Raw genomic sequence first — 144,179 nt, forward strand, 5'->3', positions numbered from 1 at the left:
CCTCCCATTTCTACGCGGATAGCTGTTTTCAAGGGAAGAAACTCATCCTTGAAACCATCCACGATCCGTGCCATTGTTGCACCCCTTGGTTTCCTCCTGCAAATACATATAAGAGGTTAATTTGAAATCAAAGCAAAAGCAAACTGTGGAGAAGAGGAATTTGAAGTAATAAGAAGAGGGAAGAAAAATATGTGAGAAGTCAAAAATAAAGAGACCTCATTTAACTATAGATACTGCATGAAAAACCCATCAAAATATATATAGTCAGTCAAACTGCTAGATCAGCCCATGTCACCTTGTATCCTAGTATTATTTTTGGTGGAAACAATTGGCCGCATATTGAGGTCCTGATTATGTTACCACCCACCAAACACTTCCTTTCCATTCCCGCCTTCTTCACTTAATCCAGACCTTCATTTCTTTTTAACAGTCTAAAACTAGTCTGTCTTCTTGCTTCCGGACTCTGCGCGTGCGCACTTACACACGCGCGCGCACACACGCACACACACACACAGACTTCATTCCAACTACACGCTACACACAAAGTCATTTTCCTAAAATCTCTTTGCCCAAGTCACTCCTCTAAAAAGCACTCATTGCTCTCAGCAGCCTACAAAATAGGGTTCAGACTCCATAGTCCCAAAGACCAAAGCCCTCTCCTCTCCCCTGCTTTTTGGTCACCACTTCATTTCTCACTTAATCTCTTCATACAGACCTTCCAGCAACTAGGCAGGTCCACTCATTATTTCTCAAACATACTAAATGCAATCCCATTTTAGCACTTCTGCTTTGGAATGTGCCCTACCCCCAGCCCACCCATCCAGCTGAAGCCTACCTTCACCTCCAAACGTGCCCCAGCCAACTCTTCCCCCACAGAAATCCTCCTTGGCCACTCACTCCAGTACCTGGATAGTTTCTCATGCCTATGAAAAACTGGAGTATTTTTCCCCGGGAATTTAGTATAGCTGCCTTGGTTTATTAGTTCTCTTTTTTATGAAAATCTCCTAATTTCCAAAACAGATTTTTAGCTTTTTATCTTATATTTTTATACCTTACATATAGTAGACACTTCCTAAAGCTTATGGATAGTAGTACGTCTGCCAATGCAGAACTCCTTCCATTTTTAGCTCTGAGCCATGTTAATAGCTGATATCTAATCAATATATATAGAATGAGTTATTCTGTGGTTTGAGTTTTCTGGTTTTTCACTGCCCACAGTCGCTGACTTGGAGTTTTCAAAAAAGAATCTACAGCAGCCTGACAGTGAGGTGCACTCTGTACCCACCCCCACCCCAAAGCAAAACTGGTGAAAATTGTTTTTGTTTTTTTATTTAAATCTCTGGAATGGCCCTAAGGGTACACAACAAATAAAGAAACATTTATTCAAGAAAATTTACTAAAACTCCGTAAGGAAAGTGAGAGTCTGTGGTATTTGAACCAAGATCCGCTCCCTCTTTCCCTGCTTCTGTCCATCTCGGCAAGGGAGAGACTCCGTTCCACACTGGTGCAGCCTCGAACACAGGGCTTCCTCTCCCGTCAACTCCAGTGGGAGGGTTATCTTCTTTGGATGGACAGGACATTATAATTTCTCATCCTGCCCCCAGCTCCTTGTTGCTGAGGTTGAACTCTCAACAAATACAGCAGGGAGGAGGGGCTTCCTTCGTTAGCCCAGCCCCCACTTGTAGGATGGAGGTCTACTCTTGGCACCCTGCCACCGAGGATACTGGGGCCCTGACTGCTCCTGCAGAGGCGAGCCTGGGGCCCTGAGACTGCTGCCCCTCCCTGCCAAGGGCTCAGCTCCTAAAGGGGTGCTGTCACTCAGAGAGAGGTGCACCTTTGTCCCTGCCTCCAGCACCAGAGCTGAAAGAATGAAGGTGGACCTTTACTTCTTACCACATACAAAAATTAACTCAAAATTGACCAAAGGGCTAAATGAAATAGTTAAAAATGTAAAACTGTTGGGAAAAAATGTACGATAAGGGTAAGCCTTCATGACTCAGATTTGGCAATGGATACTTAGATATGACACCAAAGTACAAGCAGCAAAAGAAAAAAATAAATAAATTGGACTTCACCAAAATGAAAACCTTTTGTACTTCAAAGGGCACTATCAAGAAAGTGAAGGTAAAAATTTTTTAAAAAGAAGGAAGTGAAGGCAACCCAAAGAATGGGAGAAAATGTTTGCAAAGCATATACCGGGTAAGGGACTCCTATCTATAATATATATAAGGAAATCTTACAATGCAGTAATAAAAATAATTTAAAAAATTTTTTTAATGTTTATTTTTGAGAGAGAGACACAGAGTGTGAGTGGGAGAGGGGCAGAGAGAGGGGGAGACACAGAATCCAAAGCAGGGTCCAGGCTCTAAGCTGTCAGCACAGAGCCTGATGCGGGGCTCAACTTGCGAACCACCAGATCACGACCTGAGCCGAAGTTGGACACCCAACTGACTGAGCCACCCAGGCGCCCCCCCAAAAATAATTTTTTAAACGGGCAAAGAATCTGAATAAACATTTCTCCAAAAAAAGATAGCCAAATGACTGATAAGGACATAAAGAGATGTTGGGCATCATGAGTCATCAGGAGAATGCAAACAAATCAGAACCATGAGATACCACTTCACATGCACTAGGACAGCCATAATCAAACAGTCAGATAATAACAAGTGCTGGCAAAGACAGAAATTGGAACTGCAATACACGGCTGATGGGATTGTAAAATGGTACAGTTCCTGTGGAAAACATTTTGACAGTTCCTCAAAAAGTTAAACACAGAGTTACCACAGCAAGTCCACTCCCAGGCATATAGCTAAGATAAATCAAAGAATATGTCTGTGCAAAACTTATACAAGAGGGCACCTGGGTGGCTCAGTCAGTCAAGCATCCAACTTTGGCTCAGGTCATGATCTTACGGTTTGTGAGTTCTAGCCCTGTGTTGGGCTCTGTGCTGACAGCTCAGACCCTGGAGCCTGCTTTGGATTCTGTGTCTCCCTCTCTACCCCTCCCCTGCTTGCACTCTGTCTCTGTCTTTCTCTCTCTCAAAAATAAACATTAAAAAAATTTTTTTAACTTATACAAGAATGTACATACCAGCATTATTCTTAACAGCCAAAACCAGAAGCAACCCGAATGTCTACCAACTGATGAATGGATTTAAAATGTGGTATATCTATACAGTGGAATATTGTTCTACAATAAAAAGAATGAAGTATTGATACATGCTACAACATGGATAAGACTTGAAAATATTATGCTAAGTGAAAGAAATCAATCACAAAAAGTTACACATTGTAAAATACCACTTATATGCAATGTCCAGAATAGGGAAATCTTTAGAAACTAAAAATATATGAGTGGTTGCTTGGGGCTAGGGAGGCTGGGAGGTATCGAAGTGATAATTAAAGGTACAGGGCTTCTTTTGGAGGTGAAGAAAATGTTCTAAATTGATTATATTGATGGTTGCACGTATCTGTGAGTATGCTAAAAACCACTTTAAGTGGATGAATTGTATGGTATGTGAATTCTGTCAATAAAGCTGTTATTTTCATAAGGATCTAACTGTGAGACCTAGAGGAGAGCACAAGCAGTAATTTCTCTGACATTGGCTATAAGAACATTTTTCTAGATAGGTCTCCTGAGGCAAGGGAAACAAAAACAAAAATGAACTAGTGGGACTATGGTCAAGATAAAAAAGCTTCTGCACAGCAAAGGAAACAACAAAACTAAAAGACAATCTACTGAATGGGAGAAGATATTTACAAATGACGTATCTGATAAAGTTAATATCCAAAATGTAGAGAACCTATACACAAGCTGGAGAGGAGCAAAGGAGGAGGGAGAGAATCTTAAGCAGTCTTCACCCTCAGTGCAAAGCCCGACAAGGGACTACATCTCATGACCATGAGATCATGACCTGAGCCAAAATCAAGAGTCAACGCTTGACTGACCAAGCCACCCAGGCACCCTTTTCTGGAATTTTTAAAAATTAAAAAATAAATAAAGGGAACAGAGTTGATTTCCCAGCTCTACCACTTACTTTTTAAAATAAGCAAGTAGATAAAACTATAGTTATGAAAGAGAGGTGAGAGTGTATGTGCAGACTTAGACATCTAAATGAAAAAAAAGTTTTAGAACAACGATCACATTTGTGCAAAATAATGTCTGTGCATGTTTGTATGTGTATATATGTGTGGGGAGAGGGCACATTTTAAATGATATACATTTTAAATGATATACGATATGAACATTTCACCAAGAATAAAAACTTAATAAGAAGTGTTTTTATCCTATGTACTTAAAATGCTTGGATATTATTTAAAACTACAAAGCAAGTTTGAAGTTTTCCAGAAAAATTAAATTATACCAGGTGGGGGAGGGGGGGAAAGCTGTTGTTTTTGAAAGTCTTCAGACCTTATATAAACTTAACTCAGGGCACCTATGTGGCTCAGTTGGTTGAGCATCCGACTCTTGATTTTGACTTAGGTCATGATCGCAGGGTCGTGGAATTGAGCCTCGAGTTGGGCTCCGCACTGAGAGGAGTTAAAAATGGTAAAATTGAAAAAATTAAAAGTTAAAACAAATAAACAACTCAAAATGGATTATACATCTATGTGTAAAGTACAGAACTATAAAACTTCTCAGAGAAAACCTATAGGACCTTGGATTTGGAGATGAGGTTTCAGATGCATGATCAGGGGTGCCTGTGTGGCTCAGTCCATTGAGTGTCTGACTTTGTCTTAGGTCACGATCTGGCAGTTTGTGGATTCAAGGCCCATGTCAGGCTCTGAGCTGTCAGCACAGAACCTGGATCCTACTTCGGATTCTGTGTCTCCTTCTCTCTCTGCCCCTACTCCGCTCATGCTTTGTCTCTCTCTGTCTCTCAAAAATAAATAAATGTAAAAAAAAAAAAATTAGATGCAAGTATGATCCAAGAAAGTAAATATTGGTATGTTGGGATTTATTAAAATTAAAAATTTTTTGCTCTGTTAAAGACCTTGTTAGAGAATGAAAAGACAAGTGATAGGCTGGGGAAAAATATCTGTAAGACAAATCTGGTAAAGAACTTGCAAACAAAGGGGCATCTGGCTGGCCCAGTCAGAGGAGCATGTGGAGCTTGATCTTGGGTTCATGAGTTCAAGCCCCACATTGGGTGGAGAGATTACTTAAAAAAATAAAATCTTAAAAAAAAAAAAAAAGAACTTGTTGGGGGTCCTGGGTGGCTCAGGTCATGATCTTGCGGTTCATGAGTTCGAGCCCTGCTGACAGCCCAGAGCCTGGAGCCTGCTTCAGATTCTGTGTCTCTCTGTCTCTCCCCTGCTCATGCATTATCTCTCTCTCTCTCTCTCTCTCTCTCTTAAAAATAAATAAAAACATTAAAACATTTTTCAAAAACTTGTAGACAAAAACATAAAAATAACTCTCAAAACTCAGTAATAAGGGGCACCTGGGTGGCTCAGTCAGTTAAGCATCCCACATCAGCTCAGGTCATGAGCTCGCAGTTTGTGGGTTTGAGCCCCATGTCTGGCTCTGTGCTGACAGCTCAGAGCCTGGAGCCCGCTTCAGATTCTATGTCTCCCTCTCTCTGCCCCTCCCTCGCTCATGCTCTGTCTCTCTCTCTCTCAAAAATGAATAAACATTTAAAAAATTAAAAAAAACAAACCTCAGCAATAAGACAACAAACAACCCAGTTAAAAATGGAGAAAAGATTTGAACGGATACCTTACCAAAGAAAACCTATATATAGCAAATAAGCATGTGAAAAGATGCTCAACATCATTTATCATTAGGGAAATACAAATGAAAACAATACAATACCATTACACTCCTATCAGAATGGCTAAATTAAAAAAAAAAAACAACTGACAATGCTAGTTGTTAGTATTAGGAGCAGCAGGAATTCTAATTCATTGGTGATGGGTATGCTAACTGGCACAACCACTTTGCAGACAGTTTATCAGTTTCTTAAACTTTGTCAGGTTCTTCATAAGCTAAACATAGACTTTCCATACAGTCCAACAATCATGATCCTAGGTACTTACATGATTGATTTGAAATACCACACGAAACCCAGCCCACAAATGTTTATAATGTTATAATGTTTTATTTTTAATTGCCCAAAACTGTAAGCAACCAAGATATCCTTCAATAGGTGAATGGTATAATCATACCATGGAATACTACTCAGGGATAAAAAGGAATGAGCAAGCAAGCCATAGAAAGACATGGATAAACCTTAAATGCATAGTGCTGAGTGAAAGAAGCCAGTCAGTCTGAAGCTTCATATTTTATGATAACATTTTTTTTTTTTTGAGATTCTAAAAACAGTAAACAGGTCAGAGGTTTGGGAGGCAGAGGGTTGAATATGTGAAACATAGCAGGGATTTTCTTAGGGTGGTGAAATTATTCTGTCTGATACTATAACGGTGGATCCATGACACTGCATCAATCAAAACCTGTAGAACTTTACAGCACAAAGTGAGCCTTACTTAATATGTGCAAATTTTTAAAAATTCATTTAGGAAGTTGAGAAGTTCCAGAATGGAATGCAGAATGTAACAAAAGAATATAACTGTATGACAATATATGAAACAACCTCACCGAAGAAGGCTGGTGGGGGAGCCAAGATTGGGAAGGGTGGTGGTCTAAGTATCTTTGGAGATGAGTGGAGTCTGTGAGACTAAAGGCCAAAGGAACTGTGCATAAGCACTCTACTGCTGCTGATAAAGTTGCTTCCTGAGGTATGGGTTACCAATTCCGAAATCACTATGCATATACACTGGAATTGAACAATTAGGTAAATCGATGGCACATGATGGGAGCCACGTTTTCTATTGTTGGAGTGGACAGTTACAGATAAATAAGGAGAAGAGGCTAGGATGATCCATGTGGTAATGGATTCAAGTTAGAAACATCAGTATGAACCCAGGTGTAGCTCATATAGATAACTATATGGATAAATATTTATAAATTTGTATATATATATACACAGGTTAATCTACACACCTATTTTCTTGCTTTCAGCCAAGGGCCGAGAAATAACAACATTATCAGTAGCAACAAACACATGTAGTACCCAGGTCTCGGTTTGTAATACCATCCTTTACCAAAAGTAACCAGGGCACCTTGAAGAAATGGCTGATCCTAAGACTGGGGCAGGAAATATACAAGATGAACCCCGAGTGTCTTGTAGTGCCAGAAAGTAAAGAATGCTTTCAAAGCAAAACAGAACAAAAAGCACAATGACTGGGCGTATGTCAAAGGGACACAGGAACAAACTGAAAGAGCTCCCAATGACCAAAGTTGGAACAATTTGAGCAATAAAATAAAGTAGTATCGGGATGCATCCCAAAGTATAAAATAGTATCCATGAGTCCATAGTGATAAAAATAAATGACTGAATAAATAAATAAGCAAACAAACAAACAATGGAAGAGAAGAGACAAAGCTCCCATGTGGAAGAATTCCAAATAACTTATGTAGATACTCCACCCGTAAGGAGGGAAAACATGACTCCCCCTTCTCAAGTGTGGGCTGTGCATTAGTGACTTCCTTCCAACATAGCATGGAAAGAGGAATTGAGAAACTTGACAAACACTCCCTCAGTCACGTGATTAAGATGAACATCGACCGTGATGTCAGGCTGATAATATGTACCCTTGATATAACATGAAGAGAAGCGTACTTTACCTTTGTGGCCTGCCTCTCCCAAACCTATAACTCTACGGTCATCATGAGGAAAATACCATACGAATCCCAATTGAGGGGAAGTCTACAAAATATTTGACTGGTACTCCTCAACACTGTCAAAGTCATCAAAAACAAGTAAAGTCTGAGAAAATGTCACAGCCAAAAGAAGACTAAATACCGAATCAAAAACCAAACCAAAACCCAAATCACCAAATGGACACATACCACTCCAGGATAACGTTTAAAGGAAGAATTGTTTTAAAAGTTCACATGAAGGTGCTGGATGATGTAAGTTAAATGCCAAATAATATTCAAATTCTGGTTTTTCTACTTTTCTGTCCCGGGAAAGAACATAGACTTACAGGGACTTAAAATTGGAAGACACCTTGAACAAATCTATACAAATCGGGCTATGTGTGTGTGTGTGTGTGTGTGTGTGTAGGGGAGGGTGCCTGTATTTTTAGGCTTCAACTCAACTACTCTCCTAGTTCAAATCAGCCTCAAATAGTTGTCACCTGTTGTTTTCCTTAGAAATCCCTTGAATTTTGCGCCTTTCTGTTCAGAAAACAAAGAACTCTACATGCTTCATTAACCTCCTGCTTTCCCAGATGTTTGACCCCTCCTCCTTCCTCACAGATTCTCACCAAGAGCCAGTCTGTTTACATCAAGCCCTGGTCTGATCAACCCACCTGTATGACAGAACTAATTGTACTACAGTGCACACATTAACTTGATCCAGCCACTATTATGCTGTTCCTCACAGGAGCGTTGTCACATCTGAGGGCATTTTGTAACCATGTGAGCCCTTAGGGGCCTCATCAATCTCAGTGATGTATGTGAAAGGAAGTCATTACATGGTATTACCTGACAACCACAATACACAGATTATTTCACACCAGTACAGTAGAGAAATGCACATGCTTGAGCATCGGATAGACCCAGATTTATAATCCCAGCTTTGCCACTTACTAGCTGTGTGACTTTACCCTCTTCTCCTACCTCTCTACCTAACAAGTGTTAAGAGAATTCAGTGACAATGTGTATGAAAATGTTTGGTTTTTTTTTAAGTTTATTTATTTTTGTGAGAGAGAGCACACAAGTGGGGAAGAGGCAGAGAGAGAGGGAGAGAGAGAGGGGATCCCAAGCAGGCCCTGCACTGTCAGCGCTAAGCCCCATGTGGAGGTTCGAATTCATGAACCAGGAGATCATGACCTGAACCTAAATCAAGAGTTAGATGCTTAACCGACTGAGCCATCCAGGCACCCAAGTATGGTTTTCAATCAAGCCAAGGTGCAATGTCTGACACTATACAACTTGTTAGTGCATGGCAATGCCACAAATACAACTCCGGCTTGGAAATTCAAGTCTTAGCATCCCCAGCATATAATAATTGTTATCAAACGCATTAATGAATGCTAATACAGCTTTAATTTTTTCATTTTTCAAAATAGAACAGACAAGAGTAGTTTGGAGCTTTTATCCCCATCTCCATTTTCAGGATCTTTTCTATATCTCATAAGGTTAGAAAAAAAAGTCCCAGTTTTAATCATTAAGTTGGATGCAAATATATTAAATCTAGCCTTATTGACAAAAAACTATGGTATACTCATATTAGAGAATCTTAAGAAGAGCTTATTTGACCATGGAATAATAGACCAACTTAACTTTGAATTTATTTACCAGGCACAAAAATAGTAACACCAGGTTGTAAACACATGTGGACATGTCTATCTCTGTGGCAGATTATAGCATGGCCCACTCTATATTCATTCTCAGTCATCTTGTCCCCTGCCTCCCTCTCTCTTTATAGAGGCTAGAAAGCAAAATACTCACCTTCCCAGACTCACTGGCTCCTAATGGTAGCCTTTTGGGACAGTTCTGACCAATAACATGTAGGTGGAAATCCCGAGGGGAAGGTTTCCCAGGAAAGAAATATGGTGAAGATTATTTTTGGCTGGGGTTCTAAATCCCATTTTTTTCTTTTTTAATGTTTTTTATTTTGAGAGAAAAAAAGCATGAGCAGGGGAGGGGCAGAGAGAGAGGGAGAGAGGATCCCAAGCAGGCTCCACATCTACATGAGGCTCCACATCCACATTGACATGAGGCTCAATCCCATGACCCTGGGATCATGACCCAAGCGGAAAACAAGAGTCGGCTGCTCAACGGCCTGAGCCACCCACGCACCCCCTAAGTCCCATTTTTCTATTTAGACAATACGCTTTTGGGGCACCTGGGTGGTTCAGTCAGTGACACATCTGACTTGGGCTCAGGTCATGGTATCACAGCTTGTGGGGGTGAGACCTGGGTGGGGCTCTGTGTTGACAGGTCAGAGCCTGGAGCCTGTTTCAGATCCTGTGTGTCCCTCTCTCTCTCTCTCTGCTCCTCCCCCGCTCATGCTCTGTCTCTCTCAAAAATAAACATTAAAATTAAAAAAAAAAAATGCACTTTTCACACTCTTGTTTGGTTACTTGGAGGGGAAAAAAAAATCTATGACAACTGAAAATCACCTCTACATACACTGACACCATTATCATATCTGTTCACCATGGCGAGCTATCTCCTAACTAGATAGCACTGACTCCTCTTTAGGTATGTGACAGAAGTGATGAGAACAACGCTGTTACCTTTCAGGACTATAAACTATATAGCTATGGAGTTGATGCATTACAATTATAGCAGTGTCCAAAAGCAGCTGGTAAAATAAGTCTTCAACAAATGGTGTTGGGACAACTGGATATCTATACGCAAGAGAATGAAGTTGGATTCCCTACCTCACATCGTGTATAAAAATTAACTAACAGTGAATCAATGACCTAATTACAAGAGCTACAACCATAAAGATCTTAGAACAGGAGGAAATCTTCATGACTTGGATTTGAAATGGACTCTTTGCAGGAGCAACAAAAGAAAAAAATACATAAACTGGATGTCATCAAAATTAAAAACTTTGTAAATCAAAGAACATCATCAAGAAAGTAAAATGACAACCTACAGAATGGTAGAAAATATTTGAAATAATGTATCTAGTACAGGTTTAGTATCCAGTATATATTAAGAACTCTTACAATACAACAGAGAGACAACCCAGTTAAAAAATAAGCAAAGGATTTACATAGACATTTCTCCAAAGAGGATATACAGTGGACAAAAAGCATGAATGATGCTCAACATCATTAGTCATTGAGGAAATGGAGATAAAAATCACAAAGAGGTACCACTTCACATCTACTAAGATGGCTATGACTTTTTAAAATTAAAAATAAGTGCTGGTGAGGACACAGAGAAATTGGAACTCTCCTGCATTGCTGGTGGTAATATAAAATGAATGGCTCAGCTTTGGAATTTTGACAATTCCTCAAGAAATTAAACACAGAATTACCACATGACCCACCAATTCCACTCCTAGGTATATATCCAAAAGAACTGAAAATAGTACTCAAATACATATACACACATATTCATAGCAGTACTATTCACAATAACCAAAAGATGAAAACAACCCAAGTATCCATCAACAGAGGTATGGATGAACTGATATATGAACCTTATATACTGTGGTACATGTGGAGATGAACCTCAAAAGACATATGGTACGTGAAAGCAGACACAAAAGGTCTCATTCTGGAACTAGAGGTAGTGGTTGCACAACATTGTAAATGTACTAAATGATACTGAATTGTTTACTTTAAATGGCTATTTTATGTGAGTTCACCTCAGTATCTTAAAAAAGGGAGATGGCTCCCTAGACGAAAAGGTGATCAGTAGAGGTCACTGACTTGCTGTAAAAGTATTGGAAAGCCTATATTTTCCTCATCAGGATATGAAATGGTGTACAATAAGAAGACCAAATTCCATTCTTTAGTAGCCTTTGTGGGAAATACCCATCCACCAGTTTTGTGTCTTCTGTTTGTCTGCTTGCCTTTGAACAGTTCTCCTTTTCATTCAATACTCACTACTCAAGATGGACAGAAGAGTGGATAGTCATAAATTATAATCTTGTTACCATCTCTGACATAAGGAATTATTGAGATGTGATGTAAAACAAAACAAAAAAAAAATACCAGTAAAATGGGATTATGAGGTTGACAGAGATCAGTTTCATTTATCCATGCAATTTCATTAGAATATAGAAAAGATAATAAAAGTGCTACTACTGGACTGCAGACATTTGTCTCTGAACTCCTGCAACAATCTTACCCACTCTTATGGAAGTTTGAAATGGTTGGTACTCAGATTTTGCTGTATACCTTTATCTATGTTTATTAGATTCCTAGGGCTGCCGTAACAAATTTAGTGGTTTTAAACAACATAAATGTCTTCTCTCTCAGGTTGAGGCTAGAAATCTGAAATCAGGGGGTCAGCAGGGCTGTGTTCTCTCTGAAGGCTCTGGGGGAGAATCCTTCCATGCTTCCTCCAGCTCGTGGCGGCCCCAGGCCACCACTGACCCGTGGTAGCATCACTCCAGTCTCTGCTCCATCTTTACATGCCTCGTCTACCTTGTGCGTCTGGGTGTCTCTTCTTATAAGGCTGCCTTAAATCCAGAATGATCTCACCTCAAGGTCCTTAACTTCCAACATCTGCAACCTCTTTTTCCAAATAAGGTCACATTCTGACATTCTAAGCAAACATGAATTTTGGGGGGACACGATCCCTCCCACTACACTATGTAAGCTACATAATTTCTTTTTTTTTGACACAGTAAGGTTTTTAGAGAACTCTAACTCAAACTTAGTTTGGTAAAATTAGAAAAATTCTTCTGGGGAAAATGTAAAAAAAAAAAACAAAAAAACCCAACTTTAATCTCTAAAAGAAACTAAATTGTACTAACAACAAAAAAATTAAATCCCTAGAAATGAATCCTCCCTTCATTTACTGACTAAAACTGATGTAAGTAAATAAGAAAAATGTCTTTTCACAGAAACAAAGCATGATAGGTTGGTGCTCTATTATTTATAATTTATTACTTACAAAAATAACTTGAGCTTTCTCATAACAGTTCAATAAATCCTCTCCTAGAAGTCAAGAGACCAGACACTTATGATTTTTACAATGAAAACTTTTTAAAAGATCTAAGCCATAATATTTTTAATATTCAAAATAAATTTTTAAAAATTTTGGAAGGTGAAACTTTATAATCATCTTCAAAATGTAGTGAAATTTGTTATGTGGTCAAGTTATCAACTACTTGAAATAGAATCAGATGACAATGTATCTGCAAATGATTTAAAATCCTAATTGATAAATATTGTAATTATTTAATATTCAGGTAATTTTGTAAATTACCAAATTACAAGACAATGTTGGTAGACCGTACATTTTCCAAACTATTTTATATATCCCACCACTCCATATATTTTAACACCCAAGGGAAATTCTACATTGATGAAAAGTGATTTTATTATAAATTTTCAGAAATTTTTTCTAATGTACCAAGATTTCATATGAAAATGCAGAAGTTGTTTTTATTTTTTTATAAAACAGCAAGTATGAACCCAATGTAGAAATCTGATATTAGACAATTCCTTTGGCAGAAAACATTTAATTATAAAGAGATCTTAAAATAAATATAACCCATAAGATCATGGAAAAGAAAGAAAAATAACCCTGTTATTTCCTATTAACACCAAAAATATCATCTTAGTACACAGATTTAGTAACATTTTTATACTATCAACAACCTGCAACACAAAATTCATTACAGTATGGCCAAAATAAAATTGTTTTTAATTTAAGAGGGAGAAGAAACTTCTGGATGTATAAAATTTCACAGATAAATGCCAATATACAGTATTTATATACATGTCACCTGTTATGTTATTCCAAAACTACATTTGGTGAACTTAATTGGCTGATCCCAATTTAGTGGGTGTGCCATATTTCTCCTAGTTCAAAGACTTAAGCGGAGTTAAGCTTTTACAATTCAGAACACAATTATACATGAAATATTTACAGAAACATTAAAATAACTTTATTAAATACTGTTTGGGAGGAAAAAAACGTTAAGATTTTCGATATATATATGCAAACATGAACTATTATCAAGAGCAGCTTCGTAAATGCTTTTTATGTTTTTTCTTTAAAGAATAGAAGTTTCATTTCCAAAAAAATAAGGTGCCATTTTAGAAGTTTTTTTGTAAGTGTATAAACGAATTCACATGGAAGAAAAATACTGGATGAAAAAAAGAACGTGACATACTCAAGGTTAAAACTTTTTCAGCTACTTCTATCTGAAATGAGACAATGACAGAAATTAGGCTTTCAAATACTGCTTGTTTTTTCCTTTAAATGTAGACCAAGTAGTATGTAGACTTTTATTTTCGGACAGTTTCTTTGAAAAAAGAACATACTTATCATTAAATTTCTGTAAATAGATAAATGATAAAAATTTCCAGCACACTGTCTTCAAATGGATCCTTGGCAGAAAGATTAAGGGCTTTCTTTAAAAAAACAATTTAGAAATCTTGCTTCCAGGCAAGTAACCACTTCTGTCCTTTGTTTTCCCAGTCTAAGTACCAAGTACCTGTAAGCATATGTATTCACCACCTTCTATTCCATTGTCTAAAAAGTGGTAGATGATGCAGTAGTGTATGAATTTTTAGGAGAAAACATTCCCTACTGGTTTACTACCTAACTCCTACAGTATGTGGAATCTATTAGCACTATAAACTAATTTATAAAATGTAGGCTTCAGAAAAACTGTCTTGATAGCTTCCCTATCAATCTATTGCCTGCTATTATCCCACAGGCTCAGAATTATCTCTGAAAGCAATGGCCAAATTTTTCAACAGCCTGGCATAGCAATGGTACTTGAATTGCCTCTTTAAAGAAACAACACAGCAATAAGAACACTTATTATTCATGCTTGGGATATATCACATCAAATTACTAGGAATGTCTCATGGCTCAAATTCACATGTAATCCGTAAAAAGAAAATGCAGCATCTCTGCACACACCACACTTATTAGAGGATGGCCAACGTCACTTTAAAAGGTCATTAGTGGCAATTCTAAGTACAAGGGAGCCTTGTTAGAAAAGAAATGTTTATCTGCAGGGAATGGGGCATTCCTTAGCTCACTGCTGGCAGGACTGGGGACTAGCTAAATGCTTTATCATATATCTGCATTTATATGGTCTTCACTGTTAACTACAGAAAACATCTTTGTTCCTTCCAAACTGCTCTTGCTTCTGTCGACAATTATATGCTAATTATTACTCAACATAACCGGAGAGCAAAACTGACAGGACTGCAAACACAACCGCAATTTAAGGAGCCAAGGGAAATATGTTGGCAAGCTAAATGCTCACCCAAAAGGAAGTTCGCCTTTTAAAATAATGGTTTGTGGGGAATACTGAAAAAACATGCAGACAAAAAAAATATTCAAAGGTTTGAGTGCGCTCCCAATTATCATGACATTTTAAGGATTAATGGTTTCTTTAAAGTAAAATTTTATCTCCTGCTGTTCAGTGTCATAAGGCTACTGATTGGGTGTCCAGATTTGTGTAGAGAGATCTGAAAGTAAGACAGGATTAACTGGAAGCTACCTGAAGCTGCCTCTCATCAAAAGTTGACTTCAAACAAATTGGACTGAAAAAATCCTTTCATGGCCTAGCAGAGTAAGGTAAGTTTTTGTGCTTTACTTATTCATGGTTCTTTTGAGTTGAGAAAAACTATTTTTTAAATATTTTCAGATTTGAATCACTGGGGTCAAGTAATACACATACGAAGGCTTTGGAGAAAATGCTTGCTTTGTTCTAAAGAAGAGGCTGCTGATGGTAATTTGTTTGCTGCTGTGCAACTGAATGAGCGGGAGCCGCCACCGGAAAGCCTGCCAGTTGCGGCAAATTGGAAGTAGCGTTCCGGTACGATGACATATCCACAGACATCCCCATCTGCTGTGTGTAAGCAGCTGTACCAGCAGCTGATTGAAGGTTAGAGTTCTGGTTCATGTAAGTAGGGTTGGAAACAGTGTCTTGTCCAGTGCTACAAACAAAATTTTGAAAAGAAAACCAGATTTACTTTGCATTATCAAGGTCATGGTCAGAGATCAATCATGAGACAATAAAAATTCCTTTTTCCATCTTTGTAAGTTTATGTAACTCTGCTGTTCCGATTAGGACTTCATTATTCCAACTAGCCAACACTGTGAATGTAATTTTTAAATTTGGTAAGGAGAAAGTACTCAAAAATGAAACAAAATATAAGATTATATGGCCTATTTAATTTTGTTTTCTCCAAAATCTATCACTGCAAACATATAAAAAATCTTTTGAGGAGATGCAGACTGTGTTTCTCACAGTGGTATCCTTGGTCAGCTATAACGAGAACCGAACTCCGCTCAAGTATACCTTCAGCCATATTCTCCCTTACGCTGTCTCTCAATCCAGCATGGAGGAGACCATCTCTTTTCCTCACAGACTCTTTACACTTTCCTTTGATAGGACACTTTCAGAGCTGCCCTGCTAACTTAATCTGAAATAAGGGCAAGGCGAACAGTGTAATCCACACAGGACCCTGAATCTACCCTCAAGGTAGTCTTGACCTATAGTTTACTTATTAACACGACACCAAAACAAACAAAAGAACAAGCTGAGAAATCACACCAAACTGCAGGACTCTGCTTGTTCTTGTAATTACCATGGCATACATTTTTTTTTTTAAAAAGCTTTGTAATATGTAATTTCAAATTACTCAAATACACTGCTTACAGTATAGGAAGATTAATGTCTATACCGCTCCAGTTTTTTTCTCCATAATTTCTAGTCTCACACAGAATAACAAAATTTTACATTTTAATTGAACTAAATACCAATGTGAACAGGTTTACTTAATTTTCAGTTAATATCTAAAGTTTATACTTATGGAATTTGGGTGGGAAGAGACCTTAGAGATCATCTACCCATGACTGTATTGAATGAACATTTTGTATTGCTAAGCAAAGTTAATAGAAGGCAATAATTTAAATATGATTTTCAAAACAGAAGTGTTAGTATAAAAAAATCAGACCACAAATTCCACAGCTTACACACACTTGGGAGTCAAAGTTTTCTGATATTCAGGAATGCATGCAAATCAATATGCCTGGGACTACTTTACGAGGCTGATTACAGCATAGTGCTGAGTGTATCATGGGCTTGGTCCCTGTAAGGGACAGTTATCTTTATTTTGTCCCAGGGAACCAGACTTTAGGCCATGTTTGGAGTACCATTTTAGTAGAGGTATCAAAGCTAAGAGCAGCACCATTCTGACTTCATGGGTTTACGAATGGGAAGTTCTGTAACTTCATCTCAATTATTATTATTATAAAGAGGTCAATTTATTCTCATTATGAAAGTGTGTGAAACCTTAATGTATGTAATTACAAAATAACACAGCTCCCCAAAACTTACCTTAAATATGGAGTCTGTGCAGGCTGTGTTGTCACTGAGGAATTTACATTTGGAGGCAGAGATCTCAGTGGACCAATCTGATCTGGTCCTAGGCTGTAGCTTTGGGCCACAGTGACTTGGTGAAGGCTTTGACCCATATAGTTTCCACCATGCGATTGAACTGGGTATGTCTATTAACCAAAGAGAAAAAGTTGACTCACTGATTTCCCAAACATCTGCCTAACATATTTAAAACTTTAAAAAACTTAAATGAAATAAAATGTTACCGTTCTTCAGGGAGCAATCTGGTTCTACCAATCTATCTACCCTAGTACAAAAAGTAGACAGCTTCGAAATTACAGTGCCAAATCTATGGAAATTTGTGATTTATTTGGTTGTTCTTTTATTCTGCGGGAGGTTGAAAGGAAAGGAGGTGGCATATTTTTCAGCAGCAGGCTGGAGTCCATCCAGGTTGCCTATTGCTCAGTGACCTGCCTTGCTGCAGAGCCACAGGAAACTATACACTCCTCGAAGGGCAGCCCATCATCACTTCAAGTCACCATCCAAATGGTGAACTTCACCCTCATCCCAGGATGACTTATTCAACTCCTTCCTAAGAATGAAACTTGAGAGGATAAGAATAAATGGTATCAGGGCAGGGCGCAGATGCTCTCTAGTAACATCTCCTTTATTTTCTGCCTTTACAACAAATAGGACAAAAGCAAAGATGATTTTTAGGTAAAGGAGAAGATGTATCCTCCCTCAGGAAATAGCAAAATGGTCTAAGTCTCTTTGGATATTTCATGTGCCCTACCTAACTTTCAGGGTAGTATCTCCTTTAAGGACCTGTCTACCAAATACAGCATTCAAAACAATGCACATACTTAATAAATAAATATTAGACAGTGATTATCATCACTCCAATTTTAAACAAAGCTATTTGTTTTTTGTTTTCTTTTTTATCTACATACAAGTTTTTAGTTCACTTACACAGTTATGGGGATTTCTGGAGGCAGTTTGAACTCCACGTAATAAACAAAGCTATTTGGAAAGCCCACTGACATGAAAACAGCATGCTAGAAGTGCCAAATCAACTTTAATGTAGTTGCAATCATACAGCTTCCTTTGTCAACATGTAACAATCCACTGACAATAAGCTGGGACTGGGAACTGACCTCTGCTGCAGTGTAGGGTTCCTGAGTAGCCTTTACAGATTCAACTAATGGTGTGTTACTCCAACTTTTTTACTATGGAATTTTCTTCTAATTAGAATAGGAACTTTGAATAGTTTAAATGCTATTATACATAAATAGTATATAAAGAAGTTATGTGAAAAATCAGAGAGACAGAAAGCTTAACTTTTTAAAACCCTGAGTTGTGCTTATTAGCAAAACACAGATTGTAAGTAGTATGCAACTAAACACAGAAACCTGATACAAGAATGACAAATAACCCTTTATAGACACACAAAGAAGCAAATAAAACACAGTTCCATCATACAATGGTGGAGACACTTCTTTTTTGTTCCACTTTCACAGGAGCAGCAAATTAACTCGTTGAAAACAGAAGCACTACTGAATAAACTCCAGCTGTCTTTTGCACCCAGAAATCCTTTCTACCCTCACATATAATGATCCTTTCACCATTTTCCAAAGTTTGGGACATGGCATATTTGATAAATGCATCTTGTCTGATGTGACAGTTACCATAGTAACCATTCTTTTTTACTTAATTATGTCATGTCAAGTCATCTAGATTATGCACCCACATTCTATCTTTTCTCCTTGGTGTCTCCTTCACACACTCCTTTACATATCAGTTCCCATAAATTAACATGAATTTTGTTCATCCAAATTCATTCTGAATTCAATTGCTAACTGAGTAAAATTTGAAAAAGGCTTCACAATGCTTGATAATGATTATAAATATAAGTATTCACTTCAGCAGGAAGCACAGACAAGGTGTAAAGTCCTGGAAAAAGAAGCTGTTCATGAATGGCTTACGGACCCTGCACCTATAGGCCTGCATCATATCCTTGCCACACATGAATTTTTGACAATATAAGTCATTCATCAAAGGAAAAACAGAGAACATGATCTCAGGATAAAAGAAGTTCATTAACTAATAAGCCTTCCACTAATCATGTAAGTCAAATAAACCTTGAGAGAAATTTTTTTTTTTAACGTTTATTTATCTTTGAGACAGAGAGAGAGAGAGAGAGAGAGCATGAATGGGGGAGGGTCAGAGAGAGAGGGAGACACAGAATCCAAAACAGGCTCCAGGCTCTGAGCGGTCAGCACAGAGACTGATGCGGGGCTCGAACTCACGGACCGTGAGATCATGACCTGAGCTGAAGTCGGCCGCTTAACCGACTGAGCCACCCAGGTGCCCCAATCTTGAGAGAAATTTTAAAAGAAATGGTAAATCTTGCTTGTTGAGCAACAGGAACTGCATCAGTATCTCATAGAGAGGACTTGTGATGGGTCAAGCATTGTCTTAAATCAAAGGACTTAAACTTTTAAATAAAGGATTTGTGCTTTATATTTACAAAAGCAAATGAAGAACCAGAACTCCCATCATATATTTAACGATCTCGTTGTTCACATTAAAAATGAACTAAAATTATTTGTAAATTATCAATATCTAATTTCTCCTGGCAAACGCTAATTGTTTAGCCCATATATATATATATTTTTTTTTACTATAAAAGATGAGTTTTATGATTTTATTCATGGACCACAGACATTTTGATATTATGCTTTAAGACATTTTTTTGAACTTAAAACTGTTTTCCTCATTTTGAAAAATGTGCTCAAAAATACTCTCACCTGCATTGGAACCCCAGCTGATGAAGGTGGGTAATGTGCTGGAGGATGGAGCTTTGAATAGACTGGATATACTGGTGCTTCATTCACCAACCTGTTATATAGTTCCAGGGCTTCCAAGACTTTTACATTCAATTCAGACAATTCTGAATGCTTCCTGATATAGAAAAAGCACTTTAATTTTCTTCAATGCTTTTCAGCATGTATTTAGGAACATAAACTACTTTTTAAATTTAGCACGTTTTCTATTCATATTTTAAAAGGTTCTTTACATACAATGAAATATTCATCATGAAAAATGGGAGGAGGAATTACTGAATTCTCATAATAACTAGGCTAATATGACTTCATAATATTAGGGAAAGTCCCTTCCACACTTCATAAAAATACAATCAATTCATAATTTTGGTGCCAGGACAATTCTGTTTCACATGTTATAGGTTTCTCTTGAAATCTCAAGTACAAAGAATAATAATTTCTCAATTTTGGAAAAGCCCAAGCTTTAATTAAAAATCTAAGTAAAAGAAAGTACTCAGGCAAGGTCCAGAGCCTGCTCTGAAGCACGATATGACTGAAATCAAAACACACCACAAACAAAATTACACATTTTCATTTGCTTATATTCACTAATGGATCCAATGAAAAAATCCTAATAATTATCCTTGAAAATGCAAATGAAAACAATGTATATATAAACTAGTCTCTACTACTCTTGTTTGTTGGTTTCTTTTGAGAAGGGGAGTGAAACCAGATACCTTACTGTGTAAATAACAAATCCAAGTAAGAGCATTCTCAAATTTGCCCAAGGAACTCTAGTTCAAATCCTTCTGACTTGGTACAACTTTGTCTGTTACCCTGGAGAGTAATAAAGAACTCCCATTGCAACTGACAAGTTCATACGAATTAAATGGCCACATCATGTGGCACCCACAAGCCTATTTATTAAATATAGCTCTTTTTATATATATATACAAGGAGGCTAAAAAGACAAGAAGCAGAGGCAGATGACCAGACACAGGGCTACCAAATAAATGACCTGGATTGAGTCATGTTAAGACTTATCATCTTTCCTCTCTTATAATCTGTTATGTCTGAAATAAACAAAAAGATGCAGTTTCCTGTCTTCCATGTGTAACTATATACAGCAAGTCAAACTGTTTTCAGAGATATCATTTGTAAACCATACAGAAAGGATGAGAAATTAGTGTCCATGCTAACAAATATGTGACTAAGAATTAACCATGGGTATTTGGTCCACATAACCCAGTATACTGATGAAACACCAAGGAGAACACAGAAATCACCTTTAAAGATTCAAGACATAACCCCAAAGCAATTAAATTTTTACTGAACTGTGTCCAAACACTATACTATCACAAAGAAAATGGAGCAGAAGGTGTGGATCTCTCCTTCAAAGAGACTGCAATCTATTAGACAAGGCTAAGTACATGGAAAATAGCAAACAATATAAGATGGCATATAACTGCAAAATTATATAAAATTATAGGAAACAGAAGAGTTTAGAGGAGGAGGAGGAGGAGACTAACTTGGGTTGTGGTAAACTGAAAAGGCTTTATGAGAAGCTGGGACTTAAACAGGCACCTGAGGAAGGATGGATAGGCCCAAGTAAAAAGGAAGACTAAGATCAGTGGGACAGTGCAAATCAAGTCAGGCAAAAGGAGTGAGGTTACACAATGGAAGAATGAAAAGGGCAATTTGATCACGGTGGTAGAAAATGATTTTCAGAGGGCAGTAGGAAATAAGGTTAAAATAGTCTGGGATATCGTTAAGTTCAGACTATGGATCTCTTCAATAAATCTATCTAAACTTTTTTGGAGTCAATTTACATGTTTGCCTGACATAATTTCTTAGTGTGATAAAGTCTATAAAATCTCATTCCAAACAATTACAGATAGAAAAGAAATGTAAAATTTCTTTTTCTGGCAGTAAAGTTGTTTTTATTAGGGAAAACAAATTGATGGTGATCCAGTCAAGGGAAAAAACGGTATTTTATTCATCTTTGAATGCCTGACAAAGATAAAGAGTCAAAATTTGTTGAAGAACAGCAAGCGTTTTCCAGAACAAGAGCTGTATCTGTAGTCAGTGACCATGGGAAAGGAAAATGCCAGCTGGACTACTCAGAAACTGAAACTGAAGAGAGAACTGGTTAACAGGTGAGCTATGACTCAAAAAATTAACTCCTATCAGAAATGGTCACTCTGATTTTTAACTGTGCTAGACCTTTTCCTTTGAAAATATTCCTTTTATCGATAAAAAAAAAGATTATATATACTGTCATATCCTCTGCTTTTTCATTACATAGTATGATATCTTTCTATAATCAATAGATATTTATCAATGATAATGCTTTTTATTGTAGAATGTATGGATGTAATTATTTTTAAATCAATCTCACACTTAAAGACATTTTAGTTACTGCCAACTTGGTTGCTACAAACCTAATTTCAATAATACTGTGAAGAATAAGAGTTAAATCTTTGCATATGTCCCTGTATACTTAGTATGGGCCTGAATTTACTGGGTTAAAGATTATGGACTATTTTTAAGGTCCAGAAAGGTTTATGATAATTGTACTCCTAGCCACACCTAAGGTAATACTGGAATTTTTCTTCTTTTTTTCTTCTTTTGTAAGTTTATTTATTTTTGAGAGACAGCACATGCAAGTGGGAGAGGGGCAGGGAAAGAGAATTCCAAGCACACTCAGCTCCGCCAGCACAGAGCCCCATGTGACTCAAATCCATGAACCATGAGATCATAATCAGAGCCAAAATCAAGATGCAGACACTTAACCCTGAGCCACCTGGGCGCGCCTGACATTTTTCTTTTTAATCCTCTCCAGTTTTATTATTCACTGACCATTAACACCCTTGCACTGAAATAAAAATAGGAGATGTGTTAAGTAGACATTTAATGCTTTTTCCAAAATAAAAATATGATGAAACTACCACCATTTCATTAATTTTTGATGGGTATTTATTTTTCATTTCTGTAGAAGATATAAGGAATTTATAAAAAATGTCTCATGGAAACAGATTATAGTCTTCAGTGACTAGAAAAAATCTTGCTGCTATTACCCTTCTCTGGTAAACGCAGATAAGAAGTAGTTCCTGTTCTTTTTGTGCAGTTTTATACTGTAGTTCAATAAACAGATTCCAGAAAGGGATGACAATGGAACACTAAAGCCTTGTCCTTGTCTTCCATTCACCATAGGTTCTCCCTGAGACTTCAGATAGAAAGCTCTGAGGAACCACAGGAGGCAAAAATCAATGAAAAGTTCCAAATGCTGATAGTCTATCCTTCAGTGCTGTTGCTGTTTCTAAGGAAGAGTAAGACTACATGGAATAAGGAGATTAAAAGGTAACAGAAACACAAGGGAGAAAAATGAGGAGAGGTATGTGGACTGGAGTTAGCTTCACAAACCCAAGGGAAATTTCATTTGAAAGATTTACAAATACTACTTCTCATCACGGAGTAAGACAATGCTTGCCCAAGATCCCAGTTCTCAATCTGTGCTCTATTCAGTTTTTATTCCTCATTCCTCATTATCCCTCAATTCCAGTTCAAGTAAGAAAATGAAAGTTGGCACCATAAGAGCAAGAGACCACAATTCTACGTATACTATATGGCCATGGAAGAAAACTGCTACCAAAATAAAAAGTACCACCTTACTATTCACTTGTAAGAGTTTTGGAAACTGAGAAACAATTTCAACAGATTGAACAGTTCCACAAAACTCAGTCTAAAATTTTGCCAAAAAACAAGTAATCAAAAGAAAATTATACTTGTTATTCCCTTAACAAAGAATCTCACCGATCAATCTCTTCAAGTTTTTCATCTATCATTGGACCCATCTGTTGGCAGATATCTGTAAATACAAAAATACTTTTGAATCTTGAAGCTTAAACCAGTTTAAGTCAATTTCAAAAGCTTTTGACAATGGACCACACCAATATACAACACCATGCATAATACAAAGAAAATGAAATTTATGCTAGAGAAACGACTATGAAAGACCTAATTTTAATACTGTTCATCACCAATATTAATATCATACAACCAAAGGCAAAGTCATAATCAAAAGAGAAATCCCACCATGTCCCACCAAGTAAGTGCTAACATTACAGACTATGAAATCTGGAGTTATCTTAAAATCTGGAAAACTATTATTAGCTACATATATTAACTTGAGTCACAATGTATAAAATATATAATTATGTACAGATTAGATGTGAACTTTTTCATGTATTTAAGCCATTTCAAAATCAAACATTTTGTGCATTTCCAAATGTAAACACTGATACAATGAATAGAGTAGTATCCTGTATTTATAATTAGACTTTATTCTACAAAAAGATTTAAGAAGATTTATCCATTTATCAGAGATTTTTCTGATTAAAGGATTAAAAAAAGGCATAAAAACATTTGTTTTAATTGTTTCAAATTTCTGGGGATTAAAAGGACACAGCATGCATCAAATGACTACATTACAAAATTAACACAGACCATATATAATTTCGCCCTTTAAAATCATGATACAAGAGAATTAAAAGAGAAATAAGAATTGCTAAAATTTTAATTTAATTAATTTAATATGTTCTTATTCTTAATTCTGTCCTTTTTCGGATTGCAAATCTCTTCATCCAGTATCCCTGGTGGGTTTACAGAAAAACAAAGACTTCCTTCTTGAACAGGATAGGCAGGTTTGTAACAACATCTTCCAAATCATATATTTACTATTTTACTATACTTGTCTGTTTTCCACCAGAGAGAGAGTTCTAATTTATAGAAGCAAACACAAAGCAGAAGATATTTAAGACATTATAAATAACTAAAATATTAAATGACAATGAAGTAATCCCTAACACTCATTAAGTACCTTCTAAATCCAAGAGGTCTTGGGAGTCTGGTTTTGAATCTGTTGGATCTATACTCTGGAGTACCTGCAGGGCTCTATCCATCTTATCCTAAAAAAGTAAATGGGCACTTTAAAAACGCAAAAGCTTTCATTTCAATGAACATAAAAATTACTCTTTCCAAGTATTCTCAAGGATAATAGATTTTAAAGTATTGATAGTTTAACTATTAAACAAAAGAAGAACTCTACCTCATCTATATAAACAGGCTCAGGCTCTGATTTCTTAACTTCCTCCTCCTCCTCATCAATTACATTCAATTTGTCCACAGCTGCTATGGAAACAAAGTAAACTTTAAGTTCCTCAGCATTTACTTTGGTATTTTAGTTACTAATATATAAGTAGCCTGTGATTATCCGTAAGAAAAAAAAAAAAAGGAACTCTTCAGTCATCACATTTCATAAGTAACATACATTATTTCATGTGTTCATCCACTCATGCCACAGACATTTATTAGCCCTTACTACTATGTGTCAGGTATTGTTCTAGGCATTGGATATACAAAGTGAATAAAACAGACCAGAATCTCTGCCCCAATGGAACTTACCTTCTAGTGGAACAAGTGAGCAGTATTAACGGGAACTGTCATTATAGGCATTTTCTGAAAAACTGAGTGTTTTTAACACTAGGGTTAGAGTCAAATATATGAGCTCCTTCAGTACACTTTCCTTGCTATAAAAATGTATTTCCCATATGAACAAAAAAACACTTGATTTCATCTTCACAATAAGAAAAAAATATCCAATTTAAACCTAACTTTGATAATAGGTTAAAAAAAATTTTTTTAATATTTATTTATTTTTGAGAGAGACAGAGAGACAGAGTGTGAGGGGGGCGGGGCGGGGCAGGGCAGAGGGACAGAGACACAGAATCGAAAGCAGGCTCCAGGCTCTGAGCACAGAGCCCAACACCGGGCTCCAACTTGTGAACTGCAAGATCATGACCTGAGCCGAAGTCGGACGCCCAACAGACTGAGCCACCCAGGCGCCCCACTTTGATAATAGTTTTAAAGCAATGGAAAAAAAAAAAAAAACGCCTTTCATAAAGAGAAGGTTAAAAGATAATTCATAAACATACATATCCAGAAAACTATTTAAATGTTCACTAGAGTGCTGCTATAATGTACTGTATTTTAATAAATTTTGATAATAAAATTACAATAAAACCTACCTTGCCCCTAATCCAAAAATCTCTGTGCTCTGTAGGCCACATTGAAGACACTGTGTTCTCTCTGAAGAGTATATAAGGTTTCCAAGAAAATGTATAAATACCCCCCCCCCCCCAGAAAAAAGAAAAATCTCTATAACCAAAGGATTTTTGAGTCCTGACAGCTGCTTACTTCAAATGTGTGGCTAACTTTCAAACAGGTCCTAAGGAGCAGAGCTCAATATAACATGAGGATGTACTGAAAAGCCAGAGTATTTTTTACTTTTAAAACCACAGCTCAATCTCTCCAGCCTATGCCAACAGGAAATTTCTATGTAGGATCCCCTGAGCATGGTCTCACCAAGTTATTAAAAACAGTGCCTCCAATTTTCATAACTACTTAGTTTACAGGAATAAAAAGTACAAATACAGGCAAAGTGCTCAGTCTTTAAATGAGTCTTTACATCTTTCAACTTTAACTGAATGCCATCACTCCATACAAAGATGATATTACACACAATGCACAGAGCTTTCACAATTTAAGTTTTTTCCCTAAAACTGATAATACAGACTAGCACTGACATGTCCCACAAGTCAGTTTAAGTACATCTAAGAGCAGACCAGACTTTAGAATCATGGCTCTAGCACCTACTAACCTCATAAACCCTCAGCCTCGGTTTCTTTATCTGTAAAATGGGGTAACAAAAGTACCTATCTCACAGACTTGTGAGGATTAAATGAAATAGTGCAAGCCAAGGACTTTGCACAATACCTAATAAATGAGTACTCAAGAGGAGCCTGGGTGGCTCAGCTGGTTGAGAGTCCAACTTCAGCTCAGGTCATAATCTCACGGTTTGTGAGTTCGAGCCCCGCATCAGGCTCTGTACTCACAGCTCAGAGCCTGGAGCCTGCTTTGGATTGTGTGTGTGTGTGTCTCTCTCTCTGCCCCTACCCAGCTCGTGCACTGTCTTTGTCTCTGTCAGCTGTTCTTTACATTCAGATCCCCCCCCCCACCTTCCTGCCTGTGTAACAAATGGAAGCTTTCTCTGCATGGTTGACAGAAGATCTGAAGCAGGAACCTACAGTCTTAATTATACTGCTGTATTATTGCTTCAAGGTCCCAAGTTCCCTGATCAAATCAAGGTGAGGAAAAGTCTAAAATTTAGGAGTACTCCTAACCCTTGTAATCACACTTGGCACTTGTCAACCAGCCCCCCACCATGCCACCTACTCCCTTCAGTACTATGGTTCAGTGATGAATAAAATCCATATTCTACACTGAACTGACACACACTGTCTCTTAAACCATAATTATGCTGATTTAAATATTTACATGGTCATCACAGATTGTTTTATGCCTTCTATGTAACTATGTACATTAATTCTCAAAGGGTTTAAAATAAAATAAAATAATTCTTGGAAATGACCTGGGATAAATTAACCCCTTAACTTCTTAAGAAGTAAGCTAAACTGTAGTGTCTATAAATAATTTAAAACAAGAGTTAAATGCCAATCTACTTTGTATTCAAAATTGAACCAGGGCACCTGCCTGGCTTAGTCGGTAGACCATCTGACTCTTGATCTCAGGGTTGTCAGTTCAAGCCCCACATTTGGTGTAGAAATTACTTAAAACAAACAAACTAAACCGTAAACTTCAAATGTAAAAAATTTTAATAGATTTACTCTTCACCCTTAAAATTTAACTTACCTGCCTCAGACTCTATGTTTAAATTAGTTGTTACAAAATTAGATGGGAAGAGTCCTGTTCCTCTGTGATTTTCTCCTTTCCACCAATTGGCATCACTGAAAATACAGTACAAAAATGTCATTTGTTCCTCTACATTTTAGTACTTAATGGCAAGAAGAATTAAAATAAAAATTAAATTTAGCTTATTTTGAAAATAATACCTCATATCCAACTATATTTAAACAGTTCTTATACTTAATAAAAGATACAAAAAAGCACAAATAAAGCAAACATCCATATTCCTATATTAAAATTTAGAACCATTAGCAAGTGATCATATCGGATTCTGGGCTTTAAAATAGTAATAGGGGCGCCTGGGTGGCTCAGTCGGTTAAGCGTCCGACTTCGGCCCGGGTCACGATCTCGCGGTCCCTGAGTTCGAGCCCCGCGTCAGGCTCTGGGCTGATGGCTCAGAGCCTGGAGCCTGCTTCCGATTCTGTGTCTCCCTCTCTCTCTGCCCCTCCCCCGTTCATGCTCTGTCTCTCTCTGTCTCAAAAATAAATAAACGTTAAAAAAAAAATTTTTTTTTAAATAAAATAGTAATAAAAATTATAGGTAACACTGAATCCTCTTTATCAACAACCCCAAGTCCCAATCCCACATCTAACCTGCCAAACCACTACCATAAAGCTGGTATGTGGCCTTCCTGTAAGTGTATTTTTTATTTGTTTACAGATACTTATAGCAAAGTCTATAGGTATATTAACCATTATAGATTTCTACAATTCACTTTATTATTTTCATATCTTATTTATCCCTTTTAAAGACTCATTATACAAACACAGTATATTTGATTTACTGATCTCCATAATGATGGACACTTAAATGTTTCCAGCCTTTTACCATTATAAAGACTGGAGTGATGATCATTCTAGATTCTAGTGCACACAAGCAACAATTCTTTAGGCTTATTCACACACATGGACTTGCTGGGCCAAAGGATATAAACATTTTCCATTTTACCAAATATTGCCAAATATTCTCAAAAGTGGTTGTAGCCATGCACCATCCTCCTTCCCTGAGCAACATGTAAGAATGTCTTTTTCCCTCACCCGTGTTAACTGTCCAAGCAACACTTGCTATCAGACAGGAGAGAAATCCTACCTCATGGCTGTGCTCATTTGCACTTCCTGAGCATGTGCATGTGTTGCTGGCCATTCAGACTGCCTCTTCTGTAAACTGCTCATTCATGTTTTCTGTCCATTTTCCTTTTCCCACTGGGCCATTTATTTGTTTTTATGGATCTATAGGGGTTCTTTATATATTCTGGATAGCAACTGTTTGTCTGAATTATGTAAATGCCTTCTCTCAAACTGTTACTTGTCTTTTAACATACATTTATGGTTTCTTTTATCGCATGGTGTATTTCGTTTCATGTAATCAAATTTAGCAATCTCTTATGGTTTATAGTTTTCTTAAATCTTTCACTATCCTTGAGCTTCTAAATCTGTTTTCCTATATGTTTAATAGTTTTAGGTTTTCTTTTTTATCTCTCCCCTGTGTGTAAGTCTTTAATCATTTGGAATGAAACTGTATGTACTATGTGAAGCTGAATCAAAGTTTTATTTGTACTGTATAAAGAGCTATTAATCTCAGCAAAAATTTATTGAATAGTACATCATTTTTTCTACTGATTTATAATATTCTATCTTAAGCAGGCTGCTATCTGTTCATGAGCAGATGGATCTGGATTTCATTCTGTTGAACAGTCTATATATTTATTTACTACAGCTTGTTAATATGCCTTGATACTTGGCAGGGAAAGTACTCTGTCTTGCATACTTTCATATTTCCATATTAATGTTAAAATTAAAATGTTTTCAAGTTCTCTGGGGTAAAAAAAAAAAAGTCCTGTTGGGATTTTAATTAAAAATGCACTGGGGTGCCTGGGTGGCTTAGCCAGTTAAGCACCAACTTCAGCTCAGGTCATATCTCATGGTTTGTGAGTTTGAGCCCCATGTTGGGCTCTGTGCTGACAGCTGAGCCTGGAGCCTGCTTCAGATTCTGTGTCTCCCTCTCTCTGCCCCTCCCCCATTAACATTCTGTCTGTCCCTCTCTCAAAAATAAAATAAACATTAAAAAACTTAAGGGGCAACTGAGTGGCCCAGTTGGTTGAGCATCCGACTTCAGCTCAGTTCATGGGTTTGAGCCCCACATCGGGCTCTGTGCTGACAGCTCAGAGGTTGGAGCCTGCTTTGGATTCTGTGTCTCCCTCTCTTTCTCTGCCCCTTCTCTGTTCATGCTCTGTCTCTCAAAAATAAATAAATATTAAAAAAAAATTTTTTAAGTTAAAAAAATAGTAATTAGAAATGCACTGAGTTTATGCATTAATATGGGAAAAATGACATCTTTAGAACATTAAAGTTTTCTTCACCATGAACATGGTATCTCTCTCCATTTATATTTATCTAAACGGGTGCCAGAGTGGCTCAGTCGGTTAAGCGTCCGACTTTGGCTCAGGTCATAATCTCACAGGCTGTGAGTTTGAGCCCCGTGTCAGTCTCAGAGCCTGGAGCCTGCTTCAGATTCTGTTTCCTTCACTCTCTCCGCCCTTCCTCCACTCATGCAGTCTCTCTCAAAAATAAAAAATAAAATAAAAACATTACATTTATATAAACATATTATATGTATATATTTCTTTATATCTTTCAAAGAATTTTATAACTTTCTACATAAAGTCCTTATATATCTTTATTAGGTTTATTTATCCCTAGATCATCTATATTTTTTATTACTACTGAGAATGGCAATTTTTTTCTATTTTCTAAAAGCTGTGATTAAAGCACCCCCTGATTTCTGTATGTTGAGCTTGTATCCGACAACCATGAACTCTTACCAATTTTAATGGTTTGTCCATTGATTCTCTTGGATTTTCTATATGGACAATCATAGAATCCAGAAAGGATAATTTTGTCCACTCCTTTCCAAAAATTTGACTTATTGAGCAGACATTCTTAAAAATGAAACTTCAGGATGAATTAACTTGTACGATTCTGAAACATAATTTGACTTAAAAAGTACCACAAAGTGGACTCCTGGGTGGCTCAAACAGTTGGGCATCCAACTCTTGATCTTGGCTCAGGTTATGATCTCGCGGTTCATGGGTTCGAGCCCTACGTCGGGCTCCGCACTGACAGGAACCTGCTTGAGATTCTCTGTTTCCCCCTTTCTGCCCCTCCCCTGCTTGTGCTCTCTCTCTCAAAATAAATAAATAAACTTAAAAAAAAAAAAAAGTACCATGAAGATGCAAGCTATGTATCATCCAAATTTTTAAAACCAGAAAATAATTGATATATTGACAATTGTAATATATCATGTCTGCTGTCTATTTAGAATGAGAAATTCTCTCTTACACACACGCTGTTTTAAATTAAACCTTCCATGTTAATAAGGACAGCTGAACTCAGAGCAATTTTTATATAAAACCAGAAACTTCAAACCTATGAAATGGTCACACAGATTTGAACTTATCAACAATTTTATGTGTAGCCTTCCCCAGGCTTGATGAAACATAAAAGTAGACAAAACAACCAAATGCCATGTCAAAGCATGATGACTCCTTCCTAGCCCTAACCCAGCTCTACATTCTCTCCACTGACAATGAGTTGATTCTTTGGAATGTTAATGATACAAAATACTGTTCAATTTTTAAATTTCTAAATTAAGGTAATTCAGCACGGTAATTTTACACAAACTGATCATTAAACACAGCATTTATATTTAGCTTTTTATATTAAGTAAAAATAAATCACAGCTGAGTGAAAAATGATAAACACAGAAACTCCACTGTCAATGAACTGATCATTCATCTAACACTTAGAAAAGACTACCAAAGAGGGGACAAGTGACATTAGACTAAGCAATGAAGTTACAAAGCTAATGGAGATAGGGTTTCTGCCCTCAAGAACGAAAATCTAGTGCAGTATTTTTCAACCCTCTCATACCAGTTAAGAACATGTTACCTTGCTTTACCTTGTAGGATTTGTTTTCTCCTTCTCCCTTCCTCTCAAAATCAACTCATGTAGCAGGACAGACATGTAGAGCAGTGACTGCAGTATAGTATGAAAAATGCCACTATGTTCAGGGATGTATAGCAGCAAAGAGAAACTATTTCTAACTACCGGAAACTAACAGCAGAGAAGATTTAAAGGCTTCTAAGAAGATATAAAATCTACATGGGTTTTGAAGATTAAGCAGGCAGTGCCAGGAAGAAAAGGAAATTAGGGTTATGGAAATAAAAATGACATTCTCTATTACCATTATGACTAAGCAAGAAAATAAAAATACAAAGAAACAGAAAACTGCACACTAACAAAAAACAAAGTTATCCTGGCTCATTTTAGGTCTCAAAAAATAAAAGCCTGAGCCTCTCCTTTAAGCTACTGACTTCCCAACTAAGACAACTTATTTACTGTCTTTTGTAATGACAATGGCTGAAAATAACTGATGCTCTATTTATGGATATGATAATCATGTGAAAAAAACAGAAACATACAAGTAGTGAATCTGGAAATCTTAGTGATCTTGTGGGGATCGTTTCCTTAATGTACGTATTTTTTAATTTAGGGGACCAATCCTTCTAAAGCCTGGACTCCCTTGCAAATCTTCCTTGCAAGTAAAGTTCCTTTTCTTTTCTAAATGTGTCTGCCTCTTTCGACAGGAGTTTCCAGGAATAAAGAATCAAATGTGCAATGCTGCAGAGGATCTAATCACAATATGGCATTTTTGGAAATGCAAGAATTCTACTTGATTATTTGAAATAATACATAAAGAGTCAGCAAGGAGTGGTGAGATAAAGCTAAAAATGTAGAAAGTGAAAAGCTTTTTTCGTATACTCTGTTAATAAGAAATGTGTGCCTTTTCTATTAGTTCAGTGTTTCTTAAGCTGAAATCCAAGAATGATGTAGCCTCAAGCAACTTCAAGTTCTGTATGTGAAAATTTTAATTTTGTGCTTTCATTTCCACAGCAATATGAAAACAATGAAAATGGTCATATTCTGAATCATTTAGGTGAACTTTCAACTGAAGACTGCCATTTAACTTTTTTTTTATTTTTTATATTTTTTGCCATTTAACTTTAATACCCAAGTTTGCATTTGAGCTTAAAAACCTTTGCAAAGATAATCCATCATCCAGAATGATAACATGTAACCTATAGGTGTTAATGAGGAGGTCTATGGCAATTTTAAGATTGGGGTAGCCAATCAAATGACTGTAATCAACCTACATATTCCACCATATTCATGTTGAGTCTCTTAGAAGTTATTAAAAAGTTCTTTTTTATAGTGTTAAGTCTCCACTGAAAATAGTTTTATGAGTCTAAGTTGTTAAATGTATTTGTGCCTAATTAAACATGTGTGAAAAGACACATGCAGCACAGCAACATAACCCTTTACTCATGGCAAGCCTGTAGACTATAATAGGAGTATAATGCCACGTGAACACCAAATGATGTCAAGGGATACAGTATGCATGAAGGATTCATGACAATTACAAAAGAAAAAGTCAGAGAATTGAGTTATTATAGCACAGGGTAGTAGAAGCCTACTGAAGATAAGTGATAAAGTATCTGTGCCATTAATCAGTACCCTGTAAGTAGCAATTTATTTTCGAATATTTTCTCACTAGATCAAATACTCAAAATTTGAATCTTAGAGCAAAAACTACTCATTTTATAGTTTTCTTTCCATTTATTTTATAAATGTCTTTAATTTTCTAGTTGCATAACAGTATTTAAAGTATAAACTTAAGTTCCTTTGTAAATATTCTAACTAAAACTACACTAAGAAGCCTGACATTTCAGACTGTCAGTGTTCAGAGCCCACACTACTTAGTCGTCATCTTCTTTTTTTTAAATGTTTATTTACATATTTCTTTAGAGAGGGAGACAGAGAATGAGCAGAGAAGGAGCAGAGAGAGAGGGAGACACAGAATCCAAAACAGGCTCCAGGCTCCGAGCTGTCAGCACAGATCCCGACGCAGGGCTCAAACTCACAAACTGTGAGGTCATGACTTGAGACAAAGTTGGATGCTTAACCGACTGAGCCACCCACATGCCCGTTTATTTTTGAGAGAAAAAGAGACAGAGCATGAGCAGGGGAGGGGCGGAGAGACAGGGAGACACAGAACCTGAAGCAGGCTCCAAGTTCTGAGCTGTCAGCACAGAGCCTGATGCAGGGCTCGAACCCACGAACCGCGAAATCATGACCTGAGCCAAAGTCTGATGCTCAACCGACTGAGCCACCCAGGAGCACCAATATTTATTTACTCTCATTCAGGAGTCATGTGTTCCATTCTCAATGACTTAAAAAAAAAAAAAAAAAAATTCTTAAAAAAAAAAGATTATTTTCTTGATCACCTAAGAGACCTTCCTTTTCCTACTCTCAATTTCTTGCAAAATTTTTCCTATCCCATCAAAACCAAAGTTCACCTGAAATGAACTCTCAGCTTAAGCCTTCTTTCCCAGATGCTTGCATCCAGTACAAATCTGGTCTCTTCTGGACCCCAACATTGCCTCTTTTATGGCATTCACAGTCTACATTCCATACTAATACCTGTATAGAAATTTCAACTCCCTTACTTTAGATTTTATAAGACAGAACTGCATCCTCATTCATTTTTTATATAAACAAAGCCTAGTACATAATACTTTTTCAATAACTATTTACTGCAGCAAAGTAACACTATTTTGTGTATATACTCATTTAAAAATGCACCAGACTAAATATCCTAAGTTATTTGTAATGGATACCAAATGCATCTGCAATCTCTGTTCACAGTAATAAGCTATTATGTCCACCCGTTTACTAAATTTCATCAACATTTTTTTTTACGTTTATTTATTTTTAAGACAGAGAGAGACAGAGCACAAGCGGTGGAGGGGCAGAGAGAGAAGGAGACAAAGAACCCGAAGCAGGCTCCAGGCTCCGAGCTGACAGCACAGAGCCCAACATGGGGCTCAAATTCCTGAACCGTGAGATCATGACCCGAGCCAAAGTCCGACGCTCAACCAACTGAGCCACCCAGGCGCCCCTCATCAACTTCTTTTAAAGGCAAAGTAAAAAACAGAATTAGGCCCAATAGAGACAGACCTACCTACCTACCTACCTACCTACATACATTTATTTATTTTAAGTTTATTTATTTTTGAGAGAGAGAGAGAGAGAGAGAGAGAGTAAGAGGAGGAGGAACAGAGAAAGAAGGAGATACAGAATATGAAGCAGGCTCCAGGCTCTGAACTATCAGCACAGAGCCTGACGCGGGGCTTGAACCTACAAATCGTGAGATCATGACCTGAGCCGAAGTCAGATGCTTAACCAACTGAGCCACCCAGGTGCCCCATGATCTACCCTTTTTTAGAAGTTGAAGTGTAGTTGACATACAATACTATATTAGCTTAGGTGTACAACAGATATATTCTTTACTGCAACTTTAAGTGATAGAGTAATTGTGAGGGAGGGTACAGTAGCAGATTTAGAATTAGAGAAGACCTGAGCATAGCTTTTGGTTGCTTTTACCAAAGATAATATAGCTGTATTTCTTCCTAAATTTTTTTACCAGTTTTTTTGATATACACAACTCCCAGTACAAATGGATTCAGAGGACCAAATATTTATGCTTCACAATTGTGATAAGTAACATTATTTAATACATCTTTTATCCAAGATACAGAGAATACTACCAAATTTAACAAAACAATAACAAACTCACATTACCTAGTCTAACTAACTTTTATTTTTATTTTTTAATTTATTTATTTTGAGAGAGAGAGAAGGAGCATAAGCAGAGCAGGAGCAGACAGAGAGGGAGAGAGAATCCCAAGCAGGCTCTACGCTGTCAGCACAGAGCCCGATACAGGGCTTGATGTCACGAAGCATGATATCATGACCTGAGCTGAGCTCAAGAGTCAGACACTTAACCAACTGAGCCATCCATGCATCCCTGATTAAATTTTATTTTAGAAAAAAATTAAGGTATGAAAAGGCTCTATTATGATTTAAATATACTAAGTCAAAGACCTTAATATCCATATTCTAAATTAAGAATATTATACTTAATAACTTCAAAATATTCCAGAAATAAAGATAGAAAACTTACCTGTCATCCAAAACAATAATAATTTCACCGTGTTTAAAAGTAAGTTCATTGTCCTCAACAGCTTCAAAATCGTATAAAGCTCTCACTTTCCTTGCAACTTTATTATTTAACTGAATTTCTGCAGATGGATATAAGGATTTTGTTTCTGTGTGCTGCTGCTTCTGCTCTTGTAATGATAATTCAATAGCTAATTTGAAAAATTAAAATGCAAAAAACAAGATAGCCAAAATTAATTCTGATTTTTTTAAAGCAAAAAGAAATACTTCTAATGTAATACTTAATAAGAATAAATCAAGTTGAGTATTTTATTTGTCCAATTAAATGCTAAACAGTTAACTTTTTTGGAGTGTGGGAGGACAGGGCAGAGAATCATGACATTTTTTAAAATAAAGTTTTTGCTCATTCCTTATTATCACAGTCTGTCATATACAGCAGCTATTATTTTTATAGCAAACAGATTGTGACATTATAATATGGGTAGCTTTCCATATAGGACAAGCCGTGAACATATTTCTGTGCTTGACTCATAACTTTGGCATTAAAGAAAAGGTGAAATGAAATCTCTCCAAAGGTAAGACATTAAATACGTATTATTGACAATGATTATGAATTAAATCATTCTTGTATCATGTTAATTGTTTTCCTTACTTTTCAGACCCTACTAGATATGAGGCAAAATTGTAAAAGCATACCCAGTTTGATTATAATTTTTATTTAAATAAATTGTTCTGGCAAGGATGTTTTAAGCAATATTAAATTATACACGCTTGAGCATTTACCTTTAGCTATGTCTTCATCTTCTTTGTTTTTGTTCGATGATGAACCATTCTTGGCAGCAGCTGAGACAGTCTGTAAATGTATGAGTAAAATGAACACAACTACTGTTTCAAAGAAAACACAAGCTCTATAATTACTTGCACATGTTAATTTTTAAAAAGCTGACAAGAGTTTCTTCTAAAAGTGAAGTTCTTTGTAAAAATTTAAAGTAGCAGTTTTCAAATACTAAAATAAAATACCATGGTTTTCAAGAAAACATAATAAACTCACAAGGCACAAACTGGCTTACATTTTGCATAAATCTTAGTATATGACACAGATCATGGCATACAGAAAATACTTAAACACAAATCTTTCCCAATTGGACTTTCCTAACCTCAACTGTCCAAGGTATTTTATTCAGTGAGGGACACTGAAGTCTAGGAGAGGCAGCAAGAAGCCATAATAATTACTGAAAAGAAGAGGGTGGATGGAGACAATAGGTGCGGTTCTAGGAATACTTATTAAGCTCTTTTAGTACCATTGTACTTGAATCATGGTGGCACCTCAGGCACATCAGAATTAGGAGGTTCGTGCTTAAATTTAAAGGCATGGAAGACAGGGGTGCCTGTGTGGCTCACTCAGTTGACCTTCTGACTTCGGCTCAGGTCATCATCTCACGGTTCATGAGTTCGAGCCCCACGCTGGGCTCTGTGCTGACAGCTCAGAGCCTGGAGCCTGCTTTGGATTCTCTCTCTCTCTCTCTCTCTCTCTCTCTCTCTCTCTCTCTCTCTCTGCCTTTTCCCTGCTTAGGCTGCCTCTGTCTCACAAAAACAATTTTCAAAAATAAAAAATAAAATTAAAAACAACGTTAAAGCCATGGAAGACAGAGATGTCCAGGATCCTGAACCATCAACCAGTTCGTTAAACACAGGTTTTTACCATAAGAGACTCTCCTAAAGACTGAGAACAAACTGAGGGTTGATGGGGGTGGGAGGGAGGGGAAAGTGGGTGATGGGCATTGAGGAGGGCACCTGTTGGGATGAGCACTGGGTGTTGTATGGAAACCAATTTGACAATAAGTTTCATATTTAAAAAAACACACACACAGGTTTTTAATGACATGCAGAAAGGACAAAGCAGAAAAATGCTTGCTTTTATTACTTATAAGGTTTTTGTCCCCAAATTCTCCCTTGAACCCTTAGTTCTGCTCAGCTATAAAGATTCTTTTTGACTGTGTAGTCTACAGTCTAAAGTAAAATAAAATATACAGTACTTCTCTTAGTTTCTTTCCCTAGTCCATATCCCAATATTAACTGGAAGGAAAGAGGCACGGAAGCAAAACTTAAGATAGTGTTTTTCTCCCACACTTAGACAGCCCACTCTGTGGCTTATTATCCTGACCTTCACCCCTGTCCTACTAAAGCTATCTTCCCATCTCCTCAAATAAATTTCTAGTCTTATAGTTCCCCTTATCTATTTGTAAACCATTCCCTGCAGGCATATTCACTCTTCAAAAAATTGGTGTTGAGCTTTCTCAATTCCATAAACTTGTTTGTATCATTCTTCCCCCAGTAGGATCTCCTCTCCTGTGTACATACTGAAATGCATTCCAGTCTAAAAATTCTACCTCTTTACCATCCCAGTCTGTAGTTGCCTTTCTCTCCTGGCATCCTGTCTTTGTTACCCATCCTACCCATCCCTCATCCATATGTGTCACTTATAATTTAGTTATTTTTCACCTGCCTATAACAATCCAACTTTACTATAAATTTCTTAAACATAAGGGCTCCCTCATACATATATGCCTTTTGCATGACTCTAGACTTAGAGTAGCATTAAACAGATTATTTATGGCTGATTCACTTTTCAAAGTTCTGATAAGTATAAGACATTCACTCAAGAGGGGCGCCTAGATGGCTCAGTCTGTTAAGCAGTCGGGTCATGGTTTCGGATCAGGTCATGATCTCACGGTTTATGAGTTTGACCCCACACTGAGCTCTGTACTGACAGTGATAAGCCTGCTTGGGATTCTCTCTTTCCCTCTCTCTCAAAATAATAAACTTAAAACAAAAAAAGAAATTCACTCAACAATTAGAACATCTACTAATATAAGGCGCTATTTCAGATAGGCACCCGGAGAGTGGAGGTGGGAAATGATGATTAAGACAGACTTTGTCCAGCCTTTATATGATACGTACCTTCAAAATAGTGTAAGATCAACCATGGGTGTAAGTGAATCTCTTACCTGAGAACCTGCTGGAGGAAAAGTAATTCCTTCTTCTTTCATAGATTTAATAGTTGCAGATATTAGACTAAACTGAGGATCCTTCTGAAATTCTTCTGACCACTCCACCATTAAAGATTTCAGTTTTTCACACACTTTAGGATGAGCCTTTTAAGGGCAATGCAAAGAAAGAAATAAAACTATGGTTAAGTAATGGTTAAAGAACTTGAAACATTTAACAAAGAGAATTACCACCAAAATTAAACATCAACGAAAGTCCAGCAATCCTCAGCCTACATAAGTACTTGGTAAATGCCTATTTTTGCTTTAAGATAGAGTTATTTCTTGTAAAATTACCCCTTTAAACATCAATTTCTAACTCTTACTATAATGACAACAGATTTTTTATATTCAGAGGTTATTTCTTGTTTTCTTAATATGCTCAACATTAGACTAAGCTTTTTATATCAACCAAACTAAAATTCTGGAATTTTACTAATAGCAAGAGAATGGTGCTTCAGAGTTTCTATCCCAAGGAAATCAATAACAACCCTATTGTGAAGACACCCCCGCCCCCCGTCCCGGCCCTGCTCTAAAGTAAAGGCCCCCTTTGCTTGTTATCTCTAATGTGAATCTGGACAGAATAGTGGTAGTTTGGACTTTGAAGGTACAGAAACCTAGATCTGAACCTCAGCTGTGCTACTTACTAGTCACATGACCTAGGACAAGTTACTCATCTTCTCCCTAAGGCTCAGTTTCTGTATTGATAAAAAAGGAATGACAAGAGAATCTAACTTCTAAAAGTTATTAAGAACATTAAACAAGATAGTATATGTAAAATTCTTAGAGCAGTGACTGCTTACTAACTCTCAATAAAGAAGAGCTATTATCACTAGTATATATGTTTTGGGAAGAAAAACAGGTTTTGGTGCTTCAAATGAAAACATCAAGTTTTAGAAAAGGAAGTTTATTTCATCTCAAACTTATCTAAAAATTATTTCATTTATAACAATTTTATTAACGCTATACAGTTAAAATGACATACAGTATATGCACTTTTTAATGATTTAAATTCTTCTCTTTTTAAAATTTACCTTATTTTTTATCACAGCACGTACTTCTGTTGCAAAATCACGGGAACATACTTCTAAATGAAATATCTTTCCACAGTTTGCCACACAAGCCCCAAGAAGCTATTAATTAAAATAAAAATCAATATACAAATGTTGAGATATTATCTTATTTAACTTACTGAAATAAATACACATTTAAAATTTGGGTCAAATAATAAATAACATGACTTTTACTTACAGTTAACGCCTGCAGAGCAACATGAGGAACCTTATGATTTACCCTTTTCATTATGGCTTTTAGGCAATCTTTTGCTCTAAGAAAAAAATGAAGAAGGTTAAGGATTTATTCAGAATTTCAACTTAAACATTAAAAATATAAGGCATACCAAATAACTTTAAATTTAAAAATAAAATCCTGCAAGGGCACCTGGGTGGCTCAGTCAAACTTCTGACTCTTTGGATTTCAGCCCAGGTCATAATCTCACGGTTTGTGAGATCAAGCCCCATGTCAGACTCCATGCTAACAGCTCCCTGGAGCATGTTTGGGATTCTCACTCCTTTTTCTCTGCCCCTCCCCCATGTGTGCATGTGCTCTCTCTCAAACATTAAAAAAATATTTCCTAAATTGTACACCATAAACTAGTATTACACTGTGTATTAAATAACTGGAATTTAAATAAAAACTTTGTCCCCCCCAAAAAATATTTTCCACTGGCCACTTTCCTGTACCTTAATATTTACCAATGCCTTCCAGTGATTTAGCACTGTCCTCCCCTGCTTGCTTGCATACACGTGCGCACAGGCTCTCTCTCTTTCTCTCTCTCAAAATAACATTAAGTAAATGAGTAAATAAATAACATCCTGCAAACTTCATTTCATAAAGGATTAAATCTGTAAATGATTCTACACAATCTTTCGTTCATAGAACTGCAGAACTCAAAAAAAAAAAAAAAAAAAAGGAGCTTGCTGTAAATGTTGTACATTCCCCAATCAAGAGCCAAATCATTTCCAAAAGATCAACACAAAAAAACTATGTCATATAAATTACCTTATTTCTTCAAGACAGATTTAGTGTTCAGACAACAAATTCTTATAAAAAAAATTACCGAGACATAGTCTTCAAAGTTTTCAGTATAAACATGTATGAAGGTACTTTGAAAAGTTGTAATGTTAAAACAAATACTTTCATCAGTCTGCTAAACTTCTAAAGTTTAGATCAGTTCAGCTTACTTATTGCATTCTCTCCCAAAAGCACTCTTTTTTATATTCACTTTTTCATATTATTATTTTCATCCATTCATTATCAAAGAGCTTTTTCAGTATATTACCTATTATATTATTACATTTATCTACTTTATTAAAAGGCTCCCATACATGTCTAAGTCACAGGGGAATTCCCTAAACAACTTTCATTGTTAACACGTGTTCCTATTGTGTAAAAGCCCTAATTACATATTTTAATATGTCTCAGGTTTTCAGTTGAACTCTTTTCCATTTGTTCTTTCATGATAAGGTTAGTCCCATAAATCTGGCCACCAGGATCTCTTTACTTTTGTCCCCCAAAAGTAAACAGTAAAATCCCATTTTCCTCTCAGAGTTGTATCAGGCAAAGAGACAGGTAATTAAGCTCCTAGACATTCACCATGCATGACTGGGCATCTTACCCGTTAGGAGTGCTCCCAACTTTGTCACATATGTCCATAATAAGACTCCAATCTTCTGTAGTGTTGTACTCATTTGTGGCTTTTTCTATAAAATATCAGCACACACGAAAATTAGGACATGTCTCAATTAACAATAAAATACCAAAAAAGGCACAGTAGTTAAAACCTTTTCTTTTGCCAAATATAAAAGAACTACAGAAAAATTTCAGAAGATAAAGTATTTTCAACTTTAAATTGTGTAGCTATATGAATTAAATGTTCTAAGGTACACCAATAAAATTTCTTCTAAACAGTGAAATAATACTAAATAAGTTACAAATCAGCAGTAATTCTATAAAATTCTAGGGGCACCTGGATGGCTCAGTCAGTTAAACGTCTGATTCTTGATTTTGGCTCAGGTCATGATCTCACGGTTCACAAGATGTGCTGTCAGCACAGAGCCCGCTTTGGATTCTCTGTCCCCCTCTCTCTCACGCTCTCTCAAAAATAAACAAACATTAAAAACAACAACAACAACAACAACAACAACGCTTTGGGGCTCCTGGGTGGCTCAGTCGGTTAAGTGTCCAGTTAAGCATCCAACTTCAGCTCAGGTCATCATCTCATGGTTTGTGAGTTGGAGCCCTGCGTCAGGCTCTGTGCTGACAGCTCAGAGCCTAGAGCCTGGAGCCTGCTTCGGATTCTGTGTCTTCCTCCCTCTCTGCCCCTTACCCACTCACCCTCTCTTTCTCTCAAAAATAAACATTGAAAAAAAATTTTTTAAAAACCATTGCTTTTGCAAATAGTGAACAGTAATCCGCATTTTCTTATATGATGACATATATTTTTAAGGCTTTCTTTCAAATTAGAATTTGATAGGATTTTTTTAAAGCTTATTTTTGAGAGAGAAAGAAAGACAGAGGGCACAGAGGAAGGGCAGAGAGAGAGGGAGAGAATTCCAAGCAGGTTCAGCGCTCACAGCATGGAGCCCCCAACATGGGGCTCATCTCATGGTTCATGAGATCATGACCAGAGCCAAAGTTAGAAACTTAACCAACTGAGGTACCTGGGTACCCAACAAAAGCATTGTTTTTAAAGGGCAAAAAAGGAAAATGATTAATAAAATAACAGTAAATTCATACAACAGAATATGAAAATTGAGTTATATATAACTAAATGTTCAAAAAATGTATAAATCCCAAAATATAATGATTTGGTTTATACTGAGTTTAAAAAGCTAATGGCAGAATATATGACATCCACATAAACTTTCTAAACAGCTTTACTGAGATACAGTTCACATCACAATACAACTCACCCAATTTAACGTGTACCATTTGATTTTTTTAGTGTATTCAGAGTTGTGCAACTATCACTACTATCTAATTCTAGAACATTTCACCACCCTAAAAAGAAATCCATACCCATTGGCAGTCACAGCCCAATCTCCCCCCATAATCCCCACCCTAGATAACCACTAGTCTACTTCATATCTCTATAAATTTGCCTAATCTGTATTTCTCATATAAATAAAATCATACATGGTCTTTTGTGACTAGCTTCTTTCATTTAGTAGAACGTTTTCAAGTTCATCTATGCTGAAGTATGCATCAGTACTTCAGTTATTTTTATGACTGAATAATATTCCATTTGTAGATCTACCTCATTGTATTTATCCATTCACCAGTTGAATATTTGGTCATTGTTTGGTTTTATTTTTTTTTTTTAACTTTTTGGCTATGAGTAGTGCAATGCTACTATGAACATCTCTGTGCAAGTTTTGTGTGGTTTATACGTCTCTCTTTGGTATGTACCTAAGAAAAGTGCTGCGTTGTATGGTAAAAAAAATTCTGTATTTAACTTTTTTAGGAACTGGCAAAAGTTTTCCAAAGCAGTTTTTCCATTTTACATTCTCACTAGCAATATATGAGTGTTTCATATAAGGTTGTAAAACATTAAAAAATACACTATCGTCTTTAGTGATACATACATAGGTAGTAAAAATATTTATAGCATACACATAAGAATGATAAATACCAAACTATCCCTCATCCTAGCAGACTAGGATGAGGGATCAAAACTGGGTACACAGAGGCTTACTTGTATTTATAAAATTTTATTTATTAAGTTGTACATGAAATATCTAGAGATTATTTTATTCTCAGCATGTTTTTGTGGTCTGAAGTATTTCATAATCAAAATAACAATTAAAAAGTGAATTGTTAAAAAGCATGATAAGAATATAATCACTGAATTATGTTGCATTTTTACTTGATTGACTTTTACAAAATTTCAAAATCAGGAGATACTTCTTTTCTGCTAATACAGAGGGATAAGGATATAAAAATTATGACTTTAGCAATATTTTAAATCTAGTCTCTTTTTAATAAACACATAATTTCGAATATGGTCAAACCTGAGTATTATATTCATATGGACTTATCACGGTGATAAGCGGGAAGGATGGTAGAATTCTAGAGCTGTTCCTTTTTTAAAAGGAATAATAAAAGCCAAAAAATAAACAGGCTTAGCAAACAGCTATACTTTACAAGTAGGAGAGAAAAATACAGAATCTAGTTAACCTCAGTTAAATGCCAGAACTCACTTTTAAAAACCATGCAAACTGCTTCACACTATTATAATGAATGGAAAGCAATTGTTGTGACAAGTGTAATGACAAGCCAGAGATTTAAGAAACGTAATAGATTTTTGCCTAGTATAAGTTCTAGACTCAAACACTAGGCTATGACATGGAAACTATTCGCGTCCAGCTTTTGTCCTTGTACAAAGATGACTAATTCTTCTACATGGGAAGTCAGACCAGGCTGTATATTTTAGAGGTTTAAAATATTTAACCACTTCTTTTCTTTTCTTTTTTAGAGAGAGAGTACAAGCACAAGTCAGGGAAGGGGAAGAAGAGAGAGAGAGAGAGAAATAGAATCTTAAGGAGGCTCCACTCAGCACGGAGCCCAACGCAGTGCTCAATCCCCCACCCTGCGGCTCGTGATCTGAGCTGAAATCAAGACTTGGACACTCAACTGACTCAGCCACCCAGACGCCCCTTAACAATTTTTTTATTTCATATCTAATAAATTCAGGGGGCCAAGATGGCAGAGCAGCATGGAAGTTCCCGGCTTCTCTCATCCCTGAAATGCAGCTAGATCAGCACCAAACCATTTTGCACACCTAGAAAATTGATCTGAGGATGAACACAACGATCTGCATAACTTGAGCCATAGAACTCGGCAGATACAGAGCTCAGAGAGGTGAAATGGAGGAGAGAAAAGCCACAGGGGGTAGGGAGCTGTTTTTGCGGAGAGGGGACAGAGAAAGCAGGGGAGAGTGCAGGAGAAGCACTCTCCCCAGAAGTAGGTGGAGAGAAAGAGAAAGAGTGGAAACACCCACACGGGACTGAACAAGAAAGGGAGAAAGAGGCTTCAATTCCATTAGGACTCTATAAACAGGGGACAGCAGAGTCAGAAATTCTGTAGCTCAGTATCTAGCAGTGCCCTGGTGGGAAGGGCAAATTCCCAGGAGCAGGCAGTGAGATCTGAGGGGTCCGTGGGCCACACAAGGAGAAGCGGTTCCTCTGCTAGGAGGGCATTTGGTAGAGGCCATATGGCCTCCTCACAGGAAAAGGTCCCAGTGGACCCTACCTGGAGAACAGCCACATGTGCTCATATTGGAACAAAGACGCAAGGGTGTGGTGAAACCTGGTGCCGGCTGTGTGTTGTTTTGCCATAATCTCCGAACCTCTGCTGCCGGGCAATCGCACAAACTTTTTCTGGGGCAAGCAGGCACCCAGCCGCAATCTCGGAACCTCTGCAACAGTGACCGCACAAACATTCCCAGGGGCGAGCCAGGACCCAACCACTGCTTGGCAAGACCCTCCCCAGAGTGCTGGAGTCGGTCCAAACCACAGGGCTCTCAGAAGTAAGGGGTTTGGAAACAGCCCCATATGAGATATAATTCAGGAGGGAGGTGCTGCTGCCAGGCTGACAGCTTGGAAGCAGACAGCATAGATGTGGGGAGTGAATGGAAGCTGAAGACAAAGGAGGGGTGCTTGACTGCTGGTCACAATTGCTGAGCGCAATTATTCTGGTACCAGAGACTGGGAAGCTGGGTGATACCATTTTCACCTCTCCCAAGCATGCACACACACCTGCACGTGCACCACACCAATCCACCTCAGTAAGCTAAGCAGCACCATCTAGTGGAGAACAGCTGTTACGCCAAGCCCCATCCAACTGCGCCAACCAAGCTCAGGCCCTAGAGGACCACCACAAGTCTCTCCACCTGCTTAGTGCTTCACAGTTGACTTCCAGGGGAAACTAGATGTAATTTCATTTGGATTTCATTCTGTTCACGGGTCCATCTATTCATTTCTTGTCTTTGTTCTTTTCTTACTCTTGGATACAGAAAGAGAAAAATTTATTTTTATTTTCTGGGGTTTTTTAAATTTTTATTTTTTTTTTTTACTATTTTAACTTTTTAAAACATTTTTTGTAGTTTACTTTCTTCATTTCATTCTATTTTATTGCATACATTTTTTAAATTTTTAAATGTTTTCTTCCTTTTTTTTTCTTTCCCACATCTAATGAATTCGGTGAATTCAAAAGTACAGACAAGAAAAAAAACTTCTACCAACCTCTTTTGAAACCATGATGCTTATCTTTCCAGACATTTTTCTACATGAATACGGAAAAATAAAAATATATGTAAACTAAATAAAATAGAATCGTATGTATGAGGTGCCTCCAAAAAGAGCACCCAAAAGCTGATACATCCTTCCCTGCCAAAGTTATGAACAAGTTGAGAAACAAAGAATAAAATATCATTGCTATTACTAAAAGAAGCTGTAGGTTTATTAGATAAATGGGCTTGCTAACTGTGAACCTCAGAGGAGAGCATGTCTTAGCACTAAACAGGCACAGACTGCTCCCTGCAGGATAAGCCTCTGCACAACTTATTCCATGGAGGAGATGAGAAATCACTCGATGGCTGTGGAAAGACTCGCTAGCTCTGACACATCAATGAAGTGCATCCACTGGGCCAACTAGTCTCAAATTTACCAATCAGATAAGTCATTACATCAAGGTTGAAATGATTAAGGGAGCCAGAGCAGACTCAGGGTGAACACTAACGGAATTCCCTTCTCAGGAAGGAAACCTCAGAGGTAGAGAAAAAGTATTCCTCACTAATACTTGTGATCATATTAAATGTATTATTTGCTAACTTGCATTTCTACTTATATAAACACCTATGTTCATAATTATACACCTATAACAATATTTTTAAGTAACAGTGTGATGTACCATATATACAGAGTGGCCACAAAATACCTATACAATCAACACATTGATTTTTTTAAAATGCTTTCTCTGCCTTAAGTGCATTGTTTTTTACTATTTTTTTAAGTTTATGTATTTATTTTGAAAGAGAGAGCATGTGCACATGGGCTCATGAGTGGGGAGGGGAAGAGAGAGAGGAAGAGAAAGAAACCCAAGTGTGGAGCCCAATGTGGGGCTTGATCTCACAAAACATGAGATCATGACCTGAGCCAAAATCAAGAGTTGGATGCTCACCGGACTGAAACCCCCCCAGGCGTCCCAATACACCGTGATTTTAAATCCACCACGTACTCAGCCTCTCTTATACTCACTTGTATCACTCATACTGATGCCCCACATAGAAGAAATATAAGATAATTAACAGTGGTCAGGATTTCACACAGAGGCCCTTCAGCATACTTTGTCTTTCATATGTCTCCACCCGACCTCTCTTCCTCTCCTCAACCCCAATAATGAAGGTAAGCTCCATGATGGCAGGAAGTTTTGTTTTGTTCACTATTATTTCTAGTGGATGGAACAGTCTGAAGCACACAGTAGCTACTCAGTAAATTCTGGTTTGATAAATAAATTGAATGATGCTGGTTGCTCCTCCATATCCTATTACTGTGGGTACAATGATGCCCAATGTGGTCTTTCTAAAGTGTGCACAAAGTTTTGGACTAGCAAGAGCTTCTGGCCAGCTAGTTTGCTGAGCAAACCTCCAAAGGGGCTATACAGGATCAAACTTCACTAGCAACACCATGTGGCAATAAAAGGCAATAGCACTAGTGGGCTTATGAGGTTCCAGTTCTCTGCTTGTTTACTAAAGAGGAATGACAATACCTTTTTGGGAGTCTTAACCAAAACCCAAGGTAAGTAGGGAAGGGACTGTCTCAAGAAGGAGGCAAAGGGCTTCCTGTGCTGTGATATACAGGTGACTTCAATGGAGTCTGGAAAGCAAATCACATTTATTATACATGACTTGCCAGTCTCATGCTCATCCTTCTCTTTGCTTATGACAGGGTTTTGTTTTTGCTGTACAGATCTAACACTCCTTTTCATACTGTCATTTGATACAGTGTTTAGAACTACCTGATGATTCGACATTCAGCTATATTCTCTTTTATATATGTATTATTTCTCGCTAATAGGTAAATCTTTAGTCTCTCTGGAATTTCATTTGGTACATGGAAAGAAGCAGGGATAGAAAAATATTTTTACTAATTATTTGTCAGTAGTTCTAACATCTAAGAATCTATCATTTCCTCTTTGATATGAGAAGCCAAGCATCATCATTTACCAAATTTTGTCAGTACACATATGCATACAAAGAGTTGAATCTGATTTGAGACCATCTAATAACCTACCCATTATTGATTACTCGACTTTTAATGATTATTTTTTCAATTTCAGTCCTGTGATACACAATTAAATGTGAAATCTATTTAATACCTACCAAAAACCATTCCAACAATTTTAAGTATATCTAAACAGTGTTTTTTATTTTATTTAATTTTTATAGAAAATGGAAAAATCCTGATTTGAATACTCTATCCAGCATAGTTTATGGTCTACAAATACAGGGCTCACTCTTTTAAAAAAGTATAAAATCTGAAGACTTTATAATGGTCTGCCAAAAAGGATTTCATTTTTCAAGTGAACTAAGTAACAGTCAAATTATGTACTTAGGAGCATTTTAAACTCCTGGAAAAAATTTTAAATATTATAATTAAGGAACCATTCTTTTATAGCACTGTCACTTTGCCCAGTGTTGGGGGCATACTTCACATTATCCTGTGTCAAATGCATAGAGTGGGAGAGAGTTTAAAAAGCCCTCCTGCGGCCTAAATTCTAAATTTCCAGGGTTTGGTGGGTGTAAGTCATAATGTTTCATCACCAGGTTTTGATTATTGTATATAGAAAGCCTCAAATATCCTGAAATATTTCAGAAAGATTCTAGCAATATCATATTCCGTCCATCAATACCTATAAAGAACAAAAAGGCGCCCCCTCTACACAGTTCATTGTGTTTAGCATAAAACTTTAAAAAGAATTCAAGTCTACCCAGAAAACTTTTAATGAAATAGGCTCTACCAGTAATTTTTAAAATTTAACTATATAAAAGAAAAATGCTCAAAAGAGATTTATAAGGTTCCTCCTACTATGTTTGCAAATAAAAACTCATGACTGGTCTGCCTCCAACCATGGCAGAGTGTCCGCTATCAGATTTGCTATTCTACCAAAAACAAGAACAAAACAGGCCACAATATATAATGCAATTGTGTTCAGGAAATGAATAACAGGCAGTGCAGGTCTGAGATCTTTTGAGGGAAGGGAAATGTGAAGTAAGCCCCATAATGTCCCTAGTTTTTGCCTGGGAACACTTTCCTGTCCCAACACAAGGAGAACTAGCCCAAGTAGAGCAACAGACCAAATTTCTGAGGGACTTACCATGGGTCCTCGGTCAAGGGCTAGGCTACTTGAGTCTCTAAGAAGTCTAGCAGAGATCACCAACTATGGGGCTGAAAGGCTGTGCAGTGCAGGGAGTCTTTGCAGTTCTTGTTTGTGTTCCCACAAAATTCAGATATTGAAGCCCTAACCCACAGTGTTGCTGTATTTGGAGAATAAACCTCTAAAGGTTAAATGAGGTCATAAGGATGGGATCTTGATCCAATAGGATTAGTATCCTAATAAGAAGAGAACACAGAGCTCACTCTCTCTCTCTCTCTCTCTCTCCATACATGCGCCAAGAAGAGGTCATGCAAGCACACAATGAAAAGGTAGCCATCTGCAACCCAAGGGCAGAGACACCTCACCAGACACCAACCCTGCTAGGACCTTGCTCTTGGACTTCCCAATTTCCAGAACTGTGAGAAAATAAATTTGTTGTTCAATTCACCTAGTCCAAGGTAATTTGTTATGGCAGCCCAAGCAGACTAATACTCCACCCAACTAGAGTACAGAGAATATTTCAGGCATTCAACTGAAACACCAAAAGAGAATAAAGGCCCCCTATAATTTAATTCAATATCAAAACAGACCTGTCACACAAAGAAAACCAAAACGATCCTCTAATAACATAATTACCTGACAGAAAAAACTCAAGACTCTTTAAAGGAAGACAACATAACCTAGCCTCCTTGCAAAGAATAATCATAGTGAAGAGCATAATATAAAAAATTACCAGTATATGAGAAAGTATCCCATAATCAAGATAAAAGTAATCAATAAAAAGATAATAACATAACTGAAATATCAGAAATAGCAAAAGAAAAAAGTACTTTAAAGCAGGTGTTACCAAGAACTTAAACCAAAGGCTGGTGAGTGCTCAGCAGGGAAAAGGAAACTATAAAATTGAATTTGTAGAACTAAAAGGTACAATATCAACCAAAAAATTCACCAGATGGGCTTAAAAGCAGAATGGAGACCACAGAAACCGTGAATGTGAAGAAAAATCAAGAGCAGTTATCAAATTTGAAGAATAAAAAAATTTTTTTTAACTGAACAGTCTCCATATATTGATTTTTTAAAACTTGCTATGTAACCAATTACTGCAAATTAGTAGTTTAAAACACCCATTATTAGTTCATAGTCGTACAGTTAAAATCTATGTAGCCTTGGCTAGGTTATACGCTCAGAGTATTACAAGGCTTATTGTTGGTGTTTGATGTTACTTAACTAAAACATGATAACTAGATTCATGCATATTGGAACTATGTAAAGTGAGGCCTACCTGTACATTAAAGAAAGCCAAGTTTAAATCTTTCCTCAAATGTGCATGAACTATCAAAACCTAGAAATAATCTAGGACAATATACATAATATATTCTCTAAATGCAATGCTTTTTTATTAGACCAAATGTAATACCCAACCAGATGGAAATTAACAATGAGACATATAAATAATTAAGACTGTAACAAAGCAATACAAAAACTTGTTATAAATAGGATATGACATACCAGTATCTTGGGACATAACTAAAGCAATGCTTAGAAGGTAGACAAAATTTGTTTTTTATGTATTAGTAAGAAAAAGACTAATTATTTTTATACCTTAAAATTGTAGTAGGAGAATAGGAGAAAACTGGAAAAAACTTTTTTTCAATAGCAAAAATAAACTGGAAAATGGAAAGTAAATGAAAAGAATTCATTTTTGGTTTGTAACAGGAAACCACAGCTGACAGCTTTTACTAAAGATATAAACATGTTCTTTCTTTGGACCAATTCATTATGAACTAAATAATTACTGAAAATATAGTAGAGCCAATTCTTTCTAGTTTGTAAATAAATCATCGGGCACCTGGGTGGCTCAGTTAAGCATCCGACTCCATCTCAGCTCAGGTCATGATCTAATGGTTTGTGAGGTTGAGCCCTGAGTCAGGCTCTGTGCTGAGAGGCTACTTGGGATTCTCTCTCCCCCCCCCCCACCCCCTGCCCCTTCTCTGCTCGCACTCTCTCTCTCTCAAAATAAGTAAATAAACTTTAAAAAATAAAATAAATCATACATGTTTAATGATTAAAATAACAATATATACTTGTTATTAAGTTTCCAGACCATACAATTTTTGTGTAAATTTAGACTAAAAATATTTAAATGTCCAAAGCCTCAACCTGACGTTTATAAATATTTCACCTCTTTCTCTGACTTCAATAACACCCATACTTAGCATTCTACAATACTTGGGTTTAACATACATTTTCTCATTTACTCCTCATTTAATGTCTTGATTTGTTTGGGTATATTTCATTGCTGTAAATCTTCAGTTTACTCTGGGGAAAGCAGTAATATAAATTTTACCTTAAAATACACTGTTCATGGGGAGTGACTCCGTCAGTTAAGCATCCCACTCGTGGTATCAGCTCAGGTCATGATCTCATGGTTCCTGAGATAGAGCCTGACATCAGGCTCCACATTAGGCTCTGTTCTGACAGCACGAAGCCTGCTGGGGATTCTCTCTCCCTCTCCATCCCTCTCTCTACCCTTCCCCCACTTGCATGTGAGTGAACATGCTCACTCGCTCTCTCTCAAAATACATAAACATTGAAAAACATACACTGTTCATTATCTTCTAAAATGAAAACCTACTTACCACTCTGAGTGCTGAATGATAGGTAATAATTTTTTTTGTTTATTATTTTTGAGAGAGAAAGAGAGACAGAGAACAAGCGGGGGGGGGGGGAGAGAGAGAGGGGGAGAGAGAGAGAGGGGGAGAGAGAGAGAGAGAGAGAGAGAGAGAGAGAGAGAGAATCAGAAGCAGGCTCCATGCTGTAAGCTGTCAGCATAGAACCTGACGTAGGGCTCAAGCCCACAGCCTGTGAGATCATGACCTGAGCTGAAGTTGGCCGCTTAACCCACTGAGCCACCTAAGCGCCCTGGTAATTTAATTAAGAAGTAACAACTTCAAAACATTTTACATATACTAAACCAGTTACACTTCAATCCAACAAAGTAAGGATTCCCCATATTGTAGATGAGGAAACATACACAGAAAAGTAACACAAGATCACACAACTACTAAGTAGTAAAACAGGGATTTCAATTTGGGAAGTCTAGCTCAGAGTATCCTCTCTAGTGTAAATATTAAACAAACTGCCTCTTGAGTGCAATTTTTGTTCAAAACTGCTAATGTAACTCTTCCCAACAAGTTAATTTTCAGTTTCCCTATATACGAGTATTTTAAACATATTGAATAGGACAAACACAAATTCAAGTCTTATTTATAAGGAAAGGATCATCCAGTATCATCTAATCTACAGCCACATCATCTAATAATACAATATATTTATAGCTTCTTGCTCTGGTAGAATACTTAGAAGAGTGACTGCCACTCTTTTGATTTCACGTGTTACCACTAACATTTTTGGGGGGGACTAGGAAGAGTTAGGTGAGTTAGGCACGTAAGGAAGTTAGGGAGGGGGAAAACCACATCAAAATCACCTTTTACTGCCTTCTAATATTACAAACCATCTGTTAAAAAAGGCAAAAGGTCTGGGCGCCTGTGTGGTTCAGTTGGTTAAGCATGTGACTTCGGCTCAGGTCATGATTTCATAGCTCATGGGTTCGAGCCCAGCATCAGGCTCTGGGCTGACAGCTGAGTCGGGACCCTGCTTCGGATCCTTTGTCTCCCTCTCTCTCTCTGCCCTTTCCCCACTCACATTCTGTCTCTCTCTCAAAACCAAATGAAACATTAAAAAAAAAAAATTTTTTTTAAAGGCAAAAGGTCTAAGACCAACCTTTATATTCCTGCAAGTTCACTTTCTGACTGGCTATTACTTCCAAGGTCCCATCTCTAACCTGTCAGGTGAGACCCATGCCACCTCCCAACTCCACAAAATGGGCATGCTCATTTCCGCAAACACACTTACATTAGGGAAAAAAGAAGAAAACAGAAAGGTAGTAAGCATAATTGTAATTGACCTATCAGGAAACCTCATGTGCAAGCTGGAAAAAAGGAAAAATGAGTCTCTAAAGTAGCCAAAACGTCATAAGCAGAGGAGAATCAAAAGCAGTTAGACTGGACAGGGGATCACATGACCTCTGCAAACTAAGGAAATCATTATGCATACTCTGTATGCACCTGTGAAGTACACATATCACCCATTAAACACTTAAGACCTGTCTTCTATACACCCAGCTCTGAAACTACCTTACTAGCCTAAGGTCTCTAGATAGGTCACATCAGCTCAGACACAAATCTGAATCATGTTCTTATTTGTAAAATGGAAATTAAGATGGCTACCATGCTTAAAAGAGGAGTTGTGAAAAGATAAGTAGATGAAACACTTAAACAGATACTTCAAAAAAGAGGCTATTCATTCATTCATTTTTTTAAGTAAGCTCTACATTCACCATGGGGCTTGAACTCACAACTCCAAGATCAGCAATCGTATGCTTCATCAACTGAGCCAGCCAGGTGCCCCTCAAATACATATGTTCAAAGGTGTCCAACATCAATAGTCATCAGATAAATGCATATTAATACAATAGTGAGATAACACTAGAATGGCTAAAATTCTTAAAGTATACCACCAGTTACAAATTTCTGACATGAAATTGAAGTCATATGAGCTAAAAATAAATAAATGGCATACTTCAGAATACTGACTATGTTATGTGGGGCACCTGGGTGGCTCAGTCAGTTGAGTGTCCGACTTTGGCTCAGATCATGCTCTCGCGGTTCCTGAGTTCAAGCCCCACATCGGGCTCACTGCTGTTAGCACAGAGCCTGCTTTGGATCCTCTCTCTCCCCTCTCTACCCTTCCCCAGCTTGTGTTCTCTCAAAACTAAACAAACAAACAAACATTAAAAAAAAAAAAAAACACACTGATTTTCAGAGGACAATGTCTGATCTGTGTCACACTGACCTTCTTAAGTTCAATCCCTAAACTAAATACAAATAAATATTTATTCACTATCAAGTAAAGCAACAGAGCCTCATTAGGCAATAATGTTAAAAAAAAAAAAAAGTTCTTCCCCTTCCACCCTCAAGGGCATAGCACTACTAGGAAAACCAAAACATGTCTATGCTAGATTTAAGCAGAGTTTTTAGAAAAGAATGTTAAGATAATTCATCCCATGACATATGAAAGCAAAAGAAGCTGGTCAGATTACAATAAAAAATCCCTTCTGGTTCAAATGAACTAAATTCTGAGCCACTACAATTATCATGTTGCATGTGAAAATTAATAAATGCTTCATAAAAGAATATTTACTGACCAGAGTCTGAGAGTTTTTAGATACAATAAAAATTTCACTAGCAAACAAGTTTTTTTCATCCTATATCATTACTATCATTTAAAAATTCTATTAAATAGAGATACTGCACATAATACAAATTTTCAATTTTTCATTTCTCTTCATACTTTTATAAAAGACCTATTAAATATAACTTCTGAGGATGCACTGAAAGTCAGTCAGAACTGTAAGTACTTCATGGGATCTTCAGTTTTCAACATTCCTTAACCAGAGGAAACTAAAGAAAATCCTCCTTGAACGGAACAGTGATGGCTGATACAAGCAAGTCTCAATGGTAAAGAAATAGAAGTCTTTCACAGGGTGTTGTAGGAGAGGTGCTTATCCTTCAGACACCAGCAGATATACGCCCATTAAAAAAAATAACGTTAAGGGTGGTCTAAAAGATGGGAGCAAAATTTATTACTCCAAAAGAAAACTGAAGGTGCCAATAAGCCAATGTGAAACTCAGCCCTAAAAAGGAAAGGATACGGGAAAAAGAGGAGCAACATCAAAATGTCTCAGGTTTCTAGAAATATTCTCACCAATGGGGATTGACAAATATTGCTGATTGACAGATATCTGAAATAGGAAAGAAGACTATAGGTAAAAACATTTTTAAAAACTTTGTAAAAGACAAAGTGAAAAACCAAAAGGAGTCAGGAGGGAAAAGGCTAGATCTGGGGATAAAGGCAACCAAGGAAGGAAAAAAATAAATTTGAAAAAAAATACATATCCTTAAGTTTTATTTTGATATTTAGGGGACAGATGCTCAGAATTATCAGTTGTCAAGTAACCAGACTTTGATATTCTATACTACACACTATAAATAAGGTCTACTCTTTTAACACTCAAAACACCTTTACGTTTCTTTCATTTAAACAAAAAAAAAAGTGGCGTCGAGACACATCCACCTAAGAACACTTCTATGGTATTATGTTGTATATTCATTCACTTGTAGAAAAATTATCCTCTTGCCCTCTTGCCTTACTTTCAAACTATAATCTAAGTAAGCTTAGAACTAAATATTATTGTAAGGAATAAAAACATCTATTTTTAATTACCAACATCATCAGTTCACATGAAACAAAAATTATAATGCCTTTTCTCTTAAATTCTAAGAGCATAAAAGAAATTTCCTTTTAGGATTTCACCACTCTGATCATAAACCCAAATGAAAGAACAAAGGCCAAAAACAGCTAAGACAGAGGAACTTGCCCAAGGCCACTGGCATTTCAATGTGGTATTGGTGCAGAATAGATAGAGAATAGTGTAGAAGGACAGGAAGCAGAGACACAGACTTCATAAAAGGAAATGTACTGTAAGGAAAGAGTGTTTCCAAAGTCATGGGGAAAGGACAAACAATGCAATAAGTAGTGATCAGACAACTGATTGTTGCCTACTATACACTGATTATCCAAATTCCTCCTCAGATCCTATGCAAAGATCAAGTCCAGGTGGATTAAAGACCTAACTATGAAAATCAAAACTCTAAACTTTCAGAAAAAATATGAGAAGATCCTTATAACCTCAGGGTACAGAAGGCTTTCTTTTTTTTTTTTTTTTTAAAGTTTATTATTTATTTTTGAGAGAGAAGGAGAAAGAGAGAGAAAGCAAGCAGGGGAGAAGCAGAGAAAGGGAGACAGAGGATCTGAAGCAGGCTCCACGCTGTCAGCACAGAGCCCAATGCAGGGCTCGAACCCACGAACCGTGAGATCATGACCTGAGCTGACGTTCCACGCTTAACTCACGGAGCCAGCCAGGTGCCCTGAGAAGGCTTTCTTCAAGTAAGAAAAATGAGGGCACCTGGGTGGCTTAGTGTCAAACTTCGGCTCAGGTCATGATCTCACGGTTCCATGGGTTCAAGTCCCACTTGGGGCTCTGTGCTGACAGCTCAGAGCCTAGAACCTGTTTCAGATTCTGTGTCTCCCTCTGTCTCTGCCCCTCCCTCATTTGCACTCTTTCTGTCTCTCTCTCTCAAAAATAAATAAACATTAAAATAAATTAACAATAAATTTAAAAAACAAGAAAAATGAAATCAGACAGTATCACTGAATTAAAACTTAGATTTTCAGGGCACCTGGGTGGCTCAGTTGGTTAAGCGTCCGACTTTAGCTCAGGTCATCATCTCATAGTTTGTGAGTTCAAGCCCCATGTCAGGCTCTGTGCTGACAGCTCAGAGCCTGGAGCCTGCTTCAGATTCTGTGTCTCCCTCTCTCTCTGCCCCTCTCATGCTCTGTCTCTCTCTGTCTCTCTCTGTCTCTCAATAATAAATAAACATTAAAATTTTTTTTAAAAATTAAACTTAGATTTTCTTAATAAAAGACATCAGAAAATAAAACACAACAAATTGAGATATACACCTGCAACTGACATAATCAACAAAAGATTAGGAGAGAATGTACAAGGAACTCTAAACTCAGTAAGAAAAAATAACCCAACAGAAAAATAAGTAACAAGCAGATAATGTATAGAAAACAGAATAACCACGAAATAGATGAAAAGATGCTCAACTTTACTAACAATGAAGTTGAAATGAAATGAAAACACTGCCTACCCTATTTCACACCCATCAAATGGGAATAAATTTTAAAAAATATGGCAATACCCAGTGTTCGTAATGATGTGGAACAAGAACGAACTTCACTACCACTGCAGGTGGGAATAAAATCTCCCACAAGCACTTGGAAAGGCAGTTCTACACTAATATTTTGCAAGTTTTCACTATCTAAACTTTAATTAAGGCATTCCCCTTCAAGACACAATCCCTAGACAATCTCTCACTCACGTAAACAAGAAAACATGAGTAAGAGCCTTTACTGCACTATTGTCTATAGGAAAAATGGAAAAAACTTCATGTCCATTAATAGGAGAATGAACAAATAATGTGGTACATTTGTACAGTGGAATATTACATAACTATTAAAATTAATGGAAGTAGAGCAATAAATATCAACAGAAATAATCGACAAAAATGCTGAGGTGCATTCACAAAATGCAAATAACAAAGAATGACACTTTTTATAAAGTTTACAAACAAATACAATACATACAGTATATTTGTAGGTATATTATATCATAAAACAGAGTTGTATCTTTTTGGAGTGTTTAACTCTGAGAAGGAAGGAAAAAGAATTGGATCAGGAAGCTACTAAATACACCAGAGAAATTAAACTCTATCAGGAATTTTTCTTAAAAAAAAAAGTGTATAAAATATTAGGCTGGACAGAGTTGGCTGATAGGAAAAGGACTTTAGGTCATAACCTATACTTTATGTTAAAATACATTAATTAAAATTTGTAACTATCTGAAAGCTTAACGCTGTAAGCAAAATACAGAATGAAATTGGCTGTTAAAGCTACCATTCTCATCCATAAGCAAAAAAATTTTTAATTGTAAGTTTTTGCAAAGATCACAGCAACCTCATTGTGTTCAAGCAAGTATGTTAATAAGTATGTAAATGTTATAAATTTGAACATATTAAGTAAATTGTATTATAGGAATACTATCCATTTTTTATGTAAACTTTTTTTTAAAAATTTTTAATGTTTGTTTATTTTTGAGAGAGAGAGAGAGAGACAGAGCGTGAGCAGGGGAGGGTCAGAGAGAGGGAGACACAAAATCTGAAGCAGGCTACAGGCTCTGAGCTATCAGCACAGAGCCCAACGCTGGGCTCGAAATCACACACTGTGAGATCATGACCTGAGGTGAAGTCGGAAGCTTAACAGACCGACCCAGCCAGGCGACCCTCTTTTTTTTTTTTTTTTTTTTTAAAGTAAGCTCTATGCCCAACCTGGGGCTTGAACTCAGGACCCCCAGATAAAGAGTTGCATGCTCCACCCACTGAGCCAGTCAGATGCCCCTATAAGCATTTCTTATAAAACTTCACTGGAGAAGATTCCATGACCAAAAGCCCAAGTTACCTCATGGTCAAGCTCGTCTAACACAAATGAAAGAAACAGCAATATGTGCATTCAAATGTCACTTAAAAAAGTCTACTTTTAAGACGAAAGTTCGCCCTTCAATGCACTGTGTCAGAAGCATTTTACAGAGGTAGAATTTGAGCTCAGCTTTGTGAGACACAAGTTAGTGTATCTGTAAGGGAGGCAATACCAAGGTTGTTGAAAAAAGAAAAAGGTGGGGTGCCTGGGTGGCTCAGTCGGTTAAGTCTCCGGCTTCGGCTCAGGTCATGATCTCATGGTTCGTGAGTTTGAGCCCCGCGTCAGGCTCTGTGCTGACAGCTCAGAGCCTGGAGCCTGCTTCGGATTCTGTGTCTCCCTCTCTCTCTGCCCCTCCCTCCCTCCCTCCCTCTCTCTCTCTCTCTTTCTCTCTCTCTCTCAAAAGTAAAGATAAAAAAAAGAAAAGAAAAAGGCTATCACTGAATAGTAAATGGTACAAAGGCAAAGAATGGCAAAAAAAAAAAAAAAAAAAAGAAAGAAAAGAAAAAGAAAAAGGTTGTCTGGCTTGAGTATCAAGACAAAGGATGTCTGAGTAAGAACCAAACGTGGAGAGTAGAACAGACGTCCTGACTTGGGAAGCAATGTAGGGAAACTGAGAAAATTGGTACAAAATATAAGGAAATGACATCTTCCTTTTTAACACTAACCACTTAATCCTCCTACTGTGGCTCTGTCCCTCATGTTTCACTCTCCCCTTGGAATTCCCTCACAATGGCTGCCCCAACCAGGCTCCACCTCAAGAACGCTTACACACCTTGGGGGTGACCGAGGATGGTGGCATGTGTGTGGGTGTATTTTTTACTTCAGCCCAGCTTCAAAGGAATTTTATGGAACAAAAAATAAATGCAGATTTGAAGAAATCCAATAAAATATTTAAAGATCTCTAATGCTACGACAGCTGACATACCCTTCAGGGTTTATAGGATCTGACTCCAAGAAAAAAATAGGAACCTGCCAAAGATCCTTACTTCCTAGGCTTTGGCCTGCTTCCATCTGACAAGTCATTTACCATCAACAACTTATGAATGCCTTCATAGACATTCTGACCCACTACAGCTTTTTCTCAAGGTCTGAGGAAAGAATTTCTTCCCCACATGAATAAGGTCAGAAAGAATTCTCAACCCCAGTGAAACTGCACCTACAAAAGGAATGTAGTTTCATCTCTAAAAACCCTTAATTATAAAATGACCATATACAATTCTGCAGGCAGAATTGCTGTCAGGAAAGGAGTGGGGGAGAGAGAGAATAATGTCAACACCTTTACAGAGAAAGCATGTGCCTGAAAAGTCCTTGCTGTCTCTTCAGGGAAGTTGACTTTTAAAGAAAAAAGGAATGTAAAGCATCTTGTGTATTTCTAGCACTGTATTTATCACACTATATGACAATTATCTTTTTATATGTGTATGTATCCTCCATTAGACTGAGAGTTCCTTGAGGGCAGGGATTTTTGTGTCCCCAGAACTTAACACAAATCTGAAACACAGTAATCACTCAATGCCTGTGTGCTGAATGAAAAGTGAACAAAAGAATGACAAAGAAAATAAATATGAACAAAAGAATGACAAAAAAATCTGACTGAATCACAAAGGGTAAGTGAAAAGGCAACGACACTGCAAAGGAACATATTCCTGTAGACATTTTAAATTAAATAATAACTTTCTTATATTACTTAACTATTTCAAATTTAAAAGAGATTTAAGTTCTGAAAAATGTGACATATAACTTTTCTTCTGTGATACAGAGTTAAGGGCAATTTAAACTCCTTCCTATTTCATTCCACTTTTTCTTCTAATTCCATTCATTTGTCTAACAGAAGTTACCGGTGGGCCTTGATCAAACTTGCTTTTACTATCAAACTGACTTTTGGACGGTGACTTCAATCATACTTAAACTAACAAGGACTTGAAGCTCTGGTTGGTGGCACTGCCCATGAAATGATCTCTACACAGCAGTGGTTTTTGTTTGAACAGCAGTGCCTCTTTTACTACAGTGGCATTAAACTGTGATCCACTAAGACATTCAGGGACATCAAGAGTCACTGAGGGGAAGGGTTAGGAAGGCAAAACAGGCAGAGCAACTCCGCCCACTTCTACCAGTTTTCAAACAGAAAACAATAGGCTTCTGGGAAAGATTTCCCTTGAAGAAAGAGTTCTACAGATTTTCAAGTCAGAAAATAATTTGTCTTATTCTATTTTGACTTGTTTTATTTCACTAAGACAAAACGAAAGTCTTCAAATCAGCAATAAAAAGGAGAGGTCTCACTGGAACAACAGAAGACGTCCTTAGGTGTTCGTAAAAGCAGAGCCTGTGAGCCTCGACCTGATGCTTCCTAGATTTATGCCAGTCACCTGTGTTAATCCACCAAGAAAAAAGCTTAAAGAAATTATGGAAATACATATTTTTTTTTATTTTTTTTTAATGTTTATTTATTTTTGAGACAGAGAGAGACAGAGCATGAACGGGTGAGGGTCAGAGAGAGGGAGACACAGAATCTGAAACAGGCTCCAGGCTCCGAGCAGTCAGCACAGAGCCTGACGCGGGGCTCGAACTCACGGACCGCGAGATCGTGACCTGAGCCGAAGTCAGCCGCTTAACCGACTGAGCCACCCAGGCGCCCCTGGAAACACATATTTGAAGACTATATAAGGGTCAAAAGATAATAATAAATTTTTTAGGTCTCTAGGAATAGAAGAAGGTTCTAACATACATTGTATTTGACTTTTGAACCTGTTTTTGGAATCACATAACACACCAAAATAGGGCACTTTCTATTAAGTCTACTCATCATTAGAAAAATGTAACTGAAAAGGTGGCTCACCGCTTTGATGTGCTGTATTCTATGCGACTGGCAATTTTCAGCCATGGGTTTTTCCATTCCACTAAGTCCTAAAACTCTACCTAGGGTTCTGTTAACTCCTGCTACAGAAATGTGTACGTGGCCAGTTTATTTTACTGTTTTTCTCATTCCACAATCACTAAAGACAGCAGCAGAACTCTTACAACTCCAACAAATAAAATAGTAGTTGTTCTGATCTGTTTTGACATTCTAGGGTTTTCCTTTTCATACCCTAAGACACAGCATCTCGTAGCACTTGCGCCGTCCATGGATAGAGAGTAACACTCCCAAGCATTGTAAATAAATCCCAAAGCTATGCTATCAGAGCTTGGATGCGTTTGTATATGAGTGAGGTGAAATGGGTTTCTCCTATTGAACGGAGGCAAGTCGAGGTCCCTAGTGTTGCGCTGCCTCAGACAGCTGGGTCTGTCCACCGCGGCACCATCTCAAAGCCGGGGGTGAGGGGTGGGGGGAACGGGAATGAACCAACTACAGAGGGAGCAGGAAGTTTGTATCATAAACTCCGCAATTGCTTAATTAGTCCAGTCCCCTGCGAACCACAGGCTCTTCCCTATTCCTGCGATAGGCAAAGAGAAATAACCTCTTTTTCAGGGTGTCCAATCTCAGGTAAGAGGTACTCTCCAGACTGCCAGCGACGCGCCAAGGTAGCCCCACTGAAACGTCCCCGCGACTAGGCAGCGGCGCCGCCCCCTTCTCTCCCTTTGCTTGGCTTTCCAGTCCTCGGAGTCGCCACCGCCCACTTTCTAGCACGACAAACAGCGTTCTGTGCGCGGGCCCAGCACTTACCCACGTCTTGCTCGAAGGGGTTTGCAGTGAACAGAGACATCTTGCCGGTGCCCGAGCCCTAAACGCTGTGGTCTGGCCGAGGCTCGGCGGCTGCTCCGAGCTGGGTGACCCGCGGCTGCCGCTTCCTAGACGGCTCCGCTCCGACCGCGTCCTCGCACTTCCGCCACCGCCACTGTCCAGCCCCCGCCTGACAGGCCAGCTGCCGATTCGCACTCCACCCCCTCGCTTCGGCCTAACTCCTCTCCCGGAACGAGGTCCCGCCGGCGCGGGGATTCTTTCAGCGCACCTGTCGCCTCCGCCTCTCAGGAAGAGGCAGCAGCCCTGTCCCAGACTTTCGTGGGTGGTCAGGCGGCCGCCGCGGCCACCTTTCCATCGCTAGGACCCCGGCAAGCCACGGAGCAGGGGACCTTCGGGGCCGGAAGTTGTCGCGCCTAGAACTGGGCAACCCTAGAGGCCCGGAAGCCGCTGTGCGTGCGGCGATACCCGGAGGGCCGCGGTGTTGCCGGATTTTCCGCCTTTGGAGTCTCTAGTTCTCGCTAATTTAATTCGTTCCTAAGCTGCAGCCTAGTCCCTCGAGGGCGGACCAGTGGCTGCGTTCGCGTCACAGTCCCGTTGCCCTGGAAATGGATGGAGCCTCCGCACCCCACCCCTGCTGGAATAACCCTCCTGGAAATCGGTGGTGGACCTATGGCTCTGTGGGGGACTCCCTAACTTTTCGCTTTCCATCGTGTTCTCTGAACACGTGATCACACTGCTTGACTCTGGGAATCCAAAGACGAATGAGGCACAAACTCCCTGTTTTCAAGTTGCAGACAGTTTTGTAGGGCCAGTGTATAGCTTACACAAGACCGTATATTACGATCCTAATAGAGGGGTCACAAACTCATATCCATAGGAGCCAGCCAGATACTTAGATGAATGTAAAAGTGCAAGCATGCTTCCCAACCACACACTCCCTATTCTTCGTACCCCTGCTTTCTTTCTCTGTAGCATTTATCACTTTCTAATAATTTACGTAATTACTATGTTTTCTGTCTCTCCTCTTTAGAATACAAACTCCGTTACCAGTTTTGTTGACTGCATTATCCCCAGCATCCAATACAGTGTCTGGCAAGTAATGGGTGCTCAATAAGTACTTTTCGAATGTACTTGTGACTATCCAACTGAACAGTACATATCTAAAGATGGCAGCTGCTGGTAAACTTTAGCCATTTGTTGCAGTGTGGGCCCCACTAGAACTTAAATGATTTTAAAATGTTTAGGATTGGGGCGCCTGGGTGGCTCAGTCGGTTAGGCAGCTGACTTCGGCTCAGGTCATGATCTCGCGGTCCGTCGGTTCGAGCCCCGCGTCAGGCTCTGTGCTGACAGCTCAGAGCCTGGAGCCTGTTTCAGATTCTGTGTCTCCCTCTCTCTGACCCTCCCCCGTTCATGCTCTGTCTCTCTCTGTCTCAAAAATAAACAAACGTTAAAAAAAAAAAAATTAAAATGTTTAGGATTACTTTCACATTTTAACAATGGGTCAAACAAAACCATTTTACAACCTTTAGTATAAAGAGGATGTATAGAAGAGTGAACCCTTGCACATGGAATACTTCAGAACAGTGGTTGCATATACTATAAAGATAGGTGCACAAATAAACATTTGTGCTGGTTTTCAAAAACTGAACTTAGGATATTAAAGATCTGTTTGGAGACTTTGTAGATGGTTTTGTCTAGGATTAAGACTTAGTGTTGGAAGGGAAAACTAGGTAAAGAGGAAATAGATTTGTAAGAGCCTTAAAGAAGCTAAGATTTTAATTTTAGCATATAAGGCACGAAATACTCATTTAAAGATTTTGAGCAGCAGAGTAACATGCGAAAAAGAGTTCCTGGATAGTAATCTGACATCAGCATGCATGATGTATTTGAAGAAGCAGACCCTGGCAGAACAGTTTCGGAGGCTATGGCAGCACTTGAAAGCCATTAGAAGAGGTACTGTAGAGGAGCTCGTGTTGAGACAGGAAGGAGCACAGGGTTGAGGATTAGCAGTGGAAACCATTAACATTTTAAAGACAGTCCTCTGCATCTTTAAGAGCAAGCATACCCAATAATCTATAGGTATTTATCTTTCTCTGGGTGTCCTCAGTCTCTTCGTGAGTTCCTCCAATTAACAAATTTCCTAATGGTCACTAAGAGCCAGACTCTGTGTTAGAAACGAGAGGATACAAAGATTGTCTGTTGCTACTTCACCTAATGAAGTTATTGAGGAATTAAAAGATATGTTAGTGACTGCTCACAAATTCTGGTGTGTAAAGAAATGCAACTTTTTCATTTTTCTATAATGCAACCTCTTTTGAGGCCCCTAACAGGGGCTCCCTGATAACAGAAAATGATCTTATCAATTTCAGTTCAATTCAGTTCTTTAGTTTTCTTGGTTATTTTGGGTTTACGCTCAACAAATATATAATATCCTGACCTCAGACCACTTTCCCTGAGCATATACCAAGATCCATCCCCAGCCATGTGTGTTCTTCCAGTTCTGCCAGTAAATGTTTGGTGAAGAATCCTTTTTCTTTCAAAACAGGGACAGTGCTTCCCCAGTAAGACCATAATGAGAGCTGACCCTAGTTACTGGTCTAGAAACACTGGAGATGGTTGTGGCAAATCTCAAGAAGGGAATCTTTTGGAAGGCATCTTCATAAGGTGAGACTTCTGTGTGGTCTTCAAAACGAGGTCACTATTCTGTAGCAAGGGTGAGTGTCCCTAGTCCAGAGGACTGAGGTAAATCTATCCATTAAAAATTCTCAAGAGTATCCACCCAGGTATCTCCATCCTAGGTCTTAGGGTGTCAGGGTCTCAGTCTTCTCCCTTCGGAGCCCTGACTTTAATTTAGGAGATATGCGGTGAGTTTCTGAATTCAACCTTCTTCTAAATTCTGCAACTCTCAGAGTCAGGTCCTGAGTTTAATTTTTTTTCTTTTTTTTTAACTATCATCTGTCCCTCTGGCTATAGTAAATAAAGCACTCTCATCCCCCCTCCTCATTTTTTTCTTTGTGTTTCAGTTGGATAATCTCTCCCTCTTTCTCTGATGAATGGTATATTCTTTTCCATGAATTTCCAAAGCATTTTGTTTGTGTTATTTTTTTAAATATTTTTTTTTATTTTGGAATAATTTTAAATTTACAAAAAAGTTACAAAGATAGTATAGAGAGTTCTCATTTACCCCTCATCCTGTTTCTCCTGTTAAGATCTTATGGTTCCATGATACGTTTGTCAAAACTAAGAAACCAACATTGGCTCATTGCCATTAACTAAACTCCAAACTTTATTTGTACTTTACCAATGTTTACATTAATGTCCTCTTTTTTTCCCCAGGTATGTCAGGGTTCCCCAAGACCATCCCAATTTCAAAGACTTGCCAGGACTCAAGAGTCAACATGTAGTCATCCTCATGACGATGATTTATTACAGTGAAAGCATTAAAAAACAAAATCAGCAAAGAGAAATGGTACATGGGGTGAAGCTCATTGTAGATTCAATGCCTAGGATTTTTATTAGGGCTAGTCACACAGGCACCCTCTAGCTAACATGCACCCAAATTTCTAGACTCGCAGAAGGAAAGCAGGTGTTCTGCATAAACCGTGTTGTTTTTATAGTTTAGGTGCCATGAGTCATACTTATAAGGGAATTGTGGGAGTTCTCCCAAAAATCTAAGCTCCCAGACACTAGTCAAGGACCAACCTTGCAAGCAGGCCTTTTATAAGGATAGCAATCTCAAGACTGCAATATTATCTCATTTCTGCATACCAAGGTACCACATATCATTTAGTGGCCATGCCTCCTTAGTTGTCTCTGGTTTGTGGCAATTTATTAGTCTTGTTTTTCATGACCTTGATAGCCTTGAGGAGTGATAATCAGATATCCTGCAGAGTGTCCCCGAATTGAAGTTTGTCTCATGTCTTTTTTGTGCTTAAATAGGCATTACAGGGTTTTGGAAAGAATACCTCTGAGGTGAGGTATCCTCATCACATTATTGTAGGGGGTACATGATGTCCACATGATTTCTGGTGATGGTAACTGTTCAGCACTTGGTAAATGTACCAGCTGCCAAGTTCTTCCGCTTTATAGTTAATAGTTTTCTCTTTCCATACTCTATTCTTAGGAAGCAGGTTACTGATGGGGTACTGGGTGGCTCAGTCAGTTAAGCATTCGACTTCGGCTCATGTCAAAATCTTGCAGTTCATGAGTTGAAGCCCCGCATCCAAGCCCTGCCTAGGGCTCTGTGCTGACAGCTCAGAGCCTGGAGCCTGCTTCCGATTCTGTGTCTCCCTTCCTGTCTCTCTCTCTCTCTCTCTCTTTCTCTCTCTCTCTCTCTCTCAAAAATAAATAAACCTTGGGGCGCCTGGGTGGCGCAGTCGGTTAAGCGTCCGACTTCAGCCAGGTCACGATCTCGCGATCCGTGAGTTCGAGCCCCGCGTCAGGCTCTGGGCTGATGGCTCGGAGCCTGGAGCCTGTTTCCGATTCTGTGTCTCCCTCTCTCTCTGCCCCTCCCCCGTTCATGCTCTGTTTCTCTCTGTCCCAAAAATAAATAAAAAACGTTGAAAAAAAAAATTAAAAAAAAAAAATAAATAAACCTTAAAAAACATTTTTTAAATTTAAATTTAAGGGAATCAGGTTACTGAGTCTAGCCCATCCTTAAAGGGAAGAGAGGGAATTAAGCTTTACTTTCTGTAAAGGTGAATATCTAAATATATTATTAGAATTCTCCTGTAAGGAAAATTTGTCTCTTTTCTCCTATATATGTATTTATTAAATTGTTTAATTATGTCCAGGATGAACTCATGTATTTTATAGTTTGAGTTGAAATCCAATAATATGTTTTGTTATTGTTGCTGTCTTGTTTGGTTTTGCTCAAATTGTTCCAGCTTTGGTCACTGGGTGCTCTTCTAAATGACTTCTAAGTCCCCCCCATTTTTTTTTTTTTTTTGAGAATTTCTTTACTTTCTGGTACTACAATGCTTCAGGCTCATCTTGTATTTTCTCTGCCTCAGTCTTAGATGCAACCATTTCTCAAAGGAACCCAGGTTCTGAAAGTCTCTTTAAAGGCTGCCATAGATGATTTCTAGCCTTTATGATATGCTTTGAGTAGATAGCTGGCTAACCTGAGCTTGTCATTTCCTGCAGCACATTAATAGCAATTAATAATAACCAACTCCACAGTACTTATAATTGTCTTCATCTTCCTCAACTGCTAGTTAGAGCTATTATAAAACCAGTGCATGCCCTTCACCTATGCTTAACCCCAATTTACCATGGTCTTAGTAATTGTGATGGTACAGAGGTAGTTCTCAAATTTGGCATCCATCAGAACCAGCTGGTGGGGGTTGTTAAAAACACAAATTACTGGACCCTACCTCATAGTTTCTGATTTAGTAAGTCTTTTGTGGAGCACAACCTAACCCCTAAGCAGACAAATATAAAACCTTCCCGCTACAGACCTATTTTCTTCAGTTTCTTTTACTTAGCATATCATGTCTGGCTTTCCGCCAATAATTACAAGGTGTACTGAAAGACAAAACCAACACAAAACAGTAGAAAGAGCAAGCATTAGAACCAGACTCAGACATGGCAGGGATGTTAGACATTTCTTAAACTCACAGATTCTTCAGCCATGTCCAGGCTATGGATGACCCCATTAAAAACATTATTTTCTGTACAGTATTTTCGATATTTAGTATTTCCTTTTGATTCTTTCTTCGGGTTTCTGTTTCTTTGCTAACATTACCCATCTGTTCTTTTTTTAAATTATATTTGACATACAATATTATATTAGTTTTAGGTGTACAACACAGTGATTTGACAATTACATTTGACCTTTGAATAACGTGGGGCTTAGGGGTGCTGACACCCTGCAGAGTCAAAAGTCCACATTTAACTTTTGACTCCCTAAAAACTTAACTACTAATTGCATTCTGTTGACCAAGGCCTTACCAATAACATAAACAGTTGATTAACACATATTTGGTATTTTATATATACATTATGTGTTGTATTCTTACAATAAAACCAGAGAAAAGAAAATACTATTAATAAAATCATAAAGAAAAGAAAATATCTTTACACTTCTGTACTGTAAAAAAAATCTGCATGTAAGTGGACCCATGCAGTTCAACTCATGTTGTTCAAGGGTCAACTATATATCCATTACAAAATGCTCACTACTGTTTAGTGTAGTTACCATCTGATTTACCCATCTGTTCTTGCATGACAACTCAGAGCCTGGAGCCTGTTCCATTAGCACCTTTACATATTAATATAGTTAATTTAAATCCTGGTATGATAATTCTAATATCTCTGCCATATCTGGGTTTAGTTCTTTTAAAAAAAAAATATTTACCTTGGGGGCTGGGAGGGGTAGAGAGAGAGAAGAAAGAGAAAATACCAAGCAGTCTCCACACCATTATGTGGAGCCCGATGCAGGGCTCAATCTCAGGAACTGTGAGATCATGACCTGAACCAAAATCAAGAGTCAGACACTTAACCCACTGAGCCACCCAGGTGCCCCTGAGTTTAGTTCTGATGCCTATTTATCTGGTTAAGGGTTAGGCTGTGTTTATTGTTTGCTGTAACTGTAGGTGTCAGAGACTAAGTTTCTTCTGATGTGCTTGTTTTTGTCTCCCCTGTTGTCTTTGGGTTGGTTCCTGAGAGACTTTTTTAAAGCATTTATTTAAGTGTAATTGACATACATTATATTGGTTTCAGGTATACAACATAATTATTCCAATTTGTGTACATTGCAAAATAATCACCACAATAAATCTAGTTAACATCTGTCAGCATACAAAGTTACATATTTTTTCTTGTGATGAGAAATATTTTGAGATTTACTTTTTTTGCAGTTTTTAAATTTACAATACAATATTATTGATTATAGTCATCATGCCATATATATATATATATATATATATATATATATATATATATATATATCTCCATGACTTACTTATTTTATAACTGAAATTTTATACCTCTTGATCCCTTTCACCTATTCTGCCTGCCCCCTGCAACTATCAATTTTCCTTTTTTTTTAGAGTAATCTTTGATTTTAATTTTTATTTATTTATTTTTCTTTTTTCCCCTTTTTTTTAAATTTAAATTTTAGTTAACATACAGTGTAATATTGGTTTTGGGAATAGAATTCAGTGATTCATCAGTTACATACACTACCTAGTGCTCATCACAAGTGCCCTACTTAGTACCCATCACCCATCTAGCCCATCTCCCACCCACTTCCCTCCATTAACTCATAGTTTGTTCTTTATCATTAAGATAAAGATTGTGTTTTGTTTCCCTTTCTTCTCTTTTTTCCCCACCTTCCCATATGTTCATCTGTTTTGTTTCTTAAATTCCATATATGAGTGAAATCATATGGTATTTGTCTTTCTCTGATTGACTTATTTTGCTTAGCATAATACATTCTAGCTTGATCTAGTTCTGTGAAAAATGCTATTGGTATTTTGATGGGGATTGTATTAAATGTGTAGATTGTTTTGGTTAGTATAGACATTTTAATAATATTTGTTCTTCTAATCTATGAGCATGGAATGTCTTACCATTTCTTTGTGTCACCTTCAATTTCTTTCATTGTTGTTTTATAGTTTTCAGAGTACAGATCTTTCACCTCTTTGGTTAAGTTTTTTCCCATGTGTTTTATTATTTTTGTTACAATTGTAAATGGGATTTTTTAAATTAATTTTACTTTCTGTGGTTTCATTATCAGTATATAGAAATGAAATGTATTCCTCAACAGAGATACTGTGTCTTACAACTTTACTGAATTGATTTATCAGTTCTAGTAGTGTTTTCATGGAGTCTTTAGGGTTTTCCATATATAGTATCATGTTATCTGTGAAGAGTGGAAGTTTTACTTCTTTCTTAACAATTTGTTTGTTTGCTGTGCCTAGGACTTCCAGTACTGTGGTGAATAAGAGTGAGTAAACATGTTAAGAGTGAACATCCTGTCTTGTTCCTGACCGTAGGGGCAAGCTCTCAGTTTTTCCTCATTGAATATGATGCTCAGTGTGAGTTTTTCATATATGGCCTTTATTATGGCCTCTACACCTACTTGGTTGAGGTGGGGTTTTTTGTTGTTGTTTTGTTTTGTTTTGTTTTTAGTAAGCCCTACTGCCCCATGTGAGGGTTAAAATCATGACACTAAGATCAAGGGTCATATGCTCTACTATCTGAGCCAGCCAGGTGCCCCTTGTTGAGGGTTTTATTTTTTTTAATCATGAATAGATGTTGCACCTTGTTAAGTGCTTTTTCTGCATCTATTGAAATGATCATATGCTTTTTATCCTTTCTCTTATTGATTAGATGTATCACATTGATTGATTTGTGATTATTGAACCAACTTTACATCCTTGAATAAATCCCACTTGATCATGGTGAATGATTTTTAATGTATTGTTGGGTTAGGTTTGCTAGTGTTTTTTTGAGGATTTTTGCTTCTATGTTCATCAGAGTATCGGCCTATAGTTCTCCTTATTTGTGGTGTCTTTATCTGGTTTTGATATCAGGGTAATGCTGGCCTTATAGAAGGAATTTGGAAGATTTCCTTCCTCTTGTATTTTTTGGAATAGTTTGAAAACCATAGGTATTAACTCTTCTTTAAATGTTTGGTATAATTCACCTGTTAAGCCATATGGTCCTGGACTTTTGTTTGTTGGAAGTTGTTTGCTGATTCAATTTCATTGCTGGCAATCAGTCTGTTCAAATTTTCTATTTCTTCCTCATTCACTTTTTTTTATAACGTTTATTCATTTTTGAGAGACAGAAAGGGAAGGGCATGAGTGGGGGAGGGGCAAAGAGAGAGAGGGAGTCACAGCATCCAAAGAAGGCTCCAGGCTCAGAGCTCAGAGCTGTCAGCAGAGCTGACAGAGCTGCAGGTGTCTTTAGCTGCAACCCACGAACCACGAGATCATGACCTCAGCCAAAGTCGGGCGCTTAACCGAACTGAGCCACCCAGGCGCCCCCTTCCTGATTCACTTTTGGGAGGTTATATGTTTCTGGGAATGTATCCATTTCTTCTAGGTTCTCCAATATTGAATTTGAATTTTTCATGATATTCTCCTATAATCCTTTGTATTTCTGTGGTATCAGTTGTTATTTCTCCCCTTTCATTTCTGATTTTGTTTATTTGAGTCCTCTCTTCTTTCTCTCTCCCCCTCCATTAGTCTGGCTAGAGGTTTATCAGTTTTGTTGATCTTTTCAGAGAACCAGTTCCTGGTTTTATTTATCTGTTCTATTGCTTTCTTAGTTTCTATTTCTTTTATATCTCCTCTAATCTTTATTATTTCCTTCTTTCTGCTGGTTTTGGGTTTTGTTTATTTTTCTTTTTCTAGCTCCTTTACATGTAAGGTTAGGTTGTTTATTTGAGACTTTTCATGCTTTTTTTTAATGTTTATTTATTTTTGAGAGAGACAGAGACAGAATGCGAGTGGGTTAGGGGTGGAGAGAGAGGGAGACACAGAATCCGAAGCAGGCTCCAGGCTCTGAGCTGTCAGCACAGAGCCTGACATGGGGCTCAAACTCACGAGCTGTGAGATCATGACCTGAGCTGAACTGGGCATTTGACGGACTGACCCACCCAGGTGCCCCAGAGACTTTTCATGCTTCTTAATGTAGGCCTGTATTTCCATAAACTTTCCTCTTAAAACCACTTTTGCTGCATCCCAAAGATTTTGGACTGTTGTATTTTCATTTTCATTTGTTTCAATGTAATTTTTTATTTATTGGTTGACCCGTTCATTGTTTAGTAGCATGTTATTCGACCTCCATGTATTTGTGCTCTTTCTAGTTTTTTTTTTCTTGTGGTTGATTTCTAATTTTATATTGTTGTGGTTAGAAATGATGAATGGTAGGACTTAGATCTTTTGAATTTGTTTAAGACTTGTTTTGTGGCCTAATAGGCCATCTACTCTAGAGAATGTTCCGTGTGCACTTGAAAAGAATGTGTATTCCGCTGTTTTAGGATAGAATGTTCTAAATATATCTGTTAAGTCCATCTGGTCCTGTGTGTCATTTAAAGCCGCTGTTTCCTTGTTGATTTTCTGTTTGGATGACGTCCCTATTGATGTAAATGGGGTGTTAAAGTCCCCTGCTGTTATTGTATTACTATTGATTACTTCCTTTATGTTTGTTATTAGCTGCTTTATGTATTTGGGTGCTTCCAGGTTGAGTGCATAAATATTTACAGTTTTTATTTCTTGTTTTTGGATTGTCCTCTTTATTATTATATGGTGTCCTTTTTTATGTCATGTTACAGTCTTTGTTTTATATTTTGTCTGGGGACTCTTAATGATAGAGAACAAACTGAGGGTTGCTGGAGGTGGGGGGCGGGTAAGAGATGGGCTAGATGGGCGATGGATATTAAGGAGGGCACTTGTTGTGATGGGCACTGGGTGTTAGATGTGAGTGACGAATCACTAAATTTTACTCCTGAAACTAATATTACACTATATGTTAACTAACTAGAATTTAAATAAAAACTTGAAACAAAAAATAAAGTCTATATTTCCAACATGAGTTTTGCTAACCTAGCTTTCTTTTGACATCTATTTACATGATAAATCTTTATCCTCTTAATTTCAATCTGCAGGTGTCTTTAGGTCTGAAATGAGTCTCTTGTAGGCAACATATAGATGGGTCTTGTTTTTTTAATCCACACAGTGGATTAACAGTTTCTAAGCTCCGTAGATGCTATAGTAGAAATCTTTTTCTCCCTCTCTCCTAGCACAGGCACCACAGTATTTTGGACGAATGTACTGGAAACCCTGGAGTAAGCGCTAACTCCACTATTCTTTCTAAATTTTTCACTTATTTTTTCAAAACTTTTTTGCTGTTCCCTTCCCCCTTTCTCCTTGCCATTGCTTCCATTATATCCCAGGCCATTGTTTCCTCCATGTCTTACAATTCTTCCTGTTGAAAAAGGGTGCCAAATGTAGGGAATACAAAGAGGCTGAAATCAACTTTATGCTTTGTTAACCAAGTCACAAGCCCATAAGGCTGCATGTCTCTCAGAAAGGTCTTTTCTCTTCTAAAGACCTCTACATAAAACCAACTTAATTATCCTGAAACACCATTTTTATCATTTTGTTCCCTTAGTCAAGAGCTTACTGAATTTTTCCTGCCACAGAAAGTTCAATCTAGGATGCCACTGTCTGGTAAAGAACTCATTTTTCCTTACCCAGTAATTTATTTTCCATGGCTTAGTGCATCTGTTTTTATTTATTTATTTATTTATTTATTTATTTATTTATTATTTATTTATTTATTATTTTTAATATGAAATTTATTGTCAAATTGGTTTCCATACAACACCCAGTGCTCATCCCAACAGGTGCCCTCCTCAATACCCATCACCCACCTTCCCCTCCCTCCCACCCACCCATCAATTCTCAGTTTGTTCTCAGTTTTTAAGAGTCACTTATGTTTTGGCTCCCTCCCTCTCTCACCTTTTTTTTTTGTTTTTTCCTTCCCCTCCCCATGGTCTTCTGGTAAGTTTCTCAGGATCCACATAAGAGTGAAAACATATGGTATCTGTCTTTCTCTGTATGACTTATTTCACTTAGCATAACACTCTCCAGTTCCATCCACATTGCTACAAAAGGCCATATCTCATTCTTTCTCATTGCCACGTAGTACTCCATTGTGTATATAAACCACAGTTTCTTTATCCATTCATCAGTTGATGGACATTTAGGCTCTTTCCATAATTTGGCTATTGTTGAAAGTGCTGCTATAAACATTGGGGTACAAATGCCCCTATGCATCAGCACTCCTGTATCCCTTGGGTAAATTCCTAGCAGTGCTATTGCTGGGTCATAGGGTAGGTCTATTTTTAATTTTTTGAGGAACCTCCACACTGTTTTCCAGAGCGGCTGCACCAGTTTGCATTCCCACCAACAGTGCAAGAGGGTTCCCGTTTGTCCACATCCTCACCAGCAACTATAACAAATCTCCTGATTTGTTCATTTTAGCCACTCTGACTGGCATGAGGTGGTATCTGAGTGTGGTTTTGATTTGTATTTCCCTGATGAGGAGTGACATTGAGCATCTTTTCATGTGCCTGTTGGCCATCTGGATGTCTTCTTTACAGAAGTGTCTATTCATGTTTTCTGCCCATTTCTTCACTGGATTATTTGTTTTTTGGGCGTGGAGTTTGGTGAGCTCTTTATAGATTTTGGATACTAACCCTTTGTCTGATATGACATTTGCAAATATCTTTTCCCATTTCGTTGGTTGCCTTTTAGTTTTGTTGATTGTTTCCTTTGCAATGCAGAGGCTTTTTATCTCATGAGGTCCCAATAGTTCATTTTTGCTTTTAATTCCCTTGCCTTTGGAGATGTGTCGAGCAAGAAATTGCTGCGGCTGAGGTCAGAGAGGTTTTTTTCCTGCTTTCTCCTCTAGGGTTTTGATGGTTTCCTGTCTCATATTCAGGTCCTTTATCCATTTTGAGTTTATTTTTGTGAATGGTGTAAGAAAGTGGTCTAGTTTCATCCTTCTGCATGTTGCTGTCCAGTTCTCCCAGCACCATTTGTTAAAGAGACTATCTTTTTTCCATTGGATATTCTTTCCTGCTTTGTCAAAGATTAGTTGGCCATACTTTTGTGGGTCTAATTCTGGGGTTTCTATTCTATTCCATTGGTCTATGTGTCTGTTTTTGTGCCATATTTTTATTTTTTTATTTTATTAAAAATTTTTAAATGTTTATTTTATTTTTGAGAGAGAAAGACCGCGCATGAGTGGGGGAGGGGGAGAGAGGGAGACACAGAGGCCGAAGCAGGCTCCAGGCTCTGAGCTGTCAGCACAGAGCCTGACGTGGGGCTTAAACTCACAAACTGAAAGATCATGATCTGAGCCAAAGTCGGACGCTTAACCAACTGAGCCACCCAGGTGCCCAGTGCATCTGTTTTTAAAGTCAGATGAAACTTCAAGTTACAGCCCTCCCACTTACTATGTGATTTTGGGAAAATACTTAAGTTCTAGGAACCTCAGTTTTCTTATCTATAAGTGTATACTTCATCAGTCTGCTACAAAGATTAAATGGGATCAGGAGAGCTTTTCATATAGTAAGTGCTCAGAAGCACTTACTGTAGCACTTAAAAAAGAACAATGGTGGATGACAATGGTGGATGTGTCTTATATTTGCACTTTTCTATACAGTAACCATTAGCCTCCTGTAGCTATTGATCTCTTGAAATGTGGCTAGTACAGTTAAAGAACTGAATTTTTAATTTTATTTCATTTAAATTAATTTAAACTTAAATAGCCACATTTGCCAGAGGCTGGCATATTAGAACAGCACTAGACAATATCATTAACATCATTTGAAGGAGAAATAGAAGTGGTTTTTTTTTTTTTGTCTGTATCACTTGTGCTTTGTGATATTTCATTTCCAAAAACGCATGCTTTCTTCCTTCCCGTATCTTTATCTTTTACCTCTTTTTGTTTCACACCTGGGAATGTAAGAGCTGATTCAATACCCGCATTGCTCGGTTGCTCCCAATTCACATGTCTTCCACGTCTCTGAAACTTTTTTTGAGCACATGAACACCATTGCACTACTTGGTAATCAATGTTCCTTTAACCTATTGCATGTGATAGTTGTAACTCCCCAAGAGAACAATATAAGGATCTGTGTGGGCTTTTTAAATTAAATTTTATTTTATTTTATTTTATTTTATTTTATTTTATTTTATTTTATTTTATTTTATAGAGAGAGTGAGCAGGGGAGAGGAGCAGAGGGAGAGAAAGAGAGAACCCCAAGCAGGCACTATACTCAGCATGGAGCCCAGTGCAGGGTTTGATCCCATGACCCTAGGGTCACAACCCAAGCTGAAAACAAGTCAGATGCTCAACCGACTGAGCCACCCAGGCATCTCAGGGTCTGTGTGGTTTTTAAATTCTATGCCCCTCCCAAGAAATTAACCCATTTCTTAGAATACTGTAAATACTGAATTATAGATTGAAGGTTTGTGCCCCACCCCCAATTCATACTTTGAAATATAACCCTTAGTAGAATGATACTTGGAGGTGGGACCTTTGGGAGATAATTAGGTCATGAGAGTGGAGTCCTTGTGAATGAGATGAATACCCTTATAAGAAGAGGCCAGGGAGCTAGCTCCCTCTCTTTTCACCATGTGAGGATATAACAAGAACTTTGCATTCTGTAACCCAGAGAGGACCCTCACCAGAACCTGACCATGCTGGCACGCCAATCTCAGACTTCCAGCCTCCAGAACTGTGAGAAATAAATTTCTGTTGTTTATAAACCACCCAGTCTATGCTATTGTGTTATAGCAGGCCAACCGAAGACACACTGAATAGGCCTATGTTTGATTGATTACTTGTCCTTTATTTCTCTAATTCCTTCCTCTTACCTTCCAGTCCTCACTATTGTTCTCCTGAAGTTGGCTGAAAAGAACAAAGAAGTGCCCAAATATTCAATAAAATTCTTATTACTTTTTTCTTTTCTATCTTTGTATTACTTTATTTTCCCCACTCCATCACAATGAATAAAAGCATTTTTCAAGTGTATTATATTTCTCACATTTCATATAGTAAATATTGGGTGCCTACTATTTGCAAAATACTAGTGGTGGGATAAGGGTTGATGCTGAGGAAGCATGAAAATGATATAATAACTGCCCTCAAATGAGTTATATTCAGATAGGAGGAGTGATTTATGCAAATGACCGATTAATGGAAGAGAATACATAGGCAAAAGACAGAGAAATACTAAGTGTTGGTTCAAGTGAACAATGGTATGTACACATTTAAAATATTTTAGTTGCCTAGTTGAGGGTAGTTAGCCCAACAAATATGGTGTTGGGAATAGTTCTGATTGTAATTGAAAAGATGTATCTCAAACTAAACTCTCACAAATTGGGGGCATCTGGGTGGCTCAGTCGGTTGAGCATCCCACTCTTAAACTTGGCTCAAGTCATGATCTCAGAGTTCGTGGGATCAAGCCCCATGTGGGGCTCTGCACTGACAGCATAGAGCCTGCTTGGAATTCTTTTTTTTTTCTTTTTTTTAAAGGCTTAAAATATATTTTAATAAGTTGATGCTGCATTACTGCTCCATTTCTCAGAAAAGCTCCAAAGATATCAGGAACAAATCAAGTGTGGTACACCAATAAAAAAATGCACAGCGTAACTACCTAAGATAGGCAAGACTAAGAGCTACTGTCCAACCTTCAGCATACAGCAACCCTGTTCCCAAGATTGTACTAGGCCTATCAAGAAAAGCTGTGAACAGCAACATCATAGACAGAAAAGGGCCATTCCTGGGTTACCCTTACCCAAGAAAAAAGATGGAGGCAACTCAACACAAGATTTTTTTTTAAAGATACACTAAAATGAAAGTCTCTAAGAGAAAATGTCTTCCTTAGGACACGAAGGGGTAATATATGGGATATAACAGAACCGTATGTATGTTGTCTGTGACGTCTGTGGACATTTGCCTGAATTCCCACCTGCAAGTGGAGCAATGCGGCTAAGGTCATTGGGGGATGTTTGTTTTTGTGGTGTAGGTGGCGGTGTCTCTGGGTTTGGAGGGTGTAAGAATGAGAAAGCAAATAGAACAGGATGGACAAAGAATGGAGTGAGCAAGATTAACAGGGGGTCTAACTGGCTCCATTTTGTCATGATTCCCCCACCCTCACCCCAGGCCCTCAACAATCACAGGAGACTTCAGGAATGCACTACACAGAATCAATTAGCTAGACAATATACCACACAGAACTGATTTGTTAAATTTTATCGCCCCCCACCCCTTGCCCTCGGCCTCCAGCATACTCCCTTAGAGTAGTACAGGCAAGGAAGACCTATTGGGAGAAATACCTAACACTCTTCCAGGGCAGAATTCTGGCTAGTCCAGAAAAGGTCCTTCTTTTAAGAGTTTTTGGGAAACGAGACACTGAAATTTTTATTAGTATCGGCGACGTTTGTTTGGAGCAAATTCAGCTCCGGGAGCTGCACGGTTGAACGCAGGAGGGGTTCCATCAATGGCCCCAATTCCTTCCATGGTAGTAGCTTGGCCAAAGCGTTCAGTGGTTGGTGGGGTCAATCCCAAGGTTCCATCTGGCATCATAGTGGCAGGTCCTGGAGGAGCTGGGGTACCAGCTGGCACCGGAGCAGGGGGCATGGCGCCTCTGTTGTTTATGCCCAAAGCACCTCCCATAGCCATCTGGCCCATCCGTATCTCCTGTTCTCTGCGTCAGGGAATGTTCCCTTGAATCCTTCCTGCTGTCACTGCATCATTTCTTCCCGTTGCCGCCGCATCTCTTCTTCATGGCGCCTGTGCTCCTCCTCCTGCCTGAGCTCCAGTTGCTTTCGTTTTTGCACTTCTTGGTTGTGCAGCTCTTCCCTCCTCCGGAGTTCTTCTGGACGCCTCATCAAATCCTGTCTCATTAACATGACTTGGTGTTCATGGCGAGCAGCCTCCATCTCCATCTCCAGCTTCTCACTAGCTTTCTTGATATTGCGATCCACTTGGTCCTGCTGCTGCTTCTCCTCTCAATGAGTGCCTTCCAGCGTATGGCATCCTCATACTCAAAGGAGCCAGGCTGTGCAAATCTGGGTGCCTGTTCTCGCTCCTTATGAAATTGCTGGTTCTTTATAACCAGCTTCTCTGGAATCCCTCTTCATCATCCAACTGGTCTATGGGCTCCACAGCCACAGGCTGAGGAAATGTAGTTAACAAGAAGGAGCCTTCACTGCACCTGTCCAGAGCTTTCCGAGCAGCTGGCTTCCCTGAGAATTCAACAATGCCTTTTCCTGAGGGCCTTCCTCAATCATCCACGAAGACTACAGCCCTTTCCATTTGGCCAAACACAGAAAATGCTTCCTCCAGCAGTTCGTTGGAAACATACCGAGGAAGGTTCCGGACATGAATGATGCACTATGGCGGGCAAAGCGCACACGCAGCTGCTTTCCACGAAGTGGCATGTTGTCCAGCTCTACTTTGGCAGTCTCCGCTAGGGTTCACATTTCCGAGTGGATAAAGCCAAAGCCCTTATCCTTATAAATGAAGATTTCACCTGCCTTCCCATATTTCTCAAGTAGTTTCCTCATCTCCTCCTCAGTGATGTCAGCAGGAAGATTGCCCACAAAGAGACGGCGACGTTGGGTGAAGGTGTTCTCTCCTGGTTTCCCAAAATTCTTCAGGTCAATAGTCAAGCCTTCATTCTGGCTGCTGGCTTCCTGTCCATTTGCAGGTATTGGTGGTGGTGGTGGCTGTTGCTGTTGCTGTTGGTGGTGCTGCTGGTGATGATGCTGATCATGCTTCCTTGGAGTATGGTTTTGTTTCTCCAAGTTAAAGGTTTTATTGCTCTGCATTTTTGCACCCCTCTACCGACTGTTCTCCTCAGAGTAATGGCAATGCTACACGGCCTCCACCATCCTGAGACTGCGTGGAATTCTCTCTCCCTCTCTCTCTCTCTCTGCTTCAACCCCACTCATTCTCTCTCTCTCTCAAAAAAACTAAAAACACAAAAACAAAAACAAAAAAAACTCTCACAAATTGGATAGATTGGATCTTTAGCAAAATAAAAAGAGAAACTGTATGGGAAGTCTAGAAAGAAAAGAAAAAGACCACTTTGGAAATCAGCTTATGGAAAAGTAAAGGATAAATGGAAACAATATTAACATCAAAAGGTCCTGATGAAAGGGTTGGAGAAGAGAAAAAGACACAAATTCAGAAAATTGTGTGTGTGCATATGTGTGTATGTGTTTTAAAGAAAGATCCTGAGGAATTACAGTCCAAGATGACAACATAGGAAGACGTTGAACTCACCTTCTCCATGGAACATACCAAATTAATAGAACCAATTAATAGAACAATTCCTGCTGAGGAAGAACTGAGGGCTGACTGAATAGTTACTAAACAACCAATGATAGAATGACAAGAGAACAGCAAGAGAAATGCAAACAAGGTAACAAAGGAAACTTCCAACCCTCTAAACTGTGAACAGCAGTGGGGAGGGATAGTACTGGGGGATGGGAACAGATCCCTCTGCTTGTGCACAGAAAAAATAGCGGTGGTTTAAAAGGGCAACTAGTATATAGAAGACAACAGTAGAGCTTCACCAAGAATGAAGGAACTACAGGAAAGCTCTCCAGGTCAGAGGGATTAGAGAATGACAGAGTTTATGTTCCCACCCCACCTTAAAAGCCCAGACCAGAGCAGGGTCTGGACACCATAATGGGCGGGTCTGATGCCCTGACAGGCAGGCCGAATGCCATAACTGCCAGGTCTGGTTATCACAAGGAGCTTGTAACCTCAGCAAGCCCAGGGTCCACAAGCCCACACCAGCCCTGGTAAGCACTGGGATATAGAAATAGAAGTCTCAGTTTTAAAGGGCTGAGGAGCTGCAGGGATACTCTCTCCCACTTCACCTTAAAAGCTCAGACTGAGACAGGGTCTGGCTCACAGTGACCTTGAAACTTCAGCACCCAGGCTCCATAAGCCCACACCAGCCTCTGTGGTGCTGGAGCACAGAAAATAAACTGTGTTTTTTAATGTTTTTTTTAATTAAAAAAAGTTTTAAATATGTTTTACTTTTATTATTTTTTTTTTTAATTTTTTTAAATGTTTATTTTTGAGACAGAGAGAGACAGAGCATGAACGGGGGAAGGTCAGAGAGAGAGGGAGACAGAGAATCTGAAGCAGGCTGCAGGCTCTGAGCTGTCAGCACAGAGCCTGACGCAGGGCTTGAACTCACAGACTGTGAGATCATGACCTGAGCTGAAGTCATACGCTCAACCGACTGAGCCACCCAGGCGCCCCTATATTTTACTTTTATAATTCTAATTTGTCTTGTTTTAATTTTTGTTCTTTTTAATTTTGTTTTCTTTCTCTTTTTTTCGTATTTTCGTACTTTTCTTTCTTCTCTCTCTCTTCTTCATTTTCTTCTTTCTGTAAAAAGTCACAGTTCAAAAGAGGTAACTAGCATACACAGCCACAGCTCCAGCCAGCTAGCAAAACTCACCAGGCACACATAGGGACACCATACACAAGATTGCTCCTTCAATTTTGGACAAGTAGCGATTCTGCCTAATCCATAGAAATAAATAGAGAAAGTCAAGCAAAATGGGGACACAGAAGAATATGCTACAAAAAAAAGAACAAGAAAAAAACCTCAGTTGGGGTGTCTGGGTGGCTCAGTTGGTTGAGCGTAGGACTTCCGCTCAGTCATGATCTCAGAGTTCCAGCCCCGAGTCAGGCTTTGTGCTGACAGCTCCGAGGCTGGAGCTTGCTTCAGATTCTGTATCTCCCTCCCTCTCTGCCCCTCTCCTCCTCATGCTCTCTCTCTCTCTCAAAAATAAATAAACATTAAAAATTTTTTTGAATTTAAAAAAATAACAAGAACTAATCAGAGCTGAATAATACAATAACTGAAATAAAAAGCACACTAAAGGGAATCAACAGATTACAGGATACACAAGAACATATCAATGATCTAGAAGATAGGGCAGTGGAAAGCACACAAGTTGAATAGTGTTAAATAATTAAAATAATTTTAAATATAAAATAATTAAAAAAATTTTTTTTAATAAGGATAGATTGGGGCACCTGGGTGTCTCAGTTGGTTAAAGCATTCGACTCTTGATCTCGGCTCAGGTCATGATCTCACAGTTCATGGATTCGAGCCCTGCATCAGGCTACGTGCTGACAGCAGGGAGCATGCTTGGGATTCTCTCTCTCTCTCTCTCTCTCTCTCTCTCTCTCTGTTCCTCCCCTTCTCATTTTTTTCTCTCTCTCAAAATAAATAAATAAATTAATTAAAAAATAAACTTAGATTAAGAGATCTCTTAAACAACATCAAGGAAACACAGATTCACACTTATAGAGGTCCCAGAAGAAGAAGAAAGAGAGAAAGGTGTAGAAAGCATGTTTGAAGAAATAATAACTGAAAACTTCCCTAAGCTAGGGAAGGAAATAGACATCCAAGTCCAAGAAACACAGAGAATAAGATGAAGCCAAGGAGTTCCACATCACAGCACATAATAATTAAAATGTCAAAGTTTAAAAATTAAGAGAAAAATCTTAAAGACAGCGAGAGAGAAACAAAAGTTATCTACAAGGAAAAACTTAAAAGGCTGTCAGCTGAGTTTTTGGCAGAAACTTGGCAGGCCAGAATGTAATGGCATGGTATATTCAAAGTGCTGAAAGGAAAAAAACCTGCAACCAAGAATACTTTACCAGGAAAGTTTATTCAGATTGGAAAGTGAGGTAAAGAGGTTCCTAGACAAGCAAAAGTTAAAGGAGTTTATCACCACTACACCAGCCTTCCAAGAAATGTTAAAGGAAATTCTTTAAATGGAAAAGAAATAGTTCTAATTAAACATGAGAAAGTTATGAATAAAAAGATGTAAAATATGACAACATATATGTAAAATGTAGAGAACGGAGTTAAAAGGGAAGGGAAGAGGGTAAAGAAAAAGAAGCCCCCCCCCTTTTTCTGTGTGTTTGTGTTTGGCACGTGTTTGAACTTAAATGACCATCGTATCTATATAGACTGCTATTTACTTCAGATGTTATATATCAACTTCACAGTAACCACAAACCCAAACCTTTGGTAGATATACAAAAAATAAAGAGAAAGAAAGCCAAATGTAACACTATAGAAACTCATCAGTCACAAAGAGAGCAAGAAGAATCGAACAAGGAACTACACAAGTAACTAGAAAATAAATTTAAAATGACAATAAATACATACCTATCAGTATGCCTAAATACTCCAATCAAAAGACATAGGGTGGGGAATGGATAAAAAAGCAAGACCTATCTATATGCTGCCTGCAGAGACTCCCCTCAGACCTAAGGGTGCAGACAGACTGAAAGCAAAAGGATGGAAAACACTCACCAGGCAAATGGAAGAAAAAAAAAAAGCTGGGATAGCAATACGTGTATCAGACAAAACAGACTTTAAAACAAAAACTAACAAGAGACAAAGTCCTTACATAATGATAAGCGGGTCAATCCAACAAGAGAATATAACAATTGCAAATATCTATGCACCTGACACTGGAACGCCTAAATACATAAAGCAAATATTAACAGACATAAAGAGAGAGATTGATAGTAGTAAAATAATGGTAGGAGAAGTCATGAGAATAAAAGGGACGGAGTCAGTGGTATTATAACAGTGATGTAACAGGTCAGATGGTAGCTACACATGAACATAGCGTAATGTATAAACCTGTCAAATCGCTAAGTTGAATACCTGAAACTAATGTAACGTTGTATGTCAATTACACTCAAAGTAAAAAAAAAAAAAAAAAAAAAAATAGAGAGGAGGTTTACCTTAAAAGCACACGGCTACCAAGGCCTAGCTTGACAAAACTAGGATCAATTGTTTGGTTCTCAGTAATCCAGTACACTGATGATACAATTGAGGAGTGGTATAATGTAATCACACCCAAAATTAGCTTAATATTTACCTCATAATTTATTTAAAACTGGAAAATTATTCATTTTTCCCTTTATCATCATCATTACCATGGTCTGCACAGTAGGTGGCGACATTGCCTCACTCCTGGAATCAACCAGGCTGGCCTTAACTACAATACACAGATGCAAACTTTGAAACAAGTTTCAGGGACCTAAATTGGCCAAAATTAAAAACATTGCCCTTTTGGTGAGCCTGGCTAGCTCAGTCAGTGGAGCATGAGACTCTTGATCTCAGGGTTGTGAGTTTAAGCCCCATGGGCGTAGAGATTACTTTAAAAAATAGCAATAATAAATACATACATACATACATACACAGCCCTTTCTATTTACCTTAAGGTCATATGGATAATACCTCATTATAACACATCAAATTTTTATATATTTTACATAGAGTTTAATAAGTATTTACTGACTAATTCATTTTGCCGGTGAATGTCAATAAACTAGTTTGCTATTTTTAAAAATAATATTCACTTAATCTTCATCATGCGAATGTAATGAACTGTCTTTTTTTTAGTTTTAATGTAAAGAAATTATTTATTTATACTTGATTTCATTTTGTATTTGTCATTTAATGATGTTTATTAGGCTATGATGATTGAACTCCATGAATCTCTGTAGAGGTACAGTCAGAAGAACAAACACCTGGGCAGGGCGCTAAAGACAGGTAAAACATCAACACACAATTGAGATTTAAAATGTCACTTTAAGGCAATAGATAGCCACATTTACAGAGTCTATGGAATAGACAATTATCCTAAAATTTACCACTTTTTACTTTAAAAGATACAGCCTAATTTTAGTATTCAGAATTTATTCAATATTTGTACTCAGTTATATCTTCCTAAGATCCTATTTTTTAAGTCTTTCTCTAAAATACATAAGAATTATTTTTTTTTAAGTCTGTCTTTATCTCTGTCCAGTTTGGGTTCCTTTTTTTTGATCCTTTCCATGATCACTGTAGCCTTATTTGAAGTGAAACATTCTAAGTAGAGACATAACATGGTTTTATAACAGGTAGAATTATATTCCTATTTTTGCTTCCAGTAATTTCTAAAACACTAAATGTGAACTAATAGCTTTAGGAAACCAACTTCAAAATGCTAAGATCCTCTTTTGGGGCATAATTAATACACTCCTTCTAACCCAGCATACATGCATCTTAAGTGGATTTTCCCCAAATATCTTGTCATGTTCTCACTTTAGTTGAAGTTTATCTATTCTTTTTCATCAAGGGCAATTGTCAGTTGAAGAAACATTCCAAAGATTTACATAAGGAACAAGAAATTGCATTTGTTGCAAGAATTCACCGTATTTTCTACAAGTATATTCACATTTTTAATAAGACATTTTATGGGTCTCAAGTTAAGTGTAGAGACAAGATGTCCTAAAAAAGCTTTAAGTTTTCTTTGCACCAAAAAAAAGGTATATATAATATCAAATAATACCTCTCTAATGTACGAAAAACGTGACTTACAGTTTTGGATCACCTGCACTGAGTGGACATGTAAACAACTGTTGGTTGAACAAATGCACCTGAGCATTCTCCATGTCCTGAGTTGCTTTGATTCCGTCCATGGGCAGGGCCTCAAGTACCCTATTAGAAGCTCCCATCCATCTTCAAGCCTTACATAGAAAGAAAAAAAAAAAGTCTTGCTAGGCATCTCCCTCCTGCTTTCTCTTATGAACTGGCTTATTCCACTCAGTACATCTGATTCCCAGCCTGTGTCACATTCCCTCTACTCTGCTGTTCCCCTTCTAATTACCATTTTGGCAAACACATTCAACATTCATACCAGTTCAACTCTCTGCCAGGCTTGTCCCAGATTTGCTGTCAGGTCTGTGTTTCAGATCTTCTTAGACATCAAATTCTGTGACCGTCACACATTAACCCAGTCTTGGGTCACCAAGGCCCCACACCATCTGGGAGGGAAATTCAGGGCAAATGTATGAAGATGAGAATGAACTAGCAAAATTTTTTTTAATTAATTAATTTATTTTGAGAGAGAGAGCATATGGTGGGAAGGGCAGAGAGAGAGAATCCCAAGCAGTTTCCTTGCTCGATCTCATGCACTGTGTGATCATGACCTAAGCCAAAGTCAAGAGTTGGACGCTTAACTGACTGAGCCACTCAGGAGCCCTGAACTAGCAAATTTTAAACAATGGAGAATATTAACGACTTCAGGAGCGGAAATAATTAGACTAGAAATAGAAAATCTGTAAAGATTATGGGCCCAACTAATTAAAAAAGTATAAGGGAAGAAGTTATAAGTAGTGTCAATATAATAAAGGAGGGCCCAAACAAGCTTACTGTAGGTCTCTCTCCTAGAGATATCAGGGCAATCACTGTAAGAAAAGATCAAGGCAAGAATTGGAAGGTTTTCTTGTGGAGGAAACATTTTACCATCTCTATTTATTATTATACTATGTTAAATTGCCTTATTCAATAAGTTTAATAGGGGCGCCTGGGTGGCTCAGTGGGTTGAGCTTCCGACTTCATCTCAGATCATGATCTCACAGTTCATGGGTTCAAGCCCCGTGTCGGGCTCTGTGCTGACAGCTCAGAGCCTGGAGCCTGTTTCTGATTCTGTGTCTCCCTCTGTCTCTGCCCCTCCCTCGCCCTTTCTCTGTCTCAAAAATAAATAAAAACGTTAAAAATTAAAAAAAAATAAGTTTAATAATAAATACCTTTAGACATGGTAGCATACCAAAGTGGAAGTGCCATAAATGTTAAGTGACATTGTTGAACTCCATGACAAGCAAATGTAGTGGTGGATCACCCTCCACACTTTAAGGTATTTAAGATTTTTAAAATATTTAATATTTTTAAATAGAAAAGACATTATTTTTTTATCTTATTTTTTATTTTTTAAAATTTACATCCAAATTAGTTAGCATATAGTGCAACAGTGATTCCAGGAGTAGATTCCTTAGTGCCCCTTACCCATTTAGCCCACCCCCCTCCCACAACCCCTCTAGTAACCCTCAGTTTGTTCTCCATATTTATGAGTCTCTTCTGTTTTGTCCCCCTCCCTGTTTTTATATTATTCTTGTTTCCCTTCCCTTATGTTCATCTGTTTTGTCTCTTAAAGTCCTCATATGAGTGAAGTCGTATGATTTTTATCTTTCTCTGACTAATTTCACTTAGCATAATACCCTCCTGTTCCATCCACGTAGTAGCAAATGACAAGATTTCATTCTTTTTGATTGCTGAGTAATACTCCATTGTATATATATATATACCACATCTTCTTTATCCATTCATCCATCGATGGACATTTGGGCTCTTTCCATACTTTGGCTATTGTTGATAGTGCTGCTATAAACTTGGAGGTGCATGTGTCCCTTCGAAACAGCACACCTGTATCCCGTGGATAAATGCCTAGTAGTGCAATTGCTGGGTTGTAGGGTAGTTCTATTTTTAGTTTTTTGAAGAACCTCCATATTGTTTTCCAGAGTGGCTGCACCAGCTTGCATTCCCAACTAACAATGCAAAAGAGATCCTCTTTCTCCGCATCCTCGCCAACATCTGTTGTTGCCCGAGTTGTTCGTGTTAGCCATTCTGACAGGTGTGAGGTGATATCTCATTGTGGTTTTGATTTGTATTTGCCTGATGATGAGTGATGTTGAGCATTTTTTCATGTGTCAGTTGGCCATCTGGATGTCTTCTTTGGAGAAGTGTTTCTTCCTGTCTTTTGCCCATTTCTTCACTGGATTATTTGTTTTTTTGGCAGTGAGTTTGATAAGTTCTTTATAGATTTTGGATACTAACCCTTTATCTGGTATGTCATTTGTAAATATCTTCTCCCATTCTGTCAGTTGCCTTTTAGTTTTACTGATTAGAAAAGACATTTATAAATAATAGAGAAAACATTTACTTACTTTTCTATAAAACCATACTCTAAAAGCTGTGAAAATAGTTTTATGGTTGCAGTATATTGTACCTCAAGAAGAATGGAGAAACTCTCAAAATAAATCCAGAAAGACATCATCAAAAAACAAAACAAAACAAAACAAAAAAACAGAAAGACATCATCAGACTGATAAGCTATATTGGATCTTATTATCTGAAAACCAGCCCAATTATTAAAGCTATAACTTAAGAAACATAGATGTTAAGAAGGAATATGATCAGAGTTTAAAAACTGTATCTCATACATGCATAACCCTATTTTTCAAAACACACAGTCATGCATTATTTTTCATCTGATTATAAAAGTTTAGTAAATAGTAAGTATTATAATCATTTAAAAAACAGCATATAAAACTATGACAGGAATTGGTAAATTGATAATATATCTCTTAATGAAATATTAGTGTATTAAAAGTGGGGAAGATTTCTTTGTAGTTTGTAGGAGATACATTTAAGACAATGAGCATAACTTAATTAAAATGAAAGTTATACAAAGGACGATAAATTTAAGACACATTTTAAAATTCAGGCTGGGAAAGTCCTCAAAGTTAAGTGATTCCAAAGAAGGTTAAGATCAATTTGTAGGGATGACTGGGTGCTCATTCGGTTAAGCGTCCAACTCTTGGTTTCTGCTCAAGTCATAATCTCGCAGTTTGTGAGTTCAAGCCCTGCATCAGGCTCCATGCTGACAGTTCAGAGCCTGCTTGGGATTCTCTCTTTCTACTCTCTCTGCCCCCTACACCCCCCCCCCATCTTGTGTGTTCTGTCTCTCTCTCTCTCAAAATAAATAAATAAACTTTAAAAAAAGATCAATTTGTAGATGATATATCCATAATGAGTTGCATAATCCATCATGAGGTCATCCATAATGAGAAAATAGAGAACAATATTCTTCCACAAAACATCTCTGTGTCTAAGAATCAAATCTTAGATGCTGAAAACAAAGATCATGAAATCAAATGCCATATTCTTCTAAATACCCTGTATGGGAGTCTTAATCTACTACCAAATTACTATTTAACCTTTCGCCACTAAGATTAACATCTTCCATATTCCACGTAAAATGACGTCGCCTTTGTGTTCCACATTAATTCGCACACTAGCAGAATCCAGGCAAATCAGTTATCAGAGAAACGGCAAAATGAAAACCTAAGTGTAACAAATGAATGACTTTACCACTTGAATACCCAACACATGTTTCTTGCCCTCATTAGAAAATAAAATGTGGAGCGCCTGGGTAGCTCTGTTGGTTAAGTGTCTGACTTTGGCTGAGGCCATGATCTCCCAGTCCGTGGGTTCAAGTCCCACATCAGGCTCTGTGCTGACAGCTCAGAGCCTGGAGCCTGCTTCAGATTCTGTGTCTCCCTCTCTCTCTCTGCCCCTCCCCCACTTGCACTCTGTCTCTGTCTCTGTCTCTCTCTCTCTCAAAAATAAATAAACATTTAAAAAAAGAAAGAAAGAAAATAAAACGTTTGGGGCACCTGGGTAGTTCAGTCAGTTAAGTGTCCAACTCTTGATCTCAGCTCAGGTCTTAACCTCCAGGATGAGTTCAAGCTCCACGCTTGGGTGTGCTCGGGTGTGAAGCCTATTTAAAAAAAGAAAATTTAATTGGGGCACCTGGGTGGCTCAGTCGGTTAAGTGTCTGACTTTGCCTCAGGTCATGATCTCACAGTTAGTGGGTTTGAGCCCCACATCGGGCTCTGTGCTGACAGCTCAGAGCCTGGAGCCTGCTTCGGATTCTGTGTCTCCCTCTCTCTCTGCCCCTCCCCTGCTCACATTCTGTCCCTCTCTCTCAAAAATAAATAAACATAAAAAAATTAAAAAAAGAAAATAAAATGTTCATGATCTTTGTCTTCATAAAGGGATCTGAAGGTTTAAACAAAGGCATATTAGAAGCACATCTCTTTCTTTAGCTAGTTCCCAAATACCTTTAAAACATTTTTTTTTTGTTTAGGGGTGGCCTGGTTGGCTCAATTGGTAGAGCATGCAACTCTTGATTTCAGGGTTGTGAGTTCAAGCCCTATGGTGCATGAAGGGTTCACTTAAAAAAAAAAGAAAGAAAAAAATTTTGTTGTTGTTTATTGACTTCATCTAATCCAACTAGTACAAACTCTGATATTGAGTCAGAGCTAAGAAAGAAAAATATAGTTCTAAATACCCCACCATAATATTGTTTTTAGTTAAATGACATTAATGAGGTTTTGTTTCAGAAAAATCTTTCAAATAGGACTCATTTAAGCAAATCAGAGAAGGTTCCAACTCCTTTAGGCAAAGATTTATATGTCAGACAAGACAGTGAAAACAAAGTATTTACCTATTTTTCATAAATTATCTTACAGTTCTTAAGACATAGGATAGGGGAACACAGAAGAGGCTCGTTAAAGTGTTGATTGTTTTTGATGACACAAATTGTGTATAAAATCTCAAATTACTGAAAACAGTGTGACTTAAAAGGCTATAAAGCTATAGTTCCACACACATCTATGTAAAGTCTATGATAATCCAAGCCGTATGTCTGTTTCATGCTTCCTACAACTCATGAAAAAGTTGAGGGAAGATTCCAGAAGATGGACAAGGGCCAGAAAGACCAGAAGTAAATGCGCTCTGAGAAACAAGTTCAGACTCCCTGAGAAGTAAAGGCAAAGGGCCAGTAGGAGGCATCCATCCAGCTCAAAGGGAAGAACCATGGAGAGGAGATCTGGCAAGAGGTTAGGAGCAGAGGAAATGAGGAGACAGTGGCAAGACAGTATGAGCCAAGACAGAGCGATGATACTAGAGGCTCATTCCTGGGTAGTGGCTGCAGGTTTACACACACAGAGTAAAGGTAGACAGTCTGGAAGATCTGAACAGGATAAAATGAGGTTGCCCATCTCAAGAAATTAACAATCTAATTGGAGAAATTTAGCTTATACCCAAAGAAAGTTAAATAACAACATAGGACAATAATTCAAGTGGTGTTGCAGAGGAATGTACAATTGATGAAACACCAAATTATTTGTCAGGGAAATCTTCAAAGTAGAGGGGAGCTTTGAGCTCGGTCTTGATGGATGAGAAGACTATAAATAGGTACAACAAATTTAGGGTTTAAGAGGACTGAGAAAAGGGATGGGGCCAGAATATATCTGGTATACTATGAGAAAGTAAGTAAACCAATCTGAAAGGTGTATTAATCATGTTTTTAATTTTAATTTTTTTTTTTTAATTTTTTTTTTTCAACGTTTTTTTTTTTTTTATTTATTTTTGGGACAGAGAGAGACAGAGCATGAACGGGGGAGGGGCAGAGAGAGAGGGAGACACAGAATCGGAAACAGGCTCCAGGCTCCGAGCCATCAGCCCAGAGCCTGACGCGGGGCTCGAACTCACGGACCGCGAGATCGTGACCTGGTTGAAGTCGGACGCCTAACCGACTGCGCCACCCAGGCGCCCCTAATTTTTAATTTTTAATTGAAGTCTAGTTGATCCGCAACGTTCTATTAGTTTCAGGTATACTTATTTTTTGTTTCTTGATGCTTTGACATCCTGGTGCCTTGTTGTCCTGAGGACAGACTTCCCCTCTAAGGGGTAGGTAGCTAATTCCTACGGATAGCAAACCACTGGCCTTCAGAGGACAAGCACACTTTCGATATGTAAACCAACAAATCTCATGCCCCTACCCACCATCTGCCTGTTTTTATCGGGCTCCTGCACTTCAGGACACAATTTTCCTGCCCGAAACCACCCAAGGGCCAGGTAGCAGACACCCAGAGAGACCACACCTGTAGCCCCGAGCCCACAGAAGTTATTCAAACTATCTGATCCTAAACCTGTTCAGCTGCTCACCCTGCCTCATCTGTTCTGTCCCATGAAAACTGCAATCAAGTCTTTTGGCCACGCTTTCCCCTGGCTTGTTGTGCCTCCACACTGACCACGGTGCTTCCTGTGGCCCTGGGTAGCATGTTGTGCCTCTTCTCCCTGGGAACTGTAAGTAACCCACCATCTTTTCAGTGGCAGTCATCTGCTGATCAGTTGGCTTTACTGAATAAAAACAACAAAATCCTGGGTATATTTTATTTTATTTTATTTTATTTTATTTTATTTTATTTTGAATGTTATTTATTTATTTGGGGAGAGAGAGAGAGAGGCACGGGAGGAGCAGAGAGAAAGGGAGAGAGAGAGAGAGAGAGAGAGAGAGAGAGAGAGAATCCCAAGCAGGCTCTGCACTGTCAGCACACAGCCCAATGCCAGGCTAGAATTCACAAACTATGAGATGATGACCTGAGCTGAAGTTAAGAGTCGGATGCTTAACCGACTGAGCCACCCTGGTGTCCCCATTTTATTTTATTATGATTTTTCCCACCCACACAGTGTTTTTATTTTATTCAACTATAGCAAAGAGCAGAATTAACACAACATTCTGCAATTCCAGATTGGCTTTTCTTACACAAAGAGTGACCAGTTTAACAGGCACAGACAAGGATTTCTGATGACCTCTCACCCAGCCCTGCAGTTCATCTACATGGCTGTGCCTTAACTGCAAAGCAACTCTCCCTATTGCTTTTTCCAGGACTGCTCTTGAAAGGAGCCAGAGCAGGACCCTGACCTTTAGTAACCGGTCTGAGATGTACCACATTGGGGGTTAGTGGACAAGCCAGCCTCTGGCTGTCTAGGTGAGACACAGCCATGAAAACACGACTGGCTACACTTTAAAAACAAGAGATACAGAATGCAGAGGGTTTATATAGAACTTGGTTCTTGGAGTGCAGTGTAAGGAACCCTGGGGTGCCTGAGACCCTTTAGGGAGTCTGAGAGATCAAAATCATGCACCTAGTAAAAGATCCTCTCAGAGTGCAATGGATTGTAATGTAGCAGAGTACAAAGACCATCAATTTGGTCTCAGATTACTCGTTGTAGCTAATCTTTGAGAAAGTTTACCACTTGCTGAATATTGGTATCAGAAGAGAATATTTATGGTTATCTATAAAGCTTTTAAAATACTTTTCCCCTTTCCAACTGTGTATCTGCATAAGGCCATATTTTCTTCATATACTTGAACTAAAACAACATTGAGTGCAAAACATATCAGAGTCAGCTGTCTTCTATTAAGACAACTAGTCAAGAAACTTGCAAAAATGAAAGTGCTATTCTTTTCACTAAATTTATTTAATTTGGAAAATACATTTGGTTTTGATAAAAAGATATTTATAATAGCATGTAATGTGCATATTGTTATTTTTTAAATATTTTTTTAGGTTTATTTTTTAAGCTTATTTTCAGAGTGAGCAAGTGGGGAGGGGCAGAGAAAGAGGGAGAGGGAGAATCCCAAGCAGGCTCCATGATGTCAGTGCACAGCTGGATGTGGGGCTTGAAGTCCTGAACTATGAGATCATGACCTGATCTGAAATCAAAAGTTAGATGCTTAACTGAATGAGCCACCCAGGTGCTCCTGCTTATTATTATTTTTAAACAAGTCAATAAATCTTTTCAACATTTCTCAGTTTTAATTTCAAATATGGTAACTTTCAATAGGTATCAGCTACGCTTAAAAATGTAAAGGGGTCATGAGACCAAAATTTTGAGAACTGCTGGTGTAAACAAATAGCAACAAATAAAACTGGAAAGGCAATGAATAACCAAGCTACAAAACAACCTGAATTTCAGGCTAAAATTGGGATTTTTTTGTGGAGGTCAGGGAGTTTCAAATAGAGAATATGATGAAAGGAACTCTTTAGGAGGAGAACTTCCATGTGTGTGCTTATGTATGTAGGGCAGTTTGGAAAAGGCGTATGTGTCTATTTGGTGTGTTTTAGTGGAAAGGGAGGTGGTGTCTGAGTCAGAGAAACCAGGCAGGAAGCTGATGGAAAATCCTAGACACGTGATAATCAAGGTCTTAATGAGGACCAGGGGCGCCTGGGTGGCTCAGCCAGTTAAGTATCTGACTTTGGCTCAGGTCATGACTAAGGTCATGATCTCACAGTTTCTGAGTTCGAGTCCCATGTCAGGCTCTGTGCTGACAGCTCAGAGCCTGGAGCCTGCTTCAGATTCTGTCTCCATCTCTCTCTGCCCCACCCCTGCTCGCCCACTGTCTCTCTCTCTGTCTCTCTCTCTCAAATATAAAATAAGCATTACAATTTTTTTTAAATATAAAAAAATTTAAAATGTTTAAATGTTTATTTTTTATGTTTATTTATTTTGGAGAGAGAGATTGCAAAGGGTGGAGGGGGAGAGAAGAGGGAGATACAGGATCTGAAGCAGGCTCTGGGCTCTGAGCTGTCAAAACAGAGCCCGGCTCCAACCCATGAACTGTGAGATCATGACCTGAGCCGAAGTCAGATGCTCAACCGACTGAGCCACCCAGGTGCCCCTAAATATAAAAAAGTTTCTTAATGAGGACTGTAGTAAGGGAATGAAAATAAGAACTAGTATTTGCTAAAATTTGTTGAGTGCTTGCTATATGTACTAGGCACTGTGTAAAACACTTGGTTTGGATTATCTCATTATCTTCTCAACAGTCTAGTAGTTAGCTTTATAAATTCTATTTTATTTTTTAAATGTTTATTTATATATTTTTGAGGGAGGGAGAGAGGGAGAGAGAGAGAGAGAGAGAGAGAGAGAGAGAGAGTAAAAACAGGGGAGGGACAGAGAGAGAGAGGGAGACACAGAATCTGAAGCAGGCTTCAGGCTCTGAGCTGTCAGCTAGAGCCCGATGTGGGGCTTGAACCCACAAACTGTGAGATCATGACCTGAGCCGAAGTTGGACGCTTAACTGACTAAACCACCCAGCGCCCCTATAAATTCTATTTTAAAGATGAGAATACTAAGGCACAAAGATCCTCATGTAAGGCAGCAACTAAGGGATGAAGCTGAGGTCTGCATCCAAGCAGTCTAACTGCAGAGTCTTAAGAGTAGAGTCAGTGCAGCATAAAGGAAGAATCACCTCAAGCATTGAGCGTGGCAGATGCCTTCGGTGTCCTCTCTGATCCCCTTACCAGGTAGTGTACCCGTGCCCAGCTACCATGAATGTTGGGTGCTACTGGCTCACAGCTGCACCCCTAAGAGGAGGATGGCACTTGGCTGGCAGGGGATGGTTAGGAGAGCCGGGAGGCTGCTGCTGCTGGCTCCTGGCCAGTCACTGTGCAGCTGTGCAGGAAAGCCTCTGGGGCAGGTGCTTGACTCTTGCTTCATGCTCAAGTGCTCCCAGAAGGGTCTGGCCAGGCTAAGGCTACACCTCTCCTGAAACTACACCCTTGTCTGGCTCCTTCCCCTGTCCTCTCTTGCTACCCTCCCTCTCTTACAGTGTCTGGGGAAAGTGCTTTCTCAATAAACCAATTGCACATGAATCCCTGTCTCAGGCTCTGCTTCTAGGGACCTGAGACACTGAGGAAATTCATTTAAAAATTCCTTTTGGAACTCTTTTGGTGGGTCTCAGACTTTATAGCTGTCTCTGTGATGGAGTGACTTTTTTTTTTAACACTCAGATACATTGAGAAATGCATTAAAATTAAAATCTGAGACACATTCAATCTAAATCGTAACTCCAAATAGAAGCTTTGGCGCTTTTTTTTTCTAATCAAACTATTCTGGGCACTCCAGTCTTTAGCAGAAAAGAATCACCTTGAAGAACTTTCATGCTTTACTCATCTTTATATCCCAGCAGTACCTAGCATGGTGTTTTGTATTTAGGAGATATATACTAAATGTATCAAATAAAAAGAAAAACCCGTGGAATTTATTAAATCACTTTACTGTCATCTTTATGTGGAAGAATCCTTCTGAGGATCTACTATAGTTCTTCTCTTGCATCTGCCTGAAACTCTCCTGGGGGAGCTTGACAAAAATGCAATTTGTAGGGCCTCATCTCTCCCACCCTCCCTCTTGTGATTTTGATTGTCTAGGGCTGAGGTAAGGTTCCAAATTTACATCTTTAGCAACACCACACACACACACACACACAAAACATTTAAAAAATTAGAAAAAAAATCAACACCACAGATTTTAATGCAGGTTGTCTTTGGGCCACACTTTGAAAAACACTGCTTTAAAATACTTAAATATGACCTGAAGCCACTTATTTAAACACACACACACACACACACACACACACACACACACACAGGATTTGGGATCTAAGGGGCACAACCTTCTCTCACAGTCATGAACATTATCTCTTACCCATAACTATCATTATAAGAAGTACAGGACAATTTCAGGATCTTGGAACATTTTCAGACTTGCCAAGTTTTATTGAGATTACTTTGTTGCTGAACACAGGAACAGTGAAAAAATAATGTTTCTGACAAGCTTGGTATTTAAATGTATGTCCAACATCCTATACAGTCTATCATTAGATGTCTTCTAACATGCTATTAGTACTCCTAGGGGCCTTGGCTATCCCACCACACATTAACCACAGTGATTTGTGCAGCCTTCAGGCAATTCGCCCTTCCATCCTTCAAAACAAAAATACATCAATGAATGCTTTTGAAGTGTCTCTGAGGTAAATGACCTCTGCCACCTAGAAAGCACTATTAAAGTGATGTCTGCCCTGGGAAATTGTTGCTACAACAGTATAAAGCTGTCAGTGACCATGATGACCATGAAAAAGCCAGAGGTTCTGCACTGTCTCAGAGGGGTTCGTTCTCCATACTGAAAGTCAGTGATTTATGATAAACCATGCTGTGAGGGACATCTGAAAAGCTTATGACAGAATCATCCCCAGCTTATTCCCAGTCTTTCTTGCCTCTAGGAACAACCCTAAAAAGACCGTGAGTAGGTTGGCCAGCCATGGCATTGCCACAACAGTGGGAAAAAAGCACTTTTACCCTCTTATCAATGATTATGTAGTAACATTCCACGGCATTTTTCTTTTCTTTCTTTCTTTTTTTAAATTTTAAGTAGGCTCCATGCCCAACATGGGGCTCAAACTCACAACCCTGCAATTGTGAGTTGCTTGCCCCACTGACTGAGCCAGGCAGGCACCCCAGGGGGCAGATTTTACTTCTGCCAGTTGTCATCAAATTTTAAGTGTCTATTTAGCAAACATCTTGTCTTTAAATATGACTTTATAACTTAAGATATGGAAAGGTTTCTGTCCTAGCACAGAGGAGTAAGCTCCTAACAGACTGAAATTCCAACCAGATAACAAAAGAGAAAAACTACCTGAGAGCTCTGCAGAGTGAACAAAAGGCAGCAAAACTAGGGGGAAATTAAAATTTGAAAGACATGACCAGTGTGAGGTGAATCCTGTTCTGTTTTACAGCTTGACCCCAGAGGTAGACTGTAGATGAAGCAAGATGTGAGCAGCTAAAACTCTGATAAGTAGATCAGCCATCCTCTGTCCTGAGCAGCCAAGGGACAGAACCTCACATAACAAGGGCTTCCAGAGACTGAGACGGAAACCCCAGAAAAGAGAGAGCCTAAGAAGTGGAACCCAAAATTCCTGTGTGTAAATTCTGCCCAAGGCTGACCTCTGAACAACATACATCCGTAGGGCGGACTATCGCAGTGCTCCTAAAATAAAATATCTGAACTGGGATTTGAGCTTCCACTGGTTACAGGCAAGAAAGAGCTTGTGGTATAAGTTTAACCAATTTGTATCCTGCTAAAACAGAATCTCAATCCTCTTTGGAGAACTATGAAAGAAACCAGAGTCCAGAATCCACAGCATAGCATTTACAATATCTAAGATATCACCCAGATTCTCTTGACATTCAGGGAATTAAGGGCATATAAGAGAAAAAAAAAAGTGATCAATGACAGCAAATCCCAGATCCCCACATGTTGGAAATGCCAAAGGCCTTGAAGCAGCGATTATAACTATGCTCAGTCAGGTAAAGCACAATATGATTGGACTGAAAGGGTAGGAGGAAATCACTGCAGAGAAATAGAAGCTATAAACACAAATAAGATGGAAATTCTAGAGTGAAGAATTCAATACGTGGAATAAACATGTCACTGGGTTGACTTCATAGCAGAATGGAGATGACAGAGGAAAGAGTCAGAGAACTTGAAGATACATCAGTGGAAATTATTCAGTCTGAAGAGAGGGGAAGATCAAAAAAATAAAAAGAATAGAACCACAGGGACCTGGGGATATAACAAGCAGTCTAGCATAATGTGTAATTCATAAATAAAAGTTGACAAAATTGACAATTCCGTAAATATAGTTGAAGAGTTTAACACAATTATGGTTGGGGATTTTACACAGAAATTGATGAAAGTGCTAGAAAAAAAATCAGTAAAGACCTCCCGATTATGAACAACACTGCTGACTATCCTGACCTAATTCACAGTGTTGAATGTTACATTTTGGGGTTTTATTTAAATTGTTTTTTTACTTTTATTTATTTTTGATAGAGAGAGACAGAGCACAAGTGGCGGAGGGGAGTGAGAGAGGGAGACACAAAATCCGAAGCAGGCTCCAGGCTCTGAGCTGTCAGCACAGAGCCCCATGTGGGGCTGAAACTCACAAACCGCAAGATCATGACCTGAGCTGAAGTCAGATGCTGAACCGACTGAGCCACCCAGGTGCCCCATATTTGTGGGTTTTTTTTAAAGCTTATTTATTTATTTTGAGGGAGGGGGGGGGAGAAAGAGAGAAAATGAGTGAGGGAGGGGCAGAGAGATCAGGAGAGAGAGAGAATTCCAAGCAGGCTCCACTCTCTCAGCATGGAGCCCAGTGTGGGGCTTAAGCTCATGAACTGAGAGATCACGAGCAGAGCCAAAACCAATAGTTGGATGCTTAACCAACTGAGCCACCCAGGAGCCGCTGAATATTTGTATTTGAAAAGAACTCTGAAATCAATGGCCTAAGTTTTCACTAAGAAACTAGAAAAAGAGCAAATTAAGTGCAAGAAAAGAAAAACTTAAAAGGACAGTGTGAGAAAGAAAATTTACAAGTTAGTATCATGCATGAAGTACAAAACCCCTAAACAAAGAATTAGCAAATCAAATCCAGCTAAAAAAGGATAATGTGTTCCACAAAATCGGGTTTAACTCCAGAAATACACAGTTTAAATGACCATTTTAACAATTGAAAGGAGGAAGTTCATATGATTATCTTCATAAATGCAGAGAATGCATTTTATAAAACATCATTTATCTTCATGATAAAACTCTTAGGAGGGGCGCCTGGGTGGCTCAGTCGGTTAAGCGTCCGACTTCGGCTCAGGTCATGATCTCACGGTCCGTGGGTTCGAGCCCCGCATCGGGCTCTGTGCTGACAGCTCAGAGCCTGGAGCCTGCTTCGGATTCTGTGTCTCCTTCTCTCTGTGACCCTCCCCCGTTCATGCTCTGTCTCTCTCTGTCTCAAAAATAAATAAAAACGTTAAAAAAAAATTAAAAAAAAAAACAAAACTCTTAGGAAACTAGGAATAACAGAGAACTTTCTAAATTTGACAAAAAGTATGTATAAAATCATATACCAAGTTTTATTCATGAAACAATGGAAGTTTACTCTGGCATTAGGAAAATGGCAAGGATAGCCACAGTAGCTATTTATATTCAATAGTGTATTGAATATTCTAGGCAAACAGAAAGAAAAAGAATAGAGATGAAAAGGAAGAAACATTTTTTTTTTGCAGGTGAGAAGATGATTGTCCACATAACAACCAAATTTAATCTATGGATTAATCATTAGAATTAATTTCAGAAACTTAGCAAGTTGCTAGGTACATCAATATTATTATGTTGATAAATGCATTTCTATAAACCATGGGGAAGGAGTAATGAAATTGCACCCCGTACCTTATACCATACATACAAAAAAAAGATGGATTACATACCTCATAGAAATGCAATACAATTAAACTTTAGAAGACAATATTGGATAATATCTTTATTGAATTATGGTAGGGAAAGGTTTATTAAAACAGAAAAATATAAAAAACAATGAACCAACTACATTCAAGTTTAGAACTTCTGTTCATCAAAAGACAACATTAAGAGAGTGAAAATACATACCATAAGCTTACAGAAGATAATTGCAACACATATAACCAATAAAGGATTCATCCGAAATGTTTAAGTAATTCCTGTGACTCAGTAAGAAAAATACAAATGCTTCAGTAGAAAGATAACAACAGAAATAACCAGAAATTTTGCCAAGATGAAGCAGACATGGCTCATAAGTACATGAAAAGATGTTCCAAATCTTTTGGTAATCGTGGACCTTCAAAATAAAACCAGAGTATGGAACCACTTCACACACCAGATTGGAAAACACAGATCACTAACTTCATTTATTTTCTCTGCAGATCCATTCCTTGTGATTCGACTGCTTTAATTTTCATGAGAAATTCAACATTGTCTTCAATTCTCTTCTTAATAAATAAGTGTGAGGAAACTCACTTTACGTATTGATGATGCTACTTTCCCTGTTTTTACCCTTGTCTTGATTGCTAAGTGGGAAAAGTGTTGCCAATGCACTTTGATGACAGTTTTCTTTCTACTCCCCCCTCCTTTTTTTTTGAGGGAGGTTGGAGGGGCAGAGAGAGAGGGAGAGAGAATCTTAAGCTGGTTCCACACGCAGTGTGGAGCCTGACTTGGGGCTCGAACTCATGACCATGAGATCATCACCTGAGCCGAAATCAAGAGTCAGACACCTAACCGACTGAGCCATTCAGGTGCCCCTCTTTCTACTTTTAACCGTATCTCTGTGCTCTATTTATTTCTAGGCTGATGGTATTTTCTTATTTAACCCCTTAACAGCTATTTCAAAATAAACATTATATAGTTAGACTTATTGTTTAATTGTGATTCTTTTATCATGCTGAGTGACAAAGTAATTGACTTTGCAGAATTTATGTGTCAAGATTTTACCTGAAATATGTTCCCCACATAGGTCTCGAGTCATATTTTTTTTTCCTTGGGAGAGGACTGCTTTTTTTAATGTTTATTTTTGAGAAGGAGAGAGAGAAAGAGACAGAGCGTGAGCCAGTCAGAGAGAGAGGGAGACACAGAATCTGAAGCAAGCTCCGGGCTCTGAGCTGTCAGCACCTAGCCCAAGGCAGGGCCCGAACCCACGAACCATGAGATCTTGACCTGAGCTGAACTCCGACGCTCAACCGACTGAGCCACCCAGGTGCCCCAGGACTGCTTAAAAAAAAAAAAGATTTCTGGAGGGACAACTTCAGGCCACCAAGATCTTAATGTGAATTTATTTATAAGAGTTTCTCCTGCAAAACAGAGAGCATAAAGCCTAAAATGGATGCAAGGTAAAGGAGGCATATGCAGCAAAAGGAAGAAAAGAGAATCAGGAAGCAAGTGGAAACTGCTAAGAGCACAAACTTCATGATGTGCTTAGCCCTCCTCTCAAAGCCTACTTTCAACTGCTGCTTTGTCTCTGCTAATAGTCTCCATGAAAATATTGTAGATGAAATAAGTTAAAAGACATTTAAGTGGTAACTTTATCTGAGGAAATGGAGGTGGGTTGCCAGGATATAGGCACGTCCAGCACTGCTGTTTTACAAAATTTTTAATCATATTTTATGATCATGTGGCACACCAGTGTTCTCAATGAAAATAATTCCCAGTCTTCGTTAGCCCAAGATTATATGAATTCTCTTCAATGAAGAAACTTCTTCCTGATCTAAAGACCTCAGTAGGAAGGAATAAACAATTTTAGACATTAGATAATGACTGCAGTGACATGGACACATGATGTTGCACTAAGACCGTGAAGAAGAGCCTTGATTCAGGTCCCTCCGAAGAGATTATTCCTCATAGATCAAGGAATTCTGATTACAGACTTCAAGTCCCTGGTCTTCCATTCTGGCTCCTAAAACAAGTTACTTTCTTCATGTATACTTGTATTCCCCAAGTGATAGGTGAATTGATTCCCATTTTAATATTATTTTAAAATATCAAACCTACACCAAAGAGCTAGAACGTGAAAAACCAGACCAGGATCTTATAAAAAGTACTCCTGGAGTCCCATATTTATTTCATAATATACACCAATGAATCAAAGTTAAACCGTCAGTCATTTTCAAAGAAGCATTCAAGTCCATTTTTATATTGCATTCAAAACACACAACACAAGGCTTATGATTTGACTTTATAGCAAGTCATAATATTCGAAACGTAAGTTTCAGTATTTGATGCTACCCTTATAGCTATGTTGGAACAAAATTGAATGCATTACCAGGAGGATGTCTCAGTGTTCCTACTTACAACAAGCTGGTTCTGGTCCTAGTTATTAGAACGACATACGTTTCTAAACCTCTGGGAATATTTTTTCTGGGTTAAAGATTTTTATGATCTATTCAGCTAGCTACACTAACTGTAAATAAGCAGCAAAAACTACCAGCACATTTTCTATTGCTAAGTATATAGGCAATATAAAAGTTAAAGCTCTTTTTTACTGAAATTACATGTATTCTTTTTCCTTACCTGCAATCTCCAGTAAGTACAGATTCTCTTCACCTTATTTTTTCCAGATTTTGTGTTATTTAGATCAACTTTCAAGATGTATGACCTTTACCATTATCACTTTCTAATCTGACCATGGTATGTCAGTATGAAAAGGCCCATGTTTTTTAGGTTTTATTTTGAGAGAAAGAGAGAGAGAGAGAGAGAGAGAGAGAGAGAGAGAGAGAAAGGCGGGGGGAGGGACATAGAGAGAGTGGGGGAGAGAGAATCCCAAGCAGGCTCCACAATGTCAGCACAGAGCCCGAAGAGGGCTTGATCCTATGAACCACGGAATCATGACCTGAGCCGAAATCAAGAGTCAGTCACTCAATGGAGCCACCCAGGCACTCCTCAAAAGGCCCATCTTTTGATATCTAATTTTTTTGGTAACAGTTTTATTAAGATATACTCACATGTAATGCACCTAATTAAAATGTACAATTCGAGGGGTGCCTGGGTGGCCCAGTGGGTTAAGTGTCCCACTTTAACTCAGGTCATGATCTCGAGGTTTGTTGAGTTTGAGTCCCTGTGTCAGGCTCCATGCTGACAATGCAGAGCCTGCTTGGGATCCTGTCTCTCTCTCTCTCTCTCTCTCTTTGCTCCTCCCCCAGTTTTGCACATGTGAATTCTCTCTCAATCAAAAAATAAACTTAAAAAAATAAAATGTGTATTTCGATGGTTTTTACTATGTCACTTATATAGGCGACTATTATCACAATCAATTTTAGAACATTTTCATAGCCCTAGAAAGAAACACCTTCACTCTCACTTCTCAACTTTCCCACCCTTAAGCAACTGTTAATCTACCTTCTGTTCCTATAGATTTGATTATCCTGGAGATTTCATATAAATGAAATCATGTAGTATTTGGTCTTTTGTGACTGGTTTCTTTAACTTAGCATAATGTTTTCAAGGTTCATCTATAATTTGTATCAATATTCCTTTATATGGCCAAATAATATTTCATTGCATTCCATTGTATAAATATACCACCTTTTGTTTATCCATTCATTAGTTGGTGGACATTCGGGCTGTTTTTACCTCTTTGCCATTATGAATATGCTGCTATGAACATTCATGCACAAGTTTTTGTGGTAACATATGTTTTAAGTTCTCTTGGGTATATATGTAGAAGTGGAATTGCTGGGTGTTTAACTTTTGACGAAATGCCAAACTGCTTGCCAGGGAACTGCAGCACCTTACGTTCTCACCAGCAACATGCAAGTGTTGTAATTTCTCCACACCCTTACCAGTGTTCTTCATCATTTCTTTTCGATACTAGCCATTCTCAGTGGGTGTAAAGTGGTATCTTATTATGGTTTTGATTTGCATCTTCTTGGTGACTAATAATATTGAGCATCTTTTTGAGTGCTTATTGGCCATTTGCATGTCTTTTTTGAAGATGTCTTTTCAGATTCTTTGCCCATTTTTCAGAAATGTTTATTTATTTTGAGAGAGAGAGAGAGAGGGCAAGCAGGGAAGGGACAGAGAGAGAGAGAGAGAGAGAGCGAGAGAGAGAGATCCTAAGCAGGCTCCATGCCCTCAGTGCAAAGCCCAACATAGGGCTTAATCTCACTAACCATAAGATCATGACCTGGCTGAAATTAAGCATTGGGTGCTTAACCAACTGAGCTACCCAGGTGCCCCTTTGCCCATTTTTTAATTGGATTATTTATCTGTTTATTATTGAGTGGTGGGAGTACTCTACATCTTCTAAATACCAGTCCTTGTTCAATATTTGAATTGCTAACATTTTTGCCCATTTTGTGAGTTGTTTATTAATTTTCTTGATAGTGTTGTTTGACACACAAGTGTTTTTAATATTGATGAAGTCCAGTTTATTTTCTTGTTGCTCATGCTTCTGGTGTCATATCTAAGACAATATTGCTGAATCCAATGTCCTGAAGATTTACTCCTATATCTTCTTCTAATATTATTTTAGATCTTAGTCTTTGATCCATTTGACTTTATTTATTTATATGGTGTGAGGTAGGGGTACAAAATCATTCTTTTGTATGTGGCTATCCAGTTGTCCTAGCACGATTTGCTGAAAGACTATTCTTTCCCTATTGAATTGTTTTGGCATCCTTGCAGGAAATGAATTAACTGTGAATGTGAGAGTTTATTTCTGGATTCTCAGTTCTGTTCCATTGATCTTTATGTTTGTCCCTATGCTAGCAACACACTGTCTTGATTACTGTTGCTTTGTAATAAATTTCAAAATTGGGAAGTGATTCCTCCCACTTGGTTATTATTACTTTTTAATTAATTAATTAATTAACTAATTAATTTTAAAATTTACTTGTTAGCATATAGTGCAATAACGATTTCAGTAGAATCCAGTGATTCATCGCCTACATATAACACCCAGTGCTCATCCCAATCAGTGTCTTCCTAAATGTCCCTTGCCTGTTTAGGCCATCTCCCACCCAAAACCCCTCCAGCGACCCTCAGTTTGTTCTCTTTATTTAAGAGTCTTTTATGTTTTGTCCCCTCCCTGTTTTTATATTCTTTTTGCTTCCCTTCCCTTATGCTTTTCTGTTTTGGATCTTAAATTCCACATGAGTGAAGTCATATGATATTTGTCTTTCTCTGACTAATATTGCTTAGAATAATACCCTCTAGTTCCATCCATGTCATTGCAAATGGCAAGATTTCATTCTTTTTGGTTGCTGAGTAATACTCCATTGTGTATATATACCACATCTTCTTTATCCATTCATCTGTCAATGGGCATGGTTATTATTTTTAAAGATTGTTTTAGCTATTATGGTCCCTTATGTTTCCAGATGAATTTTTTTATATAAAAAATTTTTAATGTTTATTTTTGAGAGAGAGACAGAGCATGAGCAAGGGAGGGGCAGAGAGAGAGGGAAACAGAATCTGAAGCAGGGTCCAGGCTCTGAGCTGTCAGCATAGAGCCCAATGTGGGGCTCAAACCTACGAACCGTGAGATTATGACATGAGCTGAAGTCTGATGCTTAACCGACTTAGCCACCCAGGCTCCCCTTTCATATGAATTTTAGGATCAACTTATCAATTCCTATAAATAAGTTATCTTGGATTCCAAGAGTAATTGCATCAAATCTGTAACTCAATTTGGAGATTATTGCCATTTTAACAATATTAAGTCTCCTGATCCATGAACATGAGTTGTCTTTCCATTGTTTAAATCTTTAATTTCTTTCAACAAAGTTTTGTAGTTTTCAAAATATTTTTTTCATTTCTTTTGTTAAACTCATTCCTAAGAATTTTATTTTTTGATACTATTGTAAACTGAATTGTTTTCTTGATTTCATTTTCAGATATTTGAACTTGATTTCACTTGTTTATTGCAAGTGTATTGCAAAGTGTGTTGTAGAAATACAATACTGATCACGTATCCCACAAACTTGCTGAACTCATTTATCAGATGTTTTTTAGTGGATTCTTTAGGAGTTTCTATGTGCAATATCTTGTCATCTATGAATAGAGCTGGTTTTACTTCTTTTCTGATCTTTCCTGACTAGAATATCTATTACAATGTGGAATAAAAATGGCAAGAGTGAAGATCCTTGCCTTGTTCTTCATCACATAGGGAAAGCATGTAGTCTTTCACTGTTAAAAATATATTAGCCGCAGGTTTTTTACAGATGCCCTTTGTAAGGTTAAGGAAGTTTCCTTCTATTGCTAGTTTTTTGGGAATATTGTGAGTTCAGAAAAATATCCCAACATATATCCTTTATCATGAAACAGTGTTGGATTTTGTCAAATTTTTTTTTCTGTGTTTATTGAGATAATCATATAGGTTTCCCCCCTTTACCTTATTCATATAGTATATTACATTAATTTTCTTTCTTTTTTTTTTTTCAATTTTAAACCAAGAACAGGGGCTTATATAACATTTATAGTCAAGTTAGCTAACATACAATGTATATAGTGTGCTCTTAGTTTTTGGGGTAGATCCCGTGATTCATCACTGATTGATTCATCCCATGATTCATCCCATGATTGAGCACTGAACACCCAGTGCTCATCCCAACAAGTGCACTCCTCAGTGCCCATCACCCATTTCCCCCTGCCCTAGCCCCCCATCAACCTGCAGTTTGTTCTCTGTATTTAAGAGTCTCTTATGGTTTGTTTCCCTCTGTTTGAAACTAATTTTTCCCCTTCCCTTCCCCCATGGTCTGCTGTTAAGTTTCTCAAGTTCCACATATGAGTGAAAACATATGATAACTGTCTTTCTCTGACTGACTTATTTCACTTAGCATAATACGCTCCAGTTCCATCCACATTGCTGCAAATGGCAGGATTTCATTCTTTCTCATTGCCAAGTAGTATCCCATTGTATATATAAACCACATCTTCTTTATCCATTCATTAGTTGATGGACATTTGGGCTCTTTCCATAATTTGGCTATTGTTGAAAGCGCTGCAAAAAACATTGGGGTGTATACATTATTACATTAATTTTCAAATGTTGGGGCATTATATAACATATAATATATAGCAGTATATATATAATCCTTTCTATGTGCTGTTGAATGTTGAATTAAGGTTTTTGGTATTTTATTAAGAAGAAAATTTTCTTTATAAGGGATATTGACAAATACATAACATTTCTATACATTATAGGCATATAAATATTTAAAAGCAATATTGTATGTGTGTGTGTATGTATATATATATACACACACACATACAATATTGCTTTTAAATCACATAGGAGGAAAAAGATAAAGAAAAGAACATCTGTAATATTTTGTGTCATATTCTTTGAATTTCCTATTGTGAGTTCAGAAAAATATTACAACATATTTCCTTTCAGATTATTATGGTTTGATTATTTCCACCAATAGTTCCAATCCCCATAATTCATTTTGGTGTTTGGTCAGAGATAATAATTATTTTTCAAACTGCTAAGCAACTATGCCAGATAAATCATTGAATAATTCTCCCTTTATTGACTTTCATCATATTATAAAGTAGTATACATAAAAAGATTTGCTTCTCTACCATTTTGTTTGTGGTAGACATCTGCTTTCTTCCTTGATTCTGCCCCTCCACTTTCTACCAAGTTATGGTATAGCTGCCAAACATTTTAACACCACTATCACTGGCTCTAAAATGCACACATGATGGTCGGTCACCAATTATAATACTCTAATCCCTTGTTTCAAGAAGTTGGTGCAAGTAGTAGGGGTAGGACCCAAGCAGGTGCCTAATCCATTCCTTGGATTAAATATAACTTTTTCAGAGAAAGAAATTCCCTCTGAGATTGCTGACTTGGACAGTGTCATTTATATTTCTTATAATCTAGTAGTTTGATCTGGAGGCTTAATCAGATTCAATTTTATTTCGCTAGGCTACTTCATGGGTGGCATTGTATACTTCAACCAGAAGACATCCAATGTCTGGTTGATATTTTTTTGGGCTAAAACCAACAATTGATATTCAGTGCTTAGATTTGTTAGTTCATGGGGGATATAAAATATAAAAGTGATACATCAATTCTATCATCTCTTTGTCGTATTATCTTGACTATTTTGAAAAAAATATTTTGTGGCTTTTTTAATTCAAGTGTAGTTGACGTATAATGTTACATTAGTTTCAGGTGTACAACATATTGATTGGACAAGTCTATATGTTATCTATGTTCACCACAAGTATAGTTACCATTTGTTACCATACAACACAATCACAATATCATTGACTATATTCCCTATGCTGTATCTATTATCTTCATGATTTATTCTTTCCCAAACCGGAAGCCCATGTTTCCCATTCTCTTTTACCCATTTTACTCAACCATCCACCCCCATTTCATCTGACAACCACTGGTGTATTCTCTGTATTTATCGGCCTATTTATTCTTTTTGTTTGTTTGCATGCTTATTTGTTTTGTTCTTTTATTGTTAAATTTTTAAATTTGTATTTGTTTTAGAGAGAGAGGGAGAGAGGGTCAGAGGGAGACAGAGAATGTTCAGCATGGAGCCCGATGAGGTGCTCAATCCCATGATTCTAGGACCATGACCTCAGCTGAAATCAAGGGTTGGATGCGCAACCAACTGAGACACCCAGGCACCCCTGTTTTGTTCTTTTAGATCCCACATATAAGTGAAATCATAGGGTATTTGTCTTTTTCCATTTGACTTCTTTCACTTAGCATGATACCATCTAGGTCTATCCATGTTGTCACAAATGGTAAGATCTCAACCTTTCTTTTTATGACTGAGTAATATTCCAGTGTGTGTGTGTGTGTGTGTGGGGGTATCACACCTTTTTTATCCATTCATCTATGAAAGGACACTTGAGTTACTTCCATATCTTGGCTACTGTAAATAATGCTGCAGTAAACATAGGGGTGCATATATCCTTTCAAATTAGTGTTTTCATTTTCTTTGGTAAATATCTAGTAGTGGCATTACTGGATCATATGATATTTCTATTTTTAATTTTTTGAGGAAATTTCATACTGTTTTTCACAGTGGCTATACTAATTTTACATTTCCACCAACCGTGCATGAGGGTTCTTTTTTTCTCCAAATTCTTGGGAACACTTGTTCTTTCTTGTTTTTGACTTCAGCCATTCTTACAGGTGTAAGGTAATAGCTCATTATGGTTTTGATTTGAATTTCCCTGATGATTAGTGATGTTGAGCATCTTTTAATGTGTCTGTTGGCATCTGTATGCCTTCTTGGAAAACACATCTGTTTTAGAAAAATATCTGTTCAGGTTCTCTGGCCATTTTTAATTTTTTTTAACATTTATTTATTTTTGAGACAGAGAGAGACAGAGCATGAGCATGAGAGGGTCAGAGAGAGAGAGGGAGACACAGAATCCGAAACAGGCTTCAGGCTCTGAGCTGTCAGCCCAGAGCCCGATGCGGGGCTTGAACTCACGGACCGCGAGATCATGACCTGAACCGAAGTCAGACGCCCAACCGACTGAGCCACCCAGGCACCCCACTCTGGCCATTTTTAAATTGAATTGTTTGTTTTTATGTTAAGTTGTATAATTTCTTTACATATTTTGGATATTAACTACTTACTGATATATCACTTGCAAATATCTTCTCCCATTCATTAGGTTGCCTTTTCATTTTGTTGATGGCTTCCTTCGCTGTGCAAAAGATTTTAATTTTGATGCAGTCCAATAGTTTACTTTTGCATTTGTTTCCTTTGCCTGAGGAGACATATCTAGAAAAATGTTGCTAAAGTTGATGTTAAAGAAATTATTGCCTTTTTCTTCTAGGAGTTTTGTGGCTTCAGGTCTCACGTTTAGGTCTTTAATCCATTTGGGGTTTATTTCTGTGTGTATGGTACAAGAAAGTGGTCCAGTTTCATTGTTTTGCATGTAGCTGTCCAGTTTTTCCAACACCATTTGTTGAAGAGACTGTCTTTTCCCCAGTGTATGTTCTTGCCTCCTTTGTCATACATTAGTTGACCAAATAGGTTTATTTCTGGGCTCTCAATTCTGTTCTATTGATCTATGTGTCTATTTTTATGTCAGTACCATACTGTTTTGATTACTGCAGCTTTGTAGTATATATGAAATCTGAGATTGTAATACCTCCAGCTTTGTTCTTCATTTTCGAGATTGCTTTGACTATTTGAGGTCTTTTGTGATTCCATACAAATTTTAGTATTATTTGTTCTAGTTCTGTGAGAAATGATGTTGGTATTGTAATAGGGATTACAGTGAATCTGTAGATTGCTTTGGGTAGTATGGATGTTTTAACAATAATTCTTTCCATCCATACACATGGAACATCTTTCCATTTGTGTCATCTTCAATTTCTTTCTCTAATTCTTTTCATCTTTTATAGTTTTTAGAGTACAGGTCTTTCACCTCCTTGGTCAAGTTTATTCCTAGGTATTTTATTCTTTATTTGGTGCAATTGTAAATGGAATTTTTTAATCTTATGCTATTTCATTATTCTTATATGGAAATGCAACAGATTTCTGTGTATTAATTTTGTATCTTACAACTTTGCATTCATTCTAATAGTTTTTGGTGGAGTCGTTAGGGTTTTCTTTAAAAAAAATGTTTTTAAATGTTTTATTTATTTTTAAGAGAGAGAAGGAGAGCACAAGTGGGAGAGGGGCAGAGAGAGAGGGGGAGACACAGAATCTGAAACAGGCTCCAGGCTCTGAGCTGTCAGCACAGAGCTCAACATGGGGCTCAAACACATGAACCACAAGATCATGACCTGAGCTGAAGTCAGATGCTTAACTGACTGATCTACCCAGATGCCCCTAGGATTTTCTATGCGTAGTATTATGTCATCTGCAAATAGAATATTACTTCTTCCCTCCCAGTTTGAATGCCTATTATTTCTTTTTCTTGTCTGATTGCTATGCCTAGAACTTCCAGTACTATGTTGAATAAAAGTGGTGAGAGTGGACATCCTTGTCTTGTTCCTAACCGTAGAGGAAAAGTTCTTACTTTTTCACCATTCATGTTAGCTATGGGTTTGTCATATATGGACTTTATTATGTTGAAGTCTGTTTCTTCTAACTCATTTTTTGGAGAGTTTTTTATCATGAATAGATGTTGAATTTTGTCAAATGCTTTTTCTGCATCTATTGAGATGATCATATGATTTTTATCCTTCATTTTTTTAAAATTTTATTTAGAAAAAAAAGTTACAGAGAGGGAAGGAGGCAAACCATAAGAGATTCTTAAATACTGAGAACAAACTGAGGGTTGATGGAGGGTGGGGGAGAGGGGAAAGTGGGTGATGGGCATTAAGGAGGGCATCTGTTGGGGTGAGCACTGGGTGTTGTATGGAAACCAATTTGACAATAAATTATATAAAAATAAATAAATAAACATTAAAAAACCCAACTTTTTAAAAAAACATAAGTACTTTAAAGGAGTCTAAACACTGTTTTAGCTGTATAAATTTTGATATGTTATATTTTCATTTTCTTTGAAACATTTGCAAGTTTCCTCTCTGATTTCTTCTTTGATCCATGGGTTATTAAGATGTGTGTTCTCTAATTTACAAATATTTGACAATATTGCAGATACCTTTTTGTTGTGATTTCTAATTTAATTTTGTTTTGCTCAGAGAACATACTCTGTATAATTTCAGGTCTTTTTAAATTTATTGAGACTTGTGTGATGGCCCAGCATATAGTTTATCTTGGTGAATGTACCGAATGTACTTGAAAAGAGTGTATTTACAGCTCTTGGGTGAAAAAATCCATAAACATCAATTAAGTAAAAAAATTTTATATTAGAGAGAGCACACAAGCAGGGGAGAGGAGCAGGGGGGCGGGGAATATCCATGCTGAGCATGGAGCCCAATGTGGAGCTTGATTCCACGACCCTGAGATCATGACCTGAGCCAAAATCAAGAGTCAGACACTCAATCAACTGAGACATCCAGGTGCCCCTATCCTTCATTTTGTTAAATTTGGTGTATCACATTGACTGATTAGTGAATATTGAAACATCTTTGCATCATTGTAATAAATGTGGTTCGCTAATATTTTATTGGGGATTTTTACAACTATGTTCATACTATGTTCATCAGGGATATTGACCTGCAGTTTTCTTTTTTATAGCATCTTTGTCCGGTTTTGGTATCAGGGTAATGCCAGCCTTGTATAATGAATTTAGATGTTTTTCTTCATTTTCTAATATTTGGAATAGTTTGAGGACAATAGGTATTAACTCTCCTTTAAATGTTTGATATAATTTACCTGTGAATCCATTCAGTCATGGACTTTTGTTTGTTTGGAGTTTTTTTTTTAAATTACACTTTGGGGTGCCTGGGTGGCTCATTCAGTTGAGTGTCCAACTTTGGCTTAGGTCATGATCTCACAGTTCATGGGTTCCAGCCCTGCATCAGGCTCTTTGCTGTCAGTGCAGAGCCCACTTCAGATCCCTTTCTCTCTCTGCCCCTCCCTCATTCATGGTCTCTCTCTCAAAAATAAATAAACATTCAAAAATTACAATTTGATTATAGTTTTTAAACTACAGTTCAATTTCGTTACTAGTAATGAGTCTGTTCAGATTTTCTATTCTTCCTGATTCAGTTTTGGAAGATTGTTCTGATTCTAGAAATGCACCCATTTCTTTTAGGATTTGTTGGCATATAATTTTTGTAGCATTCTCTTATAATTTTTTGTATTTCTGTGGTACTGGTTATTTCTCCTCTTTCATGTCTGATTTTATTTATTTGTGTCCTATCTTATTTTACTTGATGAATCTGGCTAAAGGTTTATCAATTTTGTTTATCTTTTCAAAGAACCAGCTCTTCGTTTCGTTGAATCTTTTCTATTGTTTTTTAAGTCTCTATTTCATTTCTTTCTGCTCTGATTTTTATTATTTCCTTTCTTCTGCTAATGTTGGGCTTTTTTTGTTGTTCTTTTTCCTCGTTCTTTTAGGTATAAGCTTAGAGTATTTAGTTGAGTTTTTTCTTATTTCTTGAAGTAAGCCTGTATTGATATAAATTTCCTTCTTAGAACTGCTTTCTCTTATTTTTTAAAGTAAATTCTTCAGGAGACAATTTTTAAAACTTTAAAATTTTCTTTAAACTTACATATGAGACTCCTAAAACCACTTATATGGATGTGAATCTCTTGTATTTAAGGATTTACAGAGATGAAAACTGAATAAATTTAATAACCAATACTAATACCTAGCATCTATTGTATGTAATTTTTTCTTTACCTTCAAATAAAATCTGTCCTTCTACAAATAAAGGACATTATTCATTCTTTTTCTTAGATAATCATCTGTTTATCATCCTCCAAGAATTTTATTTTTCAGTTTTCTCTTCATGTCATATAGTGAACCACTGGTTTCAGAGAAACCAGTGGTTTCATTGTTGTGCAAATCAACAATCTAATTAGGCTTTAATTTTATGAGGCAAACATGTAGGCAAAGTCTATGCATATCTAGCAGTCAATTTTAATGTAAAGAATGCCAAATATAGATAGTTATTGCAGAATACCCAATTTCACAGTCTCATGAGAATAGACATTCAACTTCCAATGTGTCCATTCCAAAGCAGGACAATGGTGTTAAAGTCCTAAATCAACTTCCATTCCTGAGTAATTGGCAATCTCTAGGAAAATATGTTAGACTGAGCATGAGGTGATGGTTGGCAATCTCCAAAACTTATGTATTTATCTTTAGCTAACTGTGTCTAAAATATCCAACTACCAGATAAACTTCTACTTCAAGTAATTAGAAACTAAGTAATTTAAAATTTTTTTAATGTTTAATTTTGAGAGAGAGAGAGAGAGAGACAGAGCGTGAGTAGGGGAGGGGAAAAGAGAGAGGGAGACACAGAATCTGAAGCCAGCTCTAGGCTCTGAGCTATCAGCACAGATCCCGATGCGGGGCTCAAACTCACGAACCTTGAGATTATGACCTGAGCCAAAGTTGAACTCTTATCTGATGAGCCACCCAGGCACTCCAAAACTAAGTAATTTGAACTAATTCTCCTGCTGAGGACAATTCTAACTATTGGGGAAATGCTAAAACCATATCAAACAAAAATAAAGAAAAATGCCTTTTTGCTTAAAGATGTAAAAAGTCAAATGGACTTTCACAGCAATATTTGAGAGAAAATGAAAATCCAAAAATGTGTACTTATCATTTACAGTGACTTTTCTTCTTCTGGAAACATTTGCCATTTAAAGAAGAGAAACCAAGATTCTGATTGGTTCATTTAATAGCCTAATGGTGCTAGTATGATAAAACTTGGAGTCCAAGATCTGAAAGGGAAGAGTAGCCATGTTAAATCTCTCCCCATGTTCTGGCTGGAATCTTAAAGGGCTGAACCTTGGGGAACTAGTCATCACTGGGATTAGGTTTTATATCATGTTAATATCCAGAATTTGATTAAGTTTATTTCAGATTAGGGGGTTCCTGGGTGGCTCAATTGGTTTCACGTCTGACTTTTGATTTTGGCTCAGGTCATGATCTCACGTTTCATGACATCAAGCCCCATGTTGGACTCTGCACTGACAGCGTGGAGCCTGCTTAGGATTCTCCTTCTCTCCCTCTCTCTCTGCCCCTCCCATTCATTCTCTCAAAATAAATAAATAAACATTTTTTTGAAAAAGTTTATTCCAGATTGGTAGTTTCCCAGAGCTTGGCAGAAGGAAAATAAAATCACTATGCAGTATTGTAATATTATCCTAAGCATCAAATTATTTCTGTAAGTTTTTCCAGTATAATGTCTAGCACACAATTAAAAGTAACCAGGTACCCAAAGAGACATGATAACATAATTGAGAACCAGCAGGAACTATAGGCAATAGAAAAAGGCACTCAGAGTCCATTAGCATTATCAGGAATAGACCTTAAAATAAATGTTTATTATCTTCAAGCAGGTAAAAGACAAGATTGAGAATTTTTAAAGATATAGAACATAAAAGACTTGGAAGCCAGAAGACAATGATAACTGTAAGGCACTAAAAATAATAAGTACCAAACTAGAAATCCATATGTAATGAAAGTAGTCTTCAATAATCAAGGGGATATAAAGACATTTTCAGACAAACAAAAACTGAAAATTAGTCATGTGCATATCTGCACTAACAGGAATAATACAGGGTATTTTTTCGGTAGAAAAAAAAAAGATCCCAATTGGAAACGTAGATAAGAGTGAAAACAATGAGGTGTAAACATTTGGATAAATCAAAATGTGTATTTACAACATAAATAGTAATAATAACAACTTTTGGTCTTTAAGATACAGAGAAAATACATAACAATAGCATATTTGTTAGAACAGAGAAAATATCGTTGGTGTTCTAAGGTTTACACAATTTGGGGAAAGAGGGTAAAAGTAGTGATAAATGTCAGATTTTGATAAGCCACAAATTCATGTTGTAATATTATGGTAGCCACTAAAAGTCTGATAAAACAGTAAATACTTTTCCAGCTAAATATGAGTCAAGGTTAAATATTGAAATTGAGTTCATTTTAATAATTGGAAATTTGACTAAACCAGAGAAATTTTAATGAAATATATCCTTCAGAAGACATGGCCTCATTTTAGGTAATCAAAATGTGAATAATTGCCACTTCCTTAAGCTTCTATCTTTCATTTATGGCTATTTTATCTTTTCCTTATAATTTCTAAGAAGACAATTGTTTCCTAAAGGATTTGTTTAACATTTTTAAATTTCACGCATTTTATTCTTAACCAAAAATAAAATGGAATTAAACATGTGCAAAATAACTGAATGTCAAGTAACCAGTTATGCAGCCAGCTCATTTACACTGAATTAGTAATTTGCTCAGTCTGCAATTTATGTTAATTAAGGAAAGATTATCTTATGTTATACATTTACATAATGACATAAATGTCTCCTTCTCTGTAAATGTTATTAGTATCTTAAGTTTCAGTTCTTTTTCACTATTAGTGTCTTAGATAATTCCATATAAGCTATTTTCATTATACTTTAGCTGGCACTGTAATTGGGAGACTATTCAACTTAAAAGCTAAATAAGTATTGAAAACACATAACATTTTCTTGATTTCCACAAGCTGTGTGATACTCTGAATAAAATGATTACGACAACCACTATGATATATTCATTTAAAAAATATAAGTAGGCTCTTATATGCCTTATAAACTTTATATATTTTAATGTAATTATGCTTTTATGAAATCTTTTTGATAAATATATTAATAGTAAAATACTTATGAAATATGTTGGGTTTTCCCCCCTATTTTGCAGAGATTAAGCTGTGGTTTGGTTGTATGTATTTATTCTGAATCTCTGTCTAGCTAATTAATTTTATGTGCATAGTTTAAGGCCCCAGTGACTGGTCAGGATGATCAGGGGAGAAGGGAGTGGGGAGGACATTTTATTAGTTGTCTACAGTTCCTACATTCATCAAATAATTGTCATCTTTCTGAAATAAGTGAAGACCAAACTTTCAGTTCCATCTTAGCTACTGACTTGTTTTGTCAACTCAATTTACTTCTTTGGGCTTTTCCATTTTCCTCTTAGTAACTTCTCCTTGTCTATAGAGTCCTTGTCTATTAGAGCAATTTGATCCCGGTAGAAAAGAGTTTCTGCAAATCCAAAGTATATTTGTCATCCTTCATGGAATACTGATATCTAAAGTTTTCAGCTAAACAAAACAAAATAAAACAAGTGTTTCCCTGGGCATATTAAAGGCCTCAGCAGAAAGCTAGACCTAAATGCAAAGCATGTGCAGAACCCAGAAACCTGTCTAAATCAATGAATCCGTGGTGTTTGCCGTCTTGTTGTCCATTGTTTATTGTCCTTGTTGACGGTAAGAGGCTGTTTTTGCAGTATTCCCCACTAACATTCATTTCTGCTGTCATGGCATCTTTCCACCCAATACCTTGTTGTTTACCGTGAGTCAGAAAAGCATCTGCAATAGAAAACTTAGCTGATCCCACCAGAGACTTTAGGCCCAGCTGAAGCACCAAAGAAGCTTTGGAAGGAGCAAAGTCTAGACATGAGCAGCTGCTAACAGACATCCCTGTGTTTGTTCTGTAGTGCCCAAGGACCTCAGTGATTGCTGCCTGAGCTGTGAAGGGTCCTGGTTCTATGTAAGAGCTGAACTTGCAGAAATTGGAGATGAGCTAAATGTTAAAAATAGATCATTGACACCACTAAATTAGGAGTATATGTAAATCACTAAAATGTGAGTTTCAGAGTCATTGTCAAAAGAGTCTTTAATAGTAAAAAGTGAATTTTTCTCAGTGAAGATAGGGTACTAGAGAGTGAGATCAATAAAGTCACAGAAACAGGACGATAAATGATATAACTAAAGAAAGAAGTAGGTACTTTAGGCCTAGGAAAAAGTCATATTTGTGCCCTGTGAGTGCTTATGGCATAAAAAATATCCTGAATATGGGACTTGAGCTTTGATTTTAATGTTTAAGATTAGAAAGTGCCAGGATAAGAAATATTGTATGTACCATTAAAGAAACAGGCCTTAAAAAGTGTTCTAATAATGAGAATAGAGAGGAAAGGAAGGCTTGGGGAAATAGAAAACAGAATCAATTGACATTGCATAAAAAGAGAAAAATATCAAAAGGGAAAGGAATCGAAGGACAGAAAAGAAAATTAAACATTAAATATACTGACGAGAAATGTACATTCATCGTAGTGACTTTGCAGTGTTATTGCTACTATGGTTTACAAGATGCCTTGAACAAGAATCAAGTCATAGAATTTCACCTTCTTTTATATCTGTTTATGGAAGAAGGAGTTTGCTATGTAAGCAAAGCAGGGTGAGCTCGAGGCATACTAACAAAGATATCATGATTCCTCAAAGTTAGAGCCTGGTAAGATTAAGCCATAGCCCAGAGACACTTCTGTCTCAGAGAAACAAAGATGATGGGCTCCCCTGCTGGGATTACTATCCTAATTATCAGAGAACCATTGTTTCTTTCCACTCCTGGGCATCAAATAGGCTAACCCCCTCAACTTCAAATAACCTCCCACCAGTACTGAGAACATTCTCTGGCTCGTGCTTGCCTTCTCAAAAACCAAAGGCACTTGGCTGTAGGCCAGATTTTAGTATTACAGTCCTTGGCACATTTCCATCAGCACTGGATTTTAACACACACACACACACACACACACACACACACACACACACACACATACACACACATTTTAACATAGACAATTTAAAAGAAGCCTGGTTTACTTTTTTTAAACATTAGTATAAAAAAGAACTTTCTAGTATTTCTTTTAACAATAACTTTGATCTCTTGCCACTGAACTGTCTTATAGGAAAAGTCTCCTTATGATGGATTTTTTAAAATGGAAATTCTAAAGTAATATCTTTAAAGATAAGGAACAAAAAAAGAACTCATCTTTGAGCAAATTGCGTTACTACAAAATAGGAACATAAGCACTGTTGATAGCCACGTTTCCTCTGAAATAGAACTTTATCCCAAAATTCTATTAAATCTCAAATATTTTAGTAAAACTGTATGAGGTATACATGCATTTATTTTCTTTGGCCTTAAATGAGACCTACCTTCATCTTTCTCTTCTCGAGAAAAATTCACCTCCCTTATGAAAAAGAGTTACAATTCTAGATATTTGCTTCCTGGGAATAGAATTGCATCCACCGGTGGATATTTGCATTTTATACCTTTTGATAATTTATTTACCACCCACTTTGTTTTTCTTCTTAGTACAGCTGTGTTCCCTCCACACCCAAATATGGTCTGAGTCCTGATACACAAGGGTACACTAACTTCATTACAGCTGTTGTCTGGCCAACTCTTCTCCTCCTCCACCAGACTCCACCCTTCTCAGGGATCCTAGGTCACGACTGATGCAGTGAGGGGTAGCAAAGAGATCTGGAAATCTGGAGTCTCAAATTCCAGTCAGCTAATGAGACCAACTGTCTGTGTCATCTAAGAAGTTCAGTCACATTCATAGGTCTTGGAAAATAATGACATTGGACTGTTGGTCATCTAACATTTCTTCCCCTTCTAAATTCTATGATTTGAACACTGTTTCTTGGTTCCACTGTTTCTAGAAGAGGAAAAAAAAAAATCTGAAAGATGTCTTTCTGAAAAGAGACCATGTAGCAAAGAGAACTCTAATCTTATTATTCATTTACCACTCAACAAGTGTTTGTTGGACATCTACTATGGTCCAGGCACTATGCTGACTAGGCACTGAGTCTTAATTAATTACATTTATGTTTGTTCATTCTCAAACTATTTTATTGAAGCGAATTTTACATAACATAAAACTAACCATTTTAAAGCGCACAATTCAGAATGTTCACAATGTTGTGCAGCCACTACCCCTATCCTAGGTCCAAAACATTTGGAAGGATGGAAACCCCATACCTGCTAAGCCATCAGTCCCCACGGTTCCCTCTCCCTACCCCTGGTAACCACCAATCTGCTTCCTGTATCTATGGATTTATTTATTCTGTATATTTAATATAAATGGAATCATGCAGTATGTGACCTTTTTTGTCTGGCTCACTTAGCATAATGCTTTTGAGGTTTACCCATGTTGTAGCATGTATAATTATTTCACTCCTTTTTCTGGCTGAATAGTGTTTTATTGTATGTATATACCACAATTTGTTTACCCATTCATTTATTGATGGACATTTGGGTTGTTTCCACCTTTTGGCTATTGCCAATAGTGCTGTTTTGAACATGTGTGTACCTCAAACAACTTTTCAGATCAACAATTATGGCTCAAATACACAGTTTATGGCCAGGACTCTTACAAATACTTTTGGAAGCAGTTAACTGTCTTCCTGAGCTGGATTCAGTCAAAGCTGTTACATTGTCATCTAATCTCTGACTTTTTCATTTCTTTGTTCCTAGTTTTATTGCTCAATAAATTGAGAAAATCTATAAAATATCTTCTAATCCTTGCTGTGTTCCTATAAATGTATAAGTATAAAACTAGAATCCAACAAATGTCTTTATAATCAATGCCACATACAGTCATATAAACAAAGAGCCATTAGTATCAGAAAAAGAAAAGACCATGTTTGACTTTAAAATGTTTCCAACTGATCAATTACTTACCAGAAAGGGAAGCGGGGCAAAAGTGCCAGGCTATTTGCTATTCAGCTCAGTTAGGGCAGCAAAGATATCTGTGTTATTTTTATTCTTTAAATTACAACCGGTGGAAACCATTTCTTTTCTTCATTATATAATAACTGAATAAGAATTGGTTATTTAATTTGTGTTTTTCTGTTCATAGGCCAAGTTGCAAAATCACTTGAACTGATGTTATAATTTTTAGATTCAGCTTAATAAATACTTCGTGCCAATTCCTGGTCCTCAATATCTAAGACATTTGTGGTTTTCTTCCAATTTCCCTGCTTACCAGTCTTAAGGATCCATGTACTGTTTCCATTTTTAGATTCATTGGCTCAGTGTAAATTTGTAAGAGCTAGTGATGACAAAAACCAACCCTCAACATTCACACACACACGCGCGCACGCGCGTGCACACAGATACACGCACACACCCCGCACCCATACATACACACACATTTAGTGCTCTTTTATTCTCTTCATCGACTTAAAGATTTAGGCTTCACATGATTCACCAATTTAGAACTATTTTTTAAAAAATATTTCCCAATAAGTTCTGGCTTGGATTAGGTACAGGCTTAAAAATGATACAAAGAAATTTTTGCAAACTGACAAACGGATAGTGCCTTTGTGAGTCAAAATCTTACTATTTTTCTAAAATAATAGACTTCATTCTTTCTAGTGTGGTACATTCACTGCTCTGTCCAGTGATAATTCTTTCAATCCAATAATAAGTGTGTGCTGTCTTTATATACACAAAGTACTACTGCTGTCATCCGTCCATTCGGGTTTACAGTAAATTAGTAACAAACAGTTTTATGCAATACTTGTGCTTATGGGAATCCATGCTTTAATTTTTTTTTTTGGTAATGTTTATTTATTTTTGAGAGAGACAGAGTGCAAGTTGGGAAGGAGCAGAGAGAGAAGGAGACACAGAATCCGAAGCAGGTGGGGCTCGAACCCGGAACCGTGAGATCAGGACCTGAGCCGACGTCGGACGCTTAACCAACTGAGCCACCCAGGCGCCCTGGGGAAGCCATGCTTTAAATGTAACTTTTTCATGTTGAATCATCTTAAACACATTAGAGGACTTTAATAATTGAAGAAATATCCTAATATCTCTTATAAAGCAAAGGATCATCAAGAAAAGTAAATTATTTCTTAATTATTAAACTATTTTGCAAAATTAGATTTTCCTATTGAGTTTGTCTCAAAAACAAGGTGCTAATATCTTAAGTAATAAAACTTCCATTTACACAGTTCTTTACTTTTTCTCTTGCATTTTCTCACCTGTTATTTTACTCACACAGTTACAGTGCTATTATCTACACACAAGTGAAATACCTTAAGGCCTTGCTGCTCTCAGTGTGGTCTGAGAACCAGCTTTATCACCAAATGAGTTGGTTAAAAATGCAGAATCCCAGGTCCCACCATGGACTTATTGAATTAGAATCTTCATTAAGAAATATCAAGTGGTTTGCCCTGAGTTTTTTAATAGTAAATCTGGGGCCGGAACCTACATATTCTACTGATCTGCAGCTCAGAAATCTGTCATCTGACTATCCTGAGTGATAATGAACAAGTAACATGAACGTAAGAGAATCAATCTGGCATTGCTACTATGTCCATGATGTATGTCATTGATTACATCAAACAATAAAACTTGTAGGATCCAGGAAACAAGGCCTGGCTGCAGACAGAATGGTCTGATGAATCTTTAGAGGACCATCTGTTTTCTTCGTCAGATATTCAGCAATAATTTTATTAGTACTGAGAACAAAATAACTGCTTTGCTTTCTTTAACATAAAAATAAAGGTAACAGGAATTAAATAGTAAACCAGAAGTTGGAAATAAAGTGCTCATTAAGTTTACCAACCGACTCTGAGCACAAAACAACATACTAGCATTTTCCATGGATCGGTTAATGCTTTTTACAAAGATAATGCTTTCTTTCCTTAGTTTCTCATTGCCATGAGTAAAATATTAATGAGACCCACCTTTCTGAACAAAAAGTTATCTTCCCCTCTGGCTTGCCAAGGTGCTTTTTATGATAAGATTTTATCTCAAGAAACTTCCTTTTAAAATGCAAATATGAGTGCTGATGTATTAATATGATAATGAATAATAATTGCATTTCTGGAGTTTATCTGATTGGTATAAAACAGCGTCCTCTAGAAATTATTCCCAGCTCCAAAGGTTTATAAATGTACATCAGGTGGGGGCACCTGGGTGGCTCAGTTGGTTAAGCAGCTGACTTCAGCTCAGGTCATGATCTCTCGGTTCACTGAGTTTGAGCCCTGAGTCGGGCTCTGTGCTGACAGCTGAGTGTGGAGCCTGCTGCAGATTCTGTGTCTGTCCCTCCTCTGCTCATACTCTCTCTCTCTCTCTCTCTCTCTCTCTCAAAAATAAATAAACTTAAAAAAATTTTTTTTAAATATACATCAGGTGGTAGTGGAAGGAGGTGCACAGAGAAGAAAGATGGAAGGTCAGGGGGATCCCTGGGGTTGGTGATAAACAAGAAAGCCATTCAAATTCTATATGGCTTCACACTTTCAGAGTGTTTCCCCTTATTTGCTTTGTGTGGTAAAGAGATCTCTGGGATGCTACTGAAGATAGGGGAAACCAAATGCAGGGCAAGCCTTTGGGTGGGCAGATGCCGGAAACTACCTAGGAAAGACACGTTGCGCATTTGGAGCTACCTTTCCCCAGGATTCTGTCCCACAGAGCTCTTTGGGATGAATGCCTGGTTCCTGACCAACAGAGATCCCATGTGCATTCACAGGGGAAAGCACTGCTTCCCAGGTACTTTCCTGTACAGTCTTCCTGCTCAAGCCGACTCTCTCTTAATTGACTCAGGACAGTAAAATTCCCTAAAAGACCATTTGTTTAAAAAAAAGAGAAATGAATATTTTAAGTCCTTTTAGTTTTCTTTTACTGTTTCCTCCTAGTTTACCCTAGAGAAGGGAATCCCAAGAAAAAGGACATTTAAATACTGGAATAGTTTACAAGGGAGGTTGTAAAATCATCATAAACTGAGATATTTAAAAATAAAATAGCATCGAAGGCCTTTGGGATGATAAGATAGACATTGTCTTAAAGGCAGGAAAATGGACAAAATTATTTTTTAGTACTTCGGCTCAGCAACTCACAGAAAAATGCAATGTCTATGTTTCAAATTAGGCTTGGGACGCCTGGGTGGCTCTGTCTTTTAAACGTCCGACTCTTGATTTTGGCTCAGGTCATGATTCCAGGGTCATGAGATCGAGCACCGCGTCGGGCTTTGCACTGGACGTGGAACTTGCTTAAGATTCTCTCTTTCTCTCTCCTTCTGCCCCTCTCTTCTGCTCACACTCTCTCTTTAAAAAAATACAAACAGACAAAAAAATAGTTTAGTGTCGAGTCCCTAAACATTTTAAAATTTCACAAAAGCGTATGTTTGAGATTTTGTGCTTGATTACAGTTTGGTTTGCAAGGGCTAACTGCAAGTGTAAGGACACCTAACAAAATAGTTGATACATTCAAGATGATTCTTAGGTGTTATGTATTATCAGAAATCAACACTAGTTTTTGTGTCTTTTTTTGAAAAAATCCGGTTACTCTTTGTATGTGCTTCTGTGGTGCTTCATACATTTTAATTATAAATTATATTTATAATTATATAAACATCATATGATAAAAAAGGATGGGATCATAGTGAATTATACACTAATTAATTCACTAAAATTATAAATTCACTAAATTTATTTATACACTAAAAAAAAAATTTTTTTTAACTCAGCCCGAAAGTCCTTTCTTGCTTTTTGTTCTTTCAGGTCTTAGATACTTTAACTTAACTCTGGTGAGTGACTCAAGTTAATAAATTACTCTTAAATTATAAAGTATGTAAATTTAGCAGATTTGATCCAGGCTGATTTATACATTCTATCAACTTGATCCATTTATTTTTATTTTTATTTTTTTTTAATTTTTTTTTCAACGTTTTTTATTTATTTTTGGGACAGAGAGAGACAGAGCATGAACGGGGGAGGGGCAGAGAGAGAGGGAGACACAGAATCGGAAACAGGCTCCAGGCTCCGAGCCATCAGCCCAGAGCCTGACGCGGGGCTCGAACTCACGGGACCGCGAGATCGTGACCTGGCTGAAGTCGGACGCTTAACCGACTGCGCCACCCAGGCGCCCCTCAACTTGATCCATTTATAAAAGCTAAATGCAACCTCTTAAAAATCTTATGGAAAAGATTTTAGAAATATATTTAAAATCCCTTTGTAGCATTTTAAGAAAGTTCTGTAATACATTCATTAAGATATTTTAATTAATTAAAACAATAAAAGACAGTATGCTATTATGGACTTATTCCTTTTTATTAAAATTAAACTTAAGGTACTTAAATATGAAAAGGAGCCTCTTAAAGTATCTTACATATCATATCTGCTTAAATTTTGTAATTTGTATATGATAACATATTTGGAAAATGGTGTGAATTTTAGTGACTAAAAATATTAAAATGGATGAGATGATCATTTTTATATGAATAAATATTGAGAATTATTTTGTTTGGGAAAAACGTATAAACTAATCAATTTATAGTTCCATGTAAAACTATGTAGATCGAGATGCAAAGATTTTAAAATAACAGGCTGTTTGCTTATAATATTTGCATACTGAAGTCTTCCAAAGAGAGAAGTATACATTAGTTTTATAAATATGCAATGTAAATACATTTGTAACTTACATTTGTGTGTGTATCCATCCCCCAAAATACACACATATATGTGCCATACATCTGCCAAAGTGATGGAAAATGAGTCCATGAATTCTGGACTATTTTTCATCATTGCCTGGTTTAAAATAGAATCTATGCATTAATTTAAGAAGTAAACAAAGCTAATAATCCAAGAAAGTGCTCACTGGGCATAGATCTTTGATAAGTCTATACTAAGTATGGGAACTCAAATTAGATGAAGTATTCATTGAGGAAGGCTACCACGTTGGGTATGTCTAGAATTTGACTTAAGATCATAGGATAATTGTTCTGCGCTTCAGAAGAGTGAATGTGACCATTACACCTTGGCCTGTTGTGATATTATCAATTTGCCTGACATACTCCGGAAAGCAGTTATTTTATAGATTCAGCTTTTATATTGGGTTAGGTTTTATAAAATATCTTTTTACACGAAGTGAAAGGAAGGTTTAGTACCTAACCGGTTGTTTCTTTTTTGTTTTTAACTTGAGATACACAAAAAGTGAAAGCCCCTGTAACCCCACTATTTGTTTCACCCTCAGCCCTATCCTCCTGCTTCCACCATTTAGCCACACGCCCAAAGAGAGCTCACCATTAACAATGTGGTACTACAAATTCTTTTCGACCTTCCTCTTTCATACAACTATATTGATCTATCTACACAGGCTTTACAAAAATGGATCAGGCTAGCCATGCTGATCTATAATGGGCTTCTTCCCCGTATTTGTAAATCTGGACATCTTTCCATATCATCATACATGGATTTTTTTTTCACTTTCAATGAGTGGATTGCATACCAGTGTATATCATAATCTGTGTAGCTATTCCCTATTGATATTTAAATTATTTTCAGGTAGATGTTTTTCTTTCGTGCTACTGAAATCACCATTTTAGGGAATATCATGTCGCTTTACGTACTTGAGCAGCATTTATGTAAGACAGATTCCCCCATAGACCAGTTCCAGTTCTTGCTCGGGTCACCTTAACTGGGATGCTATTAGAGCCAATGGTGCTTTTTTTTTTTCCCCGCATGTTCTTGACCATTTTCTCTGTTCCTTGGAAGGTCCTCTGCTTTTCCTTCTACCTTTTTTGTAGTTCCTTCTCTATGCAGTTTGCTACTACATTTTCCTCAATGCAACCTCCTCAAGTTCAACCTAGATACTCTTCTCTTTGCATATCATATTCCATCTTTAGACACCTCATCAATGACCAAGGCTTCACTTACCATGTATACAAGAAAGGCATCTATATTTAGAGCTTCATTTTAGACCTCTCTGTATTCCAGAACCATGTAAATTGCAACACATTTGTTACTTTTTAGATTACTTTTGATTTATTTTTCTGCTCTGTTCCTTCCTTCATGACCCAAGATGCATAAATTCTACTGCCACAAACTCATTTTATCTAAAACTGAACTCATAATTCTATCAAACCCAGCCTACCCCAGTATTTTCTTCTTTTTTTTTTTTTAATGCTTATTTATTTTTTAAGAGAGACAGAGTGTGAGTGGGGGAGGGGCCGAGAGGGAGGGAGACACAAAATCTGAAGCAGGCTCCAGCTTCTGGGCTGTCAGCACAGACCCCGACACGGGGCTCAAACCCACAAACCGTGAGATCATGACCTGAGCTGAAGTTGGAGACTTAACTGACTGAGCCACCCAGGCATCTCCCACAGTATCTTCTATCTGAGTAAAGGGTACTACCATCCGAATGGTTGCACAGTAGAAATAATTACCCTTATGCAATTTATCACCAAACATAATTTTATGTCCTAAAGATTTCTTCAGTCCATCGGCTTCTCCCTATCTCTACTGCTACCCAACTAATTCATGCTATCATCTCTTGTCATTGTAAAATCTTCCTAATTGAGTTCAGCTGCCTATTCTTGCCCAGTTCTAATCACGTTTCCATCAGATTGACCTTCCTTCCTCACTTTTGCCTTTCAGCCATACCAGCCTTCTTACAATTCCTCCAATGTTCTTCTATGCTCCCTCTATCTGCAGAACATCTTTATTTGTTTACTTCAAGACTCTGGGGTTTTATCAGTGAAAAAGACAGGAAGGTTTTCTTCTTCTAAGCAAGCTTATATTCTAGAGGGGTAGAACAATAAAAGGTATACAAAAAGTCAATCACAAAAACAAACAAGACAAACATTAGACCAGTGATCATTGTTCATTGTTACTTTATGCTCTCATGCTGTACAAGAGAAGACTAACTGGCTCCTCCTTTTTGGGTAAGCAGGGAAGATTCCCTGAAGAGCCCTCTCTTGCAGTTGGGATTTGAATGAAAAAGTAGCCAACATGCAGAGATCATGAGGAAGAACATTTCAGGCAAAGGGGACAGAGAATACAAAAACCCTCATATGAGAATGAGCTTAGCTGTTGGACTAGGGTGGTAGGGGTGGATGTGGTGAGAAATGAACGGATTGAAGACATGCTTGTATGTGTTGTCCTCTCTATCTGGAATATTTCCCGTCCTTTTAACTCGTTAACTTCTATAGTCCCTCCTTTTTCCCAGTGTAGTCCTACTCATTCTTTGATCTCACTTCCTTGGGGAGGCCTTTCCTGACCCTGCAGACATGATCAGGTTCCCCATGTACATATATAATGCACTTTTCCTTCAAAACATACATCACAGTGTAGTTTAGTAACATTAATCTCTTTGGTGATTTGATTAATTTTTCTGTCTGTTTCATAAATACTCATTCCATGAGGGTCAGGAGCTGTCTGTTTTGTTCAATATTAATTTCTTAGTTTATAACATACATGAGGCCCTCAATAAATATTTGTTAAAGTGAGATTGTTGGGTTAAAGGTATGTGCCTTTTAGATTTCAATGGATATTGCCAAATTACTTTCCTCAAAATGCATACTGCTTTCCATTTCCATTAATCATAAATGAAAGCATTCATTTTCCCTCATCCCCAATAGTCTTGTATGCTAGCATTCTGTTTAATTTCACCACTATAGTAAATGGCCACTTGCATTTTTTCTTCATGAGCACCTACATTTGAGACAAATCCAATTATAGTAAACTCATGTCCATAGTAGACTTTTAAGGCCAAAATTAATTTCTTTTTTTTTTAATTTTTTTTTTCAATGTTTTTTATTTATTTTTGGCACAGAGAGAGACAGAGCATGAACGGGGGAGGGGCAGAGAGAGAGGGAGACACAGAATCGGAAACAGGCTCCAGGCTCTGAGCCATCAGCCCAGAGCCTGACGCGGGGCTCGAACTCACGGACCGCGAGATCGTGACCTGGCTGAAGTCGGACGCTTAGCCGACTGCGCCACCCAGGCGCCCTAAAATTAATTTCTTAAATTATGGGAATGGCTTATTCCCATCTAGCTCTCCAGTTTGCATGTAACACACTGTACATCTCCTATTCCATGTTTGGAAGTTTCTATGCTTACATATGCTATTTTGGCAGCCATACTCTATACAGTAAGGAGAGATTGGGCACCAGTGAAAGACAGGTGGGTTCTGGGCCTCCAAATGAAGAGATAACAGAGAGGAGAATTAATTAAGAGGAGAATCCCAGAAAGGGATGAGAAAGAATTAGAACAGAGAAGAGTCTTGTAAAGGTTAGGGATAAGGTCGAATCTAATGGTGTAAAAGCCCTTCGGCAAGTATACATGAGGTCTTGATGAGTCCTTAAGAACTTGATAGAGCCACTATTTCTTCAATATTTATTCACCAAATGAAACTAGGAAGAAAAGACAGATTTGTTGGGTAGTAAAACAGAAGGGGGCCTAAATCTAAAGAGGCTTGGGTTGAAAGAATTAGACAAATATATCTGAAACCAAGGACCACTAAGATCTTACTCATTTGAACAAACTTGAACCTAGGTGTTTATAAATGTGCCCTAATAGAGTCTCAGACTTGTAGTAAGGTTGTGTTCTTGCAAAGAAACAGCACATCATCTTTTTAAATGTTTGTTTATTTGTTTATTTATTTATTTATTTATTTAGAGTACGCACGTGCATGAGCGGGGGAGGGGGAGGCCCAGAGAGAGAGGGAGAGGGAGAATTTCAAGCTGATGGCACAGAGCCAGAGCTGGGGCTTGATCTCATCAATTGTGAGATCCTGACCTGAGCTGAAGTCAAAACTCAGACACTTAACTAACCAGGTACCCCACAGCACATCCTCTTTTAAGAGGGGCCTTGGGAAATCCTAGAGGAGGGGCTAAGCACCTTAGCTGGTAAGTATAAGGCCCCAGAGCCATGGGTGATGACAGAAGGAAGTGTCAGCAAAGTAGTTGTCATTATTTGGGACTTGGCCATAAGGCCTGCATGATCATGGTTGTTTACTTATGGCAACAACAGTGAGCAGGGACCCAGGATTCTAGACAAGGAACCCATGGGTAGAAGTAGTCACTGAGTCTCTATAGCCCTCACCTAATGATGGACTAAATATTAAGGGTCATCAGATTGGGGATGAGAGAAGGAGTGAGAGGGCAGGGTGTTTGAATTAGCCTAAGGACTGAGACAAGGCTGAAATAAGTTATGTACCAAGCTGTTGAAAGCTGGAGAAAGAAGGCAGAGGGAAGTGAGGTGGAGTCCAGCAGTGGCAAAGACCAGTGATACACTGTGGGCTCCCTACTGAGTCTAAATTACTTGAATGTTTTCTATCACCTTCTCTATGCATGATAGCAACTTTAAAATTAATTTCTGCAGGTTTTTGGATTTAATAGTTTCCTGTGTTGTCATATGTATGAGAAGGAATGATTTATCTTGGAACATTAGGTCCTAGAATGCTGCAATGGGGTGAATGTGATGGAACCCCGAAGGTGTATTAAGCTTAGTTCATTCATTTCTCCTTTGGGAAGAATTTCACCGTACGTTTTCTAGTGCATTGTCTAGGCTGGTTTTCAATGCTTCATTGGTATGGATTTTTTTTTTTCTTCACAGAACATACCTCACTATTAAATAAGTCTCACTGCTACAAAATCAGTTAGACTCCCTGCATTTTCCCATTTTGTTTTATCTCACCACTTGTAATTCGTGATAGTAAATAATTCCCCTCCCAGTATGGCACTTTAAAATAAGCACTATTTATTTTCACAAAGTTCTGTTAAGATTATCTTTTGTGTTTCAGTCCAATATTTTACCTACAAGCTCTCCTGGTTCCAATTATTAACAACCTATTTGAGTCAGCAGATACCCTTGAACACGCACTATCTGCTCCACCTAGATATTTTTGTAAATGCAGCACCTTTAGAATGGAGTAAAAAATCCTCCAAATAGGGGTGCCTGGGTGGCTCAGTCAGTTGAGTGTCCGACTTTGGCTCAGGTCATTATCTCACAGCTCGTGAGTTCGAGCCACGCATCTGTCTCTGTGCTGACGCTTGGATCCTGCTTCAGATCTGTGTCTCCCCCTCTCTCTGCCCCTAACCTACTCACATTCTGTCTCTGTCTCTCTCAAAAGTAAATAAACATTAGAAAATTTTTCTGAAAAAAAGAAAAAGTCCTCTGAATATCTTGAGAATTATTGATATTGTAAACGGGAAGAAAAATATGTATTTCATGTTTTTATACATGTTCAGAAATGAGATGGTTCTAGTGAATTTTGACCCTTTAAGAAGTGCTAGCAGCAATACAGCAACAATAATAGTAACAAATATTAACAGTAATAAATCACCCATGGCTTCACTGTTCTGCTTTTGTCATGAAGGCAAATATAATCTTCCTATCATATCTTGTATTCAAATGAATCCAGTATAATTTTCAGGGCTTCTTGGTAGCAACAAGAACATTTCAAATATAACAGTTAATTTTTAAAGACAGAATTAAGAGAGCGTATCTTCCTATAGAGAAAAAAATCGGATCTCTAAAAATGATAACTCACTGTCAAGACACAGAAGCTGGCCAAGTGCTGAAACAAAGCATGCTGCTATATAGGCAATTTAGTTGGCAATCCTATCACTACCTGCTGTGTGTGTTTGTGTCCAGATGGCCAACATGCCCAGCAACTCTTTGAATCACAGGTGGTGTTGAGATGCTGATTCTGCTTGGGAGATTGTGGGTGGCACCCACCTGCCCCAGCAGGTAGGCTCTCTAAGTGAAACCTGGCAAGACATAGAATCATTGCCATCCATGTGTGGGTGATGATTGATGATGCTGAATGAGGGGATTACTGATTATGCAACAAGGCAGCTGAGTAAATTGGTATTTCCCTTCCCTGAGCTGAGACGATGTTTCTCAAGGTGTGTGTGTGTGGTCTGAGGACCCCTGAATTGGTATTATTTGGGTGTTTTTAAAACTGCTTAGTGGGTCCAACCTCTGGCTTAATCAATCTCTAGAGAGAGTTCAGGAGACTGCACTATTTTAACAAAATGTATTTTTAAGCAAACTCTATGGATGATTCTTCTGAGCATGAGATTTGAGAGCCATTGATTCATTATCAGTGGGATGATACTTAACACATGCAAACACACTGCTTTATGGAATTTAAAGAGAGCACAAAAGCCCATCTGTCCATTGGCACAGCTACATGCTGCCAGTAACCGGGTGGTTAACCACATAGTTTTCTCTGACCCTCAGTAGTCTTTCCCAAACAGTGAATGCCCTCAGTATTTACATATGTACAATGCAATTTATGGCAGCCATACAATTGGGATTTTTCAGGACAGTTCCAATTTCGTGTTATTTTATTCTTTTCAATAAAAGTAGCCTATCAAAATGAATTAATATTTTATAATTCTGCAACAGAAAAATACTTCGCAATGAAATCATGTATTTGAAAAAAATGTCATTTGCCCCCGCCCTTTCTGCATCATTCAAGTAATGCCAAGAACACTCCATATGTACTCTTCTCCAGATTGAAGTGACACAGAGAGCAATTAATGAAATTCCTGGCTTTAAGCTTTTAAAAAGACTTTAAAAATACATACGAGGCAAGAGTCTGAGAGCGAAAGCACTTGGAGCGGAGTGAAACAGCGTCAGAGACACAGAAGAAAGGTTTTTTTTTATAAATTATTTTTAATTCTAAAATCTTTATTTTTAATATCAAGAGCCAAGTTTGAGAGAACAGCCTACATGAAAAACCAAGTGGTAAAGAAGGCACCATAATAGTAAAGATAATCTCTTTGCAAATAGAATAGGAAGTACATTTTTTTCCCTTGCTAGGGGTGGGAAAAAAGTTGAGTGACTATGACTAAGGTTGCCATGGATTGTCTTTGAGAAAGAGCCCAGTGTCCTAGGCCAAGTCCTAAAGTATAGAGTTGGGTGGTTTGCTGATAGAGAGAAACTCCAAATAAATTGGGCGATAGTTGAATCTCAGAGCAGAAGAACCATTACATGGCTTCCTAGGGTATAGCCTGGGGGTTTGCAAAGTCCTCTGTGCTGCATGAATGGCCAGGTCGCTATCTAAGTGGATGGGCCTGGGGGCCTGAATCAGCTGACTTGGAGATACTCAGTGTTGGGTGGAAAATTGCAAAGTGCCCTTGCTGGACCCAGAAGAAAAGAGAAAAAGATCATTGGAACCCTTCAGTCACTGAGGACAATGGGTAGAAAAGTGAAATGAACAACTCAAGGGAGGCCCACAAAGACCAGCACACCCTCTCCTCTATGCCAGGACATGATCTATGTGCTATGTATCTTGAGGCTTTATTTACTTATTTATTTAGCTATATATATCTTGAAGTTTCAGATCACCCTTAAGGAGACAGCAATAGAGTAGAAGAATCTCAAGTTTGCCTAAGTGTTTTTAGACAAAAGGACCCAAGTTTTAAGCTGGAAGTCACTGTGTCATGTAGTCAGTGAAACATCAAATTCAATACAACTTTGTGAAGTTTCATATGAGCAAATTCATAAACCAATAAGAAATTATCAGTCCACATATTCTGATATTTTGGCCTAGAAAATATGGCCATCATGTTTACACCGGGCTATCCTACCTTGTATTTTCCTGAAATTGTTCTCCAAATACTCTAGGCTGTCTAACTTCCAGCTCTCTGACCAGTTTAAGATCAATGTGTCCTCTATTCTCTGTCTGATATCTTCTACATCTCTGGAGGTATGGAAGTAACGAATGAATGAATGCTCTACTCAAATATATGTGGAATCTCAATTTCAACAAATTAGTAGCTGAGGAAACATACTAATGGATAAAATGTGTAGAAAAATATAGTTTGGATATTTTCCATGAAAATTTAGGTGGCCCTTACCTTGGGTATTTGTACAATATATAGGACACCTGAACAGAAATAAAGCACATTAAAGCAACAATCTGTTTAAAGTGTCACCTTTTTTTTTTTTTTTTTTGGCTCTGGACACCAGAATCTTGATAATTATAGTCAGCTAAGGACTTCAAATCTATATCTTTACCTGGAATATTCTTTACATTGAAAATAAAATTATTGGAATTAGAAGAGAGTGGTTGAACACCCACCAGGGCAAAAAAGTGTATACATTTTTCCATAGTATATAGTTTTTTTTTGGTTTATATCATTTGCTTGTCATTTTGTTTCTATGCCTTATGCAGTAGACATTGCTTTCTGATTACCAAATTTTCTGGGTAAGTCCTTTGTAGTTAGGGTTGGCCATATGTTTAATTTCTCATCAATAAAATGAGAGCAGAAGTGACATAGGCCACTTCCAAGCCTGGTTTCTAGAAGACTCCCTCTATAGCCTTTCCCTACCTGGTTCAATCTAAGTGCATGTTGAAGTCACATGTTGAAGATGGCAGAATAACAAAGTGGAACAAACCTGGGTCCCTGACTCATCACTTGAAGAAGAGTCTCACCAACAAGAAGTATCCATTTTGAGTACTGGGTGAGCAAGAAGTAAACTGTTACATTAAATCATGGAAACTTCAGGGGTTTTCGATTTCAGAAGCATTAGCTATTAATAAGTTCATACATCAGTCTACAAATATTATACGGTGAGATGCAAACTTCTAGTTTTTCCCTCAATAAGAAATTGGGGGGCGCCTGGGTGGCTAAGTCGGTTAAGTGTCTGACTTCAGCTCAGGTCATGATCTTGTGGTTCGTGGGTTTGAGCCCGGTGTTGGGCCCTGTGCTGACAGCTCAGAGCCTGGAGCCTGCTTCAGATTCTCTGTATCCCTCTCTCTCTGTCCCTCCCCCACTTGCACTCTGTCTCTCTCTCCCTCAAAATAAGTAAACATTAAAAAAATAAATTGGTAAAAACCCTTAATTAGATGAATAGGCTCATATGTTATTCAAGCAAAAATACAAAAATTGATTCAAATCATTTGAGAATAATACAATTGCTACTTCATATTAAGGACCTATATGGTTATAAGCCTTTTTTATTCATCATCTCGTTTAATACTTATTTATGGTTTTATATTAGGTACTAAGATTACCCATTATAAACTCAGGGAGGTTAACTTACTAGACCAGGATCACACTACTGGTAAGTGGTAGTGACAAGATTCAAACCCAGATCTGTGGTTCCAAACCTCAAACCCTTGAACATAATGTTATGCCCTTTGTCTTTATTTTGTTTGCTTTCTATCCCAGTGTGGTTTGTGCTAGGGTATTCTTAATGTGAGAGCCTTACTACACTTGGCAGAGTTTTTTAAAAATGAGTTTCAATCTGCAGTTGTGCCAAATTCATTTTATGAATTAGATTTAAACATTTGTATTTCTCTCTCTCTCTTTTTTTTTTTTTTAGAAAGGTTTAAATTCTTGAAGATTCCCTGTATGTACCTCCCAAAGGTCACATACTTTCCCAGGAATTACTCTGTTTGCTAGTCAATAATGAGGACCCTTTGCTTTCTGACCAACAGACAGGAATGTTGGTTTTTGGTTTGTTTGCTTTTGCTCCTTTTCAAGGGAAGAGCAACTTCATGGTTGGAATCCAGACTGAAAGTGGATACCCTCTTTGGGTAAAATATAGATGCCAACCTCACTGCAATCTCATCTGGAATCTTCCCTGGCTATAGCAGTTCAGATATTACCATAAACAATCTCATATCCCATTTTGTGAAGACTGTTCCAATTATCTGCTGCTATAGATAACTAACCAAACAATCAATGATTTTAAAACAATTTATTCTTATCTCCCTTAATTCTGTATACTTATTGGGCTCAGCTGGGTGATTCTGATTTGCAGTCTCTCATGCAGCTGAAGTTAGATGTTGGCTGGGGCTAGAGTTATCTGAGAACTCAACTGGATGTCCAAGAGCCTTATTTTTCTCATATCTGGTGCCTAGGCTAAGGTGGCTTGAATAGCTGGGTAGTGCCTGGGCATATCTCTGTACATGGAGCTTCCAAGTGGCTAGCTTGGTCTTCATTACAACATGGAAGTCTCAGGGTAGTCAAAGGTTTCATATGGTAGCTGTCTTTCCCTAATGAGAGCATTCCAAGGGATCCAGGTAGAAGCTGTAAGGCTTCTTCTGACCTAGCCCCCTTGAAAGCCATGCAGCCTCAATCCCACTGCACTCTATTGATTCTGTGATAACCAACAGAAGTCAAGACAAGGGGTACACACAGGCATGAGTACTGGGAGGCATGGTTCACTGGGAGACCATCTTTCCCCCAGGCTACCCTCACTGAAGGAAAAAGACAAACAAGGAGATGGCTAAGACTTCTAATGCTAATTGAAGTAGATTTCCAAGTTTTCTCCCATCCTTTGACTGGTTCCCAGAAGATGTTCAAATTTTCCTCCTTCAACTACTAATGTTGCTTTCTGCCATCTGGTTACTTTAATTAGCGACTGCTTCTGCTGTCTTTATCTCACAGTATGATCTTGTCCTTATTGTTGAGCTTTGAACTCGCTTTTGGAGTGATGTGATCCTTGCTGCTTCTCCATAAGGTATGATAGACCTCTGATTTACTTGGAAGAGTCTTTCCAGGGGCGTCACTGTTATGGATTTTTTATTAGGCTCCCAAAAGAGTAGTTCATTTCCCTCAAAATCTTATGGATTTTTCCATCACTGTATTTTGGTCAAGTTCCTCCAGGCTAAAGGCATCACTCAGAGACACACCCCAAACTGTCTATTCCTTGCCATGAATCTGCCATGGTCTTCTGTTTCCTGGGATTCCAATATTTGCACTAAATTCCCTTCACTGCTTAACCCAAGAAACCTCTGACCAGACATGCTATGTGACAGAAGTATTGGGGGGAGAAGAAGGCAGCAAATGCGCAACTTTCATGATACTAATTCATCATTCTGCAATGTTGGGCATTTGAAGGGTCTAAACTGAAATTGCTGAGTTCAAACTATGTAAGTATGAAAGCACAGAGATAAACAGATGATGATTAAAATGTCAGCTTTATTACTGATTTGCCACTCGAGTTTTAGATCTGTGGCCAGAGAGATTGCTAACAATCTCATGCCCCACCTTACCCAAAGCTTGAATTTCCTCCTGCAAAAAAACAAAACAAAACAAAACAAAACAAAAACACAAAAAACTGCCTACTAGGGTTATCATATCATGAAGATAGACCAGAATGCGGGAGTCACATGGCCAGGTTGGCTCCTCAAGGAAAACCCGGAAGGGCCCAGCCCAGCCAACGTGTCCTTCTTCAAAACTCACCAATGAGAACAACGATTTCTGTCATAAGTTAGTGAGGAAGTGGGGAGAAGCTGAAATATTCCTCTTCTACTCATCTGTTCATGCGAAACATGAGAACAAGGGAATATATGTTTTTCCTTATTGTGTACTAGGAAATATGTGTTTTTCCTTATTGTGCATTCTCCCTCTCCCCTGGGATGTTGGAGAAGAGGCACATAGCACTCTGAAATTTCCAACATACATACCTGTCACTGCAAGGAGGGCTGTTGGTGGCCTGTAGTGGCATGTGAGAGTTCCTGAAATAGATACATATATAAGTATCCCCATCCACCTCTGAACCTTTTTATATTGGTTCAAAAATACCCTTTTAATTACCTAACAAAACCACATCTGTGCAAATGAGGTAGAAAGATAAGGATAAAAACAACTTGGAATTTAGACTTATGATGCAAGCCTGATTATACTCAAGTATGACCTAATAATTCCATAATTTTTTCCCGTGATGTTTCATCTGAAGGCCTGTTTGTCGTCGTTTAGTACAAATGAAGCAGGAGTGTCATGTTTTATATATAGATATATGAATATGTGTGTGTGGGTGAATGAGTGTGTAAATTGCTTGTTCGTGGTAGAATAAGCGTATATGAATGTGATGTCTATGCCTTCCTAACATAAATATTCCATTGGTTTCTGTTATGAGTTTTGAAACTGGAGGTTTGGACCCCTGTGAGTTACCTCTCACATGTGATTTGTGCATTAAACATGTATGCATGTTTAGATCTGTGGCCAAAGAGATTGCTAACAATCTCATGCTTCTTTATAGCTCTTTTTATGTATGCTTCTTTATAGCTCTATAATTGTCACATCTACATAATATATGTACTGAATAAAGAGCTTATTTTCCTTTTGAATTAAAATCTCTAAAGTATAAATCCATCTCTACAAGCAAAAACACTGATCAAAAGATGAAATGAGGGGCACCTGGGTGGTTCATCAGTTGAACTTCTGCCTCTTGATTTTGGCTCAGGTCATGATCCCAGGGTCACAGGATCGAGCCCTGCATCAGGCTCTGCGCTGAGCATATGGATCCTGCTTAAGATTCTCTCTCTCTCTCTCTCTCTCTGTCTCTCTTTCTCTCTCTCTCTCTCTCCCTCTCCCTCCCTCCCTTCCTCCCTCTCCCTCTGCCCCTCTCCCCCACTTGCTCTCTCTTTCTAAAATAAAAAAAATGAAACAAAAACGAGAAAGTTCTACTATAATTATGATGAGCGATAACTTCTGGTGGTGGATATGGGGAACTGTGCAATGGGCTTTACAAGTCACAACTCTACCACAGTGCATCTGACAAGCAGCTGGACCCTACCCTGGGTCTCTAGTAGTTACCCAACATCCCAGGAATGTTGTGCAAATGAGTTTCAAAGAACATTTTTTAAGATCTTGTAAGTAGGTAAGGAGCAAAAGAGAAGGTCTTTACCATCCCACTGCATTTTATGTAGAATAAACTCTTACATAGCACATATTAGGTATTGTTCTAGGTACTTGGCATATATTAGGACATCTAGTCCTCATAGCTAACTGATAAGTGAGAAACTCCTATTAGCTCTGTTTTGGAGAGGGAAATTGAGGCATAGAGAAGTTAAGTAGGTGGCTGAAAGTCAGCCAGCTGAGCCTTGAACCCAGAGAAGCCTGGAGCTAAAGCCTGTGTACTTTGCTCCCTCAAGCCTGGGTGCTCTGTTCCTAGTGATCCTACTGCTCACCTGACCTAAAGCAAATTACTTCATCTTACTGGGCCTTTAACTGGTCATCTTTAAAAGATAATTTATCTATAGCTATTCTTTGCTAAACACATCTTAGTGATACGGGGAGAATAAATGGCTTAGTGATACGGGGAGAATAAATGGCTTATGAGCTTCTCAGAGTTTTTACTTGAATTCAGGATAGAATTTTAAATGTCTTTGAGTATTTTTTAAAGTTTATTTATTTATTTTTAGAGAGAGAAAGAGAGAGAACACAAGCAGGGGAGGGGAGAGAGAAGGAGAGACAGAAATCCCAATCTGCATGGATAGCATAGAGCCCGGTGTGGGACTCAAATTCACGAATTGTGAGATCGTGACCTGAGCCGAGATCAAGAGTTAGATGCTTAACTGACTGCACCACCCAGGCACCCTGGGGATGGGTTTTAGTATTTGGGGGAAAACTAGTCAGTTGTTGAAATTTCATAAACAAATGTCTGGTCTTATTATGCTATTTCAAACGCAGCAAATAAAATTTGAGGCAAATTGAATTATTTGATGTAACATGAAAAGCCTTTGACAGAGAAGGTTTTCAAACTAGAAGCTCTAACTCCCCTGGGCTATTATTTAGCCTTGTGCATTTGTCTCCTTCGTGTTCTATCAGATGCCTGCTTAGTAGTCTAGCTCCTGAAATGAATCCACCCTCTCAGTTGTGTTCCCAGGTCCAGACCTTAAACTCTGGCCACAATTATTAACACTAATTGGTAGGCTCAGCAGAGAGGCTGAGGGCTGAATGAGCACCAGGAACAAAAGTGGGTCCTCTCCTTAGAACTGTATGAATGAAAAGGGTGGGAAAGTTCAGCTTGCTGCTGCCTGCCCTGAATCCACGGTGGAAGAAAGGACTTCAGTCTGGCACACCTCCCGGCAAACACAATTTAAAAGAAATCCCACTAGGCAAAATTTTCTCTCTAGATTTTATCAGATTATATAGATCCTAGTTTTAGAGAAACATACAAAAAAAGGAACCAACCTATCCCATACCCTCTAGGCCGAAATGGGACCGTGTTTAGACAGTAGCTTTATGAACTACGAACTTGACCTGTGAAGCCCTGACCCTGTGATTTTGATCTACGCGGAGCTTCCATTACTACAGAACCCAGCCAGCAACTCACTCCAGGATCCTAGGGAGGTCTGGTGGTCATGGTTCTAGTGTATTCTGTACCCACGTTGCCAAAGAAACAAAAACAGAAAGGGCAGGAGCAGGACTCCCCAGATCTCAATAAGCAGAAAGAGGCTCTGGACAGCTGCAATGGGAAAAATATCACATGCAAATTTCCTTTTATGGCAGCAGTAAAATTATGAGATAGATAGGTTTAAACTGGAGCACAAAGAAGGGAGACATCTTCCTGTGGAATGTGTGTTCAGGTTTTTGGCCAACAGGAATGCATGGCATGGATTTAGGTTGAAGTAGAAAAGTAAATACCTCATGAATTCCAAGACTATGCTATTAGCTGGTCACGATTAGCTTCAAAATCTGAATAATTTGATTTCTAAAAATTTCTGAATGAGTACCACCAATGTTTTTTTTCCTTTTATCTAGAAGAGATCTAGGTATAAGAAGTAGGATAATATATAGGCTACACCACAACACTTAAATACAGTCCAAAGCCTTTCATCAAATACCTGGTCAAAACTGAATACAGGATCATTCAATTCAATCATAATGCTAAGGTACAGAGAAAACACTTTGAAGATGTACCTCAGATCAATCTTCATGAACTCTCTGGTTTGTGATTATTGTGTGTGTGTGTGTGTGTGTGTGTGTATGTGTGTTTAATCAAAACCATGAAACACTTGCAATAGACAAACATGATTCAAAGGCCCATAAGGTGTTGAAGCAAATTTGAATAAGACCATAAACTCAATGAACATTCATGAACACTTTTTAATAATGAAAATAGAATCTCTAGGGCTAACGATGTAAACATCGAAAGAATTGTCAATTTTTTTCTAAACCTTGACTCTCATTTTCCTTTGTAATTTATATGATTGGTCATTCTTTATGCTTGGGTGGATTAATCAGCACCTTTCCTAGGCAGATTCCCTCTTTCCTATAACAATCGAGAAACTCAAGAAAGAGTTGCACCTTGGTTTATGATTTCTAATGCCCTGGAATCACTGTTGCTGTGAACACAAAAAGGCTCAGGCAAACTAAGATCTGTGATGAATGATACGGCTTTGGGATTCTTCTGAAATATGTTTTCTTCTTTGTACCATATTTTACAAAAGTCATTTTAGTAGATAGCTATTTTTTTGTTTATTTTGAGAGAGAGACAGAGACAGAAAGAGAGAGAGCATGAGCAGGGGAGGGGCAGAGAGAGAGGGAGAGAATCCCAAGCAGGGTCCATGCTGTCAGTGCAGAGCTTGATGCAGGGCTCAATCTCACAAACTACAAGATCATGCCCTGAGCTGAAATCAAGAGTCAGACGCTTAACCAACTGAGTTACCCACGTGCCCCTGTAGTAAATATCTATTAATTGACCTCTTTGTATGTAAAGTATGACATAACTAACAATACAAGGAATATAATTCTTTATTTTAATTGCTCCTTTAGTTTTTGGAGACAAAGGTTACATAAATGTAGCATAAAGGGATTTCCTGGAAGCGTTGGCAGCTAGACCAGTGTTTTTTGCCTCCAAAACTACGACTTCATATAAGAATTTTATAGCATATCATAGACATTGCCAGCATCTTTGTTCAGTAAACTGACATTAGAACCCTAAAAAATTAATTGTAAAAGAAGAAAGACATGCTTCTAAAGTTGTGTGGCAAGACTAACATACTAAAAATTTGTTGATTGTAGCAGATGTGCTTCACCTGCCAAAATGATAAAGTCTACAAAGCTTTTATTTCTTCTGAAGATCGCAACAATTTGGCTCTCAGACATATAAGGAGAGTATATTTATAAAAAGCACAAAAAAGACTTTTAACCCAGTGATTGCTGGCACATTTTTTGAGGTATACCAGCAGGGCTTTCCCTTCCTCAGGAAAACAGCATGAACCATTCCCTTGATCCTACTATCATGGTGGAACTCATGCTCCAACTCATGCTCTGCTATAACAACATTTTAAAAATAAGTTATTATTATATAAGTTGCAAGTGTATGGCTTTATAATTCACACCTGTATACCCAATAAAGTGATCACCACCACAAGTCTATTAACCATCCATCACCATTTATATATAAAATATGGGGATGAAGGAGGATATAAAGGTAAATATTTGGAATATGCTTTAAATTAAGTTGCTATCAACTTAAAACAGACTGCTATTTACATAGGGTGTTTATGTGACCCCATGGTAACTGCAAGGAAAAAACTTAAGTACACAAAAGAAAATGAAAAAATAATCTAACCATAAAACTAGAGAAAGCCATACAACCACAAATAAAGAGAGGAAAAGAGAAAGAAAGAAACAGAGAGGAACTTCAAAAACAGCCAGAAAACAATAAACAAAATGGCAGTAAGTATATACTTATCAATAATTACTTTAAATGTAAATGGACTAAATTTACAAATCAAAAGACATAGAATGGCTAAATGGATAAAAATATAAGATCCATCTATATTCTGTGTACAGAGGCTCACTTCAGAAGTAAGGACACACACAGGGACACCTGGGTGGCTCAGTCGGTTAAGCATCTGACTTCGACTCAGGTCATGATTTCATGGTTCATGAGTTCATGCCCCTCATTGGGCTTTCTGCTGACAGCTCAGAGCCTGGAACCTGCTTCAGATTCTGTGTCTTCCTCCCTCTCTGCCCCTCTCCTGCTCACACTCGTTTCTCTCCCTCAAAAATAAACATTAAAAAAAATAAAAAATAAAAAAGTAGGGATACATACAGACTAAAAGTGAAGAGATAGAAAAAGATATCCCATGCAAAGGAAATGAAAATATATCTGGTATAGCTATACTCATATCTGATGAAAACGACTTTAAAACAAAGACAGCAATAAAAGACAGAGAAGGGCATTCTATGATGTTAAAGGGATCAATCCAGCAAGAAGATATAAATTTATAAATGTGTATGCACCCAACATAGGATCATCAAGATATATAAAGCAAATATTAACAGATCTAAAGGGAGAAATTGAAAGTGATACAATAATGGTAGGATACTTTAATACTCCACTTTCATCAATGGGTATATCTTCTAGACAAAAAAAATCAATAAGGAAACATCAGCCTTAACACATTAGAGCAGAGACTTAATAGAAATATGCAGAACATTCCATCCCAAACCAGCAGAATGTACATTCTTCTCAAGTGCACATGGAACATTCTCCAGAATAGATCACACATTGGGCCACAAAGCAAGTCTCAATGAATTAAAAAAATTGAAATCTCATCAAGCATCTTTCCCAACCACAATGGTGTGAAACTAGAAATTAATTACAAGAAGAAAACAGGAAAAAAACACAAAAACATAGAGATTAAACAACATGCTACTGAACAGCTAATGAGTCATTGAAGAAATCAAAGGAGAAATTAAAATTTTTTTAACGTTTATTTATTTTTGAGAGAGAGAGACAGACACAAACAGGGAAGGGGCAGAGAGAGTGAGGGAGACACAGAATCCAAAGCAGGCTTCAGGCTCCGAGCTGTCAGCACAGAGCCCAACGTGGGACTTGAACTCACAAACCACAAAATCATGACCTGAGCCAAGTGGGATGTTTAACCGACTGAGCCACACAGGGATCCCTAAAAGGAGAAATTTTAAAAATGCTTAGAGACAGATGAAAGCGGGAATATGACATAGCATAATCTATGGAATACAGCACAAGTGGGTTTGAGAGAGAAGTTCATGGCAATACAGGTCTACCTCAAAAATCAAGAAAAATCTCAAATAAACCATCTAACTTTGTACCTAAAGGAACCAGTAAAAGAACAAGCCCAAAATTAGTAGAAGAAAGGAAATAATAAAGATCAGGGTAAAAATAAGTAAAATAGAGACCAAAAAACACTAGAAAAGATCAATGAAACTAAGAGCTGTTTCTTTGAATAAATAAACAAAATCACCTAGACTACTAACCAAGAAAAAAAGAGAGAGGACTCAAATAAATAAGTTCAAAAATGTAAGAAAAAAAGTTACAACTGATACCACAGGAATAGAAAGGATCTATGAGACTACTATGAAAAAGTCTATGCCAACAAACTGGTAAAGCTAGGAGAAATGGATAAATTTCTAGGTAGATATAATCTAAGACTGAATTATGATGAAATAGAAAATTTATATAGACTGATGACTAGTAAGGAGATTGAAAAAGTAACAAAAAACTTCCCAATAGGGACACCTGGCTGGCTCAGTGGGTACAGCATGCGACTTTTAATCTCAGGGTTTTGAGCTGGAGCCCCACACTGAGTGTAGATATTACTTAAAAATAAAATCTTAAAAAAAAACAAAAACCAAACCAAAACAAAACAAAACAAAAAACCCAAACAAACGAAAGTAAACTAAACCCCTCCCAACAAACCAAAGTACAGAAGCAGGCAGTTTCACTGGTGAATTTTACCAAACATTCAAAAAAGATTTAAGACCTGTTCTTCTCAAACTCTTTTCCAAAAAATCGAGGCGGAGGAAAGCTTCCAAACGCATTTTATCAGGCCAGTGTTACCCTGACACCAAAATCAGACAAGAACACCACAGAAAAAGAAAATTACAGCTAATATCTTTGAAGAACATAGAGGTCAAAATCCTCAACAAAATATTGGCAAACTGAATCCAACAATACATTAAAAGGATCATACAACACAGTCAAGTGGGATTTATTTCAGGGATGCAGGGATGGTTCAACATCCACAAATCAATCAACATGATTCATCACATTAACAAAATGAAAGATAAAAATCATATGTAGCAATGTTTTAATAGTTGGCTAAGACTCCTTGCTCCACTATGATAGTACTGGGTGAGATGAACAGATCAGACAAACGAGCAAGAGCCCTGATTATCTAACTTCACTTGTGGGATAGAAGTCCCACTGATACGTCATCTTTTTTCTAGATGAGTGCAACAAAAAAAGCCACAACAAAGAGGATATATAGCTCCAAAGGGCACTAAATAAGATTCATTTCTCTGAGGCATTGTACCTTGCTGACCCTGCTGAAGACTGCCTCACTGTCAAGCCCCAAGTAAAAGTCCCCTGATTGTATTCCCAAGTGCTGATTACAGGCTAATGCAGTCAGTAGGTTAAGTAAGAGTCTACTCAGAATGAATGACCCAGAGAACTAAGAAAATATTAAAGACCTAGATCAGTGCTGGTCAATAGAAATATAATGGGAGCCACATGCGTAAGTTAAAATTTTCTAGTAATCATGTAAAAAAAATAAGTAAAATTAATGAAAAAAAATTTTTAATGTTTCTTTTTGAGAGACAGAGTGTGAGTGGGGGAGGGGTGGAGAGAGAGGGAAACAGAATCTGAAGCAGGCTCCAGGTTCTGAGCTGTCAGCACAGAGCCTGACACGGGGCTCGAACCCACAAATGGTGAGATTATGACCTGAGCCCAAGTCGCATGCTTAACCGACTGAGCAACCCAGGTGCCCCAGTAAAATTAATTTTAATAATAGATTTTACTTAATATAACCAAGATAATCTGTAGATCTTAAACAAATTTCACTAACTATGCCACTACTGATATGTTTCTGGTCCAAGATCCAGTCTGGAGTCTCCTT

The 144,179-nt window shown here is 37.7% G+C and overlaps 1 protein-coding gene and 1 pseudogene across 2 annotated transcripts; both read right to left on the bottom strand.

Annotated features, from left to right (window-relative positions):
- Window positions 1-15,302: 15,302 nt before the first annotated feature.
- STAM2 (signal transducing adaptor molecule 2) lies at window positions 15,303-62,680 on the bottom strand. 2 transcript variants are annotated; one of them, XM_007078507.3, is made up of 14 exons: window positions 62,166-62,680; window positions 41,523-41,607; window positions 40,097-40,172; window positions 39,880-39,978; window positions 38,807-38,953; window positions 36,582-36,651; window positions 35,803-35,989; window positions 27,667-27,761; window positions 25,004-25,083; window positions 24,776-24,863; window positions 23,710-23,764; window positions 19,882-20,035; window positions 17,075-17,244; window positions 15,303-15,668 (listed from the first exon to the last, which is right to left on the bottom strand). In XM_007078507.3, the coding sequence occupies exons 1-14, from the start codon at window positions 62,203-62,205 to the stop codon at window positions 15,440-15,442; spliced, it is 1,575 nt and encodes a 524-aa protein (XP_007078569.1). In that variant the 5' UTR covers window positions 62,206-62,680; the 3' UTR covers window positions 15,303-15,439. The 2 variants fall into 2 exon arrangements, with proteins under 2 accessions (XP_007078569.1, XP_007078568.1); XM_007078506.3 differs by having other exon boundaries at window positions 25,004-25,086.
- Window positions 62,681-78,140: 15,460 nt separating this feature from the next.
- LOC102962321 lies at window positions 78,141-79,563 on the bottom strand (annotated as a pseudogene).
- Between the last annotated feature and the right edge of the window lie 64,616 nt (window positions 79,564-144,179).

The sequence above is a fragment of the Panthera tigris genome, chromosome C1, assembly GCF_018350195.1.
Source record: "Panthera tigris isolate Pti1 chromosome C1, P.tigris_Pti1_mat1.1, whole genome shotgun sequence".
Classification (NCBI taxonomy): Eukaryota; Metazoa; Chordata; class Mammalia; order Carnivora; family Felidae; genus Panthera; species Panthera tigris.

Bases quoted from the DNA above. Each gene is read 5' to 3' on its own strand.
- STAM2 (XM_007078506.3), bottom strand. From the start codon at position 62,205: ATGTCTCTGTTCACTGCAAACCCCTTCGAGCAAGACGTGG. The intron at 27,762-35,802 runs GTAAGTTTTCTA...CTGTATTTTCAG, and splicing joins ATTATTGTTTTGGATGACAG to TGATGCCAATTGGTGGAAAG. The intron at 15,669-17,074 runs GTAAGTTTTGGG...TTTTGTTTGTAG, and splicing joins GCACAGACTCCATATTTAAG to CACTGGACAAGACACTGTTT.